The 143,028-nt window shown below is 39.0% G+C and overlaps 1 protein-coding gene across 3 annotated transcripts; it reads right to left on the reverse strand.

Moving 5' to 3' along the window:
• Positions 1-49,271: 49,271 nt before the first annotated feature.
• Positions 49,272-112,581, reverse strand: TRIQK (triple QxxK/R motif containing). 3 transcript variants are annotated; one of them, XM_084509035.1, is made up of 4 exons: positions 112,531-112,581; positions 94,217-94,297; positions 63,915-64,000; positions 49,272-54,478 (listed from the first exon to the last, which is right to left on the reverse strand). In XM_084509035.1, exons 2-4 carry the CDS (start codon positions 94,275-94,277, stop codon positions 54,365-54,367), a joined length of 261 nt encoding a protein of 86 aa, XP_084365161.1. In that variant the 5' UTR covers positions 94,278-94,297; positions 112,531-112,581; the 3' UTR covers positions 49,272-54,364. The 3 variants fall into 3 exon arrangements, with proteins under 3 accessions (XP_084365161.1, XP_084365163.1, XP_084365162.1); XM_084509037.1 differs by lacking the exon at positions 112,531-112,581 and adding an exon at positions 112,224-112,425; XM_084509036.1 differs by lacking the exon at positions 112,531-112,581 and adding an exon at positions 110,553-111,829.
• Positions 112,582-143,028: the final 30,447 nt, after the last annotated feature.

Consider the following 143,028-nt stretch of genomic DNA (forward strand, 5'->3'; position numbering starts at 1 on the left):
TCTGTGCCAGGAAAATGTATTTTTCAGGGTTCCTACGCAGTTACCTGAATTTATGGTCAAATACTTATTTCTCATATACTTCATGCATTTTCCTAGTTAAATAGACAGTAGCGTATTGCCCCCCAGCTACTTCATCAACATTAATCCTCCTTCTCTCTGTAGTGTCCAGTCTTCTAAACTCTGGTATTTCTTTATCTGTACATTCAAGAGACCTATATCCCCATGAGAAGGACTTTTATTCTGGAATTTTTAGCAATGGAAGGAATCTGTTGTTTTTTTTTTTTCCTTGTTGGGATCAATCCATCAGCAAAACAATTTTCTCATGTATCTATTCATCAAATATTTGATGAATGACTTTGGGTTTCGAAAAAATGACTGCAACACAATTTATTGCAAAACCTATCCATATTTGATATTCAGTTCTATAGTCTAAAAACAAATTCCTGTGATCAGAAGCTCTTGCTCCAAAGCCAGAATTCGTTTTCCTGGGATGAATTAGTTCATGGTGTTACTAATGGCAAATCAACTAAATTCACTACAACAGCGGCTGAACATAAACATTAAACAAAGTTTTAGTTAAAAAAATTAAAATACCGAAAATCTTTTCAGAAGTATTTTCTCAGATGTTTTATTTTTGTATTTATTTCTTTTGATCCAGACAACAACCAGAAATGCAGTGACACTCGGAAACAGTAAAGAGAAAAAAACATCAGTAGCTGGGAAAACAACAACAACAACAACAACAACAACAACAACAACAACAAAAACCTCAAGGTCTAGTCTGTTTAGGAGGAATGGTGTTTTGAAGAAAGCAAGCAGGGTTAGAAACTATATTCTGTCTCTGAATGAATTGGACACATTTATAATAAAATCATGCATTTTTTTCCTGTTTTAAATTAATTTAAGTAAATTAATTATAAAACAATTATCTGAGTTTTTATGTCATGCAGGAAGTGTCGTTTATATGCCAGTTGTATGCAAAGAGAGAGAAGGTTGCCCTCTTAATTTATTGTAATGCATGCAAAAATGAAACATGATTTAATTGAAACAAAAGACAAGAGGATGAAAAGATTTTTATTTTTTTTTTCTGAAAAATCCAAAGCATTTGCATGCAAGGCCTTGAAGCATTTCCACATTATAAATTATATATTTATATGTAAATGGACTTCTGGCTTCTGTCCAGAATATTTGGCAAACTGAAAGCTAGATTCTGCTGTCTTTACCTACATTGAGTTGTACACTATTCTCTGAATATTCCTATAGATTTCTAGACCTTACAGAATTTAAGCTACCCTGTTGTGAAAATGGTGGGTTTCATAACAAAATGGGCACATCTGGTGTCTACTCCCCATTTGAAAAGAAAGTGTCCCATAGTTGCAAAACTGATGTGGATGGCTATACGCTGGGATTAAAGCCAGGCTGGTATTATTTTTCCAAACTTGAAAGATTTTCTCCAATAAAATAAATAAATAAATAATCACTTGCATAGTGGTATGAATCCATGATGGCTCGAAATCAGTGGTTTTGGGGAAGAAATAGCAAAGGGGAAGAAAAGAAAAATCCTGGTGTAGCCCAAGGAGCAGGAAAGAAAACCTCAACCACTGAGTAAAACTGCATTCCCTCATAGAAAAAGGACACACCTGCCTGGTTAGCTCAGTTGGTAAAGCATGAGACTCTTAATCTCAGGGGTGTGGGTTGGTGCCCAACATTGGGCACCAAGAAGAACTGTGGTGGTTTTATCCAGTTGGGCAGCTGAACTCCTCAACTGCTCTTTCACCCCCTATCCTTAAAGGGAACAGGGAGAAAATATGATAAATTAAAGGGCTCAGGGGTTGAGATTAAGGACAGGAAGATCACCAAACAATTATCATCATGGGCAAAACAGACGCAGCATAGAAAGATTTGAGAAATTTCTTACCCATTACGAACAAACTAGAGAAGTGAGAAACCAAGAAAATGAACTAAAAACACCTTCCCCCCATCCGCCCCCTTCCACTTCCTCCCCCCAAGCACCTGTAGAGTGTTTATATGGCAAGGTTTTGGTAGTGGGGGGCAGCAGCAGGGGCAGCTTCTGTGAGAAGAAACCAGCAACTGCCCCATGTTAGATAAGAGCCAGTTTCAGCTGCATCCAAAGGGACCTGCCACTGGCCAGAGCTGAGCCAGTAAGTTAAGTTGTTTGCGCCTCTGTGAGTGCATATTTAAGGAAGTAGGGAAAAAAAAAAAAAAAAAAAAAAAAAAAACCACAAACAAACAAACAAAAAAACCTGCTGGGTATCAACAGCTGTGAGAGTGAGACCCAGCCCTGCAGCCCCCAAGGTCAGTGCAGCAGGAGGGCAGGAGGTGCTCCAGGCAGGCAGCAGCAGTTCCCCTGCGGCCTGTGGAGAGGCCCCTGGTGGAGCAGGCTGTCCCCGTGCAGCCCATGGGTCCCACATGGAGCAGATCTCCACGCTGCAGCCCCCCCATGGGTGGAGGAGCCCCCGGTGGAGCAGGTGGATGTGGCCTGAGGAGGTTGCAGCCCATGGAGAGCCCCCGCAGGAGCAGGCCCCGGGCCGGAGCTGCAGCCGGTGGAGAGGAGCCCACGCAGGAGCAGGGGGGCTAGGGGGAGCTGCCACCCACCCGTGGGGGACCCGTGCTGGAGCAGTTTGCTCCTGGGGGATGGACCCTGTGGGATGGAGCTGTGTGGGAGCAGTGCTTGAAGAGCTGCTGCCTCTGGGCAGCCCCCGCAGGCTCAGTTTGGGAAGGACAGCATCCCGTGGGAGGGAACCCACGTGGAGCAGGGGTAGAGAATGACCATGAAGGAACCCCTCAGGGGGGGAAGAGGTGGGAGAGGGTGGATTGGGGGAAGATGGTTTTGTTTTCTTTCCTTTGTTTCTTACTTCTCCAGCTTGTTAGTAATAGGCAATACATTTTACTAATCTCCCTGTGCTGACTCTGTTTTGCCTGTGACGATAGTTGTTAAGTGGTCTCTCTGTCCTTGTCTCAACCCTTGAACCATTTTCATTATATTTTCTCCCATTTCCATTTGATAAGGGGGAGTAAGAGTGGTTGTGGTGGAGTTCAGCTGCCCAGCAGAGTAAAACCACCACCACAGTGGCGCAGGGGTATGGGGGTATGGGGGCTTCAGGCAGTCTATAGTGCTTTGCCTCCGCTACCCTTCATGATCACTCTTTTCCCCTGCTCCAGCATGGGGAAGTTCATACATTCAATGTCAACTAATTGTTTTCTAGCAAAATTATTTTGTTAGGAAATTCCTGACCAGCTCCTAATTATGAGCTTTATTTAATAACCATCAGCAAAGATGATACTGCTAGGACAAGTGCTTTAAATGACTCAATTCTGACTCCATAAGACTCCATCAAGTTAAAGGTGACTTGCTAAGGAGGGTTATAATTTCAATATCAAGGAAGTGTAGGAAGACATATAGCAGAATATACTTTACCATTCAGCTTAAAAAAAAGACAAAGAAATTTTTATTCGATCCTTTATTGTCAGTTGAAAAGAATTCTCTAAGGAAATGACAAAAATGTGGGAATGAGAACAATGATACACTCAGACACCATTTTGCAGAGTTAACCTTTCCTAACTATTTCCTGCCACAAATCATTTATAAAGTATTTATTTTGTTGATTATTTATTTTTATTTTGCCCAAACTGCTTCTCAAAAAATATTTTCTTTATGTTAGTCTATTTTGATATCATTCTTGTTTGAAAAAGCAAGAGAGAGAAGGATTTCTCTTTGATTTGAAAACCCTATATTTCCACCTAGAGATATCAAGTTTCAAGGGAAAAGCCATGTAGGTAAACACAACCACCCCTATCCTGAGGCTTTTTCTTAAAACTAAAGTGACTGGTCTTCTCTTTGGAAATACCATTGCAACACATTACAAGAACTGTAAGTCACACACTTCATGCTGCCACTGTTTTGTTTGGGCTGGAATCTCTACCACTAGAGTTGCCTGCACTACACTGTGGGCAAGAATGCAGGCATATATTGTAGGGCGGCATAGAAATACATGAGCAAGATTAACAGATGTGTGAATGAAGCTGTTTGGCACCATATTATCCAGATGGAGACCCACATTTTCTAGAGCATGGACTACCTCAGATAGATTTTGCTACCTCTACTGTATATCATGAGAGTCCAAGAAATGCTGAGTTGATAGAGTAAGAAGAGAGCAGAAGGTACCAAAGCATAATTTCCAACCAAATAGTTTCTGATATATGCCAGAAGTTGAAACTTTCTACCAGAAGGAAACAGAATCTCCAGCGGAATTCTTATTTCATAGAATTCTTATTTCATAGAATGGTTTGAGTTCAAAGGAACCTTAAAGCCCACCCCGTTCCAATCCCCTGCCATGTCCAAGGACACCTCCCGCCAGGAATGCCTTCAGACTCAACTAACTTTTTTAAAATGAGGACTACAGCAAAACTAGAAAGCCTAGTTAATAAATAAATATGAATCACAGTCTCCTAGTATAATTGAAGTGAGTGAGCCAAACAATTTACTTGTTAACTGTGCAATTCCCCCTAGATGGGAACATGCCAGATCTGTAGCCAGCACTGCTACAAACACTGTTGCTCTCTCTGGAGTTTAAAACAAATATCTCTTGCTTTTGGGGGGTTAAAAATCTCCTGCAGGTCAGCAAGTCACTGCCCTCTTCAGTGTGACACTAAACAGAAAAGGTGAAGTACTGTCAATGAGAGTTTTGCTATTGATTTCAGCTAAGCCAGGACTTCATTCCATGTGTTTCACCCACTCTTAAATTTTAGTAACACTTATCTTATCTATCCTAAGAAATTTCAATGGCAAAAATAAACCACATTTGTCAGGCATGTAAATCTAGGAGCTTGGAATTTGGGGTGACGGGAGATGAGGTCTGGAAAATTAGTTCCACATTCACAGATTCTCAGGCTGCTATGGAAATCTCCAACATGTTACTGCTTGATCTTACCTCTCCCCAATGTCAAGTGCAACATCTCTTCAGATTTCAGCAGGAGAATGTGGTAACAGGCACGCAAAAATGAGTGAACTCTGCCTTTTTACGCTATCCCTCATAAATCACCTTTGTTTGCATAAGGCCTGAGGCAAAGTCCATTGAAATCAGTATAAGCCTTTTTACTTTGGATTGAGTCCATTATCTCTGCCTCTCCTGCTCTTTCTTTTGGCTGAAATGTCACGTCTTACTTAAGCACTACAAGGGTGGCCAACTGAAGAGATGGAGCCAGCAACAGGAATGTCATGAGAATACATGAATGAGATATGTATATTCATGGAAAGATTCATTTTAAAGCAGAGTAGCAGAGCGAAGACGCACCAGTTGCTCTTACACACTGATAATTTACACATTTTACACATTATTACTTTGCTGTTCTACAGCAAAAATGTAGTTACTATAGCAACTGGTTTGTCATATGATCAGAATGCTATTTTTAATATCACTCAAAGATACATATTAACATGCATAATATACGGACTGCTTATGAGGGCTGAAAATATATAAGCTTATATGTTCTTTCTAATTTCTTTTACTTTCTGTATTTTTTCTTAGTCTGTACAATTAACGACTGTCAAGAGTGATGTAGTAAAACTGTCCTTGCAGCTCCTGGTGAACCCATTTTTTTTTCTTTTCCTTTGTGGTGTAGGGGATTAAAGGTGCCTATCAAGTTCAGTGTACATGAGAGAGAGTACCAGGGCACTGCCAAGCTCTTGCTGTACTTTACCAAGATCTTTGGCTCCTGAGTACTTCTATCACCAGCTATTACCTTCTTTTCCTCCCTTTTTCATACCTTTTTCTTGAGTCACCTTATTCTTTGTGTGTCCTGTGTCAAATGAATCAAGAAGACTTCTTAAACCACCAGTTTATTTTCTTTCCAATATTTTCTCAATCTAACATATAAAATGTTTATGGAAATGTGTAATCCAGCTGTAGATTTGTCCAGAGAGAAATAAGCTGTTTCCCAGTAACACAGCACTTCCGAAGTCCCATGCACCAGACAACTGACATGATTGATGCCTTTCTCTCTGCTGCTAATCCAAATTTATCAAACAATTGATTTTCAGACCAGTAGCTAGGGTGAGTGTAGCAGAAGGGGATGAAAAAAATCATTTTAGAATGGTTAGGTGGGGTTCTTCTCCCTGTCTACATTATACACTTTTTTTTTTTTTCCATTTTTCCATTTCCATTTTTTTTTCCATTTTCAATTTCCATTTTTCCAATTTTTTCCCTTTTTTTTTTTTCCATTTTCAATTTCCATTTTTCCATTTTTTTTTCCCATTTTTTGGTCCATTTTGGGAGCAGAACACACATATGCCTATTTGCTGTAACAGTCAGGGAATATATTTCCAGCAGAGGTTCTCAGGTTGCGCCAGTTTGCAGTTTGTTTTGGAGGCCAGGGCAAAGCATTGCTATTGCTCTGTTGAGCCTCAAACTATTTCAGATTGCAACTGGTTGGGGAGGGAGAGTGTTCCCAATTCAAATTATTTCAACCCTGTTGTTCCCCCTGGAGATTTAACTTGCTGTCAAGACCCTCTGACTTCAGTTGATGGCAGACTTGGTTTCTACTCCGATATATAGGTTTAACCTTACAGCTCCCTTTACACAGAACTCCATCTATATCATGCCCTATAGCCTTCAGCAGATTTGCCTACATTGCAATTCTGAACTCTCAGAGGTAACCCTGAAGTACATCTCAGGTTCCTTCATGCCACAGGAAGCATCTAGGAATCAATCTGCACGTCACTCACTCTCAGATAGTAGAAAGACAGAGGTGGCAAATGCAGGGCTGCAAGTCAGGAATACTTGGAGTATTGCTCTTGCATTTCTGAGACCAGAGGATCATGTCAGTTCTAAATATTCTACAAAAATAAATAAATAATTGGTCTCTCAGTACACTCATATAACCCTTGGGGCCTCCACTATGTGGTTGATGCTGCAACCAGAGTTCATGCTGACTGACTTGTTGGTTGGTTGGTATGGGCTAAAAATGCTCTTAAATTGACCCAAACTTGAGTCCCAATTGAAAGTAGCTCTCTCCTGGTGTCATACTGCTGTAGCAAGCATGCCACTTCTAGGATGCTGATCCTCAGTTGTTTACACATGAAAAAAGAGAGAGTGGTGCAACAAGCCTGAAAGAAATCATCCCCTCCCTTGATTAAAAAAAAAAAAAAAAAAAAAAAAAAAAAAAAAAAAAAAAGAGTCCAAAAGTCCAAAAGTCAAAAGTGAGCATTTGAAAAGGTCTCATACAGTGAGGAGGTTTGGGGTTAAAAAAGTTTTATCCTATTCAGTGGCTAAATGGATTGGACAAGTGAAAAAGATCTTGCTGAGGATACTGGCTCTGATATCTTGGCATGAGGAATTTATATGTAATTATTTGTGCAGGAGTACAGAATCACGATGAATGCCTTATATAAATCCAAGTAAATATATAAATCAAAACTGCTATCTGTTTCTGTTCCAAGGCTATTATCATGGTATACAATGGAAAGCTTCATTATCTATTTACATCAACACTCTCACAGACCAGAATGCGTTTTCGCTTGCTGTTGCCATTATGTTGTATTATGTGTGGCAATGTCATAGCAACCCAGGATAATACAAGTACTGTAGGGCAACAATGTAATATTTTCTGGTTTTTGTTTTTAAATGAGACAGAATGCAGCTACCCACTCTATGTAAGCAATCCACATATACCAAAGATTTAACACAATGAGTAGCAATTAACACACCAACATTACTTATTGCCCAGCAAGCATTTTTCTCTATTACATTCCAAAGGTTTAAAATAACTAAAGGCTGCAGTTACAACATTGCAAAGGTATGAGCAGTACACACAGCAGTGTAGTGCACAGGTTTGGTGTATGTCACCATACACTTATTCACATTTGATCTAATCAGACATACATATGAGAAGTCTGGGCAACAATTATGTATCTATCACATCTGAGCTGGGTCAGGTCTTGGATTAATAGGCTAAAGGCTAAGGATCACCTTAGGATATGTTTATCTAGTGTCCACCACAGCGGTTCCGTTGGTAATTGGAGTTGGTGACAAAAACTAATCAATACATGCATGTGGGGTATAATGACATTTTTAGTCACCTGAGACAGAGCTCAGAATGCCTTCTTGGAAATATGCAGTGATTGCCATGCCACAACCTTGCTGGAATAATGTATTTAAGCAATCAGGCACAGAAAAAAAAAACAACAGTGCCATCAGCCAACATACCAAACTTCTTCCTGCTGCAATTAGCTTGTGTCCTGAAATCTCTCTGATCCCCTGGAAACAGCGGAACTTGTCAGCGGCAGAGCTCAGTTTGTGAGTATCTTGGGACACTGACCACAGTATGCTTATTGGTAAAGGTTTGTTTTTAACACTTGTACCTAAAAACTGTATTCAACAAGACAGTTCACACTAGCAGGATACGCTCTGTGATAGGACATTTTGCATCCATATGACTACATTCTTTTTTTCCTTCTTTATAAGAGCCTTTTTGCTTTTTGTCCTATGCTGAGCTAGCTGAGTTGCATTGAAAGGGGACCAGATGACAACCCTTTTGCAAACCCTAATTTATAGTTACTAAGCACAGAAACTAGGCATCTAAAAGGATTTAAGTATGGTTGTATAAGCAATAAAAAAGTGATCTTACCTGTCAATGATGAGAGAAAATAATAGAGAGTTTGGGTTATGCATCATTAGGGGTGATATATATAACTACTAACCTGATGTTCAGATGTTTGGGAGAAGGGAAAAAGTCTATGTGGGTAAAGAGGTAATGACTGAAATAGCTTCCCAGCCCAAAATACAGAAATATGCAGATCCCCTCAGGAATCCTACTTACATGGATGCCAAGGATTCACTGACCCCTGTGTATGGGAGTGGATGACGATGAGAAAGAAAGGGCTCAGAGGCAGAGCAGACAGCTCTAGTTAGAGCCAGAATGAGGACTGTAGGGAAGCTCTGAGGAAAAGCCCATCTAGGGCAGAAGGTGCTGTCTGAGATGAGTTTAAAGATGCAAGAGAAGACAAATTAAACCACCCGGTCTGGAGTCACTTGATCCTCCTGTGTTTGCAGCATGAGATATTGATACTTTCCTGTAAACAGAATTACATGTAATGTACCTGACTAATGTAACTTTTTAACTTACTGGAGTAGTCTGCAAGATGTCCAAAGTGCTGGATAGCTTCTTGGATTAAAAATGGAAATACATTTTATAAATATAGTAGAGCCATGAGATTACTTCATAACCATTTAAAAAGTGCTCATTTTTATAGTGCAGATGAAGCCAGAGTTAATTAACACTAGTCACTGGAGACAGCAGTAAGTAACTCACCTCTTTTTTTTTTTTTTTTTTTTTTTCCTGCTTGTGCTAAATGGATTGCAATTACTCCCTCAGTAATACTGTGATAACAAAGTTTAATACATAGAAAAAGTATTAACAGCATCAACGGTGCATCATGGGAGAGCAGAAACTTGAGGAAAAATAAAGTCACGTTTTTTTTTCAGATTTGGAAAGAAAAGACTTTTCCTAATAAAGAAATGTGTTTTCAACATTGTTTTCTAAACCCAGAAGGACTGCAAAGATTCATAACCAACAATCTTAAATAAGCCTTAAATACTTTTATAATTACATACATCTGCATTATTTTATACAGATGCTTACAATTAGCAATGCATTATTAGAACAAGCAAAGGTCTCTTCTATCTACAAGCAAGCAGAGCTACAGCTTCAGGAAACAGAGTAAAACCTACTTGCTGTCTCTGCATTTTTTTTTTTCATTTTATTATTTTTTTTAATGCTGGTATTTCATCTTAAAAGAGTTTCCTAAAAAAAAGCTCAAAAATAGCATAGTTCTAGCCCATCAAGTCTTAATAATATCATTAAAGAATCAGGTACAAAATGTTGCTGGGAATACTCATGGGAATGGTTAACTAATTACACAACACAGTATGGACACTGTAAATGCAAGACTATACAAAACCTAGCATTTTCATTACTGTCCTAAGGAAATTGTGAATAATGCCACCACTGTCCTCCAGATCAAGTTGGAAAATTAAACTAGACATTCAATTCCCTATTCTTGGTAAATTAAATTTTAATATGTTACAGAAAGATAGCAGTAGGTTGCTCTACTTAGTTCAATATACACTACAGTTTTTTTTTTTTTTTTTTTTAAATCCCCCGTAGGTAAAAGCTGAAGTCTACAGGATACAAAATGCTTTAAATTTGTAACTATTTTGCAATAACATGGCATTTTGTTTTCCAAAGGACTGTGTTAGAGAGACATGCTGCAAAAATCCAGAGATGCTGCCAGTAATTAGGCAGCTGGGTGGCCTAGAAATCTTCTCCATTACACTTTTGTTTTCTTGCCAGTTCTTCATGTTCTCTCCTGAAAGAATGTTTTGTTTTTGTTTACATAGCTCTTGTAGGCAGAATGAATAAACCTTTTTTCCCCACACTTGCCAGCCTTCACTGATACAGTATCGGCTTCTCCATTTATGGACCTTGAACAGGCATTTCAGAGTATTTGGCTTGACCAGAAATCAATTTTCATGTCACTAAAAGAAAACATCTTTATAGCACTCAAAGTATTTCAAACTATCAATCAGGTAAAATTGAAGATGAAGTTTACATGTGTTTTGGAAAAAGAGATCTAGATGGAGCCTTAGTTAAACTGAGTCAGGATCAGTCAGGCACCTGCTAAAAGTAAATTCCCTATACAAAAAACACCTTTCCCTGCAAAATCCCCAATTTCCTGTCTCCCACCTTCCTTCTTCCCCCATCTTTTCACTGTAAGTGTTACGTCTGTTCTACAGAGATATTTATAATCTTCCCATTCAAACCACCCCTTTGGGGCTCTCAGGCTGTGCAGGGCAACCAGGCAATGAGAGTTTTCAAAAGGGAAGCAATTTCATTTGCTGCCTGAAATATTTTGGCAGAAACTCATCAAGCATGCTTGGGAAGAGATTAGTCAACTGCCTAAGATGTTTGTGATTGTTAACTTCTTCCCAAATTGTCCAAGTATGTGATCCTCATTTAAGGCAAGATTTCAAAATTCAACAATTTATCTTGGAAGAGTGTTGGTCAAAATTTTACATTTTTAACATATGGGGCATTTTTTCACTTCCCAATGTCTCAAATCAAATGAAAACAAAAAGAAAAGAAGCACAGGGTTTATTTCTAATTTTCAAAAGAATTGTTATCATTCAGGCAGAATCTAATCACAGCATGTTTCAGAGCAGTGGGAGAAATTTTCAGAAACTTAAGGACTCTAAACTGAAATACTTTGATAATGTAGTTATTGGTTGTTCAATTAATAGTTGCTAAAACAAAGAGTAAAAAGATGTACATATACATGTACATGTAAAGATATGAACATGAAATTGAAAATATTATAAATGTAAAGCAATTATTAAAAGGAAAAGTAGACAATTCCATTGAGAGATCCTGAAAACATGGTAAAGATTAAAAAGTTTAAGACTTCAGTTACAGCCTTACCTTTCTTACATTGAACATTCAGAAATTTTAAAATAAAGTTTTTACTATACTGAAACATAAATATGTATTATATACATACTATGTAAAATAATCCTTAAAGTGGTATAAGAGAAAAGCACTGTTGCTACAGAAACCTTAATGCTTTCATTTTAACTTCTTCTGCTAAAGAATAAATTTTTGTATTCATCTAGAGCAATTACTAGAAGAATCAGTACAGTTTTGTCAGATTTTGCACTGCATAATGCTTTTCATAGACACTGTCCACTGTTTATAGGCAATTTCATCTCCTGTTCTGAAATCCTCCAAGCTTCAGTCCCTGCTCAGATATAGATATTTATGGAAGTTTGAGAACAAATAAAAATAAGTTGTTCCACACTTTTGAAGTGGAACCAATGATATTTTGGAACGTATTAAAATTAAATACTCCAAAGATATTGCTTACTTTGCCACAAATATCCTATGTGACTATATTCAAGTCACTATTTTAGTGTGTTCCTATAGATAGCAAAAGATATTCCTATATTAGCCAATTGCAATGTTTTGAGTTTATAGTTAGTTATCATCACAGTTCTTCCAAAATCTATGAAAACCTGAAAGGACAGTGAATGCAGAAGTGTTACTTACAAATTTTCTTTTGCATCCATTTTCAAAACGCTCACAATCTGTGATGAAAAAACTTCAGGTCTGATGGAAGTTGGACTCAATGATCCTTGTGGATCATTGAGTATCCTTCCAATATCCTTGGAAGGAAGAATATCCTTCCAACTTGGGATATTCTGTGATTATATGATTCTGAGACAGAAAAAAAACTTTAGGTCTGAAAAAAGTGATTCTCTGGGCATTAGTTTTGGGATTGAACTTATAAGTGGACCGTAAACATTATGGTGTATAATAAGCAGAAATCTGGAGATACCTGTGCTTGCTCACTTTAAGGTCAAAATTATTTTTTAACTTCCAAATGTAATACTTCACACTGCCTTGTATATCTCAATGAGATGCAAGTGCAACCCCTGCACCCAGCAGAACTGGGCTTGCCTTGTGCTGGGGCCATCCATCTTGCAGCCATCAGCATCATACAACCTGCAGCACCTACCAGCAGGGCTTACCCTGCACCAGCTGCCACTTTCCATGCAAGGGATGTGCTCTGTTTCAAAGCAGTTCCCCACTTGTATAAACAATGCTGCTGTGTGTTTTGATGACTTAAAAAAATATCAGCATATCACTGACATGCCACTGAACATGTCAGGAGCTGGGCCATTGCACTCCACTGAAGTGCTTTTCCTTTTATTGCCAGGCCTGTAACAAGATTATTGAAATGATTCAACAATAGTCAAGCTGCAGCTATAGATACTTGTTGAAAGTAAATAATAAAAGCATTTTATCAGAATTGCTGTCATTTTCCTGTTGAGGGATACATCTGTTTCATAAGTACATTTTTATGTGTGTCTGCCTTATGTGAACCTGCTCTAATTTAGTTACACTGATAGGTACAGTTGTAGCTTTCTTTCTAACAATATTAACAGATGAATAGGGCAGTCATTTTCAGACAGCAATTTGCCACGGCTACAGTCAAAGTGGATTGGTTTGAGATTGCAACCTGGTAAGAACAGGGTATTTTATGATTATCGTTACTTTGTGGATTTTTCTTTTTTTATTTTTTTTTCCTAGTCATGCTACCAGAAATTCTTAGTTATGCAGTAGTTTGAGATATAAACTCATTGTGAGAAAAAGTAAATGGGGGTCAAATCATTCTTATGAGAAAGCCAGTGGAAAAATACAGCCTATAGATAGAGAAACATACAGGGAACATCACCTCTCTGCATCCTAAATACTCTCTAGAAATGTTAACCCTGATCATGCAAGGCAGCTGTCCTGCAGGTTTAAAAACAGCCAGGGCCATTTTTAGAAGATGACAACTCAGAAAACTATAAAGCACAAGGATGCATTGTTGCATTTCCATGTGAGGAGAGGAATCTGTGCCTGTTGATAGTACTCAGAGATGCAGGGAAAACAGATACTATTTTGAAAAACAAGTGCCTTTGTAGTCAGATTCAAGCCTCAAAGGTATCAGCTAGATAAGTCAAGATACTTTTACTCAAAGTAGCAAAACCGTAAACCCATCAGCAGCACCTAGAGGCAACTAACCTCCAGCCCAGAAGCACCTCTCCACCTTTGCTGCCAAATGTTTCAGCCTAAGTGATTTCAACTAGTTTTAACCAGCAGCCAATGTTCTCAAACATCTGAAGTTCTACCTTTAAGTTGACAACTTTATAGTGGAAAGAGATTTGAACTAACATCCCCACCTGAAGGAAAGTTGGGGTTCAAGCACACGGGTTCCCCTTTCTGCTCAACATCCTGACTAGCTAACCAAAACACACCGCTAGTACCCTAGGGTACCACCAGCCCTGCCTGTCCTTGCCCAGCCCCAGGACTCCCCTAACCTTTCCCAGGTCCCAGGACCCCATGTCAGCCCCGGGGCTGTCATTCTGGTCCTGTGGTGGCCATGGCATTGCCCAGCTCCAGCTCCCTTCGACATTGCCATGCCCATGGGCCCTGCTGAGCCAGGCCCACTCACAGGCCCATGTCCCATCCTGGCACTGGCCTTTCCCTGTCCACTAGGAGGTGCCTGACAGTGGAGGTACACCTTGCATCTATATTGCATGTATAAAATATATAAAATATATCAAGACCATGAGTAATGATGAATAGCTCCAAATCCAGGAGATTATCATCTGAATTCCCTCTTCAGTGAAGCAAGGGTTATGGTAATACCCCCATGCCTCACACACACCCCTTTTGTGTGATAGAAAGCACAAGGGAGAAAGATTGCCATACACAGAGTAATTTTCTTCTTAAAGAAATAATGACCTCTTCCTCAGTCAACGGGCTTAGAAGTTAAAATATATTGAAAATTAAAAAACATTAATCTAAGACAAGTAAACGTAAATATAATACCAACACTAAGTTAACCAAATTAATTTAATAGAAATCTTCTCTGCCAAGAGTTTATATAAGTCAGAGTGCTTAGCCCACGTTACTTCTCTTTAATTTTCTATCTTGTGAAATTCAGGTAGTGGGAAACACTGCTGCAGCCCTCTTCCTTTAATTTGTGAGGAACCAGGAACAAGAGCCCAGAGGCATCCTCAAGAGACAGCAGGCTCTGAACAATATTATAACATGGCAATAATGAAATCCCTTCATCCTCTTCACTGTTTGCACCTGACAGTGAAATTCAGAAATTTTCAATGTCTGGAACCTGGAAATATCAAAGAGTGCTTGAATATTGATCGCCAGCACAACCGCAAGAATATCTATTGGGGAAAACACTGGTGAAGTTTGCCCATCTCCTCTCCTGCTCCTCAGCTATACAGGGCAGTGAAACCTGACAGGGTAGGGGAAAACACAGAATTGCAGAGACAGCTTGGGCTGTGTCAGAAATTCTCTTCCAGCCTCATTTTTTTCCAATATATTTGGGTTTGCTTAGAAAAATAGTGCTCTCTCTCACATTTATTCCATCTTCCTCTCCTTTTAAATAATTGCAGGAAGGAGAAGGTTAAGAAATAAACCCTGAGGGAATGCCAAAATCAAAGTTTACCTTCAGGGATATTTTCCTTAAATTTATTTCCATTAAAAATATATAACAGGAACAGGATTCAGCAGAGGGAAGGAGAGCCAGGGCTGCATGAGCTCAGAGACCTGGCATGATGCAGGCTCTGGGGGGGGAAACCCCACACAAACTTCACCCCAGAGCTCTGAGGAGGATCACTGAGTCCTGCCTCTGCTCAGGTTCATGGGAGCTGGCAGGAGCTTTGCTGTGGGCTTCTGCAGAGCCAGATTTTTCTTCCCTGGGATATGAGATCCAGCAAGGCACTGCTAAAAACATCCTGAAATTCTACCACCTCTCATGTAAAGAATTGAGGTAGTGTCCCCTGACCTACCCACCCCCATCTCCTCCACAGCATCAGGAAGCTGTTTGCACTGTTTGTAATACATCCAAATATCTTATTCAGAGAAAACATATCCCTTGTGAAACATCTCAGCCAAAAAAAAAAAAAAAAAAAAGGAGTAAACCTTGGTACAACTTTCCCTCTGAGGTGACAGTCTTTACTGGGAAAAATATGAGAGCACGTCTCTTGACTGGGAAAGACCTTGACATCAGTGATGTGCGATGTCAGAGTGGGAAAGGGAAACACTCAGTTGAAATACCATTGTTATTAAAATAAAAACTGGTCTCTTTGCTTGCTTGCCTTTTTTTTTTTTTTTTTTTTTTTTTTAAATAGCAGCAGAAACACTGTTGTTTTTTTATTATTATTATTAATTTTTTATGTATATATGTACAGATAGAGACATGCATTATGTGTGGTAGGTATTAAAAGACTAAATAATTGTGGAAGATTGTTTATTTCACCCCCCAAAAAATAGGCTAAGATCCTTGGGGGCAGGGACTTTTCTTCTTCACTCATACAAAGTTTAGCATAAGGAGTCCTGAATAATACCAGAGACTTCTGGGCAGCACATTGCTATAAGCAGCAGCTTACTCTTATTGTCACACTGCACTTTTTCTGGTCACTTGTGTTGGTAAAGGCTTGTCCATCCTTTTTTTCCTAGTAACTTCTCAATACTTTGCTGCTCTTGCACTTAAATTAAATTAATTAAATCATTCAACTCATGAAGACAAATGGCAGTGATATAGAAACCCAGCTCCACTGGGTTCTCTGCTTATGGCTGTCATGCGGATAGTTGCTTTCTGTACTTTTCTAACTGAAATGGTCAAACTGAAGAGATGACAAACACAAGTGTTGAAGCTTTCTACCCCTTCTGATGTAAACATTTATCTAAGTGAGCTGGCTTGTGAGAAGCAGAAAATGAAAAGCCTTTTGTCCTAAACATACATGCCCAACAGCCCACACTTACACTCATATCCACCACAGACCTTCCCACAATAACTCCAGTTCCTTGTTCCAGTCTGCCCACTTCCTACCAGTTCCCATACTTATCATACAGATGAACAAGAAGTAGCTTATGTGATGGCTTTTTATGAAATATATGTCCAGTGATTAGTTGACAAATACACATCTGTTATTTGGCTGGTCAGCTACACAGTATGCAGCTGCTGGGCTCATGTTCCAGGCACTCTTTCAGGGGACATATTAATTTTGGCTATCTTCTTCTGCTTTGTGATTTTCATGTATTTGGTACAGTCCTATCTTTGAAGTCATTTTTGGTAGAAATTGGTTAGTGGGCTTAAAAAGGTGTGGGGGGAAGAGGAGAAGGACTAACATTTCACACTTGCCTTAGCCTTTTTACATAAAGTTAAAAATGCCTACCCTCAAAAACAGCTTTCAAATGATATTTTTTTATCCCCCAGATTTTCCATGCAAGCGGTTAACATGCCACAAAGAGCACAAAATCTGGAAAAAGATGTTTTCAGACTACTTTTCTTGGGCCCACCATCTATTTTTTCATTTCCATATTAAACAAAAGAGCCAGTCATATGTAGGTTAATAAAGTGAACGCAAGGGAGATGTACCTCCAAATTGGAGCCAGACGGTGAATAACGTAGCAGGAATGTACTTAAACCTCGGTACCAGCTCGTGACAAGGTCTGCTCTCTGTCTTAGCCCTTGGATTTTGGAAAAAAGCTTCAGGAGCTAAGAGAAAAAATTTCAACCTGACAAATACTCCTTGGCTGGAAAAGGCTCCTGTTTTAATTCAGCACAGATGTGACTTTTAATGAAAGCATTATGGCTTTGCAGCTGCATGGATGATACAAACCTCTTTAAAGGAATAAATGATTCAAAATGCTTTATTTCCACTGCATTGTTATGCTTGACCTTTGCTGGGGTACAAGCCTAAAACCAGCTACAATGCTGTTTATGGTTACCTGTCTCTTATCCAGTCAAATCTTGTGAGAAATGGGGCAGCCTGACTCCTGCTAACTGGGAAAAGAGAACAGCCCATACCTCCCGGACAGGACTTGGCACTTTGCAGGATTAGGTGCCTGGTGAGTATAGTTGACAGTGGTAAACAAAAAGGAAAAATTCTGAATGAAGCAGGCAGCTAACAGCAAAGCAATGCTGGGTCACATTAGCACAGAGTCACTAGATAACACTGAAAACTAGGTCAGTGTAGGGAACACTAAGAGCTTTTCCTACAGCACTTATTCTCCAAAAATTAAACTGCATCTAAGGGCTGGCTATTTGGCTAGCATTCAGACACCTGCTTTATGCAGACACAGAGGTAAATTATAAACTTCTTCTCTTCATTTTGTGTCTTAATTCTATTGGGCAAAAAACAAGAAAGACACCTGTATAGTAAGCACGTATTATATCTAGTCAGGCAGTATTATTTACATCCTACCTATCTGATCAAAGATACTCCTCTAGTCTCCCTCAATACTGCAGCATCTCATCAACACACATACCCCAGGATGAGATAAATCAGGTCCCAGAGTCTCTTTCCACATAAAGAAGTTCATACCAGAAAGTTTTCAGATAGCCATCAAGATACAGCAAAAATTGCCCTTACTATAAACAACCCCAGTGAGTAGTCTAAAAATAATAAAAATAAAATATTATTAATAAATAAAATTAATAATAATAATAAGTAAAATAAAATAAAAAAGACAGAAAAATTACCAAGATCAAGCAAATCTTTTCCATCTGACAGAATAAACACTATTTTCTAAATGAGCAACTTATGGTTATTTTTAGATAAGACTTCTTAGTTCATCTTCTTTCTTGACATAGTTTTTGTGTGCAGGTAATTCTCCTTATTTCAGATTTGCACCCCTATAAGGAAGAAGAAATCAAACCTGAGTGATCAGTATTTTCTTTTACCCACTCTGTCCTGTACAGCCATTGCACTCATCTGGCCCCGATTCAGGAGAGCACTTACCCACATATTTAAAGACTCTGCTGAATCAAGGCCAGAGGTACCATGCTGTGTTCAACAGTGAACTAATAAGCCAGATACTATGAGGTCAAGTTCAACACACTGGCAAATTCAGATTTCTTTTCTTGGATTCTCCAAAGTCTCCAAGTTACTGCAAAAATTGGGACTTCCACAGATTATTCACTTTGCACTGGAGGTGCAATTTGTTAAATCTTATTGACTCAGTGAAGCAAAGTTTCAAAAACTATTGACCAATAATCATATAAAACTCCAGTAAAGTAGTTCGCAATAATTGGCCCATAAAAGGTATAAAATATCACAGTACAGGAACATAAAGGAAATGCTGTAAGAAAAAAATGTTCATTTCCGTGGGTAACATGCAGAGGAAATAAGAGGACCCTGGACAACTGATGAAGAAGCCCTAAACAATTCTGTTTAAAGGAAGAAAGTTTAAAGTTATTATTCTCTGGCAAATCATCCTAAATGAATTTCATCATTCTTGATACAAATGTGTTTTTTGACACTTTAATTATGAAGAAACCGTTCCTGAACCACACAATATGAACAGAGATGCCATAAGTTTAAGTAAAATGCTATTACATCCTCATTTTGCAAAATTCACAGTCTCATTCAAATTAAACAGCATTTCTCTGCAATAGGACAGAATGAATATTGCAAAAATGAAATTGCATGCATGGGTTCAGGAACATTTTAATCATTTTATGCTTTATATACGTATATAGTATGTATGTGCTTGTGTGTGTGTGTGTGTGTAAGTATATATCAAGAGTGGCATGTTGGCAACTTTGCAGTTTAATGGTTGTATCTTTTTCCCATTGTAACATACACAAAAATACCCTCTTATCTTCTTGAAAATGAGAAACATTCACTACAGCAGTATAATGAAGCACTGCTCATTAAAACAGAGTATATAGGTAACAGATTTCTATTACCACATTACACCACCCACTTAACTAAAAAACCAAGCATTCTCTGCATTCACCTAATTTTATTGCTTGTACCCTCCTGCTCCCTATTTATTATTGAGCTACTACATTTATAATTTATTTGGACAAATTTGCTCCAGAATGAAGCACAACCAATCTGCTCAGTACAATGTTTACCTCTCACCCCCTCTTCTTTTTTTCCTTTCCTTTCCTTTTATAGTCACAAATCATTTTTACAAGCTATGGCTGATTAGTTGTCAGTTTGTTCCCCTTTATAAATTTAACACAAAACTTGAGCACAATTTGGTTTTATTTAATAAATATGTGCTTCTGAACAATTCAGGGTGAATAGTTACTTCAAGTATTATATAATACTCTAGCTCAACTGATAACATTTTAAGTCTGTAAATCAGGATTTAAATTTGCATGACAAGTACGGCACATACGACATTTAAGCTAATGACTTGCTCTACAAATTTATGGACCCTTCTCATTCCTATAATGCTAGAAAAACAGGAAGCTTTTGTGCTAAAGTATTTTGATTCCAAAACATTGCATACTCTGTGTTTTACACTTGCAGAATTTGTGTTCCTCTGCCATGCAGTAAATTTTCAGGTGGTAAAAGGGCACTTCAGAGGGTACAAAACATAAAAAAGAGACAAACTGTAACAAGACCTTTTCATCACTAGCCAGAACCGAACTGGAGCACTGCTCTACTATATATAAAGAAAAATTTTTCCAAAAACATTTCCTTAGGGAACAGGACAGGCATTTGTAGAATGTCTTTTCTAGCAAGATACCCTCAACACTATTTTGGCTGCTTGAGACAGGAGAAGAGAAATACAGAAGAGCTGCTGTACAGAAGGACAGCAACAAACCAAATAGCCCATATTAGTTCATTTCTCCTTTTTCATATTCAGTGTAGACAAATGTACAAAGAAAAAAAAAAAAAAGGCAATCTGGCTACACTGTAGGTAGAATACAGATATTTTTGTCCCATTGACATTAAAGAAGTTAGGTGTTCACTGAGTCATTTAGTTCCTTACTATACCTTCTTTGTCCAACTCTATTAAAATTTAGAACATGCATAAGTGTACTAATTCAGATTATACAGTTGTATATGCACATACTGGCCTGATTTATAAGAACAGTCTTCAGTAAGTACTTAACACCTTGAATCTCCAGCTCAGCTGCACTCAAATGACTTATATTGGACTCAATTTTCACCTCAGCTTGCTCAAACACAAAATTCCCTCTTGTTCAGCAGACTGGTGGCTAATCAAATGTCAACCAATTAATAAAAAATAAGAGGTAAGACACCAGATACACTGAAAACCACCAGACAGCACAACAGGAAATGAAGCTGAGTGAAATTATAATTTCAGAATGCTATTATTAATTTGGAACCGAAGAAAAAAAACTAACCTTGTGGTTAAGATCCTGTTAAGATAGGAGTTGGGACCCAACACATGATTTGCTCCTTGCTGATGTTAAAGTCTGCCTGAATAGCTTTGTTAATGGCCAGTTTCTCTTCCATGTCATTCTCTCATACATGATATCATGATACTAATATTTGTTTCTCTTTCTCTCCTTCTGTCCTCTTCCCTCACCACCATCCACCAAAGCACTGGAACAGTCTGCTGGTTTCCTAAATGCCTGTTACATAGAATTTCTATCTTACTGGGGACTTTCTAGCTCTAATATTATCAAAATAAGTTTTTATTTCAATTTCGTAAAGAAAAATAATGATCTCATTATTCATTGAAGAAATAAAATACACAAAATTTCACAATAATATTGTTTCAAAATATCTACTACATTGCTAAAGAAAAACACTATCTGAACACTAAATAAAAGCTATCTGCTCAGTATAGCTTTCTGCTAATCATAAAACTATAAAATGGTATGCACATTAAGATATTAACTATATATTTCAACACTACTCAACATTGCCACTACAAGCTTTAAGCTTGACTTTGTAGAAGTATTATTATTTTCAGTAATATTAAACTGCACAAAACCTTCTGCAAAATACATAAAAACAGATATGAATTAAACATGATTCAAGCTTAAATAAGTCTGCATATATAATTTTACTATAAAATCAATAATATTTTCTATTTTTTCTATTAAACAATAAAGTCAGCATTTTTCTCTAAGCAGAGCTGCCTTTTGGTGATGTTCTAGGGCTTATATTATGCAAAACATCAAACTACAGAGCCCATTTCATGAATATATATATCTTTTCTTCTAGCAACCTCAGCAATTATAAAACTTTTCCATATTTTTTTACTGTACACTGAAAGACTTTAATTGGATGGATAATATGCATATATGTTAGACTGAAAGGGGCTGAGTGACTAGATAAAAACCTTTTTGAATCTATTTTTGCTCTAATGAAAAGCTTATATTTCTTCACATAAATATAATCAATAAAAGCTACATTTATTATTAGTAGTATTATTATTTAAGACACGATACAATAATGCTTTTTCTACACTTATACACAATAATACAAATCAAAAATGCTTTAAAAATAGTTTTCCTTTATTTTAGCTCAAGTACATCATTGCTTATCTCAACACATTAAATACATTAATATATGTGTGTGTTAATAGATCAATATCCAGAACACACTTGTTCATGATGCATTACAGATGGCTCTCCTCTAATTATTTACGTATTGCTATATGGAGGCTATGATGCTTGCTGCTTTGATGGTACTTTGAGTTACTGTTTTGATGATTCTGGATAACTTTGAAGCACTTCAAGGTGATGCTGTGTTCCACTTACAAGTCCTCTCTTGTTCTTATACATGTGCTTAGCATACAGATTGGAGGGTTTCTATTTACAGATCAGAAATTCAGTGAACATTTTGTACCAGATAATCTAATAAGTATACTAACCTATGTTTCTTGTTCATTTAGTTGACCAGCCAACTTAGTGATTCAAAATTTAGGATTAATTGCTCTGCTTACATTGTTCATATTACTTTCTTACTACTTTTTTTTTTTTTTTTTTTTTAATTAATTATGCTCAAAAACCTTTCAAAGTGTTTCAGGAATAAAACTCACATCTAACCTCCAATCTATCTTCTTCTATGGGAATGGCCTTAAAAAGGCATTAGCAGAAGCATCATCCTTAGCAGATTAGTTTTCCCCATCCAAAATCTTTTTTTTTTTTTATAGCAAAAATATTTCAGAAGATAAATAATATAATTTAATGTAATTGAAAATAAATAACAATGTTACATTAATAAATAAAAATATAAATAACTGATTTCAACATTCAGAATTATCTTCCAAGCATATACATTTTTAATATACTCTTTCCATTGTTTAGATATAACTATGAAGTCTACATACTCCTTTTTGATCTTCCAGAAGGAAGAATACAAGTCAGAAGAGTGAAACACTTCAGAAATGGCCTTGTAGGAGTGGAAGAGGAGACTTTTTGTAGTCTGAAGGTGGGAGAAGGCTTCTGCAAAAAGTCTTCCAAATTACTTTGTTCCTCTGAGTCAATTTAATCCCTTGGAGAGAATATCTTCTGGAGTGACCTCCATGAACCTTTGTGACCAATGCAATAAAACACTAAAAGACCTAGAGATTAGAAAGGAGAGCCTTGAAACTAAAAAGAGTGTTCCTCAGGGCTATAAGTTACACCAACAGAGTGAGAATGAATCCCAGTGGGAAGGGAAGATCCTGTATCCCTACCATTAATTATCTGCTTCGTAATCTACTCCCATTATAATTGTAATACTTTCCAAATGCAGCCCTCCCTTCTCATGCCTGCAGCAATGCACATTGTTCCCTATCTGACAAAACCCTTCTTTGTTTGGGAATCACAAGCTATGTAAACTGCATAATAGTCTTTAAGAAGAGAATCAGATCTTTGTTGTGTTTATGCTACACATTTCTCTTCCATGTTTTATACAAATGATTTGCCCATAGAAACCACATGGACATTCCAACAGCATGACATAAGAAATACTGATCTACATGTCTAAATGCTGTTTCATTCAGCACACAGCTCTTCTCACTATATGTCTTCATTAATTACGTTTGTTCTTCCTTGCTATTTAAAAAATAATATATATATAAATAATAAATAATAAATAATTAAATAAATTAATAATAATAAATAATATGTATATATAGGTTTTGAATACAACTATGGACACCAAAGGCTTGCTCAAAATTATCCTGAAGATGCACTGTCATTTTGATCATAAACAAATGCAGGGCGAAATTCATAAAAAGGAGTATTCATAAAATAGGAGGGCTGCATTTATTCACACAGAACATAAAACCTGCCTCCGTCCCATGGAGGAGCATCATCCCTCAATGCAAAACAAGCTGCAGACTCTACACTCATGCATAAGATGGTCAGAGACACTACAGTCAAGTCCCTTGCTTTACTGCCTGACCATCCCATGCTCTGCTCTGCCTGAAGACAAACGACAGGCCCCTGGGGCAGGGAAATGCAAAATTAGCAGGACACTAATACTCCCTCAGTCAGCATTGCTGAGTAGAATCTTTGCTAAAGCCTTATTCCTGAGCATATCAAGTCCAATTTATAGAATCATAGAATCACAGAATCATGGTTTGGGTTGGAAGGGACCTTAAAGATCATCTAAATCCACACCTCCCACTAGCCCAGGTTGCTCAAAGCCCCATCTAAACTGGCCTTGAACACCTCCAGGGATGGGGCATCCACAGCTTCTCTGGGCAACCTCTGCTACTGCCTCACCACCCTCATAGTAAAGAATTTCTGGCTAATATCTGATCTAAATCTTCCCTTTTTTAGTTTCAAACGTTTACTTCTTATCGTATCACTATGCTCCCTGACAAAGAATGCCTCTCCTGCTTTCTTGTAGGCCCCCTACAATGGCTCATTTGATAGTGAAATGTAAGAAAGGTACTTAAAATAAATAAATAAATGAGGCCTATATTTTATGAAAGGATTTTTGGGAGTTGGGGAACAATTACTGTTCACTAAAACACTTGCTTTTCCAGCTGCATACATACATTCTATCTCTGTGAAGACTCTAATACACAAAGCAAAAACAATCTTTCCAGGAAGGACAATATTTTGAGGGTTTCATCATAACAAAGTCAAGCAAGAAAATCAAGAACTGGTCATTAATAGCCAGAGCTTTTAGTAATTTAAAATGTTTCTAAATTATTTCATAGCCATTTAATATCTTGTTTCTTCTTTGCTTTGAGGTTTTTTTTTTTATATATATTAAAAAAAAATTTGGGTCATATTTTTTCTTTACAGTTTGCTGTTTAATTTTATAATACTTATAAAACATGGAAGAAAAGTGGCAATAGAGTAATCATTTTATATTAACAGCAGAGGAGTAATGAAGTGGAATCACAGTGTTCAAGTCCTTCATTTACAAAACACTCTTTTATCCCAAACACCTGCATCTTTCCCCAGGCTGAGGGAGCATTTTGACTTAAAACAGAATGTTTAGCTCTAGTGCATTATCGCTTCAGATCACCTACAGCCAACTGATTCTGGGTGTCAATTAATGTTATTACCACCTAATCAAATGCAACTTAATGCAAACTGTGGGCTATACCCTTGGCTTTGTATACAGTTTAGGATTCACAGTTGAAGAAAAGAAGCTGTTTGCAAAGGGCAGTTTGCAGAAACCCCAAATATTAGATTAGTTTATAAGCTAGGGAAAAATAAATAAATAAATAAATAGAAATCCTATGTATTTCAAGAGGAACATTTTCGTGTAATTACTTTCAATTTATTATATGAAAAAATCATACTGTCAAAAGTAAATTCAGAGATTTGAAAAGCATAATCTCTTTACACTAAGTGGGACTGACTCCCACCTTTGTAAAAATATTCCTCAAATTGGAGTTGGGGGCAGGGTGGACAAGATGATCTCCAGAGACACCTTCCAACCTCAGCTGTTCTGTGCTTCTGTAATATATAGGGTTAGCCATCTAGGTGGTGGGAATGCAGTTATGATATACAACCAGCTGTAGTAAAGAACCATGCACATTCTCACAGTTATGTGAATGGTAGCAGACATACTAAATCCAAGGTATCTTCCCTTTCATCTTCATCATTCTGAAAAAACGTTTTAATCAGCAGATTATAACCTAAGGTAACATCTTCTGAATTCCTCCTATCTTCTTTGTAAAAATTAATGCAATATTCATAAGTAAGAGAATGTAAATACGGGCACAGAAATGTTACCCTTTGCTACAATTATGATATCCAGTGAAAGACCAAAATATGCACTGTAGCTTGGTTTGGAACTCTGGGAATTTTGTATTTCTTTTGTATTTCTGGGTGATGCTGTGAGCACTGATGGTCCTTGTTCTTTCAGCCCAGTCACTGGCAGCATTTCCAAATCCCCTATGGCCTGGCACTTAGAGCTTTCTCCTGGGAGTTTGCTGGTGAAGTATCTTGTCCTCACAAATGAACAAGGAGGAAGTTAAACCCAAATCCACTTGCTGATACCCTGAGTAAAGAAAACAGCACCAGCTATCCCCACAAGCATGAGCACTGGTGTCAGTATTAGCTTTCCCACCAGGTCAGAGCTGGACAAACCATTTTCTGTAAATCCTGATGGGACAAAAACTGCAGTCTCCATATGCTACAAAGATAGCTACTATTTTACTTCCCCAGTTCAAGTTCACTCAAAATTTCTGACATCAGCACTGTATTCTTTGTTCTGCAGGAGGAAGCATAAAGCCAGTGTAAAACGCTATCTAAACTCTGCAAGTGTTGTCTAGTTTAGCAGAAATGTTCACATCCTCATTTTTTATACAGATTAAATCAAGTTTTAACAGATTAGATCACCTACTATACAGCCACCATTTTACAGAGGGAAGTAGATGTTTCTTACTTTACCAGTGGAGGCCATCCTATCAACCTGCTTTAGACAGTTTTTTTGGTTCACTGTGGCAGTACACTTCTCCACCTGGGCTGCAATATCAGAACATATTGCAAATGAAAGCACCTGAATGAAGATCCAACTTTTCCAATACCTTCTCAGCACATCCTTCAATTTGGAGGAGCTGAGCTGCAGTATCTAGGCCCGTACAATGCATTGGGTTAGTTATAATCCTGTCACATACTCTGCGATCACTATCTGATAAATTATTTGAAATCTTGCCAAAACACACTTGAGAAGTAAGTTATCTTACAAATGATTTCTGAAGAATTTCTTTTCTATTATAATTAAAAGCCCACTTTATATACAGTAGGAATCTTATTTCCTTAATTATTTTCAAACAGTTCCTCAATGGTTTATACATTCATCCCCAAACACACCAGCCTGTTATTCCCCACTGGAATATAACATATGCTGAAAATTAATTGAAAACTAAGTGACAAATACTCTTTTCCAATATCTGTTTGCTGACCGAAGTTTTCATTATGAATTAAGCATGAGTAGCAAAGTTGTCTATTATAAGAAAAAAGAGCAATGACATAGCACAGACAAAACTAATTTATATGAACTGGTCATACTGCCAGATCTGCACTGCATGTTGTTTACTATGGCATGGCTTGGGTACAAAAACCCTTCAGATTATACATATGCAACGGTAGCTGATTTCCACTTTACATCATTGCCTGGGGTTCTCCAGCTGGAAAGGCAATGTCCATCGTTGGACCTTTGAGGATCCTACCTGCAAGGAGTGTTTGATAATGTCTGTCATGCCCAGGCCTTAACTGATACCACCCTTTAGGTCTCAGTGGCCTTCTTTTCTTACCTTTGAGAGCCACCTTGAGCAATTTCTCTCCGTGCTGGTCACAACTATGCCCTGAGTTTTAGTGCCTACTACTTTTATTCTTCTGTTTGGTATTATCTTCCAATGAAATATAGACACAACCTTCTACATTTAAATATCATCATTCTTCTTCTTTTCTGAACAAGTTCCACAAAGCCATAAAATTAATGTCATTTAGTCACACCTTTCAGATAACACTTTTCTGCAAACTTGAATGTGCCAAAGAAACACTTTGAGCTTTCAGTTTGAATTGCTAGGGTTTTATTACTCTGCTATATATGATAACAATCTGAATGAAATAGGAAAGCAATTTTTCATTACATAATATCTTTTATTTTTAACAAATCTAATCCTCATTGGTTAATTATCATACATCTATCCAAAATCCTAACATATACTTTGACTTACATACAAAATGCAGAAATTATAGCTTTGACCAAGAGAAAGGTAATATAAATGCTGGAAGGGAAAGGGGGAGGAGCTTTCTGTGCTCCAAACTTATATCTAATTCCCAATCAAACTTCATGAAGTCAGTGCCTTGATTCTAACCTTCACAGAAGACAACAGATAAGTCATTGCCATATTGATAATTGCTACCAAAGTAGCTGCACTTCCATGTGTTAACGCTTACTGTAAATGGATGCTGCCATAATGAAGGCTTGTGAAATTTGGAGGTGAAATGTATTCAAAGTGAGGAGGAGGAAGCTGTGGAACCAAATTTTAGAAACAGGTCATAAAAAATGTAAAGTGTAACCATTTTGGAGTATGACTACATATTCAAGGCATTTTTGACTCAAGCCTGTTTATTCTCGACCCTTTCTTAACAATTTCAGAGGTATCTATGCACAAAATTTTTTCCTGAAAAACAAAACAAAACACAACAGACTGTCAGGCTAATGGAGAAAAAAAAAAAAAAAGTGAAAAACAGGTGCTTTATATGACCAGTATTTCAAGCTAACAAACAGTTGGTAATGCAAACTGTAAAACAAAGTTTCCAGCTTTCTGAAACATTTTTTTTAAGGCTCCAGTTGCAGCCTATTCAGGAAGCATAGGCTTGCTGTAATTATAGATGAAATTCTAACTGTCTCATCTGAAAAAGTGCACAACTAGTTCTTTTTAAAGTGATATTAAAAGACAAGTCTGTGGGAAAAAAAAAAAAAAAAAAAAAAAAAGTATTTTAATGTAATAAAATGATGGCTGCAGGGCTCTTAAGAGAATGCTCAAAAGCAAACAAAAGATGCTTGGAAGTTGGATTTATTTTAATGAGCTTCCAGGAACATTTATGACTTATCTACCCCAGTGACCACAGGTGGATATCTCTGCCGGGTAACACTCGGCTGCTCCTGAATAAGACAGGAGAAAGCAAACAAACAGAAGAAACGAAAGAAAAAAAGGAAGAGATTTGTGTCAGGGTACACTTAATGAACACCTGCACCTCACAGGCCTGGCTAACTATTTACCACCTTCTTCCCTTCAGATAAATATCTACTAAGAAAACACTCCTCTTTCTCTATCACTGACAAATTAAATGAACCCCCTGAACAGTGCTTGGAGACAAACTATGCATAGGTTAATTTTCCCTTTTTGTAAGCCAGGAAAATAATCATCATGGGAAGACCTAATTAAAAAGGACTCGATTCTTTGTACGTGGTCATGCTGCTTGCCTCATAACAGACTGACTATTGATCTGAACATGGAGAACACAGAGTTAAACAGTGCTTCCAAATTCAGTGGTCCAGCTGCTTGGAATCGGAGCACCCTATCAGCTATCCATCAGAATTTAACCTGTATAAATTTCAAAGTGGCTACAGTGAGAGAAATGGCAAAGTATTTTTACACAGCATAGAAGGTTCTCAACTTTTTACTGCCAGATGAGAGACTTGTCCCAGTTGTCTATATTGGCCTTCCTTCCTCTCCTCATTTGTGATGAGGCATGGCCATGCTGAACCTGTGTGAGACATGTATAAGCCTAAAGCAAGCTACCCAAAGAGGCAAGTAGCCTACAGTCAATACTTGGCACTTTGAAACCTGTATGCAAACTATATTTGCAATCAACATACCACAGCTAAACGGGATGCTGATATACAAACAGTGCATCTATAACAGTGCTCTAAAGCTAGTTCTGCAGAGTGTAGAAGGGCAGGAAAATATGCAGCACCTTCTGGATACTGTTTCTAAAAGAACCCTGCCTCAAAGCATAGAAAACAGACATTCTCCATTGCATCCTGCAAACCATCTGGTAGCAGTTTGGCAAGGTGAGGCAATAACCTCTCCCAGAGATGTGCAGACCAGAAGCTGCAGTTCTGGTATATTCAGCATGCTATCGTTCACATTTGGCACAAGCCAAATCTGTCCACAGGACAATGTGCTATCAAATAGTGCTGTAAACCATCAGTGTCTTTGTGGTATGAGAAACATGTATGCCAACAAAGGGTGACCTCTTTTAACAAGTGCTCATCCTAGGATTAACAGGAGTCTGGAATACCTGAAAAATGAAATTTAATGGCTATAGACAGGGTTTTAATTAGATATCTAACCTAAATTAGTTTTCTGGACTAAGAAGTTTATTCCATAGTTTGGAGTCCTGACCACAGGCTGGAATGGCAGTTCCTCTGGAGATGACTTGCTGTTCAGTGAGCATAAATAGAAATTAAACACTAGTTTGGAATAGCCATGGAGTGGCTGACTCTTTTAGACTTGTTTTAGATTAAGACACTTGCATTTAGGCACCTACATGTGCATGTATATATCACAGACTGAATCCTGCCCTGAACTTCTGGCCTAGCCTAGGAAAATATTGTCTTCATGGGCTGAGGGTAAGCTACACTGGGAAGAATCTTCCACAAGATCTGCAACCAAGCAGAAGTCTGTGCAGGAATAATTTATATCTTCCTCAGGTGTTAAACTTCTAATATGTTTTGTTTTTTTCCAGAGGAAATAATTTATTTCTGGCAATATTAATGCTATTTCCTTCATTCTTTCCATTCTTTTCAGTTCCCTCTTTACTTTCTGCTATACTGAAAATGATATCATTTTTCTTTATCTTCTCTCCTAGCTTCACAGCCTCAAATAACTCCTTTTATGAATGGTTACACAATCTCCTGCTACATTGCCCAGGATGTGAAGAAAACAGACTTCGCATTCTTGATTTTAAAGGCTAAGCAAGGAAAGGATGAAAAAAAAAAAAAGAAAAAAAAAAAAAAAAGATGAAAATTCTATTTGCAAAAGATTCCTTAGTCATATTTCTGTATTCTAACTACTGAACACGCATTCACATTTTTTTTTACATGCACAGCTTTTGGCTACATAGGGCTGGGAGTCAGAGCAAAATACTAAAATAGTAGTACTAGCAATATCACATTAATGTCAAAACAAATGTTCTGTGCTCTGATGGCAAGAAAGTCAGTCCATCACTAAGGGTCAATTGCTTTTGCTAAAGGTGGCTTAGTTGTCATTAAAACAAATACACTGTTGTGACAAAAGCATCATAGGAATTATGCTCTGTGCCCCTTACAAAAGGAGCCTTGACATCCTACAACAAAACTGGACCTTTAGTACAAAAGGCCAGAAGCTTCAAATACTCTGTGTATGACAGAAGAGAACAGGAGAGGTCAAAGTGCACCTCCTGGTGTCTTATGTCCTCATAATAGCAGCTAGTGAAGAAATGGATTATCCTAGGAAATGGACCATATACTACAAAGGCAGAAAAAGGGCTCTCAATGTTTTTTGCCAGCCTGACCAAGGGAAACCCTGACCCCAAGTCCTGAGTGTGTGAGCAGCTGGGTACCTCCTGTGCCCAGCCCAACATCCCAACTCTGACTGCTGCCAAACTCCAGCAGTGCTGGGAAGCGTGTTCGAGAATGTGGGATTCTGTCTTGTTTGAGAAGTGAGAATTTACAAAATCTCAGCAAACATTTTTCAAGATGTTTATCTTACAGCGTGTTGATACCAAAGGATACCCACTGCACTATAGTTTTCATAAACAAAACAATATACTGCCTCAAACTGAAAATAAGGCAGTAATTCAATAGAGAAATTTATAGACAGCATACAACACTTGAATTCATTTTAAAGACTGCACTTACAGTCCCCTTGGGTTAAAGCTTTTCTAACACATTGGGGAGAATCAAGCAAACAAAGTCTATATTTTTGCATAGAGTGTTTTATGTTCAATAATTCAATATTTATGTGTAGCATTATTTACCCTACACAAAAATATAGGTTTTGTATCTTTCGTTTATTCAACACTTCAGAATTGCCAATACCCATGGGTATATTACACCTACAGGTTTATTCCTCTGACAATCCTTACCTCAGAAAAATGAAGTTTTTACATTTTAAATTAAAGCTAACTCTAATTTGCAATTGTAATGTACTGTAAGAGATTATTATACAGTATGTGTGCCAAAGGAGCTGCCTTATGCTAGTAAGGTACACTATAGCAAGGGCTGCTGTGAATGAATGTGACACATGAGAACAAGAAAAAAAAAATAACTCAGGTTACTAACTCTAACAACTCCATGCTGCTAAAGTAATTTCAGACGTGGCTGATAATCTGCTAGAACCCACTAATCTCCCCAGCCTGGCAAGGAAAACTCACACACACACCACTTGCTTGCAAAACAAACAATGCCTTTGCAACTATGCAGAAAAAGCCATGCCCACATAGTATCTCTCCTTTTTTATTGCCTTGGCTGTAGCTCTTGTGTTGTAGGCTGTTGTATCTAGGACTCTTTGGGGATATATTGCATAACAGAAAATCCTCAGTGCATCAGTTACAAATGTGCACCTTCCTACTCAGCCTAAGTCTGTTCTACGTGTCACTGTCAATGCCTCCAAGAAGACACTCCAAAATGAAGCTGCAAATGGTCTTCCCAGGTATCTCAGAAATGCTGACCTGCCAGGCTACCTTCGTGTAATTTCATTCCCTCACCAAGGAAGCCTCTACTCTGCTACCATCCTCCTTTTCCTTCAGCTAGAAGTGGGACACCCAGGTATAGCTTGACTGTGCCATCTTCAAGACACACTTCTGTCCTGAGCGATGAAAATAGGATTCACTGTGGATGATGCTACACTACCTTATGTAGAGCTGCCTGATGTGTATTAAACCTAAATTACTTATTCCCTGCACCACATAGACCACGTCTACAGCCCTGCCATGGGACACAAGTTAATAAATCTTCAGAGTCCTACCATTTCTCAGGGTGTGTTTTGCTGTCCATAATGCCACAGGAATGACAGAGCTAGTGCTCCTTGATAACTTTAGGTGCCCTACAGTCAGGAACTGCACATCCCTCACAGGGCTTGTGGTCTGAAACGGGCCAGATGTTCACACAGAGCTCTTCCAGGGGTTGGAGGCAGGGGTGCCAAGTTTCCTCTTACACTGGGTATGTGCATCACCTGGCCTTGCATTAGAAGAGTATCTTAAAAGCCATGTATGAAAACAGAGCCCTTTGCCATCCTATATTTTATTGACAGCCAGTGACTGTACTTGCAAGTTAGTCTCCCTGATGTGGTCTATCAAGTGTCTCCTGCTTAAAACCAATAAGCTGTGAGAGTGTTATTTGTTCCCCCACCTCCCACTTTTTTAATTTTCACTGCAAACACAGCTTATTTACACTCTGTCTCTTTTAAAAATCAAGTGTCAACCGAGTGCTAAACTGCTGCTATTTGCCAATGTTTCATTAACACCTTATTAGCTTCCAACAGCTGAAGGTGACTGGACCCTCACCTCTGTTTATTTCCTCAAAGTAACAGTTAACTGAAGCATCAGGATAGAGGCACCCCTGTAAATATGACTGAAAACAAATATGCATGCAGAATATACTCATGCACAATTTCAGCCAGATCTGCTAACAGACACATCTAGTTAATTTTATGCACAGTCACATACTATGAAGTTTGGAGCTCAGATTCTCATTAGAGATGATAATAAAGATCTCTGCATGCTTTTTTTTTTTCCTTTTTTTTTTTTTTTTCATTGTCCCTATCAGGCATGGGCTAAAACAGGAATAAAAACCCTGTGCAAATTATGCCACCAGTACCTTGCTATTTCAGTTTAACTACCAGGTAGGAAGGTGTGATCCTCTTGTCATGCAAATCAGCACAGCTCCACTGAATCGCATGAAGCTGTAGTGGTGTACCCAGCAAAGCCTCCATAATGTATATACTGTACATGTATATACTATATACTATATATATACAGTATATACTTCTGTACTTAATCCCAGTCCATGTAGATATAAACATTAAAAAACAAAACAAAACAAATAAATAATAATAAATAAATAAATAAATAAAACCAAAAACAAAAAGGGGACTCACAGGTTAAGAAGACTGGAGCAACCCCCCTACCCAAGGGATACCCAAGGCATTAAAACCTTTATTTATAGCCTTTCTCAATTCCCCTGCCCTACTCTTTCTCTCTCTCTCTCTCTTTTTTTTCTTTCTTGTTCTCATCTAATTTTAAAGGAAAGGGACAGGACAGCTTACATATATACATGTTTACTATAGCTCTCCTTTGGTTATTAATTTAATGAAAAAAAATCCTGCTGCTTTCTTCTCCCACACTTCCAGACTACATTCTGCACACCTGTAAAAAAGGAGCCAACTTGGTGGAGGGCAATTTATAGAGGTTTCTGCTACCCTGCCCCAATGGGCAGGGTATTTTGAGCTATAAACTGCCAGGTTTTGCTACTGCTGGAGTTATTTTGGTTGTTCTTCAGTTCATACTTCTGTTTGTGATGGTCCATTTCTACAACTACATTGCGAATGTATTAACTAACATCTGGAGTTGGCAGTCAGAGTGGTAGTAACCACTTTTCACCATTCAAACAGGAAAAATTCAGATGTTTCCAATGAACAGGAATGTTTGAGTGGTCTCTACTATCATAAGAAGCATTCAAGAACTGAAACCAATCTTTTCAGATTTTTGTAATCACTCTCATAACTATAATATTTTTCAATAATGTTTTTCACAAATATAATGAAAAATATGCTTTCTGAAATATTATCTTAAAAAATGACAAACCATGAAGAAGCTAAGACTGAAACAGTGAAAAGAAAGGAATTGGTAAGTATTTGGGAACACAAGTACAGACTCTTATGGGTGATTAAAAAAACGAATAAAGTAAATGGGGTATCACTACCACTAAAAAAAAGTTAATATACCCCAGTTTTTGCAAGGCTCTGACCTTGAATGATCCTTCTCATCTGAAAATATTGTGTTAAACTAGAACATTTTAAAAACAATTGTTAACTCATCACTTGAGCATTCATGTAGCTCATCAGAAATAATCAGTATTTTTTGCATCTGCCCAAGAATATTCACAGGATTTACTAGTTTTGGAATAGGTTAGAGGATAAATTTTAATCTGTAATTCTTTTAGTGTACTTTCTGTTTATTCTTATTGTTATGCACAGACAAAGTTCAAAGATTTAAAAGAGGCTGCAGGGTGGTATGTTTTACTCAAGGAATGAAATGAAGCCTTTGCTTTCAGTTCTATCTCTGCCAGTATATTGGACCAGATTTTGGTCTCATTAGCACCAATATAAATCTGGAATAGTTCCACTAGTCTCTGTAATGTTACTCCCAATACATGCTGATTTAACTGAGATCACAAGCTGGTCCATTGACCTAAGTGGTGTCAGTGGGGATGTACTGAGAAGAAAATTTGATCTACTAAATTCAAATCCTTGAGGTGTTGTTCTAGCAGCCAAGTTATTTACAAAGAAAACACTGAACTTGAATGTTGACCCTCCATCCCAGCTGGATCTCCATGTAAACTGTGCTCCTGCTGTAGCCTTTTAAATAGATCAGCAATTTACATTTTAAATAGATGAGCAATTCAAATTAGTGAAATGCCAGAATGTAGGTAGCATGGAGGTGGGGGGGAATTTAGTGCTACCCGAAATTTCATCAGCATTCAACAGTGTAACTCTCCTAACATTTTCTGAGAACAGAGACTGGATGAGCTGTAAGGATGCAATTACTAAATGTTTGTACAAAGCCTGATGGAAGGAAGGGGCTGCTATGTAAAGAATGAGCAGAAGTTCAAACTGACCAAATCTCAAGATCAACTTTGGACACCTGATTTAGGTGTTATAGCATCTAAAAAGCAGGTGCCTTCTCCTTGCTATCCCCAAACTAGAGTTGGGCCAGAACAAACCCATATAAGCACCTGTAATTAGTATAGATGGCAATTTTTTTTTTCTTTTTGTTGTTGTTATTATTTTTAATTGTGGGGGAGCTATATGGGGAAACCCTGTGAGAGGAAGCCAGGGTCTGCCTTGTGACAGACACAGTCAGTTCTAGGCAGCTCTGCAATGGACCCTCCACAGCTGAGCTCATCAGAGAAGTTTGTGATACCTCTGTGAAACCATTTGAAAGAAAAGTAAAATGAATACTGAGAGAAAAGGAACGAGGCCAGAGCAATAGGTTTTGTGCTCCATGATGGAGTAGGTACACCCCAAAAAAGACTGTGGTGCATGGACCCATGATGGTGAAGAGAAAACAAGTAAGAAGGAAGGAGCAGAAGAATAAAAGAATGCTAAACAAGGACCAACAGAAAGAATCCTCTATGCCCTAGTCCCCTCTTGCACTACTTTTTGCCTTACCAGAGGGACTGAGTATAATCTGCAGTGATAACGAGTTGGATAGAGAGTAGGAAGGGATGAGGAGAGCTGTCTGCAATTTAGCTGAGCCTGGAAAAGAGGAGGAAAGCTGATTTCCCTAAATATTTAGATATTTTCTTCTCTGGTTCCCAAGGTCTGAATCAGCAATTGAATATTTGAATTAAATTAAATTCACCAAGTCTGTTTTCCCTGTAGCAGTAATTGGTAATTTCCTTGTTTTTATTTTGGTTCATAAATTCTTTTACTCTTATTGTCCCTATTTTCTCCCCTGTCCCACGGGGAAAGCAGGAGCAGCTGAGCAGCTGGGTAGGAGCTTGTCTGCTGTCCAGGGCCAACTCACCACAGTACCCCAGACAGCAGAAAGCATCCTGAAAGCAGAAAATGGGCAGCAAGAGGGATGGATGCACCTGGACCGTGGGGAGGGCATGCTGAAGGAATATCTCTGCACTTTCAGCCTCCTATGAGGCCTTACATCAGGTTGCATTACTTAAGATTACATGAGATTACTTAAATGAATCAAGTCTTTTTTGGTTTGGGTTGGGTTTGGGCCTGAGAACAAGTACTGCTGTGTACCTTGTGCCCAGTTCAACTCAGCCCTCTTTCTATCCAAAAGAGCAGCTTCACCTATAACATCTGCTGGACAGAGCACCTGACTTGTGCCATTCCCAGGCCTTGACCAGACCTTGTCTGGCCATAACTGGTAGGCTTGGGCCTAAACCTTGCTGAGGTTTAGGATCCTGCCAAGGAAACAATCCAGACAACTGTGGCAGGTTCTACCATGTTCTGCCCTGGTCTCACTTGCTAGTACAGACGTGGTGGCCTACAAGTCCCTGTCCTGGGATAACCTGGGGGGAGCACATTACAGGGAGCAGGGACACAGCAACCATACTGCTGGTGCTGGGTCCTGAGCCTACACAGGTTCATGGGTCATTTACACATCAATTGCCCCATGGCTGCTGTGTGCACAAGGTGACAGCTTTGTGATCTGATTGTTGCTCCTTTAAATGCCCAAATATTTCTGAGAGCAGGAGCTGTTTGCTCCTGTGAGCTCTGAGGTCTTACATGGGTGTGGGTGCCTTTAGGGTTAAGCAGTGATGGACTGTAGGTTTCTAAATTTTATTCTTGGACTTCGGCGCCAAAGTAGGTGGTCTGAATCTCACCAAAGATAAATTACTGGCAGTGAAAGCAAAGTGTAAACATAGGAAAATGTAAAGGCCAGTGTAAAACTGTATGAGTGCATGGCATTTTCCTCTGGAGGCCCTTGCCTAAGTCAATCTGTCATACAGCGGCTGATCAGGCACTGTCAGACAGATGTCTGTCCTTCCACCTTCCTGTGGAACTGCAAACACAAGAAGAGAGCAATTTGTTAATGTGAGCCCAAAACATGCTTGTTTCAATGGGCCTTCAGGAAAATACAAGACCAGCATAATGAGTGAAATTTTAATGAGGGGTTTTGTTTGTTTGTTTGTTTGCTGCTTTTTTTTTTTTTTTTTCTCCTTTGTTTCCTCATTTCTTTTGTCTCTCCATTCAGGTATTTAACCATTGCCACTGGCTACTAAAATGCCTTTCAGCTACATTATTTCCACCTTTGACCTTCAGAGCTGGTCTTACTCCAAATTTGTTTTTTTGAGTGATAAAACACTGCTCTGGATCCCATGCACGGGATCATTTCCCTCTTAAGCAACAGCAAATCCTCAGTGCTTATGTTCATCTACATCAGTTGTTTCACACACACAAGCAGCCTTTAATTGCTGCCGCCAATTAAAAACGTGTAACACAGGCATACACACTTCATCCCCGTGGTGCTGGGCTCGGCCTCCCTTTCAGCTGCAGCTTGAAGGAATACCACTCTATTTATCTCCCTGACACACAGCAAACGGCAGTGTCACGCAGTTCAGCGTGCGCGTGAAAAAGCATCTGCGCCGATCACAACGCTATTACTCTTAATCCCTCTGGCCCTGATATTTGTTCACCTCATGCCAGGAGGAAGAATAGGGGGCAGTTGCTCTGGATAAACAGGAACGACCGTGGGAGATGCCCTCAGGAGAAGCTCTGTCATGACGGGCCTTCCCTGCTCTGACAGCGCCGCACAGCCTGTCGGCTCGGCTGCTGCTCCCTGCAAGGGAAGTGGCAGCATGGCAGGCTGCTAAAGGTGTGATTGATGGGTGCTGTCGGTCCCTACCTGTCACCTCATTGCACTGACAGGGGTGAGCTGCACCCCTGGGAGACAGACTTACATTGTGCAGCCCACCTGTCCCTTGCAGTGAGACCCTAATGTCCTGCTGCAGTGCTCCTCGCAGGTGGCGATCTACTCTGCAGGCTGGGGAGGGTCGAGCAAAGAGCTGGAAGCCCTGTTTTTGCTGGCAAGGGCAGTGATATATCTCTCAGAAGTACCTGGAGACACTGGAGGAGCACTGGCTGCTGCTGAGGGCTGGTTCAGCCCGGGGTTAGGACAGATTCAGCCACAGCTGTGGGGACGTCAGAGAGAGAAACTTGTGGGATGCTGGCACGGCTCCACAGCCGTGCATGTGCAACGTTGAACACGTGCAGAGGGTTCGCAGTGTCTGCCTCTGAGCCCAAGGGATGACAGAGGTGACACAACTGTTCACCCCTGCCTGGGGGAGTCCCTTGTGTGTGCACGTGGCTGCGCTGGCACACGCAGGTGTGAATTCCTCACCCTGCAGGAGCGAGCCTGAACACCATCTGACTATGGCTCTGGTTTTGCATCAACCTAAATAAAACTATCCGGTCAGAATAACAATCTTCCCTGGGAATCAGGGATTTTTTCTTTTTCTTTTTGTGTGTGTGTTTGCTAGCAGGAGACTTAAAGCAACTTTTTTTGACATAGCAATTTAAAGAGGATCTTTCTAGCCACAAAGATCATCTAAATCAAACCCCAGACCATTCAGCCAGCATCAACACAAGAAACGAACAGCAGACAAATCCAGCTGCCTTCCAGCAGCCCCTTCCCTCTCTCGCTGACCCCTTCCCCTCTGCTGCAGGCAGGCCATGGTTGACACCTGGGCAGCCTGATGCACCTCTCCTTGCATCTGGCTCACTGCAGCACTGGGGCTGTCAGGCCACAACACCCCAGAGGGCCCATCCAAAACCCACGGAATTCAGTGGAAAGGCTCCCACTGATTTCAGGGAAGGTTTCATCAGACCCTGGTCCCTTCCAAACTTTCACTTGGTAGCTCATAGGCTGGCACTGGTGGCACATGAAGACTTCGGGGGAAAAACGTGCTGTTCCTCTGCCTGCACGGAGAGCTCTGATGCCGCTGCTGGATCACTCCTTTCATCTGATGCCTCAGATAAGAGAGCGTCTCACAGCTTCCCTTTCCCCTCCAAATCAAAGGCAGCAACTGCAGCTGCACAGCCCGGCGGGTCTGTTTAGTTTCTGTGGGCCAACAGCCACCAGCTGTAGAGGCTGCTGTGCTTTTTGCTGGATGGGAGCTTTTAATTCCCATAGACAATGTGTACAAATATTTCTCATATCAAAATTGTTCCATATCTTCCTAAGTTAATTAAATGCTAATTTTCTAATGAGGTGACAACAATGGCAACAACCTGTTATCTGCATGCTAGCTAGTGCCCGTAACCAATGGGTGAGCACAGAAACCTTGTGCTGTTATTAAACTATATTCTTATATTAATTAATTACTTTTGTGGCTGTATTATTTTGAAGCTGGTCAAAAATGTGGATAGTAATTAAATGTAAAAAACATTTACATTATTTTTGAGATTGCAGAGTTTCTTTGTGGTATTTATTATTTCACGGTGTTGTTATAGAAACCCCTTACACGTTTTCATGCTCATTGCTTGTTAGTTTAGCAAGAAATGCTGGAAGGAAAACTCGGGATAAAAGTGCTGTTCAACATACCTTGAGCACAAATTAAGACATAACAGTTCCCTGAGTTGTGGAATAAAAAGGAAAAAGCTGCTTGGAATTCCTATTAAAGGGTGGCCATATAGCTGTCACATATTCACACCCAGAAAATGACTTCGGCACTCAAAATCTCGCAGAGGTTGAATTTATGTGCCTACATCCAAAACAGAGATTTTGTTGTCTAATCCAGGAGGTTTCTGAACTTCCCCCCACTTCAGCTGCCAGTACAGAAGATCCCCAGACAACTTGATTCCTGCTGATACCCAAGAGCTCCTCAACCTTAAAAAGGTCAACTTGCCCAACATCCTGTTCATGCACCAGATTAGTTGGGACCCCAAAAGCATGTTCCTCCACTTATCTTCCCTCAGGACTGCTTCAAGTCCTCTGAAAATTCCTACCAAACAGCTCTGAAATTGGATTTTACATAAAATACAATGACAGCTAAAAATTTCCTTTGAAATATGCTGGAGTCAAATACTGCAATATTTGAACAGGATATGAGAGATACCTTCAATGCATTACTCTGTCTGGTCTGAGCTCATTCCTCTTACACTCTAGCCAGGAGGCTTCATTTCTCTGGAAGTCGGTGTGAGATTTTCCCATCCCTTTTCAGACAAAAGCCGTGGTAATTTGCATCAGGACTGTGATTTTAGAGACGTGACAGCCACTCTGCCTTTGACAGAGAAGGTTTAGGCACCTACCATCAAGAAAGTGTTCAGACGGCGGGGAAAAGGACAAATCCTCATGATGGCAGAGAAATTCAAAAGCCATATTGGAGTAGGGGAGGGCACATGATTTCAGACAGGCTTCTGGCTTCCACTTCTCCCTGTCCTTTGATTGAAGTAAGGCATTGTGCTCCATCCTTGTGAATCTGACATTCCCCATGTGCTGTTCATGGAGTGTGGGCAACCAACTAAGGACCAGGGAACTGACCTACGGCATAGTGCAATGCTAGAGTGTGGCAATAGTTTAAAATATCACTGGACTTGAATCTTCTTAAAATCTGGCATTTTGTATTTGGGAGCTTCCAAACGATTTTCTACCATCAGGCAGTATGGCTCAAGGGGACAAAGGACACATTTTCCCCCACTGTTGGAGAGCAGGCTTTGCTAATGAAGACTGCTCCAGATTTTAGTAGGAATAAATTGTATACACCATGTTTTGATAAACAAGTAGCAGAGTTCCATGTAGATAATTTTGCAGCTATTTTTAAATGGTATAAATCTTTCCACAATGAGCAACAGGTGAGATGCACCTGTAAACCATTTCTTTCAGTGCTTCAGCAGGAGGATGTCCTACAACTGAATTATAAAGCCTGCCAGGAAAATTAAGCCATAATGTGAAATTCATGTTCAAAAGTGTTTAAAACAATTTGTTTACTGAATTCAGACAAATGCCTCCAAACTGTTTTCATTGCATTTAGTGCTAACTGAGCCAAGGCAAAAAATACACTGATAACAAGCTACAAGTCCATTCACATTAAGCATTAGGTAGACAAATACCATTCCTCTATTCCTCTGTGAGCTTCTTTCTATTCAAAATCTGGACGAATAAATCCTTATTATCCATTCCTAGCATTAGATGATGATGATGATGATAAAAATAATAGTAATTTACATTTCAATATAATATTTAATTCATTCCACCTCTGGTATAAATCACAACATCTGGTTAAACACAGATAGTATCAATGCTGTGTGATAGATTAGGACCAGGAGAAGGGGAAACAGTGTAAATAAATAAACAGTTTAAATAAAAGGAAAATTATTTGAATTGAGGTCTGTAGGAAAGCAACAGATAAAAAATGCTTATCTTTGTGGAAAAGTTCTATAGGGTATAGGTAATCATGAGTTTTTGGAGATTTGCCTCAACCTAAAGACAAAATCTGTATAGCTATCCTGATACCATATTTAGGGAGAGACTGGGGAGAGAAAAACTGCCCACAATGGACCAAACTGTGCAGCTTTCCAGTGACTATGAAATATATTCTGAGAAAATCTTGGGATGAAGTCTGATGGCATCACAAAGTGAAATGCTGTTTAAGATGCCTATCTTCATCCAAATCTATCACATTTATCTTAATGAATTTAGTAGTATTCAGCATCATGGACTTAATTAAAATACATAAAAGTATTTTAATTATTAAAATATTTTAAATTATTTTAATTATTTATTATTTAATCATTAGAAATAAGTATTTTAGTCTGTGACTTAATAGCATATACAACTGTTCAATTATTTTTTGGCAATGAGGGTCTAGGTTTCTATAATTTCAATTTAGGGAGAGAGAGAGAGAGAGAGAGAGAGAGAAAGAAAGAAAGAAAGAAAGAAAGAAAGAAAGAAAGAAAGAAAGAAAGAAAGAAAGAAAGAAAGAAAGAAAGAAAGAAAGAAAGAAAGAAAGAAAGAAAGAAAGAAAGAAAGAAAGAAAGAAAGAAAGAAAGAAAGAAAGAAAAAGAGAGGAAGGGAGGGAGGGAGGGAGGGAAGGAGGGAGGGAGGAAGGAAGGAAGGAAGGAAGGAAGGAAGGAAGGAAGGAAGGAAGGAAGGAAGGAAGGAAGGAAGGAAGGAAGGAAGGAAGAAAGAAAGAAAGAAAGAAAGAAAGAAAGAAAGAAAGAAAGAAAGAAAGAAAGAAAGAAAGAAAGAAAGAAAGAGAACAACAACAAAAAAAACACTCGTGCTATAATATCCACAACAGCTGATGAATTGCACAACTCGATGAATCCCCACAATTGCATTAATGTTGGGGAATTACAATATTTTCATCCTTGTTTATGTATTGTAAAAGTTCTGTTTTTCCATTTGCTTCAGGAATTCCTAATCCATTTATTTGACACTCAAGAACAAAGTTCTGTCATGTTTTCGATGCAGTTTGGGCTGCTTCTCCCTGCGTAGAGCTCTCTCTTCTTCAGCAGGGGTTGCACATTGGACTGGACATTTCCCCATGTCCTTGCTGGCTTCAGAAAATGTTTTGTCAGCAGAATGGGCCCATGCTGTCACCACATGTGATAGAGCTGAGGGTGATGCAAGAGCTTGGCTGAGCTTTGCAGTCCCACTGAGCCCTCCTCAGTGTCCAGGCCTTTATAATTCTTCCCCTGGGGAAAAGTCTTTGGCTTCCGATTTATCCCCCAAACCTCATTTGGCCTAGTCTAGTCCAAAACTACACTGTTCTGCTGGATGGTTTTAGAAAAGCTGGGCTAATGTTTCTATTGTAAATTAGCCCCCAAGAGGCTCCCCCTGAGCACCAGGAGCCCTTCTGTGCTGTGCGGGTGACGGAGCCCTGGCACAGGCTGCCCAGAGGCTGTGGGGTCTCCTCCCTGGAGCCCTTCAGCAGCCGCCTGGATGTGGTGCTGGGCACCCTGCTCTGGGTGTCCCTGCTTGGGCACGGGTGGCACCGGGTGGCTCCAGAGGGCCCTGCCAGACTCAGCCACTCTGGGATTCTGTTATGGCACAAACTTAGACTGACAGAGAATGAATTTATATGGGAACATTGTGTGCTTTGGAAGGAAAGATGGCTTGCTCACTTACTACAAGGCAATTTCTCCAGATAGGCATTATAATGAACACAATGGGACGATGGTAATGTCATTCATGTGTATGTTGCCAGTATATTGCTTTAGGTTCTTACATTCTCCTTAAGTCATAAACAAAAAGTATAAAACTATGCTGCAGCAAATTTAGAACATTTACATTAAAAAAAACTGAATAGGCACAGAGTCTTTCTCAAAACCCTTTACTGCCATGCAGACAACAGCTGTGGGCTACCCTAAGAGCAGTTGGTGGCAGCCCTTCAGAGATCACAGTCCCACAAATTATTGTGGACTTTGCTTCTGCACACTCATTGTGGAATTTGCTTCTGCACACTCAGAAGCAAATTAAGTACTGGCGTGCTGTGAAGTGGGCCAGCCTGTCACCAGATTCTTCCAAAAGTTACCCATAAGGTCCCAGTGCAGACAAGGGGCCGACAAGCTGGGAGGGCAGCAGCCTTTTGAAGGCAGGGTCACACATCTACAGCTCCAGACTGCCTTCTGCTCCCTAGTGACTTCCGGTGTGGGCAGCTGTCCACTGTACATCCAGATCAGCCCTAAATCAACCCTAAACCAACCCAACTTCCAAGTTTACTTCATTTGTTACTAGAGCTGGATTTAGACACCATCCTCCTGACAACTTAGCGCACAGGCTTTGTGTCCCCTGAGGCTTCGGCTCATCCTCCCACCTGCATTCCTGTCTTGGTTTTGCCTCCAGGGTATTGTTTGCTCAGGAGTGCTTCAGGGATAAGCCCTGTCAATGCTTAAACAGCTTGGAGGGCTGATGCAGCAGCAGGGAGCATCATCAGCCACCCTGGCCCTGCAGGGACTGAGGAGTCCCAGAGCAGGCAATACTATGGGGAGAAGTGTCCTGAGGGCATAATCATGAGCAGACCCCTGCCTTCTGTAACATAAGCTGCCCTGCCAGAGGTGCTGCATCCATCCCTGTGAGGAACGGCGATCTGCATCAGCCAGAGTGAATCAAGCTACCATCTGTGTGGGCATTTTTATTTATTTATTTTTTTAAATGCAGCTGCCACGTATATATAGAAAGCAAGTCATTAGGAACATTATGGTATTAGTCAAATCAACTTTTTCAGAGGGATGAAAGCTAGAGATGTAATTCACAAATAGTGGGTGTTGGTGGGTGGTAGTGTTACACAGAAGCTTTCAAGCTCTTTTCTCCTGTGTGAGCAAGTTTTCATTCTTGCAGAGGCATACTGTGGAACTGCTGTTAAGTGGCCATGTGAGGTTTGTTTTTCCCAAGCTCCCCAAAGTGAGCTGGCCCAAGGCTTGGATGAAGAGGCAGAACGGCTCCTTTGGACCATGACACTGTTGTGGGTTTGATGTTCTGGAAGAAGGGACTGCTCTGATTGCTGGTTGCTACCCTCATTTCAGGACTGCATATTCAGCCTTATGCATCACTATTATTCTTCCACTGGGACATACAAAGCCCAAACATTTTTCCATTGTGCTTTCCAAACAGGCACAAGAGCATTTTCTGGAGTACTTTATCCCAGTTCCACCTTCAAGGACATCTGTGATGTCTGCCTCTAAATGATTAAGGCTAGCATACAGCAGAGCTTTTACAGAATATCTTCCTTTTCTTCCTCATTAGTCTGCAAACTTCAGCTCATAGCCTATGCTAAGGTCAAGGAACACCTTGTGAGAGGAGCAACATAAGACAGAAACTCTCACACATGTGATGGTCTCTGTATTCCTCAAGACTTCTGAGACACAGAAGAACTTGACAGCACACGGAAATGTTGCTGGTGGATCTGTTTTTGATATTTGTCTCTGAGGCACGTAATAGTGGGGTATCTATATAAGCTATAATTTAATGAACTGAGATCTTTATTTCTGCAGCTCTCCAAACTGGGGCAGCTAGGTAGCCTGGTGTTTTGTAATCCTGTTTTACTTAATTAAAGTCTTCGTGTTGGCTGCATGGAAAGATATGTTACCCTGTTACTAGCAGATGATGAAAGGAGGCAGACATCATTAGTGTACATGACTCCTTGCTCAGCCTCCATCAGAGCTGGGGCCTCTGTAGTTCGTCTGGAACAGAATTAACATATTTCTCATTGAAATGTTTCTTTTCTCTCTTGTTCAGCTGCATAACAAGTATACATTCCCCATAACAAGTATTAAACTGTTTGGTTATCTGCAATGTGCCCAGACTTTCACAAAGATTCATTCACAAATGAACTCCTGCTGTTAGGTCAAAGAAGGTCTATTTTAGCACTTGCAGCTCCTATAATATTAAGCTGTTAATGAATTGACCAAGTTTTCATCATACTTGGCATGAGGGATGCTTCTCGTGGCCTCAACTCTGACTCCTGAAGAGCAAGATTTCACTGGGGTCCTCTCATAAGTTTTCTTGGGTTTATGCCATCACAGGAGGGAGTGCATAAGAAGTAGCATCTGGCAGTACATCTGCATCCAGTCCCTGATGGCATCCTGAGATCCATCTGCCCAGGCGCGCTCCTCCCTTCATACAGAGCTTGACATATCTGGTACCCCACTGCCAGACAACCTCAGCACATACGTCTTGCTCCAAGGGAGGCTGAGTCACTTTTTCAGTGCCTCCATCTTTTGTTGACCTCCTTGCTAACCTGATGTAAGAGTATGTGGTCTCTTTTCAAACTGCTCACCGCTCTCTGGAAGAAATCTGCTGAAGGTCTTGACCTGAGCAAACAGACCAAAGGCCCTAAAGTCTTATTTCTTTACAGAGGACACAAAACCAAAGCTGGTATCTGCGATAAATATTGGTAAGTGGGCATGACAGATCTCAAGGCTTTGCAAGGAAGCAGCAAGGAGGGCCACGAGGCCTGCTCTACAGTTAGCTGATCAGTTGAAAGTCAGTTGTCATTTCTTTGTTACTGTTTCTTTGTTATTGATGCATTTTACATTATTGTACATATCATCCAATAGATCCTTTCAGAGAAACCACATAATTGAATACTTAACAGGGATACTTTAATTTTCTTCAGTTCTTGGAAGTACACAATCATTTTTTATTCAGAGTTGGCAATGAAGATCCCCAAACTAGTGGTGGAATGGGAGGGATAACAGATTTGTGGAAGCGACTCTACAGATTTGTACTGTAGGGGAGTGAGCATATGACAAAGGAGTGAGACCTACTTTTATCCTATATACATGTGCATCGTAATGAAAACTTCCTTTCAGTATTTATATTACCTTTTAAATTTAACACATTTTATGCCCATGCACCTCTCCCGTGCTGCAGCAATGATTACTGTTTCCAAATGCCCTTGCTCACAGGGAGTATTTTTTCTTTCTCCCTATCTGTACATTTTACATGAAGATGTACAAAATAGAAGCTATCTTCTGCTGCACATGGTATTCATTTAGTGACATGTCTCTTTCATATCTAGGAGCATAACATAGTGTAGCAGAAACATTTGTCACCCAGAGTTTGGGGTGCAGCAATCAAAGGAAACGTTTCAGGTTGTCTCAGATGCATTGCCTCTCCGTCAGCCTGTACCACCAATTTAGTCCAGGCATAGCAGTGTGTATTCAAGAGATTAGACAATCTATCTGAAGAGTTTCATACGTGTTTATTTTTTTCTTTTCAGTTGTCTTTCAGAATTACCCAAAACATGATATCAAGCTGAAAATTTCCTAATACAGAAGGTAAAACCAGCAGTCAAGGAATAATTTCAAAACCTTTGTTCTTGTTAGTCATAGATCTGAAATTTCCAAGAAGAAATTATCAAATTTCAGCATCACAGTCTGGAAAAAATTCATACATATGACAAGTAATTCATATTTTGATGCAACTTTAGCAAAGAGAAGTAAATTATTACCATTGTGTAACATTTCAAATGAGATGCTACATTTGACCAAACTGTATCAAACCAAACCAAAACAGCTTTTCTATTAATTAAAGATGATGAATGTCTATGAGAAATAAACAAATAAATAAATCTGCAGTATTGTCATGAATAATACAATCATGTTTTTAGCTTGTCTTACTTTAATGTGAACTCACAAGTCTTCATGTATAAGTGCGAAGACTGTTAAATAACATTCACAGGAATACAGCAGGCTTTAAAGGGCTGCTTTTCATACTCAAAACCTGGAAAAAAATTCCTAACATAGATTGCCCAACTTTACATGAATTTGTGGCTTAGAATCACAGAATGGTTTGGGGTAGAAGGGACCTTAAAGCCCACCCAGTTCCAACCCCCTGCTGTGGGGAGGGATACCTCCCACCAGACCAGGTTGCCCAAAGCCCCATCCAGCCTGGCCTTGAGCACCTCCAGGGATGGGGCCTCCACAGCTTCTCTGGGCAGCCTGTGCCAGGGCCTCACCACCCTCTGAGTGAAGAATTTCCTCCTAACCTCTAATCTCTTCTCTTCTAGTTTAAAGCCATTCCCCCTTGTCCTATCTGCCTGAATAAAGAGTTGCTCTCCAAGTAAAAAGTTGCTCCTCAAAGATCTGAAGAAGCCCCTCTACTGCCTTCTCTGTTCAGCACTTTCTGATATTATTTGAAGGGCAGAGACACAGTGGCATAATGGTAAAGTAGTGCCTGAGACGAGCAGATTCAGAATAGCTAGTTAATGAACAAATAAACACAGATATGACCATCTGAGTTTTAAGAAGGGACAGTCACAAGCTCATTTGGGCAGCAAGAACCCATGCTAGTTATTAAAACAGCCCTGCTTTAATTAGAAAACCATAGCACCTTAGCTCATCTTTTAAAATGAGAAGCTAAAGGAAGCCATCAAAAGATAAGAAAGCAGTAAGGACATAAGAACTCTAACTATGTGGGCCAGTGTGAAGGCTCCTGAGGTAAGAAAGGCTAAATAAAACCTTCCTGACTTCAGATTTTGCTGTCCTTCCCAAAGCAGAGCAGGTCTTTCTGTATTATAGAGTAATAACTACTTGAGGTCTCTTCAGTTTCAGCCATGTGAGAGCAGGGCAGGTGGCAGCTCATCCTGCCCTTGCAAAAGGATTTAGTCTACAGCTTTCCTACCAAAAGCAGTAGGCACGAGTCTGGTATCTGTTTACTGGAAAGCAGTCCTGCACTGAGTAAGGGAAACAACTGTGCAGACACAAGTTTCAAACGGACAACAGCAACAACAAAAAAACTTTTCTGGCACCTCTCTGAGAACCCAATAAATAAAAGTAAAAAGCCTCAACCTCTCAGCTTCTCTGTATTTGTGGTAACAAATCAGACTCCAGTGATGGTAGGAGACTCGCCCTCTAGGTTAAGCACTGCTCTGTTCTTTTTTGTAGCCTGTCCAAAGCAATCCAGGAGCGCAGCCTGCTCCAAACACCAGCAGCTCCCCACTGAGCAGGGGTGATGCTTGAGGAGTGCAGAATCAGCAAAAGGGCTCCCTGGCCATTTCCCTCCTCATCTGTCCTCTCTGCTGTTCGGATCACAGGAGTAGAGAAATGAAGACATTGCCAATATCAGTAAGAACATTTACATTTAACTTAACAACATACACACAGTGCTACTCTATCCTGGCTTTGTTGTCAGTGGTGGTGGTATTTTTAATGTGAAAGTAGTAACAATTAGCCAGGAGCAAATTTACCAAACCCAGTTTATTCCTTACTTAAATATATGAACCATTGATCCACTGAGAAGCTGCTTCATTTCAGACATCTTTATTTCCTCCTGAGCTCCCTCCCTCTTTTTCTTTCCCCCTACAAAAAAGAAAATGTTGAGGGAGCTCTGATTTGACATCAGAATTAGCATTTCTTCCACCCTCTTCTCCAGCAACATGGTGAGTTGCAAGATGTCTGTCTGCTGGAAGAACTGGCCATTTTAGCTCTATTTCCTTCCACTCATTCCCAGGGAGGCTGTGGTAGGACAAAGACATCAGTTTGTCACCATACTCCATACTTACCTCCCGTGCCTCTGCTTTGTAAATTCCTACAATTTCCTTGTGAAATGGCAGACTCCCAAAGATCTGTATGCTGAACAGTTTTTCCAAGGTTCAGTAAAATGAAGCTCTTCATATCTCATAACATCCACATCTCTAACTGACCAGAACAAACACCTTTTGGGAAGAATTTAGAAAAAGTAGATAAACTGGATAAACTGCCAGCTCTTATCTACTTTTCAGTGACCAAGAATAAGACAAGGGAATCAGGACTCTCATTTGACTGATGTATTTATTTGTGGCTTTAACATGCAAAAACAGTATAACAATTATAGAAGTTAGAAAAAATATATAGCACTGAAAAAAGTACTCATGCAAAATGAGGCTTCTACTTGAACTATTCTTCACAATCACCAGTTAGTTGATTTGTCCCAATATTTATAGTTCATCGTTAAAACTGCCAAAACTGGCAACCACCAGGATTGTTGTCTCAATTAAGGACAGTAAACAGATTGTCCCATTTTTTTTAAATGAAAAAATCCAAAATGTAATACTTCACAGTTTAACATGTTTATTCATTTAAACGAGCTAAAAAATAGTGGTGTGACATCTGCTTGAGAGACACTGGTACCTAACATTTTGGCTGTCTCCCCACCAATTTGGTTCTGATTAAGGGGAGGTGGGGGTGGAAGAAGAGTAAAGGATTCTGTCAGTTAAATGCATTGATAAACTACACAAAATATTTCTTCACTCTTGGAAAAGTGTAGAAATACATCTACAAAAGAATGTATTACAGCAAACTAAGAGGATGATGGGGAAAAGTGCTGTGATATATCAGCGTCGGCTCTTTCAGGGAAAAATATTGTAAGCATATGATCACAGACAATCTTTGCCAGTTTATTTATCTCATGGATTCATTTCCCAAAGTGCAGGCATAATCCACCACAAAATCTTTTAAGAAGCAGTTCCAACGTCACATTTCTGCTGTCTTATTGATGTGCCATATTGTTATTTTCTTAGTCATAAGCATCACTAATTATTATGCTACTGTAAGTAAAACTTGAAATGCGATCAAGATCTGTAGTATCCTGTTTGTTGGCACTCTAACTTGCATAGTCTGCATTTCAAGTACAGTACTTTACAGAAAATTGTCCCAAATGCATTTGACCTTCACCAGTTGGCTCAGTTGTGCCTTTTATAGGCACAATCCCATATATCAGAGCAAAATGAATCATCACTCTACTGGGAGCTGCTAGCAACATTTTCCTCTCCAAAGGGGCAGCATTCAAAACTTGGCCCTAATTCAGTAGAAAAGCCTCTTTCTTGATAGCACTTCTCCTGGACATGGGATGGGTGGTTTTGTAGGGCTTCCACTGTGCTTTTATTTAGTTGGGTTGTTTAGAAGTTGCTTCCAAACACAGCTTGTTAGGTCAACTATTCTAGATTATACCTAAATGAAAGGATGTTTGCTGGTGTTGTGCATCTTTGCAGTTATGTACATGTTGTCCCTGCTCCAAGCTGGTCTGATGAATGGAAGGAGCTATGACATACCCTGAATCACATGATGTCTATATGATATGCAAGAGTGAACTTTAAATAAAGCGTTCTTCAACAAAAGTTTAAATACATCTCTAGGGTCCATTAGGGAAATGCTTAACATGCCTCCTAAGCTTCCAGTAAAATATATTTATGGACTCTAGGAAATAGAGTTAAAGCCTTTCCTTGGCAATGCTCACCAGCAGCACTAGTAAAACTACTATACTGAGGCTTCTGTCCTGAGATGGTCTACATGCTGGTTCTGCCTCTGTGGGATCAAAGGGAAAAGAAAAACTGCTGAGGAGATATTTACTGAGCAAAATCACTGCTGGAAGGCTGTCGTGCCTTCCTAGCCAGAGACTCTTCCAGATGGGACATCCTCTACCACCCACCGCTTGAGGGCCCAGTACAGGCATCTCCACCACAACCTCTGCCTGAAAGAAACTTTGTTTACTCCACAAGCAGACTCAAATATGCTTCCCAGAGGTAAATATCCTTGAAAAAAAATACCCAATCAAGCCAGGGCTGCTGTGTAAGTGATTTGATCAGCAATCTTTCTTTGAAGCAAGTGTATAAAAGCATTACTTTTATAATAAAGTCATGCTGTCTGAAGTTGATGGGAGCTACACGGAACAACTTCATCTACACAAGATCTGCTGTATTGGTTGGATAAGATGCTAAGGGAAGTTCTCTTTATTGTCTTTTACGTAGGCTACACTTAATTTTAATATGAGCTCAGAGGTTAGAAAGGTATAGAATAATATAAATATTCTAAAGCTGGTGAATATCACCGTGCACATTTGAATATTGTGCTGTCCAGATTGCTTTAGTGTCCTTCAAAATGTATATGTAATTCAATGTGACACCTCCAACATTAATAAGAGCACAAAGATAATACAAATACATTTCTTAACGTAGGCACTAAGCAACTCATACAAAGATAGATGGTCCAAAATTGAGGAGGCATATTTCAATCTGTGATATAATTAGGAGCAAAATAAGCCACATGCTTGCAAGATTCAAATCAGTCCCTATTCTAAATTATCAGGTATGGTCGCTACAGTGCTCTAGAAAGTAAAAATAACTTCAGGTTGATTACGATCTCCTTTGAGTAAATCAGCTGTAATTTCAGCAAATTCATAAATGTTACTCATAATCCAAACTCATTGTTAATGTTATTGTGCTTGTGCCTTTTAGAAAACTAACGATGAAAATTTTTATGAAAGGTGGAGGCTTTTAGCTTTAAAAACAAACATATTGACATGGTTCCATTAGAAATTATTGTGCTGATAAGAGAAACAGTGTACTTGCTGCAATATTTACCAGGTATTTCTGTGTACACTGAACAGAACTCTATCCAGTTTATCTAAGCAACAGAAAATCTTCTCATTACATGAAAATATCTTTCATATAAATGAAAAGGCCTAACCTTAGCGAAGCCAACAGGCAAACTGCAAACCATGGCACTTGTGGGCTATATGGACTGATAAGCCACAAAACAGGAAAATTGCTTCAGTCACACATTTATGCACTTCAGATTTTGTCTGTGAGTCATAATTATGGGAAATGAGATCTTCATGTTCTAAGAACTTCATAAATTTGACAGTAGGAATAGCATGCTTTTTAATGTAACCAATTCAGAAAGCAAGTTATGAGACAACTTGCATGATGGGGATAACCACACATCATTCTGAGACCACATACCACCCAGGGAGCTACATACACACATTAAGAAAGCAATCCTTCCAGCATTTTATGGAACAAGAAAATTGCTCATGCAAAGTAAAAGGAGAGGTCTGTAGGTTCTGTGACATGTGGTGTGGCACTGGTGAAATGAACGGCATGTCACATCCAAGAAGACAGATTGTGATATGCTTTTCTCCACACTGAAAGGCGGGCCATGTGTCAGAAAATGCTTCACCATAAATTCAACATGTCAGTAAGCGTTCGGTCATGTATAAGAGTATTAGCCGCCTATAAGTCATATGAATGTATAAATGTTAAGTTTTTGTGTCTGTAACAGTCATAATTAGAAAATGAGACATATTTGCATGTATATGTTTTTCCCTTTCATATTCTTGGAAGACAGTTGTACTCTGAATTTCTAGAGGAGTTGTTTTGCATTGCATAAAGTGAATGAGGAGTACGAGAGATAAGAAGTGCATCCTTAGGGAGACATAACGTATATGGTCATAGTTACTGTATGGTTTAAAAATTAACTGCATTAATCTAAGTTCCTTAAGAGGTGATAATGGGACTGTGTCAATTTAAAATAAATATATTCTCCGTTATAATAGTTGCTAGGATTTGGTATGCCTTTGTCTTCAAAATCAGTGTATGGAATCTTACTCAGGCATTTCTGGAACAAGTCAGTAAATGTCTCATTTACAATTAAACCTAGCCTTCAGCCCACAAACTGGTATCAAAGATACAACCAAGCTAGTTTGCTAACAAAATTTCAGAATTATAGTAGCTTTTATGGAAGTTAATCTGCCTAACTCATTTGCACATTCAGCACTAATGGCTCCATGCTCTTCTTGGTTTCAAAACGAAACCAAACTAGAGAAAGACTGACCACAAATTTAAAGGATCAAACCAAAACCTTTACAACCATAAGCTCAGTAATATGCTGAAGCTGAAGCAGAACAGTGTAAAGGCAGAATTTAACAGCTCCCTGCAGCTGCTTTGACATATCAACTTCTTCAAGTTGCTTGTGGTTATCAAAGGCATCAGAAATGTTATCTACACTGCATATTCTGAAAGAGACTTTGTGAAAATTAAAGGATGACATAAAGCCAAGATTTTCCCAATTATTAGAAGTGTACATAAAAAAAAAAAAAGCCTCTTAATACTTACAACTTCAGACATTAGTTTGATGATAAAAATGATTGTATAACTACAAAGAATTTTTTTACAACATCCCCCTCACAGGTAGAGCCAGTTGATACCACAAACAACAGGAAGACTATAATTAAAATATAATTTTGACTTTATATTAATAATAGAGCAATACACTAATTAAACCCAACATCGACTGAACTTTCTATTTACACTAGTTCAGACAGCACAGGAGGCAAAGAACTGTGTTTCAGAGGCATATGCGAATGCTAGAGCTTCTGTCATCCAGGTGCCATTTCTGACAGAACACATGTGTGCTGAACAGTTGGCAAAAGAATGAAAAAGATTACTGTAGATATATGGGCACACAGAATCTGGGATGACATAAAATTAAGTCCATATAGGAGGTGACAGACTGCTTCTAAAAAGATAATTTTTTCCTACAATGTCTTCCATCTTTGTGTGTGCATGTGTGCGCACACATTTACAAGAAAGATAAAAAGGGAGAGGAAGACCGAGGGTTTTTTGATATACTTTAAATATAAAACAATAAAAGATTATTTTATTTGGTATTTCTGCTTCCTCTTGGGAAAGGGAAAGGAACTTAATTTGGCTATCAGGAAGCTTTGATTCCTAAATTTACTCAAGGCAGATTCTTCTCCTGTGAAGTCAGCATCAATACCCATGGTAATAATAGCACCTGTCTTTCGACATCAAAGTTCTCTGCCTGAGAAAAAATAATGTAAACAATAAACTTCATGTGTTGTACTGCAGCTCCTGGCTTCGGTGTTAACCAAATATACTTGCCGGGCGTGAGCGTTCTTCCTTTATTTTGGAGATCTGGAATGTAGAAGTAACTGATGTATTGCAAAACTTACTAATTTGGACTGCAAGAAATGGCATTGTTTACTGTCTCACAGTGAAGAGACTGTGTGTTCCTACGTAGTCTTGTTCAAGCTGAAGAAATCGTGATGATAGATTCATTGCATCTGCTAGTTTTCATCTGGATCCAGATCAAGGTCAACTTCATTGGAAATGTTAAGATAAAAGAAAGCATAGAAAGCCAACAAAAATACCAATATAGCTGCAAGGACAAGGGCAACTTCCTGTAGGAAAAAAAAAAAAAAAAGTAAAACAAAAACTGTTAGAAACACTATCATAATTTAAGATAAATAAGAAATAAATGTCACTTCCCTTCTATAACGCACATCAAAATAACACCAGACGTAGACTCTGCGTAATATATCAATACTTTAATGATTTATTCTTTTTGATTACCGATTCAGAGTGTTATAAAATCCATTCACTTAATAAAGATTTTGGTGAGTTTGATACACTGCCAAAAATAAGACACTTGGCTTAAAGATCTTTGGTCTGACCTAGAAATAGGAGCTTTATGTCCTTTTATTATTCCATCCCTTCCTTTTTAAAAGAAAACAGAATTCATGAACCACAGTTTTGAACACAAATTTAAGTTATGAATTTACACTGTGAATTTTGATGTTTTCTAGCAATATGTTACTGCTTTTTGCCAACAAATTTGTAATTTTTTAATGAAGCAAACACAGTATGGTGGAAGTCAATGAAAATTGCTACCTCTACCTCCCAACCTCCTGGCATGCATTACAATATGGATCTACAAAATCCTTCAGAATTGGATGAAACTTTTCTTCTTTCCCCTCTTCAATAAGGCAAAAAGCACAACAATTCACACTTGCACTTGCCTCTCTTCCCATAAAATACTGCAACTTGCTGCATCTTCCTTAATTAACATAAAAGAGTCTTCCAAAGTATACATGATTTATAGCAGCTTTCAGAATCAGAAAAAATGTTTTTCTACTAAACATCATATTCACTATGTGACTGCCTATCATCGTATTCTATCTTAAGGCTGGACTCTGTTAAGCTCCAGCTTTACGTCTTGGATATAACAAATCAGTGTTATCATTATAACATTACTTCTTGCAAAGTTGCAGTGTTTCTGATTTTTAAGTTTTTTTTTTTTTCTTTTTTCTATGAAAGCACAGCATACTCCCTTTACTGTTGACTCTCATTTTGTTAGACAATAAAAGAAATACAAATTATGTATTTTATGTATTTTATGTAATTATGTTCCTCCAGCTCATAGTAAGTACCACTTCCACAGCTAACAGCACGCGTTGCTTCATTACCTATCATCAAGAAGGATTTTTGAAATCATGTATGGGGGTACTCATAAGGAACAGGTCAGTTTGCCCACCCCCACAAACTGCCTTCCCTCTACAAAAAGAAGCAATAATCTCCCCTCAGAATCTCAGTTTCACGTTAACCTACAAACCGTCTGCTTCAGAGCAACCTACCCATATACTTCAAAGGAGAGAAATAGTTTAATAAATTTATAGCAACTAATCTGAATTGGTACAGAAGATGCAACATCATACTTACTTTGCCACTGGGATGGAAAAGAGATGCCTACATCTCACCTAGACAATCAGACAACCTTTTCAGGTGAAGGAGAGGATCTGACCCTCTTCAGTGTAAGATTCCTTCTGTCCTAAACAAGATATCTAAACGACGTCACAGGGACATTCTCTAAAAATGCCTATTTCTCCCCTTAGACTATGAAGGAAGTGTAGATGATGGGTCAGGTGTAGAGACCTACACTGCAGGACAAGTCCCATCTGGGATCTCCAGATTCGTGGTAGCTTTGTGGCTGACTTTGCATGTCCACTGCCATGAAGGAGTTAAAAGTGTGTTAGACTTTTTAAAGTCTAGCCCATAATCTGGCATTCTTCTATAGAACAGCATTTCATTTGCATTTACATGAATGCATTATATAGTTTATCAGAATGTTGGATCAATAATTCAACATATGCCATCTAATAAACTTTGAAATACTACTGCCTAGTTGGTGTATGCTTTATAGGAGCCTTTGTTCTATCGAAACCTTTGCTTTACATTTTATATGGATGATTAATTGATATGCACTTTAAATTTATTTTACATTAAAATCGTTCCTTTGAATTTGCTGAGGCTGTTTGCTAAGGATTTCAGCTACATTTTCCTCTTAGTGTTATCCCTTTCTCTGAGCCTCACCCTCCTGTTTTTATATGATTTGATTAAAAAAAAATACATCTAATTCACTAATATATTAAAGGAAAGTGATTTTTGCTTTGTTGCAGTTACAACACGTCAGTATCTCACAAAAGGGCATGGCAGCATCAGACAGGTTTCATTTATTTCCTTGTATCCACAGCTGTGCTCCCAGACCCATCTGGCCACACAGCTACTAATCTTAAGAGGATGTAATAAACAAGTGACATACAACTGCAAGCTCCATCTGCTCAGGAGAGTGGACAACAAAACCGTACAATGCAGGCACCGTTCACACTTGACACAGACAGCAAATTCATTCCAGTATTAAAAGTTTTTTCCCTTGTTCAGATGTCACACTTGCCATGTTTTCTGCTCTACAATCAGGCCACCTTCCCTCTCCTTTCTCCCCAGACTCCCTTGTGAAATACTGTGGTAGCAGCAGCAAAACTGGGGGGAACGTTTGCATTAAAGATTTGTTTTCTGGGATGCGAAACTGGGAAAATCTTGATTTTATTCTCAGGCTGCCCAATAACTGCTTGGGAGCAGTTCTTTAATTTCTCTCTGCCTACGTTTTACAGCAAATAACACCAAGACAACATTACTTTCCTTACGCAGGCATTAGGAAGTAGGTGAATGGATCAGTATTTATTAACCCTGGGAATGACAAGCCTTATTGAAATTCCAAGTTTGTGACTTATGCGTACACCTTAATTCTGAGTTACTGAAGAAGGCTGAGTAAAAAAAATCTAAAATAAATGGTCTAACAAAGGATGCCTGGCTCTTAGCTAGGGATATGCAGCCTCTTAAGAATTGTATCCAGTTTATGAACTTTTATAAACATAAATTTTGCAATGTAAGTAGCAAATGAGATGCTACACCACTACACTGCCTTTGCAACAACCGTACATATTGTCATTCTAATTTGTTTTATACTTATCAGGCTTTGCTATTTGTATTTTAAGCCATGCATAGAAATGAAATGTTAAAATACTCCCCACTTGGCATATATAGCTCCCTTTCTCTTGCACTTTATGGATCATCCCTATCATCCCCCTGCGAAATCCATTTACTCAGAGGATTTCGCCATGAATAATTAACCAATAAGAAGAAGTCTTATAGAAATAAACTTAACATGATCACAGGGCTTTTTCTCCTTTTTTCTTTTTTCTTTTATAACATGGTACAGAACACTAGGAAATAAAATCCCTGCTCTCAAATTCCAAAGTACAGTCAAGAAAGCTTTAAAAAGGAACACAATTTTCTACTATATTCTCTTAAATTTAGAACAATTTCTGCAGAAATCTATTGATTGCAGCTTAGTTAAGTTTTTCAGGAACTTCTCCATAAAGGAAACACATGCCATTGCAGAATAATGTAGATTCAATTCTCCTATCATTTTTGTCAGTTTTATGTCTCTCCATGCCAAAATACTCCAATAACGTCCTCAGATTCCTGATGGAATAAGTTGCAGAGTTGGGATCTAAATGAGATTAAACAGGATATAAAAAAACAACAACATCAACAAAAAAAAAACAACAACAAAAACAAAAAATGGGGGACTAGATGAGGAAAAATGTTGAATATAGTTGCACAGATTTAGACACTGTTTATGACAGTATCATATACCACATATATAACGTAATACCACACTCAGGAAATTTTATTTTTTTTACATGTTAAATTATTTGTTTATTGTCCTCCAAATAGAAGCATATATTTTGTATATCTTTTTCTTTTTTATCAAACACTATCTTAAAAGTAGGTTAAAGTGTACCACAGATTTCTGTCTCTGAAATTGTAAACTATTCCTAGATATTTTTGAAAAGGGATAAAAAGAAAATCACATGGACCAAGGATATTTGTCTTTTTAGAAATAAAACTTACATGGACTTAAAAATAAATCTTCTTATCCCATATAATTTCTAAGTGGAAGACTTTGGCTGGGCATTCACTGTGACCATTTTTTAGAATTTCAAAAAATAAGAATTAAAAATGAATGTTTGCTTGTTAACAAAACATTTAACATCTAATGCAAGGCAACAAAAGTAATTTATTAACTTTTATCAGTAATTTTTATGTTATAAATTTTAACCATTAAAATTTTCAGATAGCACAAAAACAATTATGGCCTTAAATAAGGAAAACAAGGAACTACTACAAAGTCATCTAAAACATCTGGCTATATGATCACAAAGCAGGATTCATTTTAACATAGCTAAATGCAAGATAATATAGTTGTTATAATTGTAATACTGTAGTACTACAAAGATGCTACTAGATAATATTGTAGCACTTACAAAGGCAGTACTTACAAAATGGAAAACTCTGCCTTGAAAGCCTGTGACTCTAAAAAGGTCTTTTGATTTAAGAAGTAACCACTTCCTCAGCACGATCCCTACATGTGGAAGGGGGGATTTCCAGTAAGGAGATGACTGTTATTTATTTTATCATAGAGAAGAATGAGAGGTAGCTTGGTTACAGCATATAACTATATGCCATATACCTGTATTTAAGTAAGATGCTTCACAGTGTGGGGTCTTTCTACCTCGTTTATTAGAACCTCTTGAGGTCCTGCCGAGGTTAGATAAACTCGGTCTTGAAATAAGATGTAATTTCCTAAGAACAAGAATGAATGAACCTTCAAGTAACCTCTTAGGGAGAATACAGACTTCCATGGCCATGAGTCTTTTATGGCTAGATTTCTCAACTAAATAAATAAACATATAAATAAACAAATAACTTATTCAGCCATTGGGAAGAATTCTTCAACTTGGGCATTTGTGAAAGGAGGCCCTGGCTGCTAGCTAGATTTGGTGAACAAAAGCCTGCAGACTGCTCCCTTCCTTCAGAGCCTGGGAAGACTAGAATTGCTTGCATGGTCAGTGCTATATTCTGAATCCCTGGAGTACTAGATTGTCAAAAATAATGACAGTTCATGCTTCTGTGCTTCAGACTTTTCTATATAGGATCAGAGTAAGAGTTTCCTTCCTTTCCCATAAATTTCCCTTCAATTATATTGATTCCGTTACCGGGATATGATGTTTTATTGTTGGACTCCTTTTCTTTCAACTGTCCTTTGGAGTGGGTCATAGCCAGAGACTAAAGCCTGAGGAAGATGGACTTCTGCTCCGAGACGGTACAGAAAATCCTCCTAAGCTTCTGCCTGGTGCATCTTGTTCACATGCTGAAAGTCACCAAAATTACTGTGCTTAAGTGTACAGGTCAGGCCAGGGTCAGATGGGAGCGATCTGATTTTGTTGTTCACTTTGTACACTTTTTTCCTCCTCTCCCTTCCATTTCAAGGTCAGGGATGAAAATCTGACTGCTGGAAGCACTGGGAATATATCACACTGTTCATTGGTGGTACATTAAGGTGCCCTGCTCTTTTTGTGAGGCACATAAACTGGTTTGAAGACCCAGTACTTTGGGTCTACAAAAGTGCTTGGATTTCCTAGAAGGTATCTGGATGAAATTTTATGATCTGTAGTATATAGGAGGCCAGATCAAATGATCTAATAGTCCCTTGTGGCCTTAATTTCTGCAAAGCTATGAAACTGTATTCCCAACATATCTTGGCAAACAGAGTCCACTAACTTAGCAGATTATGAGCAGCATGAAATCAGAGAACACCCTTTGCCAAAATACACTAGGAATGTTTTGTTATCTCTTCATACATAACTTGTTCCAGATGAGATAAACTCTTAATAGAGAGCTAGCTAGCTAAACAATAGATTAGGCAGATATGCAGAAGAATGACAGACAGTGAGTTTCCACTTCTCTAAGAAACATTTATTTCTTAGCTCAATCAATGTACTATGCTGCTAATAATTCTCTATGGAGTGGTATTCTGCAGCTGATTACATCTTTGCAAGTGGGTGTAAAATGCTACTGTTCAGATTTGTGTCTGCTTTTCAACAAGAGAGAAAACGTCATCATCTATCACACGGACCACAGATTCATTCTTGTAGCCTGTGAAAAAAAATATCTCCTCAAGAATTCCCATTACTTTTGGCCTCTGCATAGAAAAACCCAGCTATCTGGGGCTGAACTTGAACACTCCTCAAACCATTTTCCCCTTGCCACCCTCCCACTGGCACCTCTAAGAGCTGAGACAGCACCGACAGCTTAGAGCCCTTGCTACTCCACCTGGTCGTCACCTCCAGGTGTACTTCCATCTGCAGGCAACAAAACAACCACAAAGAGAAAATTCAGAGGCTTCCTTTTTGGTACTGCTATAAAGAATCTTGTCTTACCCAAAAACTGAGAGACTTCCAACATATTGCTTTCCCTCCATGTTATTTCTTGAGACAGGGGTCCTGCTTGTCCAAGGCACACCATGTGTTTTGGCACTGTCTGCATTGGTGTCATGTATACAAACAGAGCCAGCACAATAGCTCTTTTTCAATATTTAATTTTTAAGCATGTTTAAAGAGCAAATATTACACTGAATACTAGCATGGTCACCCTGCTTGAACTAACTTTTGATAGTTATTAGTGCTTAGCTACTTCTCTGACATTATCAACATGGATAAAATCTCTCATTGGGGAAATTAAAAAGTACTAAATGGCAGTGACTGAAAGAAACTTTGTTACTTTAAACCTTGCATTAAAATGACAAGGCAATCAAAGTTTGACAAGACAAGCTAATTAGTATGCCAGCGATGAAATGTGAAGGATCTCCAGGGGATCAGTTCTCGAAAGTTTTATGTCATTTATAAGGCTTTTTTTTTTTTAAAGCAAATGTTGTCAGCTCTTACGGTGAAATACACAACAGTGGAATTTCATTATCTTCATCGATATTGAGGACTACATCCCCTCTCTGTTTTTCAATCCTTCATTTTCCCTAAATACTTTAGTTTATATCTAGTGGTTGTTCTTCCCATGGATTGGACCCCAGGCTAGAGGTATCAATGAGTACTAAAAAAAAGCCATTGTTTTAAATGGCATTTTCATAGATGTAAAAAATTTTCCTCTTTCCTTGAGAGGTTGTACCTCTATAAGTATGATACGGTTATATCTCCTCTACAGTATTTTTATTATCTGCAACTTAGCTTTTATAGGAAAACGTTAATATACTTTGAAGTGCTGCATACCATATCGTGTACTGAAACCTGGAAAAACAAATAAATGGAGAGTATACATATGTATGTTTTTTCTCAAACATTTAACAAGAGCCTTGGCCATTTCTATTTAAAGTGCTGCCTACTTATTGCATTGCACTGTAATTACACCGCTTTTCTTTCAACACAAACTGAAGTTAGTCAACTGTCACTGCACAGAATTGGAGCCTGCATCGTATAAAAACACTAAAACCTCACCCTTAGGAAGGTGAACCATGTTGTTTATCAGCATCAGAAAACTTTGCTAATATGAAGTGACAGCTGTGACAATACCTTCCCAAATGAAGAGCTCAGGCACACGCAAGGCTCTGAATATTAGGAAACAAACAATTATGTGCATTTAACCTCAAAATAGTTTCAGAACTGTACATAACCTGATGGGTTATATAAGCTCAGCGAGAAGGCTGTATACAAAGGCCTTGTCCTCCTTGCTCCACAAGCACATCCCTGTAGGGAGAAGTAACCACCTTCCCTTCCCTTTTGCTTAAGCTCTGACAGCTTTTGTCAGCAATTAGGAAGCAAGGAAAATGACTGAGATCTGTTTGGGGGCAATCAGAATCAGATTTTATAGCCCATGTGTGCAAGAAATGTAACAGCCAGAAGACAATATTTTAAAGTTTTTGTTGTTATTGTTGTTTTGTTTTGTTTTATTTGTTTGTTTAAAAGGCAGAGGCAGAATTGCAAACCTCAGACACCTAAAACATTGCAACCAGTAGATCCCCAGGGAACACAACACCCCATGACCTGGAGAACATGTGTGCACTTTGATGGCAAAAGTCATTCCAAGCTGCAACAAAGCTGGCATTCTACAAAAATATGTAGGAACACATTTGTACAGGATAAATTATTCTTGTTCTCCTTATTCACTAATATTTGGTATTCATTATACATGTGATTACACATATGCTTTTCTATTCTCCATCATTTTAAAGTAATAATTACTCAAGATAAAAATGAAACAAAACATGGTTTGAAGGACATATTTTCCTCACTTGTAAGAGATACGCGTAAAACTTGTACATTTCTAAAGAACTAGGCTGTACAGCAAAAGTCTCCAGGTAGAACATCACTTTTAAAAGGTCATGTCATTGAAAGTAAAATGAAAAGAAAAAGTAAAATTTAATAAGAAGGGAAGGAAAAAACATCGAACTCAAAAGGTTAATAATCTATCCTTTAAACAAAAAAGGCAATCTACTTTTTCTCATTAAAACCTGACACACAGCACTAACTGAGGAGATTATGTTGTGAAAACATACTGCATCGCACGGTAATGCTTGATCGAGATCAGCAATCAGGAGCAAAAAGAAAGCACTGTTTCGTGATTATAATAGCAAATTCTGGAAGACAACCAAATACATCATCTGGCAGCTCAACAGCTGTTACAGCTTGGTAGTAATACCTTGGCATTTGCTATAAGCTATAACTTGAAAAAATTGATTTCTCATCTGCCAGAAACAAGAAAATGTTCTCCTTTTAACATTTCTAAAGTTCCTTTCACTAGAATACTCAGGTGTCTGATCTTTTAAAAACAAAACAAACAAACACACAACATTTTTTAACCTTCCTGCTAAGCTAATTGTATATCACTTTGATTCAAAAATAAGTGTGATGGAAAAATATTGGATGCCACCTAAATAAACAATGTACATTCAGCCAAACTCCATTCTGATGACACTGGATAGAACATAATATTCCTGATCGTCTTCCTTCTTCATATTCACAGTCATGATCAGCCAGCCATTATTATACTTCATACCAGCCTGGAACAGGGACATTTCCAAAACAGATTTCAGTCCCTTTCCAAGTATTTTGCTGTTAGTTAAGCCTACTGTTTTCCAAGTCAGAGGTAGTACACAAGAATGTAGACTGAGATAATAATGCTGTGAATTTACAATATTTAACAAACACTGTCTTTAAATGACACAAGAAACTTATTCTAGAATGCCGAGTTCTTAGAAATGGGTATAGGACAGGAAGAGGAAGAAGGGAGATGTTTGTGTATTGTCACTTTTGTAACAATGTAAAATCATTAAAGCATTTGTTTTGTGCACAGAGTGGCTCACAGGAAAGATCAGTTTTCTAAGTATACAATATTTTATTGACATTAAAGTATGCATCATAACAAGAACATGGACTACTTAAAACCCTTTAGTATTTCATCTATTCTAGTTATCTTAGGGTTAAGTAAAAGCAATCCATCATAAATATTTTAGATTCTGGCATTCCACTTAGATTTTGAAGTGTCATAAACAATATCTCTCAGAAATCAATATTCACGCAGTACATCTATGGGGAAAAGAAACAAGAAATACACAAAGGTGGTATAAGCTATCAAAGAGAACTCTACCTTCACGCCTAGTGCAGTTTTCTTGGCCTCTGCTTTTAATCTTGTTGCTCTTAACATAGGCCTGGTTTTCTTATAATCTTGTTTTCCTAGAGCAGAAAAACACATTTATTGAAAATGTTGCCAAAAATATATATAAAAAAAGATAAAGAATGTTAGCAATTATTTCAGTTTGAAAGTCAGATCTAACATTTTGAAAACGTCCCCCAGTTCAGCACTTTAAACAGAAGCTGCTTTATAAGCCAGGGGCCCAACCAGTGCAACAACGGTCCTCAGCACAGGTGATGATAGCAACAAGCGAGAGTTGATAAATCAGTGCAGAACTTATTACTCCGAAGAGACATCCAAATACACATACTGACAGCCACCCACTAGTACAATGTTTACTAAATTGTTCTGTAAGCATCAGACAGCAAATAAGTAGATTAAAGACGGATGACGTTTTTTTCCCTCACTTTTCAATCAAAACAAAATTTTTGTTACCATTTTTGTTGGTTAGTCATCTCTAATGCACTTATAAATGTGTAATACGTGACATTCTGGTGAATGTAAATGTTTCAAGATTCCAAACTGGAACATTATTTGTGAGTAGCAGAACTCGGAGACATGCAGGTCAGTCCAAGTAAGCATTAATAAAACCACTGCTTCACACTATCTGTTTATAGAAACACGTTACACAGAATCCTCTAGAACTGTCTTAGATGGACTTTTTTGAAAAATATGGGGACTACCTCTTGCAGCCACTAAATAGTGCAGCCAAGTGTTTCATTACTGTGAGTCTATATGAACCGAGTTCAGAGGAAGACATGAAAGTACTTAGAAATGTCATAAATCTTTTATCTCAACTTAATAATAAAGCATAAAATACTTGATATCTCTCAGGTATATTTTTCCGACTTAAAGGCTCCACTACTGTTGTACTGTATACTATTAACCACAGCCTCTTTAAGTCCACAGAAGTCAAGGTACTGATACAGTCAGCAAAGGAGGAGAAGGAAAAGAAGAATCCTCAAAGAAAATGCTCAGAGGGGTAGAATCCCAGTGAAACCGCTTTGTCTTTTCAAAAAAGTCCTTTCCTCCACCCCCCACCTGCCCCATGCATACATGCATTTTGTCCTTTTTGCCTATTTACAAAGCTGAGCTGCAATGCTTAAAGCAGAAATCTTTCTTTTTTTTTTTTTTACCACTAGTTTTACATCTAGGTTTCATCGTTGTTACATTCAGATAACTTAACCTTCCCTCTAAAAGAGTTCTCAGTAGTTTTGTGCACACAACACTCCCATTTAATCTACCAGATGGGGCCTTATGTTCACAATCAATAGTGCAATCTTCTCATTTCATTGTCATCTTCAAAATTGCGATATTAAAGCACAGTGGAGAAATTCTGAAACATGAATTAAAAAAGAATGATCTTCTCCAGCAATACCCTGAATTCATGGAAACACACTTCTACCTTTGTCCACCTTTCCTGTTTCATCTCTCTGCTCATATTCAATGCAGAGCTCTTCCCTGTGTAGAATATTGTGGATGCTGAACTTGCATTACGAATTTGCTCTCATGGTATAATCTCTCCTCAGCCCTGGGGATTATATATAGTGAAGGTCTCTGTATTATCCTCTGGTCAGGTATTATTCATAAAAGAACTGAAATAACTTAGAAAATACTCAGTGACAAAAGGAAAAATAACCTAAACCAAGTGAAAAAAAAAAAACACATATATCCAAGGAGTCTTCTTAGAGGATGGAGTAAAGATGACAACACGACTATTTATGTCTGATGTTCCAACATATTCATCCAGTCAACATATCACATTTACAGGACAGGATGACTGCAGCACTATTCTTCAGAAGTCAATGATATCTCAAAGCAGGATGCAACAATGTGGAGTGCTGTAATATTCTGTACAGTTACAGAAAGAAATGCAGGAACAACCCAAATGGTTAAGTCATGAGATGAAACCAGCCTGGAAGACAACGTGTTTCTTCCTCCTGAAGTACTGCAGTCGTACCTTTGCAATGAAATAGTTAAAGAGCTGTCAGAATTTCCATTATAAATGGCAGGAGTTTATAACTCATAAAAATTCACTCCAGGGTGAAATTTGGCATAGGTATACCCCAGTCTTGAATTTTTTTGTTTGTTTGTTTGTAGCCAACTTTCAATAAAGTGATGCAGCTGTTCTTACTTACTCATGAACAAACTATAGAAATTTATCCATCTGATATGTTTTAAGCACAACAAATACTTTTGTTTAGAAGTATAAAACTGACAAGGACTAGGTTCAATTTCAGTTCTCGTAATTCAGATTTGCTGTTCTCCCATCTGGGGTAAATAAAGCAGGACAGACAGAGGTTTCCCATCCTGTGATGCAACAGAGTTAGATAACAAAAACTAGAAAGCTTTGTAAGGCCCATTAGGAATGAGAAAAAAGTCAGGTACTGATCCCCACCTCCTCTTCCTCACATTGCCCATTCTCCCTCCTCCTCTCCAAGGACCAACTGTGAAGGTGACTAGAGCAATGGTAAATATTACACAGTCTATTCCTAGAAAAGGGAAAGATTATCGGTGTTCCTTCACTCAGTTTCAAACATTCAGGTACTGTTTAATCCAGTACTGTCAGTATGGCTAAGACTGTATTCAGCTTATCCATAGAATATGTCCAGATTTATATTAAATCTGATATGAACAACTAAACCTCCCTATATAACAAATAGGCTATTTTAATAATGACTCTAGAGCTGGTAGTTCTCCAAATCTATGCACCTGTCATTAATTTACCATTCTCCTTGCTAAACGTGAAAGCCAAAGGAAAAAAATATATATGGTAGGGAAACAGTCTGAGTCCACGAAGTGCAAAAGTTTAAAAAGGGCATCTGTGAAGTCCTTTGTAATGAAAACCAGATTTAGCTATTGTACTAAAAGACTCTTAAAACATCTGAACTTTCTGAGGCCTTGGGAAAGACATCTGCACTACAGGACTATAAAGAACTATGAAATGCAAAGCCCCTACCACGTGAATGCTGATCATTACCACCTGGAAAACAAGCAGGAATAAATAATAATAGCTCCCTATGTTCTTTTGAGTCTGCAATTTCAACCAGTTGGAACACGTATATTCACACTCCCGATTTCTTCTAGTTTTATCTACCTCATCCTGCAAGCTGTCTTGTACATTTATCTGTCAGAGTCATCAGCTAAAGCTGTTTCTTCTTCCCAGGAAGTGACCGTCAAAGCCAGTTAAGATGGACTCATCAGACAAAGCCTCATTTGTCTGCTTTACCCAATGTCTATTCAAGACAGACAGAGAGTTTTCCTGAGGGAACATAGGAGGGCCAGAAAAGAAGCCAAAAACATAGATTTGGAAAATTTCCAGACCAAATCCTACTTTCTGTATTACCTAAGCAAAATCCTTTCCTCTTGTACTTCTTCACATTATCATTATTATCAATTTTTCATTTCTTCTCTCAAACTCCAGTGCTGGCTTTCCTTTTTTTTTTTTTTTTTTAAACAAACAAACAAAACCACCTACCTTACTTTTTTTTTTTTTTTTAATTTATTTAAAAAACTCACAACTTCTTTCTTTACAACTTTTCTGAAGTCCATCCATCACTTTATTTCAGTTTTTAAGGCCAAAGAACTAGTCCATGATAAGGAAATTTTTCTTACTGACTACAGCCATCTATTCCCTGCTTCTATTGCGCCTTGCCAGTCCCTCCCAAGAACAGCTGCAAAGACCATCCACCTTTCCATTTCAGTGCTTGAAGTTGTCTTCAGAAACTCTCCAGTGCTCACCCTTCATCCCACCCTTTTTATCCTGTCCTTGTCTGCCCATTTTTTTTCCTGCTCCTTGGGTGGCAAAAGGACCTCAGTAGCAGCTGAACAGAGTTGTGCCCATTTAAAAATCCTTTTTTTGAAACTTTCCAGGAGTGGAAATGGACTCTTCTATTGGCTGTAGACTTAGAAAAGCATAAAGATAACAGTGAAAGATGGGGGAGTTTTTCAGCTACTAAACACAGCTGTATTGTGAAAAATGCCAAAGTGTTTCCCTCAGAGCAAATGTTAGGTATTCATACAATATGCAGCATAAAGTTGTTTCTCCTCACGTAACTAGGATTAAAATGCTATGGATTTCACAAGAAATGTTGTGATTTTTCTCTATTCACACTAGAGAACAAGATCCCAAATATCTCCTATTCAATAATTTTAATAATAGATTAGAGAAGACCTGATCTGGTATATTCAGTATTCTCTTTAACTAAACACCACAATTAATGCAAAACTTAAGTTAAATAACACTTATGAGCTAGATAAGTTCATTAAGTTCTGAGTGACCTTTTTTTTTTTTTTAACTCTGCAGAAATCCTGTGACATTACGAGGTACTATGCATAAATATTTTTGCATAGATAACAAACTCTGTAACACATGTAACTGAGAATGCAGCACGCTGAGCGCTATATGTTAAGAAAATGGACTACACCTAAGATTTTGTAAAGATGCTGCCATTTACCATACAACCTGAACCTATATAATAACTTCTTAAAAAAATATTGGATTCCCGATCCTTCTAGATGTTTACTCTTTCATTCCAACAATAGCTCATTACTGGAATTGAATAACTGACTAAAGACTGCCTCTCTGCTTCTCAATTCATCAGGCTTAAGCAGAAACAGGACTGCATCTTTGGCCTTTGTTGATACTGCTGTCCAAGCTTATTATCATATGAATATCTAGTTATTGTTTTATAAATGTTCACATTTCAGGAGCTCCCTGCTTTCTTTTCTCTCAGTAGACTTTACAATATCCACCTTCATTATCATCATGTGGCAGCACTGCTCTTTGCCTGCATTTGCTACTTTAAAAATTAATGCACTGCTATTTTCTGAATACTGTACTGCGTAAGCTGCTTATGAGTACATTATGCTATCAAGCGAGCACATGCAGAAAAGCTTCCTAAACTGTTATTCTTTCAATGAAAATACAGCTGGTTCTGCTTCAAAGGCACTTCTTTTCACCTGCAAATGGACTTGCTCCCACACTTATTCCTCAATTCATTGTCTTTTATTTGTGTCTGCAAATCTTTAATTGCCTTTAATTAGAAAAAAGTAAATTCAGTGCTTTAATCTTGCAAATACATTCAATCATAATTCTGTCTGGGATGAATACCAAGTTCTATTCACTGACTGATCTTTATAACAAAGGTATATAAATTTATTGTCCGTTTATATAGACCACACCAATTAAGCCACAATGGAAAAGCAAATAGATAAGAGTCAAAATATTTGAAATGAGAAATGTGCAATCTAAATTTAATTACTCAGACGAATTATTTGAAGATGAGTTATTTACAGCATGCCAAAAAACCTGACAGATAGTAAAATTTGCTAATCAACATTACAGATTTAAAATTCCTTTCAACACTTTCAGTATAATTTGTAGCAACCAACAAACTGCTGTCCTGAATCTTTCTGTGCCGGTATTACAGTCATAATCAAAACATTAGTAAGATTTTTTTCTACATAGTAGCAATACATTTCATATGCTAAAGTATTGTTTAAAGCATAACAACACTATAGCTACTGTTTAAATTTTAGTTACTGGTAGTAGTTTAATTAAAATACATTAATGTAACTGATGCTGACACCCAGACTAAAATGTATACATAGATAATTAGAAACTAGAGATAGATTGGGGTAAGCTTTACTGTCAAACTGGAAGTGTGAAACAGCACACCTAGTTAAGCAGGAATCATTGTCATTATTATTGGTTTGAATTAGTGAAGGTTGCAGGAACCCTCCCGTGAAATCCTACTGAACAAGGACAGAAGAAAATGGTCCTCTGGACTTTTTAGGGTTTCCACAGTCTGCCTTTGAGGAGGTCCTTGATTTCCTCACTGTAACAGGGGTAGCAAAGGGCCACAAAGATGATGAAGAGCCTGGAGCAGCTCTCCTACAAGGAGACGCCTAGAGAGCTGGGACTGCTCAGCCTGGAGAAGAGGATGAATCTCATCACTGTCTGTAAATACCTGAATGGAGGGTACAATGATGGCCATCAGGTGTTTTACAGTCGTGCCCAGTGGCAGGACTAGAGGCAACAGGCACAAACTGAAACACAGGAGGTTCCATCTCAATGTCAGGAAGCACTTCTTTACTGTGTGGGTGACGGAGCACTGGCACAGGTTGCTCAGAAAGTTTGCACAGTCTCTTTGCTTGGAGATCTTCAAAAGTCACCTTGACATAGCCCTGGGCAATCAGCACTAGCTGGCTCTGCTTGTGCAGGGGGTTGGACTAGATGATGTCTAGAGGTCCCTTCCAACCTCAACCATTCTGTGAAATTCTGTGAATCAGTAATGTAACTGATGTGCACCAAAGGAATTGCCAACATGGTTTCACTAAGGGCAGATTGTGCCTGACAAATATGATGGCCTTCTACAAGAGGGCTACAGTATGGGTGAATAGGGGAAGAGCAACTGGACTTGTGCAAAGCATTTGACACTGTACCCCATGATATTCTTGTCCCTAAACTGGAGAGAAATGGGTTTGACAGATGGACCACTTGGTGGGTAAGGAATTGGCTGGATGGTCACACTCAAAGAGTTGTGGTCAATGGCTCAATGTCCAGGTGGAGATCTGTAACAAGCGATGTTCCTCAGAGGTCGGTATTGGGACCGGCACTATTTAACACCTTTGTTGGTGACATGGGCAGTGAAATTGAGTGCACCCTCAGCAAGTTTGCTGATGACACCAAGCTGTGTGGTGCTGGAAGGAAAGGGCTGCCATCCTGAGGGACCTGGACAGGCCTGAGAGGTGGGCCTGTGTGAGCCTCATGAGGCTCAACAATACCAAGTGGGAGGTCCTGCATCTGGTCTTGGGCAATCCCAAGCACAAATACAGGCCGGGTGGAGAACAGGTTGAGGAGAAGGACCTGGGGGTGGTGGTTGAAGAGCAGCTCAATATGGCCAGGTTGGATGGGGCTTTGGGCAGCCCGATCTGGTGGGAGGTATCCCTGCCCATCGCAGGGGTGTTGGAATTAGATGATCTTCCAACCCAAACTGTCCTGTGATTCTGTGAATTCAATAGCTTGCAAACACAGCAAGTTAACTGACTCAAAAGTTCAAGTCAGTTTGTACTTTCAACAATTCCATAATTTTACAGTAGTTTATTTTTTAATGGGATGGAATAAAGTTTATTTTTTTCCTATATGCCCTGAAACTCCTGCAAATGGACTGTCTCAGTAGCAGAATTTTTCTTTAAGTGCCTTTATTAATGCCAACAAGTTAGGTGTCTGGTATGGGGAAGGAAGTGTTTTCTCAAGTGCTCTGTAAAATCATCCAGATCCACAGAGGTATGAATGCAACTATCATCTAAGATGTGCGTACAGAAGTATATGCTTAAATGATTTTCAGAGAACTTAAACTAGTCACTGCGCATTCAGTGAGTAATAGAATTTGAATCCAGTGAAACTCTGTGAAACTCTAATCATAACTGACATCTATGTCTTAAATACGCACACATCACCTATAACTCTACAACTTCAAATTTGGAAATAACTATTGGTCTGGGAACCTCAAAAAAAAGCAAAATTCCAAAGAAAATTCTGTCCTAAGCTCAGTTAAAATCAGAAGCAAATCACTTACCAGTAAGGGTGCATTTAGGGTGTTATAATCTACCTTTGAGAACTGGTGCCAGAACTCTTGTTCATATGCTTGAAAACAGGACCAAGCCCTCAAGTATTTAGTATAGTTTTTTGTGGTCTCAATGTCACGCAGGCTATTCAAGTACCACTCTTTTCCAGAAAAACAGAAAAGAGGTTTTCTTGTTTTTAATTGCTGCGATTACAGAGTTTTTGGAGTCTCAGGTTAACAGAAACACTTTGTTATGTCTTACACATACTCAAGAATACGTGTGTATTCAGAAAAAGCATGAAAACCCCCCACAGCCTCTCTCTTTTTTATTCAGGTTTAATGGCAGCTCAAATCACTGACCATTTTTCAATCTTGAGAGACAGAACAGCTTGACACTAATAATACATTTGCAAAGGACACATCATCATTTAACACAACATTAAGTGCTCAGGGACAACTTTTTACCGTAGACACAATGTGCTCTGAGCTCAGGGTTGACATTTAATGCTACAAAGATAATCCAACCAGTCATTCATGAGGGGTAAATTAATTTTCAAGCAACTATATTTCAGCTCTAAGCCAACAAGAAGGATGCATTAAAATGAATAAGTTCCTTGTATGCTGTCTGCAAGATTAAAAAAAAATATTAAAATAAAATCAAAATATAAAGCATCCTTAAATATATCAAAATATACCCATTTAATTATTGATATCTTTCTCTGATTCCAAAACGCAAGTCTAGTAATATTTGTTAAATATAATATTCTGACTGAAAACAAAATCCCTTAGAAAATCCCTCTGAATTTGCTCTGAGTTGCCATGAAAAGCAGTATTAATGAATGCTTTACATTTAAAATCTCAACCAGGGATAGATTGACTACAACGGGCACTTAAGAAGTATAGAAAGGTGCTAATTCAAATACTTTTATAAGGACTCTTTCAAAAATATACATAAAAGTTTAAGAAAATACATTTCAGAAAGCTGGTTATCAATAATGTAGAAAAAAAAAATCAATACTTTAAATCAGTTAATTCAGTCATGAAATTTCATTATTTTCAACACCTGCAGAATATTTTCAATTAATTGTAAGACCATAACAAAGGTTATGAAGAACAGCAGCAAAAATATTGATGTTTACTAGACAGAGTTTGATGGGCATATTTTTTCATACATTCAAAATTAAATAATCTTTTTAAACCTTTTGCTTAAGCTCAACAGGTGTGTGCTGACAGCTATTAAAAAGTAATAGCTCCATGTAGCAAGGAGTATCTTGAACACCCATCATGACAGCTCTCCAATTAACCTCTCCAACAATCTCTCTAACATTTTTCATTCAGACAACTATGAAAACGTTAAATACCTTTCTTAAAAATAAATTAACATAATTAATTCAAAACAGGTCACTGGGTGAGTGTTTCACTTCTTTTCTTCTCCGCTTACATAATATATACATGCATTAATGTGTGTATGTAGTTTTGAGCACATTTTTATTACTTTGCTATGGAACAACTACCAGCATTTGCACTCTCATATACACAACCACGTTTTAGTATAAATTCTGAAACTGAGGAAAGCAAAACAAAAATGTGACTGCTTAGGAGCAAAGTACCAACATTGACATGAGTACAAACATGCTTTTATCAAACATTTGATTAGATTTGGGGGAGAGAAGGGAAACTATCCAATGGTTTCTTTGACAATCAGAGGTGTGAAAAAGACAGCACAATGTGTGGTAAGGGCCACATAGCACACAAAGACGCTTTCTGCTTTTTTGAGACAGGCTGAGCCCAGCTCCAACTTGGCTTACACCGATTTTATTAACTTTGCTGGCTGCAAATAGAGGAAAATGTGATATACCTCGTAATAAGTGGAAACAGAGTTACAGACTTATGGTCAAAGCTTTCTAGGAAGACAGACACAGCATGCAGCACAATCCTTCCAGAGCCATGCAAGGTCCGCGAGTGCTCCTTCGTTCTTTGCAATCTCTGTCTTTGCAGCCTCAGACTTTCTTTAATATATTTTTTTCAAGGGCACACTCATAGCCTTACCTAATAGGTAAAAAAGCCAAACAGGAGGAGATCTACCAAATAGAAGCTACACAGCAAAGTCAAGAGAAAATGAGTGTCATCATCATAGTCACCGACACTCACAGTATCTGGAGGACCTTCCAACAACCATGTTCAGCGCAAACACAGTAACTGCAGAATCACAGAAAAACAGGTCTGGAAGGGATTTTTAGAAGTTACCTTGTTTGTGTCCTCGCCCCAGAGGAAGATGAAGTTTGGATGGATGTTTGTCTACACAGCTCCTAACAGCCCTTAAAAAGGGCAACTGCACAGTCTCACTAGTTTTCCCCTAGTTCTTCACAAACATTATCATGAAGTTTTCCTCATGTTCAATATCTAACTTAGATCTTCCTTACTGAACTCTTAGAACATTACTCTATCATAAACTTGGAGGACAGTTGACTTATTATCTGCTTTTTTATATATGGTAATCTTTTACTCCTACCTCTTTACTTTCTCCCATACTGAATTTGCAAACTAAATTCATCATCCCATTTGCAATTAAAATACTGGGTCCAGAACAGACCGCTATGGACCCCTCATTACACTTTTACAAACAGACACTAAGCCATTAATAACCACCAAGTAGAGTTTTCATAACAATTTGGTACCTATCTTGGAGTAGCTTCATATTCACATGTCTCTTTTTTTTTTTTATCAGAATACACTGTCAAAATGCCTTGATAAAGTCGAGGCATATGGCACCTCTTCCTTTTCTCCATCCTTAAGATTTGCTACTCTGTCACGGAAGAAAATCAGATTGGATTGACAAATCACATTGGCTGCTACTTACCTCCTGGTTGCGCTGTAGATTCTTACAAGACACCGTGTGTCCCTGTCCTGAAGGGTGTGAAAGATGAGGGAGCTGCGTTCGATCATTTATGAATATTATATGTCCCATCTGTTGGATTGTTATTGTGATGTTGGCTGTGTAATTACTAGAGGTTAGCTCCAGTAAGAGTGAGCTCGTCCTTACACAGGAGGGCAGAAAATGACTACGAACAGTTCTCCACGGAGAGTATTTAAAGAGGATAAAGGAAAATGTGGAGACTGACGACCAGGTCACCCAAATTCAGCTGCCCACAATAAAATATATCTATGTAACAGATGCTCCACAAAACATCTTCCCTGTTCTTCTCACCCCCAAAACTAGAGGCAGAAATTTCTCCCACTTTCTTAGATAAAGTAACATTTTTTTGACCTTACACAGAATATGAGTGACTGAGGTCACAGCAGAAGTTAAAGATCCCCTGCCAGTGATTTTCTTCCCCCCCAAAAAAAAAACAACACACATGCAAATGACTCTAAGACCACGATCCAAAGAAAACCAATACCCCCTCTCCTCTTCCTCCACTGAAGAAAACCCGTTCAACCCTCTGAACCAGAAAGAAACCCTTCCAGACAATGCCTCTGGCAATCAGTTTAACCTCTGAGCGCATGACTGGACCAAAGCAACCACTGCCTAAAAAAACATTTTCAATACCAGTAATGCAAAATTTATTCCCAATTACTCTGATGTATATCATGCTGGTGCCAGACAACATCACTGAATCACTCACGACAGTGGTTGCTGAATAAGCACCGCAATATCACCACGCACTGTAATATTAAACCTTCTGGATAAAGGGTCGGTGGTGCTCCAGGAGGTCAGCAGAGCTTCTCTCCCCCTCTGATACAGTTAACCCCTCGCTACCTGATGTGTCCAAAAATAATGATTGCACCCTGTCGCTGCGGAGAATCATGGGGAGACAGTGGCACCACGTGGATCTGTAATCACCCCTTCACCCATGGCCCTGCCAGTATGAATTTGTCCAGTATTAATACATTAGCTGTCATTAAATTCTATATCTGATTTTAGGAGAATCAAAATAGACTTGAAGCAAACAAAGAACTTTGATAGAGTCACATTATGAGCCAGGGGCAGAGATTTGGAGACAGTGCAGCTAAGGAGAGGCTAGGCTGACTTCCTTCTAATGCCTGCTTGATGAAAACATTTTTTAACATTAGCCTGTGTCTTTGCCACCAAGACTAAAAACATTCTTTGCTTCAGATTAATGCACTGGTAATTAATCACTGGTGGTCACAACTTGCCAAAGAAAAGCTCTCCAACTCTGAACCAAATCATACCTGAATTGGAGCTAGAACTTGTGTGTAAAGGATTAAATGTAGAGATTTAGTCCAAGCATGAGATTCGTGGATTTTGCCTAGGAAAGGAGAAGCTGCAAGCCCTGAGAGAGACACCCTACGAACACTCACAGCCAGGAAAAACACTTGAGGACAACACTTGATCTAAAAAGGGACAGAGTGGGGGAAGGAACTAAAGACGTCTGGGTGAAGGGACTTGCATGAGGTCAGGCACCAGAAGAATGGCACAACTGTGATCCTGAATGTCTTAACTCCTGATCCACTGTCTTATCCAGTGGATAATGCTTTTCTCAGAATTGAAAATAAATTGGATGCTGTCTGCCAAGATGCAGTAATTCCTTACTAGTAAGTCATATCATTCTGGACCAGCTGTATGTTACAAGACCATCCCAAAATACAAGTTGTAATTTATTAATTCTGCCTAAGTAAAAGGTTTGCAGTAATACTGTCAGCATTTGCAGTTCTCACTTCAATGAAGCATATTGCAAAGGATGCTTTGTCAGACCTATATATCACTGTCACTCCAGGAGTCAATGCACTGACAGCCTTAGCAGAGGTGGATGTTACAGGATACTGTGGAAGTGATTATGTAAGTTGGAAAAGCAGGTTTCTGGAGTCTCACTCCAGCAATGCAGAAATCAGAGGCTTTTAATGGAATTAGCGGAGAAGGGAACATCTCTTGTATACATCACCATTATCCCTTGAGATCCTAAAATTACTTGTGAGGAATAATCTCTCCAACTCACTCATAATTTTAGCACTTCTAAGAACTACATATCTTCAGTTCACCCATAATTTAAACTTCTTTCCTTCAACAGAAACATCACCTGACAGGTCTTAACTAAAAGTGAATGACAGCAATAGCAGCTTACTTATAGTGTAAAGGCAATGCATATTTATGAGCTCCCAGAGTAATGGCTTATGGACCTCAGAACTAAAGGTGTAATAATGTCTTCAAGGCACATCAGAAGGCACAATTTTACCTTCAAAAGCCAAACTGGGCTGTAGCCAGTGATGAGATCTGTGTTTGTATTAAGATACTAAAGCTTGCTGCTACAGAAAGAAAAGATAGAGAAGCCTGTCTGGCCTTTACGTTTATCTTTACTTTTCCAGACTTACTATTCCATCTTTCTCTCCCCTTTTTGAAGGCTCACGGAAGAAGAACTCCATGTGTGTATGTAGCATATTAGAACATGTAAAATAACATCATCTTAATCCAGACTTCAGGACTGGACTTGATACCTTAGAGGAGAATGTCTCATATCCATTCACTGTACTCATCAATATAGAAACAAGAATAGCTAGACTTGGCTTTACACCTCCTCTTTAGGCATATATATTTGTCAATTAACTAAAACACCATATTTTTTCCAATCACATTGCCATCAGAGCGATGGCAATGGCTTTATCTGAGACCTTTTGATTTTATTTCATTATCTCCAGAATCAGCCCTCTGTTGATGTTTTTATGAATCAAGTCAGTCCGTTTCAGTAATGGTTTTATTTTGAACCTGACTTCATTATAAACAATTTAAATAATGAAAGGCATCTACGAGGGCAGTTTACTCAAAGAAGAAAGGACTGTTCCCAGCATATTTTTTTTCCAAAACTTAATTCCATAGGACGACCTTCTAAGTATGTTGCCTCTTGTAGGACACATAAAAGCTGGAGTGACTGCTGAGGAAAACAGCCTAGAGTCTGGGAAACTATTCTATTAGAGCAGATAAAACATGGATCTGCTTTTTATTCCTCAATCTGCCACAAAATTATTGTATAACCCTGGGAAATCTCTTTTCCTCACAAGACTTTGGTACTCATCGAAAACTCTGAGATCCTGGTGTAATGGTGTAATAGAAGTGAAAAACACTCATGAGCGTTATCTATTTGAGATGATTCTCTATTGGCCTATATTAATTTATTTTTTAATATTTTAAAATTACATTTACAAATATAATGAGAAACAATTAAAAAGTACCTGAAAAAGTAACTGAATCTGCTAGTGACCCTTAAAGTCAATTTCTTATTCATTAAAAATGCATGTTAAATATTTATAAACCCATGCACAAAGCAATTTCAGTTTCTGGAATTAAAAGCATACACAAATGCTCTAAATTAAACAGAAAATTAACTTTTAGCTATGCCTGCTTCCTCACAAACTTACTGTTGACATTGGTCTGATCACAAAGGTCCTAAGTAACGTCCCCCCTCTCTTTTTCTCTGCTGAAGAAATCTCTTCATGTAAAGTCACAAAGTATGGACTAATGGGTGATATAGGACGCAGAATTTCACCCACACACTGTTATGTGCAGCCCAGCAATTTGGTCCTAGATGAGGTGCATCTGCTGGGGGTTAGTCCAAATGTGCAGCACCAGCAGAGACTCCACCGCTTCCCGTGGCAGGGTGCTCTCAACAGAAAGGACAGGCATTGCTCAAGACAGACAAAAGAGGTTATTTGTAAACTTCCAGAACAGTTCTCTATTAACATTCCTCTCTCTGATTGATTCTTTAAACATACCAGGACGGACATATTTATTATACATAGCATGCAGAGTGAAAAAACAATCAATGCATTTCTTTTTCAGTCATTTTTCAGTCCGTCGCAACCTAGAGGTTTGTCTCATACTCAGAGTGAATTGCTTTTGTGAATGTCTTGTTTCATAGATAGATTGATACAGAAACACAGAACAAAACAAAGCCACACACCCTCCCTATGGCCTGTTTTTGAACAGTTCAGTTCCTCAGAAGAAAAGAGACACGACTGCACTTCCAGCAACAATGCAGTCCTTATGACAAATATATTTTTCACAGATCCAGGAAAAAGCCTGTGGATTTGATTAAGCTAAGTTCTAAGAACTGGGCAAAGGGATTTTGTATATGCATAATAGGGACCACTAAATTATTAAAGCAAAACTAGTGCAACTAACATTTGAGTGAAAAGTGCATAAAATGAAGATTTCCATCAAGTTGCCTCGTAGTTCTTTTGATGCAAAATCCAAAGGAGTGTCAGAAATACAATGCTAATTTAATGTTCAAGTTCTAACCAGTTTTTTTTTTTTTTCTTCTTATGATAAAAAGGCTACAGAGTGTGGCAAAAGAACTCACTGAGAATTCACTCAGTGGTGTGGCAGTGCTTTATTTTCTATTGGTCCTCCACCCTCAAAATAACACATAAAATTCCCGAGATACCCACGTACCTGTATTTTTAATGCAGATACACATACTAACAGGTATGAAGGCAGGCACTGAAAAGTCAAGGAATTAACATAAAGTTGCCTGTTCCTAATCTATAGCTGAATGAAGAACTCAATTTTACAATAATGTTCAGAGGCCCCTTCTCCATAGAGTAGTAAATAAGGATGATAAGATTCATTGATCAAGGAGTATGGTACGTAACAAGTGAGACAAGGGACCAGAGGAAGATAACAAATGCATTTTTGGTGAGGATAATAGACAAGGACCAAAATCTCTCTTCCTCTCTCAGCCACGTTTTATGTATGACCTTGGACAAGACTTTCAAGTCCTAGATTAGTCTTCCTTCTTTTTTTGGTAGTAAAAGTGTCGAGATTTTACAAGGTTAAACATATAGCAATGTCCTCATTCTTCCAGGGCAGCATCCCTCACCACCATCACATAGCAGCCCTAACTGATACGTTACTGACCAACAGTCCAAATAAATGCATGTACCTTGATCACGTTCTAGTCCAGGGATTTCCCTAAATATAACCCACTTCAGTCAATATAGCCACCTACTGCAAGATACTCTGGGAATGAAGCTCTTGCAATCTCCCCCATCATAGTGTCCAGTTCCATGATCACAGCACTTTTATGCTGAAGATTTCAGCAATGTTTAGTGCTACACACCCACATAAATTTAATTTAAAATGTGCTAAGCTAAAATTGTTCTTGGGAAACAACTGATTTTGCATATACTGTTCAATACATAAATAGATGGTTTTACTTCTGAAGAACTCTACCTAAAAAAAACACTTTATGATGTGATTATTACCACACACATATATTATGTGTATTATCACACACATATATTATGTGATGTATGCAGTGCAGACCACCCATATTACCATGCCCTTATTCTATAGCCTTTGGCACCTGCTATAAACTCTATCCAAACTCTTCCTATTTACTTACTGAACGAAATATGTTCCTGGGTTCCTTAAAAACCTACAAATGCTGTGTGCTTCTCTTTTCTGTCCCCTTGGAGATGAAGTATTTACTAGAAGTATTTGGTATGAACCTTTTGTTTTGTTTCCCACTGACATTTTTTATGACGAGAATGCCTGAGTCAAATCCTATTCCTGCCAGCAGGACATCCCACAACAGCTAAGGCCAAGGGATAACAGAAAAGTCTCATCAAAGACGTATCTTGGGATTCCCCAAGAAATCATATACTCTAATTACTAATAGACTCTCACTCTCTCTCTCTCTCTCTCTCTCTCTTCCTCAGTACTGTCCTTGTATAAAATAAAATATAAACAAAAGCAACAATATCAAATGTACCTAGCAGCTTATCAAAACAAAACAAGAGCAACCAAACAAAAACCAGGAGAGATGATGCTATGGAAATGCTTTGAAAGTTTTACCATACCACGTTGAGGGTACAAGCACTGAAAAACAAAATGTAACACGACTACAGATATGTACCCTTTTTCTTATATCTCTCTCCTTCCATCCCAGACTTTCAGTATGAATTTCATCTTCACTTCAACAAGAAGAAAAAAGCGTGTGAAATTCAACATGATCTTTTCAGTTCTCCTTAAATTTTGATTTTGGTGAAAACACCCAGTATTAATTTTTCCACAAGTAAAACTACAGGCAGAAAGTTATGGTAATCCTTCCAAATGCATTTTCTAGCTATAAATATCTTGGAAAGCTGCTCCACTTCACAGTGAAACTTTGTCCATATGGAACATATGACTAGAAAGGACTTTGTGAACTACTGAAATCCAGTATTCTGTTAGTGAAGGCACCCATATCATTCAGTTTGGTTCAAAACTGATCATAGGAAACTATCAGTTGGAAAGCAATCTAGAGCTTTTCTCTTCTCTAAACTACAGGCAGGACATCACTCAAGAACCTTAGTCTCCTATTGGTAAGAAATCACCATCTGTTTTCCAAATGGGTCTCTTTATGGACAATTTAAATACAGTTATAGACTGGGTGCATATGGACTGCTGTTTTTCCCTAGTGTTCACTCCTAAAACATTCACTAAGAGCAAACACATTTGTCTTAGCTTGTGTTTGGCTGGCCTAAACAAGTTAACTTCAAAATTGTTTTTATTTTCTTGGTCATACTAATAGTTCTTTCAGCATCTCTCTTTCAATTCACTGAAGAGCAAAACAGTAATCAGTACTTCATATGCACCATCACTTTATCCAATAGCTGTAATATTTCTTATCTCTACATTCAATACACACAATGATAAAACACACAGTTTCATTACTATATTTTGGGTGATCATTGGAAACAAAGGCTCCTACCCTACCCTACCCTACCCTACCCTACCCTACCCTACCCTACCCTATCCTATCCTATCCTATCCTAATCATTATGCCAGTACCATTCTAAGTAAATATACCCTGCATTTCAGAAGCAAATAATCAGAGAGTAGGTCAGAATAATTCAGGCTGGAAGGGACCTCCGGAGGCTACCTGCTGCAGCCCACTGTTCAAAGCCAGGCTAACCTCAAAGTTAGATCATGTGGATTAGGTCTTCATATGTGCCAAAAAGTCTCCAAAGACGGAAATTCCACTTCTCCAGGCAACCCCTACCAGTGTTTAGCCTCCTTTATAGTGAAACTTTTCCAGAATTGTTACCCACTTAGCAACGCACACAGTTCTTTGATACTATTTTGACAAGAGACAATAAAATCCTAAAGCAACAGAAGCCCTTCCAGTGTCTAAGAGTTATTCATTTTTTATCTTCGCACTTATGGATTGGATTTTGCTCCTGGTTAAAACGATGAGCTTCTGAAATAACTTTGCTCAGTTCAGTAGTTCAATACCTGTTCCAAACCTCCACCAGAGTAAAATCCAACCTTCCAGCCACAGCCTCTTGACTGTTGGAAGTGCTTCTATTTAGACTAAAAATTGCCTAAAACGTAGCTATATAAAGCAAAAAAGTTAACACTGAACTATGCGTTTCAATTTCTCTTTTTGCACAGGGGGAATGACAAAGATGGGGAAAATGATCCTTCATGAACTATTTTTTTTTTTGCTTTAGTTCACAGTGAAACATTTTATTCTCCCTCTCTGAAGAGTATGTAAAAGCACTTCCCTCTCTGTCCCTTTCATGACGATTACTCATTAGAATTTAATGGTTTTCTCTCCACAAACACAACAGATCATATTTGCTTTTTCCATTAAGCCATTTGGGCAGAAAATCTTCCACAGAATATATGCTACAGGGTCTGTGGTTTTCCAAGCTCCCTATCAAGACACACAGAGCCTCCTGTGCTGCAGACAGGAGTCTGATTTTCTTGTACCTCTACCAATCATTTCCATCTGGTATTGTACTTAACAGGCTGATTTTCTGAGACACTTCACACTGTGAAGTATGCTAAGGATTGTACCTTCAGTTCTATTTGATTTGCAATTTATTCAATGTTTCTCCCTGTACACTTCATTCTAGTTTGCACTGTTCCCATCTTTTCCAGAAAAGACACAGAGGACTGCAGTCTAGCTTTTGTGGAAGTATTTCTTCTCTGAAGTATTTCTTCAGAGATAATCTCACTAATCATTTCATTCTGTTTCTTTCTAATCTTTGGTAGGCACAATACACAGTACTATACTTGACCATAATGAAAAAGGCTGTGCCAAAAAAGAAACGCATTTAGGTTTGGTTGTGCCTTCCACACAAATGAAAGACTATGTCATTGTTCTCTGCAGAGAGTACAAAATATCTCCCAAAATAGATGGACTTAAATGATGGTATTCGTTATTCACAATATAATTCATCAAGATCTGACCCACAGACATCACCCAACTGAAATCAAAAGTGATTCCAAGGACATCAAGTACCTACATAGGAAGCTAATCCTTCTCACACTGCCTCCTAATCTGTCCAATCTGCGTGTTAGATGCAATAAAGGCTCTCTATAGACTGACTCGAGATGTAGTTTGGCTTTACAATACCTTCAACAGCAATACCAGCTTATGGCACTTGTTGGCCTGGGTTCTGGCACGTGTCTCAGTCCCTGCAGCGTGCCATCCTGCTCTTCAATACATATGAGCTCAGCTGCACGCAGCCAGATGATGAAGCTGATGAGGGAATTGATTCAACTGCCCAGCACATCTTTTTCTTCAAGCTGGGTCAAAACAGCACACAAACAGCTGTGCCATCACAAATGATGGTGTAGTGTACACTGTGATATGGGGACAGGAGCAAGTAGCAAGATTCAAGTGCCTTAGGTGGGTGTTGCTAAAGGTCACTTTGTAATGTCAAACTGCACCCTCCGGCTATCTGTTTGCAGGTGTAGTGCATATTATACAATGCCACTAGGAACTGGGATTGAACTCTCTGCACTATCCAGTAGCTAGCACAGTCCCTGATGCAGTTTGTGCCCAAGGTAAGCAGCTGCCAGGCAATTCCCACACATGGTTCAAGAGTTAATATGGGCCTGGAGCAACTTCCAGGAAGCAGTCTGCATGCAGCCACTCTGTTTTAGGGATAAAGAGTTTAACAGTATGGTCAGGGGCGTTTGATGGTAGTTAGCCTCTGTGCCAGAAAGCAGTCCCAGGCTTAACTTTCACATGCAGACATAAAACGTCAGCCCAAATTCAGACTTTTCACCTGTTAGAATAAAAACCTACAGAGATTATTCTTATACCTCTTCACTCAATACCTCCAAAACTCCTACTTAGATTCTACCTTAATTCCTTCCAGCTCTTCAGCGACATTGACTGAAAGTCCCTCAGGCAAGGCCTACACAAATGCACACTCATCCAGCCCACGCTCTGAATTGGCTAGGTAAAAGCCATTTTTAAGCTAGGTGATGCAGTGCCATACTGCGCGGCATCATGGCCGAGTTAATTAGAATCACAGAATCATCTAGGTTGGAAAAGACCTTCACGATCATTAATTCCAACCATCATCCAGACCTGCCAAGTCCCATCTCTAACCCTTGTCCCTCAGTGCCATGTCCATGTCTCTTAAATACCTCCAGGGATGAGGACTCCACCACTTCCCTGGCAGCCTGTTCCCATACTTGACCACCCTCTCCATGAAGAAATCCTTTCAAATGTCCAACCTAAGCCTCCCCTGGTGCAACTTGAGACTGCTTTCTCACATCCTGTCACCTGAGAAAAGAGACCCTCACCTTCCTTGCTGCGACCTCAATCCGTGCAGTTGCAGAGAGGGATGAGGTGTCCCCTCAGCTTCCTCTTCTCCCAGCTAAACAACTCCAGCTCCCACAGCCGCTCCACATAACTCTTGTTTTCCAGTCCTTTCACCAGCTGCATTGCTCTTCTCTGCACGATTAGCGCTGCTACGAGGCAGGTCAGCACGTGCACAATGCTCAAGGGGCCCAAAGCTGAAGGATTTAACACACCCTCTGAATTCAGTCTTGCAACAGCTTCAGTGAATCTGGGCCACTCTCATCAGTATGCCATAACCTTGAGCTGAAGGGACCATGTCTAATGCTGAGACACTGTTTCCTTCCATATGCTAGTTCATTATCCAGCTCCTCGCTGTTTTGACTGCCAACAAATAATGATGTTTTTCAACACTTCTCCGCTAGGAACTGAATGCACAAACATTGCATCATAAATGCCACCCAACATCTGCCAGGCAGTTACCATCTTCCCATGACTATCACCTAGGCTGAACCTGAGCAAGTGATTTAGTGATGAGCTGTGTCACATCCCGTTACCTATTACATCCTAGATCATTCAAACCCCAGTTCTAACAAACAAGAAACGTATTCACAGGTATTTGGTTAAAATACTACAGGAAAATTAATTCAAAACAATTAAACATGTATTCTAAATTCAATGTTATTTTGTTACTGAAAAATCAGAAGTCCTGATTCAGGTTATCAGTACTGCTACAAATCTTATAGCAACAATGCAGACATGGTAAAAAAGATAAGACATTCACAGAACGTAAACTAAGGCAAAGGTAGCCTTTTTCTACCCTTCGTATTTAACAGGCAGTCAAAACTCTTGAGGATATTATTATTTAATATATAAGTTATTTTAGAATTGCAGAGCAAAGTCCACTCATTCAGTCCAATGTTACATAGCTGAGGTGATTACAAGAAAAAGACTTGAAGTAAAATATTTCAGATACTAAACGATAGATCAGTGACTTGCCTTATATTATCTGTAAATTTATTAACTGCAGAGCACTCAATCAGAGCAGAGTACTGGTATAGAACCTACATTCCACTTCACATTATATAGCTCTTTTGTTCCCTTCATGGTGCTGTGCTGTACTGATCCAACAGCTACACAACTGAAACATCTCAAAATAACCCCACCTATGTGAATATTTTCAATAGTGCATAGTTTTGATCAGCCTTAACCATCAAGTAAAAGCAAATGTCAGTCGAATCATGCTTGCAATTTCTGTAATTCCAATTCAAATTAAGCAATTGACTTTTTATATTTTCATTCTAGCATTTTGAGCTCACCAAGATGCTTCTCCTGCTATTTCACTTCCCATCCAACACCCAAAGCCTGAAAGTTATATTTAAGACTCAGCAGGCAATCCCGTAAATAGTTCAAGACCTTGTAAACCACAATGAAGCCAGTTCCTAACTTCTTACAAAATAAGACATTATAGAAGAAAAAGCCTCCACTGAAAAAAAATATTTCAATGCAAATAAGTTACAGAAATCCCTGTCAACATGCAATTAATGGACCACATGACAACCATCACCAATATGTAAAAATCCATTACAAATTCATCCTGCAGAAGCCAGATGGCTGTTCTGTGGTCATGCTTACCCAGAACACAGACACCTAACACATTTTTTTATGGCCATAAATAGGTGTGATTCCTGCTGAACTGGTCACGTCCTGAAGTATGAAATACAAAAGACCCTCCAGTTAAACCTCTTGAAATGAAGAGAACTGAACCAAGGGGATTGTATGTGTTTCCTTTTGCTTAGTGGCCCCTGCAAAGCTCACCAGCCTCCTTGCTGCCTTCATTTCTGCTAGCCCAGACACTGAGGGAGCAGCACAGATTTAATGGAGTGCCACAGTCCACTGGGGGACAACGGCTGGGCAAAACCTAACAACACCAAATAAATAGCTCAACATCTTGTAGCATTGTAACTGAAGACATGTGGTTACAGATATGCATTATGTTCATCTTAAGCATAAAGCAAGAGCATCTGTGGAAGTATGCACTGACCATTTCATTTTTATACCTTCTGCATTGCTGTCTGATGATAAAAAAAAAAAAGAGGAAATCAGATATGTAACTCATTGCTCAAGTCTCCTTGCATTTATATTGAAATATTATTACTTACAAGTATAAGCACATGGAACACAAGCAGCGAATGAATAAATATAAATACTGTATACATAGAAAAATGATGTCTAAGATTTTTTTAAGAAATGTGTCTGAAGTTAGATTTACAGATCCACATTCAGATGTGAGTACTTTGAAGTCTACCCTTCATGCATATGAGATAAGATTTTCAAAGGCTGATACAAGAATTTCTAAAATTGTTAAACTGCTCTGCCTCTAAATGTAATATATACATGCTTATGTGTCTACAGCAAAATTTTTATGTATTTTGGATAAGATGCAAAGAGGTTGTTTTAGGATGATTTTTGACTGCAAAAATGAATCCACTGAAGAATGGATCAGGCAGCTCAGAGAAAGCACAAGCACAAATATGTATCATTGCAAGAACCCTGTAGACACCAACTACCTTACAGGAACTGCAAGTGCTTGAAATAACACCATACTGAAACGCAGCTCAGCAATTGGAAACAGTGAGCCAAATTTCACTGTCATTTACACCTATAAAAAAATTCATAGCGACACCACTCAGTGAAATGGTGATGTTGTTGATGAGCTTAAAATAAGAGCAGACTATGAGCCTCCATCTGTATAAAAGTACTAAACATGTGTAGTATAAACGTATAGTAGAAGTAGCATAATCAAACAAGTTCAAAGAAACAACAGGGATTTACTGTGGAGAAGGGATGGAAGCCAAGGGAGTTGGATTCTCCTATGAAGACAGGCTGAGGGAGCTGGGGTTGTTCAGCCTGGAGAAGAGAGGCAGACCTTACAGCAGCCTTCCAGTACCTAAAGGGAGCCTGCAGGAAAGCTGGGGAGGGACTCTGTGCATAGGGATAGGGCAAGGGGGAATGGCTTTAAACTAAAAGAGGGGAGATTTAGGTTAGATATAGGGAAGAAATTCTTCACTCAGAGGGTGGTGAGGCCCTGGCACAGGCTGCCCAGAGAAGCTGTGGAGGCCCCATCCCTGGAGGTGCTCAAGGCCAGGCTGGATGGGGCTTTGGGCAACCTGGGCTTGTAGGAGGTGACCCTGCCCATGGCAGGGGGGTGGAACTGGGTGGGCTTTAAGGTCGCTTCCAACCCAAATCATTCTGTGATTCCCCACCTTCCTCCTTACCATCATTCTCCACAGCATATGGCATGCTGTAGATTCCCCTCCTGTCCCTGCTCAGTAACATCCACACAAACACAAGTACATATCCAGACCTACCATCACCTTCTACGCTCTCAGCCAAGGCAATAAAATACAGCTTTACTGCTTTGGACTTAAAAAAATAAGTGAGCGCATACCATACGTGCTTAAAATCCATCATCAGTCTTCACAGAATGCATTTAAAAACATCCCAATTGATGAAAAATGAGGATTGCATTAGGACAGCTAGTCTAGGTTTCACTTCATAGCACTGTTTCCCTCAGCTGCTCTTTAGTTTCCAAGAAGTGATGCCACTGGCATAAAATTGAAATTAAAGCAGCAATCACTGGCCAAAAGATATAGCTCAGTTTTTGTGACAAAGAAATTCATTCTCCATGGCACCATCTCCCAGACAAAAGAACGACTACACGTGGTATGAATGGCACATCAGCATGAAGTATGAAACTCAGCATAGAAGATTGCAAAACTTGATGACACTCTCATGTAATAGCAAAAGGAGTGGTCTTTTTTCTCTCCCCTCCACTTCCCTTTATTATGTGCTTAATGGTATCTTTTTATTTAAAAATTCAAGAGATTAGAGTTACATCTGTATAAAAAAGTCCTATCTATTTATTGGTTTGTTTTTCTGCCCCAAAATAAATACTACGAGAGGTCCCTTCTTTTTTTTATCTTGACTTAAAATTAGTCAGAACAGCAGGTATTTGTTTCAGTACTTTTCCCCTTCCCATCTTTCCCCTAATAAATAGTTGACTGATACCAAATATGGGAGAAAAAAAAGCAGATTATTAAAAAAAGTAGGTTGGAGAATTTCACTCCATTGACATCAGTCCTGGTAAATATTTGCTTGTCACAAGGGACAGCAATCTCAATGATGAAAATACTGCCTTCTGGTGCTGTGCCTTCTCTTAGCAGACAAAAGATACAGGAATTACTGTTTTGCGATAAATGGTGTGATTTCGAAATTTTCAGTACAAATTCAGTCCAAACATATTTTTTGCTGCTGTTGGTGTTGTTTCAGAAATGAAATCTAAAATTTTGATGCTGACAACAAACATATCCTGATCCAAAACAAAACAAAAAAAAATCACATTTCACTTCAAAGTATGTAATGTATTTCAGAAAAAAATATCAAAACATAACAGTTTTTCTGAGCTGAAAATAAAGACAATTAAATTTGAGTACGTATGGCACCATTCAGGATAAGAAAAGCAGAGGAACATTAACTCTACAAAAAAAAAAAAAAGAAAATTAACAATAATGGAAAACAACAAAACAGGTGAGGTGGTAGACAGTAAAGGGGTTGTTTTTAACTGCAGGGCAATTGGATATGGCACACTGCCATGAGAAGGGCTTCCTTCTGGAGACAAGGAGGCAACAGGTCCATGCTCAGGACTGAGCTGGTGGCCGGAGGTGGGAACTCTGGAGACATCCATGCTGCTGCTAGTCACATTCTGCTCATCCCTCTCTCCATGACCTATTACTTCATATCGTCAGTGCAGATATCAGTGCACAAAGCACTACTGGCTGGGGAGGCTGGTCCCCATTGTGGTCACCCAGCTGAGGTACTCTGTGCTGGAGGCCGGGAGGCCACTGAGCCCAGCCCTGACCAAGGAGCTCATGCTCTTCTCCACAAGCTCTTCTCCATCTCATCAGGAACGTAACCTCTGACACTAGGAGGAGGTGCCTTATTTTGGACAATTCTCCAGCTCCCCACACTCAGGAGTTGTAGAAAAGGGGCCACTTCACCCACAGAGCTGTAGTTGTTCAGGCTGACAGCCCTCTCTCCACACCAGGGTCTCCAGGACTCCCACTCTGTGTTACTCCCACTGTGTTACACCAGTGAGCACCACCACCACCGAGCCATCACGCTTGGTCTAGCACCTTGTGCTTTCCGAGACAAAAAGAGAATTTATTTTCATTCATAACTTTCACTCCTCCCCAGGGGCCGCACAGAGCCTGGCTTACCCCAGAGCTGTGCCTACACATGTTACAGACATGCAGGATCAAGCCAGCGAGTCCAAGGACTCAGAGCAGACAATAAGCAGACCTTTGAGTCTACAACTTGGAAGTTGAATGATTGGCAAACAACCTCTCCTCATGAAAAATTATGTTACAGCAACACAATAGTAATGTGAGCCAAAAGTATGTCTATTCCTGATTTGTAGACCAGGTTTTAGTTATACTATAATCCTCTCAGTATGCCTGCTTAGGATCCCGCAATCACACGAGTCATGAACACTACCCACAAATCCTGCGGCTCCTATGCTGAGCAAGTGACACACCAGATGAAGAGGGATGGAAAATATACATGTGGAATTGTTCTGGGAACTTAAAACGCACATAACAGTAAACAAAGCAAATATGGTGCAAAACCTGTTGCTATTTTCACAGCATTTGTGAAGCAAAGCTACGTAGATGCGGAAAGATGCATGCTTCCTCACACCTCTCCTCTGATCCCAGCAAATTAAGCACAGCAGCACAAACAGCAGCAGTGATAAATAAATGCTACGCAGAGGAGCGCCTTGTCTGCTGCTGCATTGTGGGGGTGTACGTTGTGCATGCTCAGGTATAAATTTGTGTATGGGAAAGACAGCTGAATAAAATCACTCTTCCTCATGCTTCCCTTACAGTGTGGGCTGCTGGAGGGGATTGAGCACAGATAAACTCCCATGGCGTTGTCCTTCTTCCTCTCCTCCTTCTCCAGGCACTGTCCAAGTCAGTTTGAAAAGGCTGCTGCTGCCGTCCTCTGCCTCACCTGGGGACAGTCTTCAAGCAGCCAGTGCTAGTTTGGTCTGATAAGCAAAAACTTCCCTTTACTCCCTGCAGGAAAGGCAGTGCCGCTGTTGGATACTGGTGCACTTGCAAGCACTACAGACAAAGTTTGGCTGGTGGCAGAGAGGTGGCTGGAAGCCAGCTGACACAGAAAAGCAATATCAGTCTTTATTCTGGGGGAACCCTCTAAAAGCAAAAAGCAACTGCTAATGGCACAGCAGCAAACAAAACACAAGCGATCCCTCACTTGTGAAGGAGAGAAAAAGAAGAATGAACTGAAGCGATCAACATGAACTTAAACCATGGCATAGGGCAAGCATGTGGTGTGCCGTATGGAAACTCAGAACAAAACAGAAAGCTTGGAACAAAATGAAATTAAAAATCTGCTTTTAGTTCAAATTACTCCACTAAAAACCTAATTGAAAATTGTGTTGAAGTTGACATGACTTTGTGACATGTTGTTCTTTGAAGACTGCATTTTCCATCCAAAAAAAGGTACTAAGAATGTTTCAATCTGGCTACCTTCTATTCAGCATGGCTAGGGAACAGTAAATCATGAGCTAAAAAATAACACCATGCCATTAGTCAGCAAAAGATAGCTGTTCAGCCAGCAGACATCACAATATTTTCAAGAACCCATACATGCTGAACACCTGGAGACAAAGAATAGCGATCATTCACACATGGCTTTAGAACTGTAAAGGGACTTGATAAATTAAGTTTTTAGAGACAGGCCCCATGCAGCATCCCCTTGCCCACTGCTTCTAGATTATAACCTATCTGGGAAAGGCAATCCATCTCCAAAACACATGATCCTTCTGTCTCTCTTTTCCCACAGACAAGAACGACCTCCCAGAAGCTACAGTCCTGGAGAGTGACAGTGTTTGGTGAGCTGAAGGGTCTTCTACTAATCTGCCTCACACTAATGCATCCCTGCAAAGGTATCTAAGCTGCCAAATCTAGGATTATATGAAGACTAGATTTTAAGAGAAAATTGAAATTCTTCTTTTATGATTTTTAATAAGTATCTCAATGAAATCAGGTCATGAAGAAACAGATTAAACAGAATTAAAATTAAGAGACTGGAGCACCTCTCCTACCAGGAAAGGCTGAGAGAGCTGGGACTGTTCAGCCTACAGAAGAGAAGGCTCAGTGGGATCTCATTAGTGTATACAAATACCTAAAGGGAGGGTGCAATGAGGACAGAACCAGGCTCTTTTCAGTGCTATGCAGTGACAGGACAAGAGGCAGTGGACACAAACTGGAACACAGGAAGTTTTATTCAAATATAAGAAAAACACTCTTTACATTAAGAATAGTCGAACTCAGGAACAGGTAGCTCAGACAGATTGTGGAGTCCCCATTCCTGCAGATACTCAAAAGCCACCTGGACATGGCAATCTGCTCTGGGTGGCCCTGCTTGAGAAGGGGGTTAAACCAGGTGACCACCAGAGGCCTCTGCAAACCTCAAACATTCTGTGATTTTGTGACTAACAGATGAGTTATCATTACTTGTATAGAAAAAATAAATAAATAAATCATGTAGTAAAAAAACAAAACAAACAACAAACAAACCAGTCTTCCATACTCATCATGGTCAGAAAATCTGTTTATTGGACCAGGTTAGTATTTATTGTACTAATAGACCTTGGGAGCACAAGGAGAATAAAGGGATAGCTCCACTAAGTTCAGTTACCAGGCCTGAAGCTATCCTAAGCTGCCTATATGTAAAACTCAAACACACTTGCAACATTAAAGTATAAAACCCTACCCATAAATTTTCAGCTCCCCCCTGTTACATTCATTAAGTTCAGTGGTGAGAGCAGCAAGCTAATTTCCATTGGCAAACTCTGCGGTTGTATTAGTGAACAACCAGAGTGGGAGCTGAAAAAAATACAATCAGAGCAAAAGGCAATGGATAGTCTATTTCAGTTCTTGCTCTCTGTCCTCTAAGGAATAATACAATCACAGAAACTGGAGACAGAAAAACACCTCATACATTATATAGTTTATTTGCCTGCCAGTGTGAGATTCTTCCCTACAATAATTTTTAACACTTGCCTTTGCCAAGCTAAGAGCAATGCGTCACTTCTAAGGAAAATGAGCTTATTATGAGACCCCTCAGACACTGCACTTTGCAGTACCCAATAGATCACGGTGCTGCATCGTATAACAGGGAAGGTGCCAAATTGTTCAGACAACATGCTGTACAAACCTAGCCCGAAACAGGAGAGCCAGCTACATAACAGCATCCCTCTGAAAGATGGGCCCCTGTGTACATTCTCTTGTCTCCTTGCTACAACACAGCGTCCTCTTCCCTGCTCAAGTCACTGCGGATCAGTCCTGGCACACAGGTGTGAGACATGCAACCACGGTGCCGAGTGGCATTAGCGTGCAAGAAATAGCTAAAGCTTTGAAGTGTGAGGTCATTTTGCAAGTCCCATACTTAGTGGCAGCTTTACCTTCTCACTGGTCCTCCAGTGGTCCAGCCTGGTCCCAGGAGGATCCTGCTGAAGGCAGAGCCTGGGCAGAAGAATTTCCTGCTGAAAGGAAAGAAACTTCACGAACCAGAGCCCTGCCATGCTGAGAAGCCCTCTCAAGATCCCTACCATGCAGAGGACTTCAAAAAACACAACTCCAATAGTCACTTGAAGGTGTTTACAAAAGGAAGAAAAGCAGACCTGCAAGAGGTAGCTGGTAAAGCACTGACCACAACAAAAACCATGCAGAGATGATGTCAGAAAGCTGATGCAATAAGCCTCTCTAGACACCCAGTCCCATGGGAGGTATTGTCTTGAAGATATGCTGAGGGGTTTCTACTTCTTACCTAACCCACTCTGGTGAAGTATTTGAGGTGTCATCTTCTCCTAGGCAATAGTTTCCTTGCAGGGTTTTCTAAATTGCACGAAAGCACAGAGACCATCTGAACATTTTCAGTATATTTGCTTCCCATCTGTAAGTGTACTTGGAGATTTTCAACCATATTTCTAACTATCTCAGAGAGCTAACCAAGGAGGTCTGCCACACTAACTGCCCAGGATTAGGAAACACAGAGCATTCTGTAGCTAGTTTTAAAAAAAATTAAAATAGTCCCTTACTTTCAACTTTAAATGCAGAAAAGCCCATTAAAACAATTATATTAAAATGTTAAGGTAGCACTAAAAAAAATAAGGCACACTAAAATTACAATTGTTCACATAACCTTAGCTCTTTCACCATGAGAATGTGCATTATAAACAGCCTTTTCTTCCCAGACACTTGCTGTTTTTCCGCATATTTAAACACAGATGTGGGTGCTTAGCAACTGTGAAACAAAATCATTTACTTAAATAACTAAGTATAGATTAAATTACTTCACTTTATATATGTACTTTTAAAACATTGTATCTGTTTTATAATAATATTTTACACCTAGAGAGACAGACTCCTTATATATGGATTGCAAAAATTAGTCACCTACCTTCGCATATAAGCTATGAAATAGGGATTTGTGTCTGCTCTGTGTGTATCTGTGCGAGTGTATGTGTTTGTGCATGAATACTTTGCATACAGGTACCTATATTTACAATGGGCAGTAACAAGAAAAAAAAAAGTAAAGAACTTATTCAAATGTTAAAAGTATTCCATAAATGTGAAAATAAATGTATTTATACCATGTAAAGGTCTGTACATGTATCATTCAGCATATCAAAAATTGTAAACAGTATTTCTTTTACAAATTTCCATATTTCAAACTGGAGACAAACAGGAAAATAATGAAAGTTTGAACAGTTCAAAAACATCACGTAGCCACCTAACTGCAGCCTTTCACTACCATTCCTAAATACAGAAAGTGGACTTTTTAAGTTACACAAAACAGAGTCTGTATAAAAGGTTTTGCTGAATGAATTAGTCAACAGCATACAACATATGTTTTCTTGGAGTGTCCATTATTTTGCATCACTTATTTTAAGCAACACAAAGCTTTTGAGGAAAAATAATACATTTTGTTAAACCAACTAGTCTACCTGCACAAAACAGAGGTTTTTTTAAGCACACAAAGTTTTCTTCAGATCTCTTACCTATTTGTTTCCTGTATTGGTCAACAGGAGTCCTTGCTGTAGAGGCATCTTTTCTACCCATTGTTTTCAATTTGAAAATCACTGTCAGTACCAGAAAAAAAAAAAAAAAAAAAAAAGACATTATTCCTAAATAACTTACTAAGGAAATCAATGATTTGTAACACCAACAGAAACTGTAACAAACAGCATTTCAGCATTTACTATATTACATCTATTAAAGATGGAAGCCTACCCAGAGACACCGAGACACCGAAGTTAATCATCACCATTCTAAAAACCATTAGATAAATTCTAACCATACCTTTTTCCCCCACTGCATAGGTTATTAACATTACCAAATGCTTGTTACCTTGAGTTTAAAAAAAAAAAGTATTTTAAACTAATTGTTCTGTAATTTAGTTTTCAGTACTACTACTGAATTTCATCCCATGTATATATATAGATATATATAATTAGTAAACCACGGAGTGAATGCAGCATTGTGAGCTTCTCCTATTACTGGTACACACATCTGTGCAGGAGTCTGAGGCAGGACGAGGCAGGGTGTGTGCACCCACAGGTGTACCTAGTCAAAAAACCTGAGGGATTTCTCCTCAGGCCACCTTGAGCAGAAGATAAGATAAGAAAATACCTAAAATACAGCAATCTCCCACTCTCCTACCTTCCTGCCATGGTCCTTAGAGATCCACAAATGGAAAGAACGTGGAGATGGAAGGTGAAAGCTGTGAACTCTTCTGTGAACAAGCATCACTGAGCAGCAGTCTAGCAACCCCCCATGTAACGTGCAATGCCTTACGGGCCATCATTCATACCCTCACAGGGTTGCTACAAATGTCTCAAGAGATACCATAAGAATCTAGAAGAATGCTCGTTTCATCCTTTTTTCCATAATCAAAAAATACCTAGCAAGTCACAGTCATTGCTCTAAACACTGGTTTTGAAACTTTTCAGCTAGGCTGGAGACAACCTTCGTCACAGTGATGATAAATCCCACCATGTGAAGACATCCTTCATCCCACACTTGACCATCCGTATGCCACAAATGTCCTACCATCAAGCCCTGCACACACCATAGGACTGATGTTCTCCAGAAGTGCCTGATTTACCATCTCAAGCGCAGATCAACTCCAGCAAGCACAACAGTTGGCCAAGATATGCCACAAAATTAAGTATTTGCCATTTCCCAATGGACCTTGATGAGGACAGTGCCAAGGGCAAACTCTGCGTCACCACAAACCGTCTGCAGATTGTGCACATATGGCCTTGAAGTATGGACAAGTTTCATGTTAGGCACCACCATCTGCAAGAGGAGCGCGCCCCGGTTCTGCCAAGGCACGTTGTCTGGGGAGTGTAGCCCTTGAAGGCACTGCCATGCCAAACCATGTGCAGAAACACATGCCAAGTCTCTACTGAATGGGTTACGGTTGGTGTCACAGCCTTCAACAGCCACGGCATTTCATTCTTAACTTCAAACAAGGTTCGAAGCAGATGATCCCATCAGTGATTTGTGCATTTAAAACCATACAATCTCTTTTTTTGTACTTATCTCTTTTATAAGATTTATTACAATTTAATCACAGAATCACAGAATTTTCTAGGTTGGAAGAGACCTCAAGGTCATCGAGTCCAACCTCTGACCTAACGCTAACAGTCCCCACTAAACCATTTCCCTAAGCTCTACATCTAAACGTCTTTTAAAGACCTCCAGGGATAAATGTCAAATGACAAAACTGCCACAAACAGAGACTGAAACAGGCTCCTTAATTCAAAGGGTAGGATATGGGATGTAAAATGAACTTTGGTGCTCAAAAATCAGCAACATTGCTAATGCAATAACAAGATATAAAAGAATACTTTTTTTTTTTTTTTTTTTTTAATCTGAATTGAAAACTCAAAGTGCTCTAATGTTTCCACACATCACTGTGGTTTAATTCAGAGAATATTCTCATTTTATCTAAAATGCATAAGCAGGAAGCTGTAATCCATCGGGGTTTTTCCCCCTCTATTATGCTTCCCAGATATTCTCTTGACTGATACTCTTGCATAGCATTCACGCTGTAATAACAGGAGTGGAAAATAAAGGTAACATTCCAACTTCCAGCTAGTTGAGGAGATAACAGATATTTTTTTGTGCTGCAGAACTAGTTCTTGGCTTGTTTTATGCCACTGCAAGAAAGTGTTTTGACTTGCCTTTTGCAATTTCAATAGCCTACAAATGTTTTGTAACAAAATGTCAGCTGTGAAAGATGTTTGCAGTCTTAGCAGTGCCAACAAAACACAAGAGAAGGCAGACAAAAAAAAATTAATTATTTCCCGTTATTTGGGAACACGGCTGGCCTACTTTAGCAGAGCCTCTGCCCACGTGGCTCGGCACCACGGACCCTGGCATCTAGAACCTGAAAAGGCTGCGGCTCTCCTTTGTTCTTCAAAGCCACGCCGCCATCATCCTGCATTTCCACCGCTTTGATGGTTAGATAGCAAACGCCCGGGAAGCCCACGGAGACATTAGCACATACAGCCGCAACGTCTAATAAGACAGCTATTTGCATAAAAGATCAGCCACAATTTAAAATGTGTTGTGATAGATGTGGAAGGGGAATAGCAGATCTATATTAGCATGTACGAAACCAAGCTTGTTTTCACAATGTAATTCCCCGGGGACCATGGCTCATCACCTTCTCTTGCGAAGAATCCTCCATTCCCCGAGGAAGTAACTTGCTACGAGCCAGAGTTAAACTGAAATATGGATTAATAAGAGATAGTATTTATTATGTATGAATCTCGCTGTAGGAATGGCTTCAAACGCAACTTTCTGATCAGATTTCCGTAAAGAAGAAGCCAGGATCCTTTATGACTCCTGAAACCATCTGAAAAGAGACATTCCCCTATTTAAAATAGCAGCGGTCATCCCGCAGTTATTGGTCATGTTAAATTTCCTGCAGGAAATTTGTCTTTTTCAGCCCATCCCTTCTGACAGCAGCGGGTGGAGGACCTGGCCTCTTCTCCATGTCTCTGCAGAAGAGGGACCACAAGGAGCAACATGCGGCAGCCGTTGGGTCCCTGGCATGTCAATGATTTTGCGACCACCCGAAAAGATGCAAAGGAGCTGCTCTTTTCACAGGCTACTAAACGGACTGCAAGAGAGATTTCAGATCACTGGAAGTCAACGTGAGCTCTCAACTTCTGAGCTTCTTCAAAAGAGGATTTTAAGAAAATGCAGCGAGGTTGACTGGAATGATTATTTGTTTATTGCTATTTCACAGACTCTACAAGGTCAAAGGGATTTGTTTTTGTGGTTTCCTTAATTGTTTTCTCACCGTCTTTCCCTTCCCGCCTAGTAATTCACTTCTGAAGGCTTACACCCTCAGAAGAACAGATGATTTTTCTTCTCCTCCTGTTCTATTCATTAGCAGTGACTGATAATAATTAATGCACACAATAAATTGCCTATTATCACCTCCAACAGTCAATAGCATTTTGTGTTATAAAACAGTTCTGAAAGTCCATTCAAGGGATGACCACAAGAGTGTTTAAATCCCAATGCACGATTCTTGACCAAAAAAAAAAAAGTAAAGCCATTATGTTAATGAAACAGAAATACGCTGTGATTGACTTCAAAAATAATAATAAAAAATAAGTGCAGGGACTATATAGCACAAAGACTGCACTTTATGCATTCATGGTGCAATACAAATGATTAATAATAGTAATAAAGCTTGGAGTGTCTATCAGAGAACACACAAAGACCTACATATGTGCGTATGTACCAACTACCTTAGCAGTGATATTTGACAGTCTCCTATGTCTGAATTCTTCAACAATAAGCTGCCTCAATATTAGCAGAGGACACCTTAAAACAATAAAAATAATGTATGGGATGACTGTTTTTGTTGCTGAAATATAACTAGTCAGTTTAAAGAAACACTAAAAAAAAAACACCGCAGAACAGAAAAGTACTGTGACGAGTTGTAATTGAAAATGCAGGTGAATGCACAATGAATATCTGCGTTTATTAAGAAACACCTTATCTTTAATTACAAATGGATATCAAACTTAAAATTCCTTTTTTTGTTGTCTTTTTGCTGGATGCAAGGCAGGTTAATAATTTCAACTCATAACCCAAACCATTTTTGAATATGATTCAAAGCCTACTGTCAGTGAAAGAACTGTTTTTCATCAGTCACTTCCATAGTCCACAGTTTAATAAATAACAGGTATTATGGCTCTTACAAGATACAAGAGATAAAAATAGCCTTTTAGCCTCCTCAGGTAGAATCCAAGGAAGGCACTGGATTCTCTGTGGTCATCAAAGACTAGGTATCTCTGCATTTAAAGTGAGAACATGTCTGCAAATATATATTTTGGACATTATTGCTGTTATTTTAATTGGCTTTTTTGTGTACCACCTAATTACAGTAACTGTATTCTGTGAATAGCAATGGAAGGAATTTAATGCAAGCAACCAGCAGCCAAAACTGCAGGAATAATGCAGCTGAATATTTTATTCACACTTTGGTCAGGAATAAGAATTTAAAAAGCTTTACTAGTACTTAAAAAACATTCACTGGCTGACCTAAACATGTCTTATTCATAAGTCTTACAGCAGTCTTCACCATTCCTTTGGAAACTTTCTCTCAAAGGATGAACATGCTTTTTCAAAGGAAAAAATACTTGCCCGTAGTGCTTCTGGTAGAATCTAGCTCTGCTTTCCTTGGGGACTTTTTATTTCTTTTTATTTTTTATTTTTTTTTAATAAAAAGAATTTTAATTTGATCTTGGAAGTAGTGGAGATCACTTTAAATTCAGTTAAATTTGGAAAAATTAAACAAAAAAAGCACAAAATGTATAAAGTCAGGTGGAAAAAACGTTGCTCAAATAACCCAAGGTTACATCCATCTAGGAATTAAAACTTTTATTCTGCCATGCATCGGGCCATTTGGTAGCTCCATGTAAGCAGCAGGCACAGAACTCCCATTGCTACTTCCAGGAAAACTTCTTTGTGCTTCGGCGAAAGGTGCTGCTCTGCTCTTAGTTACACAACACCTACGAAACCCATGAAATTAGCTCCAAATTTATGTTCAAAAGCAGTACACCAGTAATAATATTCCATATGAACACTTAGTATATTCTCTGGGCCACTTCAAACTCCTGAGCATTCATCAAAACCAATTACAAAAAATAAATTCCAACAACAACCCAGATTAGTTCCACCTAATTCCAGGAATGTGAGACACCTAAATTCTGCAGAAAGGCCACCTCAGCTGCCTTTGCAGTGCAAGAATAGATGCAATTGTAAAGAAATCAAAGCCGAACCAAAGCCAAATCACCTCTAGGAGTTCTGTCTCTGGGAGACTATGCTCCTAGACTGCAAAAATAAAGATCTTTTGAAAGACTTCACAGTGATGTAAATTTGTTTTTGTTTAAAGCAAAAAGAGACTTTTAAAATTGTCAGTGGTTCCTCCTATGCCCAGCAAAGTTTGTCACAGCTTCTACAGGAAGAAAAACCAAAATGTATTTGGCCAAAACTCACTTGCAAAAACATTACTTAGACAACTTAGACAGAACATACACAACAAACTGTGCAGTAATTGGTTTTATAGTACAACTTATAAAAAGCATGGCATTTTGCAGATGTGTGTTGCTATTTTAGGGATTATATGCACCTTACATTTACTTTTCATTATTAGGATTTGTTATTTGTCTCTAGAACCAAATTCTCTACGGATTTCAGAGCTGAACAGAGCTATACCATCTGTGGAACATATATACTTTTTAATTTGAAGACAGATCTTCGTCCAACCAAATTTAAAATTGCAAACTTTCAAAGCTGGAAATTTTTTTGTAAGAATATATGACGGCATTGGTGCGTCAAGAAAATACCCTTGAAGTTCACGAAGGAGAAAAGCATCCATGTGGTTCACTTCTGCCTCGCCAGACAGTTCAACGTGTAGTATTTCCCAGAGGAAAGAGCTAAAGGGGAAATCACTGCTAAAGGGAAAATTATACAATAAATGACACCATATGCGGTATTTCAGAACTAACATTCTTCAAAATACCATAATCTGTTTAAACATTTTAGGGGGTTATGGTACAACTCAGGGGTAAATTGGTGGAAAGAGGCTCAGGCGGGCACCTAGCCCACCCTGCGCTCTCTGCCACCCGAGTTAAAACTTCATCAAGTCCAGAGCAACCATGGGAAGCAATTACTTGTTCTGCCTCAGCACATGAGGCAGCCACAGCAAAGGTTTTGTGGCTCAGTTAAATACAGGCAGCTTTATTCCCGCTTTGATCGCCAGCACGCACACCTTCAGCACTCATTTCCTTTGATGAAGTAGGGGATAATTTAAATAACAGGTATAAAGCAAGGGGTCAGAGACCTTAAATTTAAAAATCAGCTAAGTCTGTCTAAGCACTTCACTTTTAATATGTTATGAAGTTACAACTCTTGCATTTAGTAGAGCACCACGTGGCTTCACTGAGCTCCTATCCCCAGACCTCAGAAACTTTGCTTTGCCCTGCTGGATGGCACTGTACGGGAACAGCAACTTCTTCCTTCCCTTCTTTGAATTAGAAAATACTCCCTTTATTCGTTGTCGCGTTGGTTTTGGGAAGTGACAAAAACCCGATTTTTTCCAGATGTTACTGCTTTCCTGGATTTGCCACAAGTCATAGCTTGCTGGGTGCTTTAATTATACACACTTTCTAATTCCTCATTTGAAGATCTTAAGCTTAGGCTCATCTTTGATGGAAATGAAATTCCTATTTCCTCCTTAAATTAGAAGAAATATTTAGGGAGTAATTATACTTCCCTTCAGCATGTTCACCTTAAACTGGAGGTCACAACCACCCAGAGGACGGAATGTCTGATTTTTGACATTTTCAATGTTGCAAAATGGGACACAACCTTCAGTGAGAATAAAATAGTAACTTTTTGATGTTATTCACAATAAATAAATGCATATTAATATATTATTTTGTTTCCATTGTGCCTTTTCTTTTTTTTTTTTTTTTGTTTTGCTTGTGTTATTCCATTAGAAATACATAATTTCTGGGTGAATTATTTAAAAATTAGAATTATTCGAAAAAATACATCAAAAGACCTTTTGAAACTGATAGAGTTCTTCCTTGCCTCTCATCCCATTTTTCAAAAGTTACATTTTAAAGTGCATTAGGCTAAGTTTCAGCTTATTTTTTCCCCATTATTTCTATTACTGATATTCCAACTACTTCGACTTCATTTTCATTGAACTTTGTCTATCGTTCATGGTGAAATACAGCTCTCACCAAATAGTCCACCCCTACCTGCCGATCAGCCTAATAAATTGAAACCAGAAGAAGAAAAGAGAATAGCCACAAATCAGCCACACAGGCAAAAAGCTGAGAGGCAGACAAGTGTGTCCTTCTAGTCCATATTTCGCTGCAGTGTAATACAATGTCCCATCACATATGACTTCAAGCCGTAATAATTGCTAAAACTGGCCACCATGCTTTTAGTCTAACAATTGTCTCACTTCTTACCTTGAGCAAGCACGCAACTGTTGAAAGCAGGCTACAAATGGTAGCAGCAAATAACACTTCAGCTCACGTAGACCTAATTGTAACACTTCAGCAAAACTGAATTATTAGCTCCATTGCAAAACCCAGTATTCAAAAGGACTTAATGTTCAGAATAAATGTGTTTTTTTGTTGTTGTTGGTTGGTTTTTGTTTTTTCCTCTGAAACTACTGCAGCTCGATAAGTATTAAATAGCCTCATCTATAAATGAAGAAAAACAGTTGTATGCCCCTTTTGTTGTCTCCCATGATATTTTAGGGATTCAGGAAAGCAACTAAAAGCTTAATACACACACACACACGCACACACACACACACACATACATATTCTAGTCACTATGTAAAAAAACCATTAAGTGTAAAGAGTTTGAGTTCAGTGGGTTTGGCATCTACATTTTCTTCTGTTTTTCAATAACTGATTAAAGACAGAATAACCTGTTAACCTTCCCCACAAAGACCAGAAGAGGAAGCTGCCATGCATTTCCTTAGCCTAACTGCACCACATCATTTTTGCAATTTTTCTTTAAAATTGTCTGAGGTGAACACCGCCAGGAAACCCGAATCTACAGGATTTAGCACTAACATAGCAAATGTAAAGTTCAGCCCTACAGCACTTAATAATGAGCTTAATAGTCCGGCTTAGTGAACAGACCCATCGATGTTAGCAGCAGCATTTTCAAAACCAAGTCCTACTCTACTGGCTTTGAAGGATTAGGCCATAATTGGGTGCAGAGTTTAATACAGCTTAAGTAACATCGGTTCAGTAGGTTCCAAAGTAGTTCGAAACAATAGCCCAAGCACACTCTCTGCAGATTACATCTAAATTGCTCAAGACTTGGCTCTCCTGAAACCTACCTAGACAGCCCATTAAACACAATGATTTTTAAGACAAAGAACAAAGTAATAGTGTACACGATACCATCTCTTGAAGAGGTTTATATTCTATTTGGGCAAAAAAGTGAGCATAAAATCAGTGATATCTATCAAAATACGAATCTTGAAGGAAAAAAAAATGAATTAAAGGAGTGTATCAAAAGCAGGATAAAACCTTCATATGTGGAAACAGTCAAATGAAAAAAATGAACTCTGATAGACATCAGAAAATGTGTTAAACTCTTTAGTTGCCCTGTTTCAAGGCAAAGAGGACAAGCGTGGAGTGCAGCTGGAAAAAAAAAAAAAAAAAAGGCAGCAAAAAGAAAAATCAGCAGACGGTAGAAAATGGAATAATGGTAGGTCATGTGAACTTTTGAAGGTGCCTGGTGCAATCATTCAGGCACATCTGCCTAGGTCCTTCCTACAGCCTCCCTGTAAACTTTATGGCCATCCTGGTTGTTTCGATACTATTTTTTTTTCTTATAAGGCAAGTTAATGAAAGCCTATTATATAGTCTAATATAGTGCAACCATCTTTCCAGGTCTTCGCTCTTCCCAGAACTGACAGTGCAGGTCAGGATGCTCAAAACCAGACAAGTTTGGTCAGAGAGCCATTTCCCTGAGCTTTTTCTTCCAAATACCATTCTCTCCCCTTGATGGTCTCCTTGAGGTACAGCACAGATTCTATAGAGTCCTTCTATGGTCAGGATACAGAATTGAACAGAGCCTATACAATATACATCACTTGTGTGCAGTAAATGACAGAATGCAAGTACTTTGGATTCCCTACTCTGCATATATGGCTATGTTTTAGTACTGTACCCACATTTAGATCATAATTTCCATGGGTATATATAAACACACATGAAGATAAACAGGCTCTCTTCTCATGTAGAACTGGAAGAATTCATCCAGAAGCTTCGCTTCGTAAATCATTTCAGATGTATTTTACTGAAGCCATAAAGGATATTAGCAAGTGCACTGGGACCTTTTGTTTTAAATTACTATGATCTGTTACTTTAACAGAAGTTACTAATATTATTTAACCCCACTGGTGTACTTAAAATGAAAATAGTTTGAAGCTTTTTTAAATAGGTTTTGTCTCTATAATAATCATTTTTCCAGAATACCCTCTTCCTACTTAGCTTGTTAGTCCACTGCTTTGTATACCCAGAGAGATTCTGAAAGAACCCAGACCTACAAATTATCCTATCTTTCAGAATAAAAAGTTAAAAAGCAATCTAAGAATGCTCTGTTAATCTTTTTAATCCAAATTACAGAAAGATACATTCACAAATTAAATCGTATATGTCAGAAAAATCTAAAGAAAGAAGCATCCATTCTTGCTTTGACCACTTTATGAACACAGATTAAAAAATCCCGAATTATCAGCTGCTGAAATTTCTTGTGGTTCCTCTAAAATCATACTTATATTTATTCATGCCTAAGTCCAAGGTTGAAAAAACACATTATAGAAAGCTTTCCATGATGCACTCAAATATCAAAAAAGAAACAATGCTTTCTGCATCGTGTGGAAAGGAAAGAAATGACAAAATCACAGGGGTGCCTCTCAGGATCACCTAGGACACCTAATACTACATACATAGGAGGGACGGGTGTCTAACATCTTGCTGAAGCCCAGCATGAGTGAGGTAAGGTAGACGTGTGGTCAGAAATATCATGGTAATCTTAAACCCACTTTCGCACAGGCATAGTGCCAAAGGCAGGCACCACCACCAAAGCACCACTGCCATTAGCAGCAGTAAGCCTGTGTTTTCACCATTTTTGCTATTTTTTTCAGGATACACTTTTCTGAGAAATTCCAATTAGAAACAACAATCCAGGACTGGTCTTACCACAGGGATTTGAACCGCCTCTCCACCTCCACCCCACCCTATCCTAGGCCGCACCAGCCCCTTTTGCCTCTGCCCTGCGCCAGAGGCACCTTTGGCTGCAGGAGCTTCCTTACAGACCTGAAGTTTCTCATGGCCCCAGCTTTCCACCCAGATAAGATCGTTCATTCTGCATACGCAGCACTCCTACTTCCTAAATACATTTGCAGACAGATCGCAGTCTAACAAAGAGACTCACGCTGTGGTGATCCCAGCCATGCTATCACGAAGAAGCCAGGCTTCTTCATCAGCCCAGCAGTCACTGAACCACCACAGTTTGTCACACTATTCCTTTTACGTTTACTCCCAGACAACTGGCTGAAACAATGAAAAGCATCACACCCGAAACTAACTCTGCTGAGAGCCCCCACAAGCTCTCATCTGCTGACAGTGGCCTCCAGCCATTGCTTCTGAGTGCTGGCAGCTACCCAGCTCTTTATCCATTTTATTGTTACTGTACAGTCCTAATTTTTAAATTAATTTTAATCTAGTAACAGTAAATCAAGGACCTAATCAAATTTAAATGTTAGCTATACGAATAGGGTACTTTCAGTTTGACAGCCAAGACACAAAAACAAAACAAATAATCCATTGCTTCAGGTTAACTGTTTCCTTTTGGCAGGGACATAAGTAATACAAAACTGGTCTTGCAGGAAAGTGATGTAATCTTAATTGCAGGCAGCTTAATCAGCTCCACACACAATGAGTTCAACACCAAAACTGCCTACTGGACAATTTCTGTGGCATACTCACTACGTGACCGAAGGATTTATGCTCTCTAAGAAGAGCTTTTGGGCATGATCACTTTTAAAGGCAGACAAAACCAGGAGGTGAGAGTTGAAGAAGAGGTGATGATATGGTAAAGCCAAGCACTGAAATGTCCCCTGCGCTGATTTGGTTGAGCAACAGGTGGAAAACACGGGTTAGCTGAAAAACAAAGTTAAAAATGTGTTCACCTGAAACTACAGGGGAGTCTCTGATTAAGATGCTGCTGCCCCCAGCTCTGTGCTGGGGGTGACCTGCCTGTAAGAAAAGGCAGTGAAGTGGGGTGTATTCTGCTCCAGGAGCCCTGTTCACAGCCCATGCAACAGGTCAAGATATTGAAAAATAGATTTAGGTTAAGGTGAGGGAAGTAAGATGCAGGTAGGGCTGACTCTTCCCTGCGGGCTGCAACTGGAGCTGGAGGGATGGGGAGAAGGCGACCAGCTGGCAGCATCTTCAACCACCGCATCGAGGGCTTCCCGAGCACATCTGTCAGGGCCCGTTGTGAAAAAAACTGAGAGCAAGAGTTTGTAGAATTGAGAACTTCATATGCACAGATTACAATGAAAACACAATAGCCAAAAGCACAAAAAGCTACAAAGGCTGATTGATAATGTAAACGTGAGCAGGAATTACCATGGGTAAACTTAACCTTTTCTTCATTTACATCACACAGTGCAGCCAGAAAGAAAACAGTCGAAACTTTGAAAGCTGCTACGCTTCCAAACCAATCTGTTTCCCCACTACAAAAAACAGTTCATAACATAAAAGGTTATTCTGTTTCATTATTTATTTTATTTCAGTGGAAACACATGAGGATAAACGTGGCTTTCTGGCTAGAGGCAACTAGCTACGGGCCATGTAACCTAAGCTTTTATTTTGTTGTCTTACTTAAGGATAGAAATAACAGCATTAGTAGCTGACAACAAACTGGTCCTGTGCACAAAATGGTGTGCATCAGCATGCCCTCTGGATTTTAACTTACCAATACTATTCTCAACATTAACCTAATGCTAACCTTTGCTCTTTTCCTCTCTCATACTTGCCCTTTCTTGCACAAGTGCCTCCTCCACTGTAAGCTTCTGCTGTCAGAACAGTCCTTCCCTGTTTATTCACTTCACCAGCTCAACAGCTATTTCTGGATTTTTTATTTTACCATTCCTCTCCTGACGGCATCTCCTGACCCTCCTTACATGTGCTCTTGTGCTCACATTCACTAATTCATCACACTGTGTCTTTCCAATTCTGTCTTGTTTTTGATGGTAAACATATTGGATGAAGGATGATGCCAAGAACAATCACAACACATGAATAAACAATATTTTGTTGGTATATGAATTATCACATTAACATTCGAAAAAGTCCTGGGACACAATAAACTATTGTATAAGCTCCATTGTATCATTGTAATATCTGGTTAGAGAGGCAAAATCAAACTTTAAAACATTACAGCTGTTTTTTAGCCTTGCTGTAAAATAAAATAAAATAAAGTAAAATAAAGTAAAATAAAGTAAAATAAAGTAAAGTAAAGTAAAATAAAATAAAATAAAATAAAATAAAATAAAATAAAATAAAATAAAATAAAATAAAATAAAATAAAATAAAATAAAATAAATAATAGTAGAAGACATTGAAAACAAAGGAATTAGCACTGTCCATGTCAAGAATTTCTGGAGTGAGTGTTTACTTAATGCACTGAATTATAGGGGTAACTACACAGAGCCTGTGATACAAAAGTGCCTGGGGTGCCATGACATTTTCCCATGACCTTCAAATATAAGTCTAATAAAAAGTAAAAATGTATTGGGAATCATAGGTGTTGCAGACAATTTTGGGATGTTAAAGCTGCATTAATGCAAGTCCTTCTTGGAAAAGCATATGCAAGTGCTTTTTCTTCTTCTGTGGCAGTACCAGTGGCCATCTCACAGAATTTCACAGAATTTTCTAGGTTGGAAGAGACCTCAAGGTCATCGAGTCCAACCTCCAACCTAACGCTAACAGCCCTCCACTAAACCATATCCCTAAGCTCTACATCTAAGCGTCTTTTGAAGACTTCCAGGGATGGTGACTCCACCACTTCCCTGGGCAGCCTGTTCCAATGCCTCACAACCCTTTCTGTAAAGAAGTTCTTCCTAACATCTAACCTAAAACTCCCCTGGCTCAACTTAAGCCCATTCCCCCTCGTCCTGTCACCAGGCACGTGGGAGAACAGGCCAACCCCCACCTCTCTACAGCCTCCTTTAAGGTATCTGTAAAGAGCAATAAGGTCACCCCTGAGCCTCCTCTTCTCCAGGCTGAACAAGCCCAGCTCCCTCAGCCGCTCCTCGTAGGACTTGTTCTCCAGGCCCCTCACCAGCTTCGTCGCCCTTCTCTGCACCCGCTCAAGCACCTCGATGTCCTTCTTGTAGCGAGGGGCCCAAAACTGAACACAGTACTCGAGGTGCGGCCTCACCAGAGCTGAGTACAGGGGGACGATCACCTCCCTAGCCCTGCTGGTCACGCTGTTCCTAATACAAGCCAGGATGCCGTTGGCCTTCTTGGCCACCTGAGCACACTGCTGGCTCATATTCAGCCGACTGTCCACCATCACTCCCAGGTCCTTCTCTGCCTGGCAGCTTTCCAACCATTCCTCTCCCAGCCTGTAGCTCTGCTTGGGGTTATTGCGCCCCAGGTGCAGGACCCGGCACTTGGCCTTGTTAAACTTCATGCAGTTGACCTCAGCCCATCGGTCCAGCCTATCCAGATCCTCCTGCAGAGCTTTCCTACCCTCAAGCAGATCGACACACGCACCTAACTTGGTGTCATCTGCGAACTTACTGAGGGTGCACTCGATGCCCTCGTCCAGATCATCGATGAAGATATTAAAGAGGACCGGCCCCAGCACCGAGCCCTGGGGGACGCCACTAGTGACTGGCCTCCAACTGGACTTGGCTCCATTCACCAATTGAAAAGTAATGAATGGACTTGGCTCCATTCACTTTTGTTGTTCCACGAAACGGAGTTCCTCTATAAATGGCAAACACTGCAATTTTTCTGGAGCAATTTCTCCTTTTTATCTTCTTTCCAGAGTGGAAAAAATCTTACCTGATTATTCCAAGCGTCGAAAAATACTTCAAGACCAAAACTGATTATTAGAGTTGTAACATAAATTGTGATTCTTCATCTCTTCTACCAACAACATCGTGATGTTTATGTTGTGCATAATATTGCTATGATGTATGAGATCATCAGCTTGCTAACTAAAAACAGTTTCACTGTGCCTGTGATTGATAAACTATGGAAGTATTAAAACATTAAAAATGTTAATCTTTGTAATAATCTCCTGAAAAGTTTTTATATTAATTTAAACCATCGATCATTTTAATATTTAATCATTGCAGACTTCATTTGAAATGAGGATAGCCATTGCACTGAAAAGCACTTCATCTTTCATTTTAAAAAATGATCAGCTTGTATGTATTCCGCCATGCTCTTTACATTTTTTCCCCAAGAAAAAGTAGACCTGTAAGCAAATGAAAAAAATCTACAAAAAACAACAGAAAACTATAAAGCGGAATCAGAAATATGAACTTTTGCAGTTCTGCTTCCCAGGAATAACTGCATTATAATGGTAGTATTGGAAGAGGGTCAGAGGATTGAAGGAGATGTCTATGTTTCCTTCTCTTTATGTATTTCATAACAAACATAACAATTTACTTAAGAAGAATAAGCACTTAACGGAGTGCCTTGGCTCTCCAAGGTGACGTTAACCCATTTTAGTTTTTTTAACTTGTAACCCCATTTTGTAACATTAGCCTACGTTAGGGATATGTAAAGACTTTCCAAAGTATTCTAACCTCTCCTCTTCTGTAATTCACAGCTTGTCTTGCCTAATGAAAATTCAGATTAATATGGAAACATCCCAAAGGAAAACAAAACCAAGAACTTCCTAGCTATGAGAAATATCTCAAGGAAATTCTATAATTAATCAGAATTGTAAGTAATGTTGATGATATTCACCTGGTTTCTTCTGAAAGATTTTAAAAAATATTTAAGAAACAAAAATTAATTCATGGTATCAAGGAACAATTTACACAGACAAATCCAGGGCAAATGTCTTCATTGCACTACAAAACAAACAAACAAAAACCACAAGTTGTCTTGTTTTCTGTATAGTCCCTATGAAAACTGGTTGTTTCCTGGAGGTATTGCCATAAAGTGCACCAAGCTTCAATCCTCCTTTAAGACTCTGCTGCAAGAGATGGCTGAAATATCTGAACAAAGTAAATCCTGGCTATACACTGGGCAGCATAGCAGGTTAATATATTAGCTTACGTGGCCAGGTATTCATTCACTCTTTGTGATCAATAGTGGGTTAGAGGATTTTCCCATACCTGCCATAAAACTCACACAAATTGGCTTCCTTTTCTTAAAAAAAAGCTGCAATGTGATGGCAAGAGGTATGAAAAAGTCAAGGAACAGGTAAAAGTGCATATGGAATCTTCCAATGTCCATAAACTGATTCTGTGTAGTTCAAGTTTATGAAAATTTAAAAGAAAAACAAATAAAAGCACTGACTTTATGCATGATTTTTTAAAGAAAAAAATAATAATTGTTGCATATTATATTTTACTGAAGTCTGTTTTAAGGAAAGACGTGGAAAAATCCTATACATTAAATATGATGCAGTAATTGAATTCAGGAGCTCAGCTGTTTGCATCTGAAGCAGAAGGGATAATCCTGTTTTTACAGAACTTAATAGAAACACATACATAGACATATATGTGTGTATATATAGACACAAGATTTAAAGTTAATTACACGAGAAGTTTTGCCAATTATAACAGGAATCTCCATTTTAGTGATCGGATATAATCTGTTCAAACCTAGGTATTTGAAAAGCCCCCATATCTATGTTGAAATAACTGATTTTTTTCTATAGAAAAAAAAATACTACAAAATTTTAGACTAAAAAATCAACTGTAGAATATCACTGCAAACTCTTCTTTATTAAATCAATAAACAGAATAACAGAATCATTGATGTTGGAACAGAGTTCTTGAGGTCACCTAGTCAACATCCCTACTAAAACAGATTGAGCTAGCAGATTATAAATACAGAGTTATACAATAAATTATAAAAAGGATTTATATGTTGAAGCAAGAATAGCAGAAAAAAAAAAAAAAGTGAACAATTGTCAACTCTTTACACTGGTGATTAATTTATTTCAAAGTAAACCCTTCATTGTTTTCTCTATGCTCATACTTAGAGTACTGACCTGAAGTACACTTCCATCTTCAGGGCTTCTATAAACACACAAAACAAGTCCTAGAGGGGTAAGTTGTACTAATTCACAATCAAAGATAATCATGCCAACAAAAGCATCTGCCAAGATTTTCCTTTGTGAACAGACAAGCTATTTTCTGAACAACCAAGTTTGTCCCTAGCCCATTTTGTACCAAGAGGTGAAGTGATTCAGCAAGGCAAAACATGCCAAATAGCAATACTTAAGGAATAATTCAAATTTTGCCATAACTGTAGATCTTCTGCATCCCTTTTACAGATTCCCACTACGGAAGTCACTTATCAGTAGCGAAGGCTGGAAGAACCAGTCGTTATTAATAGGTATCCTCACATCCTGATCAGTAAATAGCTCTCTATTTTAGGAATGAGCCGGATCCTTAACAGCAAAGAACTTGAGCCCCTTAGGATGTCATTGAACTAGCGTGTGGGAATGCATGTGCCATACCTACAGCCCAGTTACACCATAAGCGCTCTTAGAGGGGTGTTCTGGCACTATACTCGATCGTCATCACTACGTAGGCTGTTGAGACATGCAGCAATTTTAGAACCATATGAAAATGCTGGCAAAAAAACCCTACTGACTTTGCACTTAGAAACATTGTGGTTCCTGTATTTCTGTCCAGGATCTTCTGAACCTAAGCACGATCAATGCACTCACGGAAAACACAAGGGAGCCCAACATCCCCAGAGGTCAACACCCACAAGGTAAACACTGCAAAGGCAACAAATCCGGGTTGTATCTCATTTAGTGCCTGTGCAGAGGCGGCTGATGCAGCCTGCTGACCACATATGGCTCCGTGTGCCTTGGTCCCAACTCATGGTCTGTGGGGGAGCAGCCTGAACACGCTGCTGCTAGTTGTCCCACTCCCAGCCACCTGGAAACCCCACGGGCAGGTCTTTACATGGGATGGGATTTTTACATGGGATGGGGTTTTTACATGGGACAGGGTTGTACATGGGGTCAGTGTTCTACATGTGAACCCAACCAAGCTGCCTCTGTGGGTGCCACATGAGACTTAGTGCTCTTGAGGGCGCATCCTGCAGCCCATGGTGGCCTCGCATGGACCCATTACAAGCCTCCTGTCAGCCCCACCACCCTCAGCAGCCCCTTGGCAGGGCCAGCGCACGCCTCACACCCCTCCCTGACCACAGAGCCCCCCAGCAGGGGATGTGTTTCCCACAAAAGCAGCCTTGGCCGGCAACCCAGCCTGGCACAGGCTGCCTGTGGGCACAGGGGAGCAAGGGGGCTGCCAAGGATTGCCTCAGGGCAGCGGGAGGCGGGGGAAAGGGGAAAGCCCTTTCTGCCCACACCCAAAATGGCCGCGGCGGCCACAGCCGCTGCCCCCTCCCGCCCCCCTCAGCCCACGTCCCGTGGGCGGCACCCGGGCGCCGCGCTGGCCAATGGCGGAGGCGAGCGCTTCCTCCCGGCCAATGGCGGCGGGGCCCCGCGGCGGGCAGCGGGGCCGGCCGAGAGCGCCGCCGGCGCGGGCGCGCCCTGCCCGCAGGCCAATGGCGCCCCTGGCGCCCCGAGGAGGGGGGCGGGGGAGATAGGGGGGGAGCGGTTGCCATGGCAACCGTGGGCCTAGTGACTGCGGCCGGGCCTAACCCCGCGGCCCGCCGCCCACCCCGGGACGCGGCGCGGTACCTGGGGCCGAGCGGCGGAGCTCCGCCTCCTGCCTGCTGCCTGCTCCCTCCTCCGGCGGCGGGGCGGTGTCCTGTGCCGCCGGGCCTCGCGGCCGCCCCCCGCCCCGGCGCCCCCGCCGCTCCGCCTCCCGCTCCAGCCCGCCCGCAGCGCCGGGCAGCGGCCTACGTGGGGCCGGGGCGGAGGGGGGGCCGGGCCCAGCCCTCGGCACCTGCGGGTTGCACGGCCCCGGCAGCCCTGGAAGGATGCTGGGAGGTCGGGCGGGCGCTGTGCCCTGCCTCACATCCCCTGTTCAGTCCCCACCACCCACCTGTGAGTCTGCCAAGCAGGCGGAATTCAAAGCATGTTGGCCACACGCACCACGATCCCGCCCGCCCCCATAGGGACGTACATTTAAGACCCTAAAAGCACCCGTATGGCAAGTTGCCTTCCCTGCCAAGTAACCTTTCACCATCCCGAGACGATGCCCCTGGCACCACATAATTCATTTACTTGGGTGCGAGTGATCAGCCCCTGCCTTCGAGCGGCATGTTGATTAGTATGGCAAGCGCGCGCCTCGCTCCCTGCAAAATGGCACTTGATATTCGGGGGTAACACTCCCCTGGAAGTAGAGATACACAAAACGAAATATTTGCATTTGTTTACCTCTGCAACTTAGGAAGTGAAAGCCCTACCCATATGAACTTTTCCCGTCTTTCTAGATGACATGAATACAGAGCGGAGAACCAGCCTGAAGAAAAGTTGATTCATCAGTTTCTGTCTGGCACGCGTACCAAACCGCAGGATTTTCTCCAGTCATTTCTGTAGCAAGCTTAATGGATGGCTGAAACAAAACAGCTTTCTTAGAAATACAGCCAACCCTGACTTCAGCCGATGAGACACAAGGCGTTTTTGTACCTTTTCTGCCAAGAAGCCTCATGCTAACACTATGTAGCTCTTGGAACAAGGCAGCTCACTGGCCATGTTATGTTTCCTTCTTAGGGTACCTGCCCCATGTGGGACAGAGTGTGTTGCACCCACAGCGGGCACAATCTCTGATCTTTCTAATTTCTCTGTGTTCAGAATTTGTAATGATACTGTATTTCTTTAAGCTCTTAGCAAGAATCACATACATGTAAAATACTTACATATTTTGTTTCCATTATTGTTTTAGTATGGTTCAGTTAAACTCAATTAATGATTATGCTCACAGATATTTGGATATAGTAGCATGTGCAAAACAGCAATCACACTCAAATAGCTGTTACGCATGGTTTTTGACTAGATAATCACAACCAAAAAATAAATAAACATGAAGGAATACCGGAATCAGCATAGCTAGTTACATGGTTTTGTATTATCTGAACAACTGCTGAGGAGTTTGTCCTTGTGAGACCTCATAGCAAAATGCATTCAGTGCTAGTTCAGTTCCACATAATTTCTCCTGATCGTGGTATTCATTTCACTATCAAGTTATTCTCCTAAACAACACAGCTGTGTATGACCAGCAACCTTGACATAGAATCCTTAAAGAGTTAAGCATAAGGAATTACAATTTCATGAAAAGGATCTCTACAAGCACTGAAAAACTTTCGCCATTTTTAATTTCACTGTCCTGAATATGTTTCTGAATATATGTAATCTGTCTCTTACAGGCATAAAAAAACACAAGAAATAGAACTACTGAATATGTAACTACAACTGAAATGCATATCAATCAGGGAGGAATAAGTGCTACCTTCTATTGATGTTACCACACCCATCAATTTGTTGCCAAATCCCTTTAGCAAATGACTTTAAAAGTCCAAACCTGTTTCTTAAAGCTACATGGTTTCATTTCATCTCAGGAATTTTCAAAGAAAATATATGGGCTGTTGTTTTCAGTGACTGTCTTTTCCTTCAGGTTACTCTGACAATTTAACAAAAATCTGTTCCTTTTTGTTCTCTTTCTATGCAGTAGTTTTCAACTTTATGATTTGTGAAAATTTTTTTGAATAGAAGTTGAATTAAGTTAAATTAAGTTGTTAGCATAGGCTTGCTTTTCCTTTTTATCTTTTGTAGAGCTCCTAGAAGCATTCCATGAGCTTCCAGGGCTCAGCAGATCAAAGGCTGAAAAACAATGCTCAACATCTTTGTTCTAAGCTGACAGCACAAAGTAGACTAGCACACAGAATATTAACTCCCCAAAATGCAAGAACTTTGTCTACTCTCTGACCTGGTATCTCCCCGTGAATGTCTAGCCACCAGATCAAGCTCAAAGATATAAAAGCATGTTATTAATTCTTTTTGGTCCATTCATTTTGTGATCATTATCAATAAAAGTTCTGTCCCATCTCCCACTCAGGACTTCAACCCAAATTTTGCCAACAAAACTATTTAATTGGTGTTAATATTCAGGCTAATGTTAAATCTTTCAGGTAATACCTTTCTCCAGAACTCATAAAAGGTACATAAAAAGTATTGCCCATCCAACCACATACCTAAAACTCTTTTTATGCTCCTGTCACTTCACAACAATGTCATTTTGGGCAGCTTTGACAGATACAGTCTTGCTCTGCTTGTATCCAAGCAGAATTGCTGCTGAAAGAAATAATCCCCTTATCTCATTCCTTTGTCCATGTCACTCCACCCCTTGCATCTCTCCAGTGTTCCTATCTGTACGTGGTCTCTGTAAGCACTTTGCCTTCATTCTGAAGGCCTTTATTCTCAACCTGTCTTGGTCCTCACTTAGCTTTAATATCTTGCTTCTCACAACTGACTAACCCAGGATACTGGATTCCACTGCGCTTTTATTCATTTTGTTTATCAAATCCTGTTGTGCTTTCTCCCATGTAACAACAGTACTCTCAGATCCATCCAAAACCACAAGTACGGCAGAAAATATACTGCAGCTTGATGCCGTTGGTGTGCTGAGCTGCTCCTATCACATTAACCGGTACTGCCTAATTAATTATCCCATATTTACCATTTCTGTCTGCTTGTTCGTGTCTTTTCTTACATTTCAGTCGCAATCTCTTTAGCACAGGTACTTTCTTCGTGCTCTTTGCTTGGTTAGTATTTAGCACCATGGTTCCTAAAATTATACATTCTTAAAGCATCTGCAACATAGCCCATAGCAGAGCAAGCCCTGAAAACGGTCCTCATCCCTGCTCCCCAGGTGAAGGGACTGCCGAGTCCATCCTCTCTCGTTCCAGCCTTCCAGCTGGAAATCTCAACGCAGTGTCAGTCATGATAGATGGTGCATTTTGTGACACAGACAGCCTGCCATTAGGACAAACTCATTTCACTGAAGAGCCATCTGATGGTAATGACTTTCAGTCACAGATTGACCTAGGCCGGCTTGAATCAGTGTGCTGGAGGTGAAAGGCTCCATATTCCATTACCAGTCCTCTGAGCCATCAAGTCTACTCCATCCCTCCCCTGCTTAATCTGTATTGATATACTTGGTAGCATTTTCCTAACTGCTATCATCCATACAGATGTCTGCCGTCATTTTGTTGATCCAGTCAATCAATACTACATTAAATGTTACCTTCAGTTTACCCTTAATTGTCTAAAGTAGATGTGGTATTTTCATTATTTATACAGCCATGCCATTAAATTATGCATTCCAGATTAAAAGAATAAGAGACTTGTTTACATTATTATTATTGCTCTGGCATCAACTTTTGGATTTCTGTGTAAAGAAATTAATCTCCTATCGGAGGGGGAAATGGGGACTGACAAGCACTAGCTCCTGTTGCCTCTGGGACGTAATTATGCTTGTAAATAGAAAAACAGAAAAATCATAAGCTTAACACAGTAGAGACTCTTGAAAGTTTCATCTCAGCATGAAGCTATGTTTTAATTATTATTTTTGTCTGTATTGTTCAGATCGACAGTGCACCAACTAGAATAAGTGCTTATCCTAGTTAATTCTTCATGAGGCTTATGTCACTGGTAGATGCATTTAATTTATTTCCTTTTTCTTTTCTTAAGCCAGCACTGACTAAGTGGTTATCTATAAACATTCAACAAAGGTTTTACTACATCAGGGCCAGATCCAAAGCCTATTGAGTCAGTTGGAAACTTCAAAGGTCTTTGAACAGGCTCTATTGCAAGACAGAGGTAATCTATGATTTGTTTGGGAACCTAGAATGAAAATAAACTTTTTTTTATATTCTGCTATATTAACAGATTTTCTATACAATAGAGACCGTATATTCTTCTGTCAATGGAGTTTGGACTCTCTGGCCCCCCCTCTCCCTCTAATACAACAATTTTGTACGTACACAGCTAGACAAAGTGAGACAAAGCTAGCAAATTCAAGCTAGACAAAGTGAAAATAGAAATAACACATACTTTTTTCTAAGCATGATACTGAATTCTTCACTGTTTTACTGAATAGCCTCCTCACCACCACCACACCTCAAAGCTTTGGAGAAGCTAAAGAACAAACTTGGGGGTGATAATCATCCCTTTCACCTCTACATTCTATGTCTCTACTTAGCACACTACAATTAATGGGTGGTTCAGTATTTTATTTGTTGCTTTACATTGTTTGGCCTTTTTTAGTTACTACTTAGGAGACAAACTCTTTTCTGAATAGTTTATTTGCCTTTTAGTTATTCATATCACTCATATTTGAGTGATCTGGAAACAGAAATTAATTAATCTTCACTGCAGACCTATAAGATCGCAGGCTAGTGGCACTACAGTTTTACAGATGGGGAACTGAGCCACAAAGACCAGGTGAGAAGAGCTGGGAAACTAAAGACCAGCACATCTGAGTTCTCTACCAGGGAAAATGGTTGAAGGTACAATAGCAAATGGAACTGGATGGATGTCACACACAGAGGAAGATACATCATAATTTTTGTAGCTGAGGTCATGCCTTTTGCATCTATTAGAGTTCTTTGAAAGACTCACCTGAAAATGTTGATAGAGGTGACTGATCAAAATATTGTAACTGGAACGTCAGAACAGCTAAGTTACTATGGCATAAAAGGGAGGTTACTTCTCTTAAAAACAAACAAACAAACACACACACACACACACAAAAACAACAACAACAAAAAACACTAATTAATAAGGTTAAGGTTAGGTTAATTCTATATCTACCCAGGACTGTTCTTTCACACTGCAGTCGTGGCACGTGCCCATTATATTATTGTTCTTTGAACCTTCTCAAGTAGCGTGGCTCCATTCAGGCTACCTGTTAGTGACCATTCCTGGCAGATGATGACTTGTGCTTCAAGAAACCTGAACCACGCTTCGCAATAGTTTGGCAGAGAGCTAGCTGGCATAGGCCAGTACTGCACTGGAGACTGTTGTAGCTATTTAGTAGCACAGGTGATGAAATGCAAGTGCCTAGGATCAGCCTCTGGCAGGGCTCACTGTACTGTTAGAGGCATTGCCTTAGTGAGGTATTACCAGCCAAGAGAGAAATCCTAGAGTCACTGTAAACAGTTCTCTGAAAATATCAGTTTGGTGCTTGGCAGAGGTCAAAATACCAAAATAGACTGAGCCAGATTAGCTTAGAAAGGAACAGAGAGCAAAACAGAAGTCATCATTATACCACAGTATGTAACGACAGAGTGTTTGCATCTTGAATACTGTGTCTCATTACCCTGTCTCAGCAAAAATATGTAGAACCAGCAAACATTACAGAGGTGGGTTAACAGGGATGATCAGATTTGGCTACTGTACAAGAGAAGATTAAATAGGTTAAATAAAACCCTGCATCCTGGAAAACAGAAAACACGAGAGAGGCACACAAAGTCATTACTTGCAGAGAGAGTGTAAATAAGGAGCAATTATTTGCTGTTTCCCAAAAAATCAAAAATAAGAGGGCGCCAAATAAAATAATCAGGCAGCAGGTTTAAAACAAATAGAAAGACCTTCCCTTCTGAACAGAACACAATTAAATAGTGGGATCCATTGCCAAAGCTTCCTTTGGTTTGTGCTCATAAAACACTCAGGAAAGAGGAATCTATCAAAGGCTATTAAGACATAAAAAACATAGCTACAACCTGTGAGTCAGAAGGTCCCTAAACTGCAGACTGACAAAAGCTGAGGACATTTGCTGGGGACTGCTCTGTACTCACCCTATTCTTACACTCCATTCCTACGAATTTGGTAACAGTCCCCACCAGAGAAAGGACGTTAAAGTGGGTGAATCCTTTGTCTAACTGCAAACAGTTGTTCACATTAAAGAAACGTTGGGTATCTGGATGCCACTTAGGACCTAGGTCAGAATTTTTGGAGTACACCTGCATTCGGCCCTATCTCCTGGATGTCCACAGACCAATGCTGTAGCCCTGTCTCTGTCTCTGCCACTCACTGTGACAGATCACATGAGTTTCAGAGAAAGTGTAGTTCATCATAGACACCTGTACAACAGCACCTACTAGAGATTTCTTACTTTTAGGATTTTTTTTTCCCACATAATTTCTAGGGCTATCTGCTGCAGTCTATGAGATTTTGCAGAGTCCTTTCTTAAAATATGCATGATAGAAGTGTGTGAATTGTTCCAAAAATGGTCCCATCAACAACAAATTCAGAATTAAGGCATGTCATTTAACCCTGACTATTACTCTATTACATGATTTTATATCCAACAACTGAGTTATGTGCTTTGTTTTGGCAAAGTGCATTGAATTGTTTGGAATTAGTGGCCATAATAGTTTCAAAAATTTCTTTTTCAGGATAAGGGCACTTTTGTAGGAATCAATTGTAATTATTTGTTTGGCTTCAATAAAAAAAAAAAAAAAAAAAAAAAGGTGATTCTTATCAGTCTGTATATTAATTCCAACCTCAATGTTATTTACTACCTGCCAACCTTTTTGACCTCCTCATTTTTAATCAACATTAATTTATTCCATTATTATTCTAGCTGGAGCATTGGCAAAACTCTTAAAGCATGAGTAGCCTGCTATCAGTCCCTACAAAACTTCAGTCGAAGTCGATCTACCTTCAGTAATAACTACTTTTTTGGATCACCACCTATTTTCTTTGTGTCTTTAATGTGCGCTCCAAAAGGAAAGTCACGCTTTACCATTTCTTCCCACAAACACAAATGGAATGCCTCCTTAGCTTAGCAACAAACCTTAGAAAGAGGGTCTTTTAGCTGGACAGCCTAAGTGGCTGTTTGCCTCATGGCTAGGGGCTTTCAAGGTGCAGGAGCATCCTCCAGGCTGCTCTCGGGGCTGCGTTTGTTGCTGGTCCTTCTTTGCTGCCTGGAGGGAAGGTGGTGGTGCCAAGTGTCTGATGGGGCAGCCTCCCCACACACCTTTTCCCTTTGGAAACATGAGGCAGACAGATCCTTCCTAGAAAGATCCTGGTGTCACCTGCTAGAAAAAGCAGATGGGATTTTTTACCCAGTCTGAATTCAAGGCTAATGTGGTCACTTTCTCTCTCAGCACTTCAAACCACTTAAGTACAGACATAACTCGTACTTCCTGGCTAGCCATGAGCCCAAATACATAAGATAATTAGTTCCTTAATTCCCCTTGACTGCGATAAGGCTTTGTGAGGTTCATTCTCCTCAGTGAAATCTGTATCTAAATGTCATCACAACCAGAGTCTGGATGCCTGCCCCTAAATCTCAAGCTCTTAATGGTGGATGGCATTTGTGGAGAGCAACCTCATTCTCCTCCTTGTTTTACAGGAGGGGAATAGAAGGGAATGGTAGCAAGCTGAGACTCCTCAAACCTTACAAAAAATTGCCAAGCATGTTCTATTTAACTGAGGAAATACTGAACTGAAATGATGCACCTTGGTGCTCTAATGTTTTATCTCAGCTACTGCATGTTGTGTCTCTTCTTGATACTGCCCTGCCTTAATGGCTGTGTGGATTCTATTTTTTTTAAATGAAATTTATATCATAATAGAAGCTAAATTCACCTAGAAAGGATATTCTCTTGGTTAGTATGGCCAAAATGCATCACATTTTCATTTTCACGTTTAGAGCATTCACTGACTCAACACCTTTATTCAGGGAAAACACTTACCCAAAATGAAGGGCACAGAGATCTGAATGCAATTGCTTTGTCACATTTTGTAAATACATTATTACTAATACTGCTAATACTAATATGTTGAACTATGCACCGTGTAAATATACAACTCTTTGCCTGAAAATTTCTGAAAATGAGCTTCTTGTAACACTAATGAGCTACACAGTAACAACAAAGTACTGGACACGGTTTGAAAGGGGGATCATTAGCTTCCAAGGAGCTGTTAAAAATGTCAACATCACTTTAGGATAAGGTATGAAAAACTGCCCAGTAACAAGGTGAAAAGCTCTTTCTTCAATGTTATGTGTAAAACGTGTCTTAAGAAATTGGAAATAACTGCTTTTTTTCTGGAACATTCTTGGTTCAAGCCCAACCTGTATTTATAAATAAAAATTGGTTTCATAAAATATTAGAAATTAAGATTAACTTTCTACTGGGAAATCTGTTTCAGGATAATTGAATTCTGTAGTGACAAAGAGGAAGTACATGCAAATAATTAATTAGCAATAATTCAGTATGGAGAATTAATACTTACTCTACATAACAAGGCAAAAGGTATCATAGCTGAAAAATATTATTCTTAGTTATGAACATTTTTGTGTGTTTTTTATTTTTTTTTTTCATCCAGCATTTAGTCTTTTCATTCTTACTGAAAATATCATTTATTCCAGAGCTATATGCAAAAATCCTCATTCTGCAAACATTTATGTATCTGCTTGATTTTATACAATCCAGTTCTGAGTTAAGAAAAGTTCTGGCTTCTAGGGACTTCAGTTCTCAAGCACTTCATTCTCTAAATCAGCTTAAAATAAAATATTTTTGCCTCTTTAACAGACTGCACGTTTTCATGTTAGCAGAATAAATAATAAATTAATGTGACAGGAGGAAGGATAAGTCTGAAGACTGAAATGCTGCAGTTACAACTCTAACCCATTTTGAGAAAAATTTGATCAAAGGCATTTCATGAAGAGAATTTTTCCCTTTTGGGGTAAATTGTCTTTACTGTGTGAAGAGAAGCACTACTGGGAGCAGAGAATCTTGTTTTGAAATCTATTTTCCTAGAATGAGTGCTTTACTTTTGCGGTTTCATAGCCGTTAGTCTTTTTCCAGCACTAATCATGCAAGTGATGTCATAAAAAGTAACTTTTATAAGTTTTAATCACATATATTTCAAATCTAAAATAGGCTGTTCAGATAATACACTGCTTAGAAGACCCTATTATACCATGCAGTAGTGTGTGATGAGGAGATGCTACATTTATTTTAGGAGAGAAAGAAATCTGTATTTCATTTGTTACACTGCTAACTTCACTTTAGGTAATTGCATTCAGCTTTATTATTGCCCAGAGCAATAACTGATTGTTAGTTATTGAAGTCTGAAATGATTTTCTCATTTCCCAAGGGAATCTGGAGATTTACATGGTGCACAGCAGTAACTAATAGATATAATCTGGTCATAATGTAGCCCTATAATGTGTTATTTACTTGTTGAGAACACGGATGTTGAACATTTTAACATTTCCTCAAGAAGTGTGGCAGATTTTGCTCATGATATGTGAGCTTTAAGTGTGCACTACTCTTAGTGTCGCAATGGTTGAAATGCCAGCAACCATTAAAATATATATATAAAACACTGGGGACCACATATAGGTACGGCTGAACTGAACATTGGACAGCTTTTATCATTTTTTCTCCCCTAAAATGTATAAAAATGAATTGAAAATAATCTATGATATGTAATATTTCATCAACTATAGATTCTAATTACTTTGTCTTAGAATTTTATTATGACATGAAGATAATTGCACCAGGATGTAGGAAGGCTTTTATGGAGCAGACCTTGCTTTTCTTGCTCTCCTCTGAATTGTGCGCATCTATTTCAGTACCTGTGTATGTGCAACCCTGAGTATTTTCGGTGGCTGTGTGCCTTGTTTTATGAACGTGCTGTGGCATCCTGTAGTAAAAGGATATTAAGGGTGTGTTGTCACGAGCAAAATGTCCCTGGTTGTATTCTGGAAGCAGCAGACATTTTGAAGATGGGATTCAGCTGCCTTAATATAGGCATCTCACTCGGTTTTGCATGCCATGGTGTATTCAAGGCTTCCCCATAGGGATGGCACCTAAAGCACGGAACCTGCAGGGCATTTTGCCCTCCTGAAGCAGACAGGTGAAATGCTTTCGTGTCTAGTGATGCCCCCTTTTCTTCAACAGGCTGCCCCTCTGGATGCTGGCTCCTTTTACTTGGTGCCCAGCACAATGGACCCCAGCCTTCTTATGACCTTCTGTTAATACAGGAAAATGAACCCTGAAGAAGTCACTTCAAATTCAGCAGTTTTCTGGTGCATATGTCTGTCTTTCAAGCCACATTCAGAAGTAGGATCTTAAGGAAAGAAAAAAAGAAAAAAGAAAACTTGGGTTCATCCTGGCTTGCTTAGTTAAAATACTCCATTTTGAGGCTACAGTAAAATGACCTGTTAATAAACAAACCACTAATAGGAAGCAAAGTGATCTTTGCCTTATGATATATCCTGGCAATGCATGTATGCAAGTACCTTATACATGATACCCAAATAGATAACATACCAATGGCTGCATTGTATAGTAGTGTCACATGTTTTATTAAAGCAGGTTTTCCTTTCTATCAAATATGAATGTTTTATGAGGGTTTCAAAGTATCCCTCGTGGAAACATTACGGAATCTGTTCTCTTCTCAGCCCGCAGGGGATTTGTGACTGTTATTCACATTAAACCTAATGAGAATTACTGACATAAATACCTGGTGCACCAAGATACAACAAGGCCCTTTGTCCTTAGCATCTTCATCACTGCACAGGCTCCACCTCTTCCTTTTTTTTTTTTTCCTTTTTTTTTTGTGTGGAAGATTGCTTGAGGAAAGTCCTCCTTGACAAATCATGATGTGCCACTTTCTTCTACTGCAGAGACAGACCCTCTACCACACAGCAAAGGTCTGGATGTCACTTTAAAGTTTTATTGGGATTCTTATTGGGTGGGGAGGGAACCAGAGGCTTTTCTACTCTCTGGATTCAGCTCCAGACTGTTTACTGTCTGGATGGAAGATGAAAGGAAAGCGAGAAGGAAGAAAGCAGTAAAGCGAGGACTGCAGGAGGAAAGGGGTGAGTGAGAAAGGACAGGACGGGTCTGTGCTCTGATAAAAGCAAAGTACACAATTAAGAGTTAAAAGCTATCCCTTCTCAAACAGCGATCAGAAAGAGCAAAATAAATGCTGTCCAAACAACACCATCCTCCCTTGAAACCTCGTCCCTTATTATTCTCCTCAAAGCCAGAGCAAACAGCCAGACTGTGCCTGGGAGTTAAGAGGCTCCTTAAAGCCCACAACAGCTTTCAACATGAGCTGCTCAACTGGCAGCTCCCCTCTGTCCCCACACACACTCCAGAAGGAAGGTGCTTCATCTGCTCCACTCCTCGTATGCTAGCCTAGATTCACTGCCTCAGCTGCACCTGCACATGCTATAAATAAAACCACCTGAAGCAAAAAGCCTGGGTTCCAGTGGATAATCTTGCATATTATGCCGTGATGGATCACTGCCGATAACACGTACTAAAAATGTCACTTTTCACACTAAAACCATATATCAGGTAACTCCTGCCGTGGACCATCAGCCAAGGCCACACATATAATCACTAACAGATTATGGCTTGATTTATTTTTTTTTCCAAAGGATTTTAGTCAAAATTAAAATGTCTCAGTCACCCCAAATCCCGTAGTGCTGTGCATTTTCCTCTATCTTTGTTCTGATCTCCTCTGCCTCCAGTTGTGCTACATGCTCTGCTAGTTCTTTTTTCCCACCTCAGTCACCTCCATGAAACTCTTTTGTTCCTGCTCTTGCATATTATAGAGAGGTCCTTTGTTGCAGATCCTTTCAAGCTTTTCTGTGGACTTTTAGTTAGCTTCTAGTGATAGCTGTCACTGCACTACTTCTGCCCTTTTGCTAATCCTAACAGCCTCAAATTCCTCCTGTAAAATTATATGTTTATTTTTTTACATAGGATTTTTTTTTAGATAGCTAAGAAGTCTATATGTAGAAGATAAGCTTTTGAAAACTTGTCATACAATAGCTTAACTTATCCATTTATTTTTTTTTCTAATTGCCATCTTCAGACAATCTCTGTTGTATCCCACTTGTATGCACATCTGTCTAGTTCTGAACATCTCTCAGCCTTTTAATATCAGAATCCTCTTTCCCATGCTAATGATAAATCCAGCATTCCGTGATGCCTTTTTCATAATTCTGGGGACTCTGGTCTCTCTCTCACTGCTTCAAGACTTATCACCCATATTCCAGAAAAATTAGATGGATCTAGAAAAGCCACTGAAAACCTTTGGATGCTCAGATGGACAAGAAATGTTTGCTACGGAAATGAATTAACATTACTTTGCTGGAATACATGCCAAGGGTATTGGAGTGCCTGGTAGGATCTAGTGCCTGCTAGATGATAATATTGGTCAAATAACACAAAGGGTATGGTAATACTTTTATAAAAGAGTAACAGAATAACAAACCCAAGAACAGAACAATTTTTATCTGATTATTATGAAGATTTCTTACTATTTGAGAGCAGAAGGACTGGAGTAGATTTTCAGTGGAAGTATTTGTAGCAAAAATAAATAATTAAATAAATAAATCGATAACTTTTAAGATAGATGTTATGAATTATTTGAAGGAGAGTGCCTGGTGTGGTGCTTGTGATTGCCAGGACATAGACTGAGTGGTCCAGGGGTATTTACTGATTCTTTTTTTTCGCTGAACTTGAAAACATGTCTGTGAGTGCTACATCCCTTTCCCAGATGCTATATAAGCAATCACTTCTGCAGTGTAGTTTTGTTGATTCTTTCCAGTCTACACAAAATACTGCTAACATTTCTTTGTCTGAAGACATTTGTCTGATAAGATCAAAGTCTTTTTCTTTTTCTTTCCACGTTTTAGAAAAACAGACTTACTTTAGTCGTATTTCTTATCTGCATTAGTAAACAAAGTATGAATCAAAATGCATGTTCCTTGCTAATGTCTTGAAAACCTGACTCTCTAACTTAGTAAATCTGATTTTATTGAAGCCCCCACAACCTATTGGATAAATATGTCAATATTGTACATATCCTCTTTGGCTTGCTACTATTTTCCTGTTTTAGACAGATTAACTCAGCAAATAAACTAAGTACACATTAACTGTATTGACTGCCAGGTGAATAACTTATCAATTATATATACCTAGCTTAGATTGCATTATCAATAAAGAAACCAAGATCTATTAAGATCAGCTCCTAAAGTTAACTATTTCACTGCTTACTGCTGTTTGGCATTCTCGGACTGTATATTAGATCTACGACAAATGAAGGACAAAGTTTCTTCATTTCCAGAAGACTTTTATTAGGAAAAGTGCTTTCAGTTGGAGGCAGTGGAAGTTTCTACAATTCTGCTGTCCATCAAAGCCTGACAAGCAGATCTTCAGCTGACTGAACCTCGGTTCACACTATTTTATGATACCAGTAATTGTCACTGGTGTTTTAATTTCTCATAAATTGTTTCAGCATCTTCTTACATCCCCTTTCCACACCTTTCTTCTGAACAAAAGAAAATAAATATTTAAGCAGTTGTTTGGTTATCTGCCCATGCAAAGGACTCAGCCTTCTTAAAATCATATCTAGACCTCTTAAGCTTTTGTACTAAAATATGACCATGTTTGCTAGCACATATTTGATAGGGACATATAAGGTCATAAAGATTTCCGTAGACCTTGAGACACAAACTCTGACACCTGATCTCTTCACTCTTTATAAGGGAATGTGGTAGCAGAAATGCCACTGATTTATCAAAGAAGAGGGCTACAAACCGACTGGTATTATTTCACATTGTCTTCCATTAAACTACCAAAACTTTAATCAGGGAAACAAGGTATTTTGAAAGAATGGAACAACACATTCGGCAATGAAAGGGAAATCACTGCAGTGTTCTTGTGATGCCTTATGGATTAGTAATCTAATTAGTAATTAGTGGTGCATTCATCAAGGTTGGACCCATCACCAAGGAATATGACAGTGCTTTCAGGAAGGAAGCATCACCGTCCCTGGGTACATGGGGTAGTTATCCTGAACCACAGATAAAATTCCTACATAAATTGTTACACAGTCTTTCACCCATATTTTACAACTTAGGCTGCCACTGTTTGTTTACAGGAAAGGATTGCAGTTCTTCTGATCATATCATTTTTAATTGACCAATATAAGAACAAAGCTGAACTACACAAAAATGTTTTTCCAGGCTTTGAGGAATTATTAAATGACCTTGTCAACTCCTGGAGGATAACAAAACCAACATTTTGAAGTTAAAGTGAGAATTTTTCCCTGTTGAAAATTGCCTGTTGTTTTTATTATTGTAAGAACTGGTCCACTGAACTTAGCACAGCCTCTGAGGTCTCAGTGAGAATCCTATGATTAATGAGGTAGCCATTAATGTCAGTAGATTGAACAACTGAAATCTGATTATATTAAAGTGCTTCCCAAACATTAGGGTCACATTAACAGTTTATTGAAACAAGCTGATAAAATTTAAAATGGTCATCTAATTCCCTGGGGTTCCTAATTGTTGCATGATAAATCACTCTGTAGAGAAATCTATTACAATGTTCCAAATGAGAAAATGTAATTTACTGTACCATTAGTGGGGTGTTTGAAGCACATCAGTTCTTTCATAGGGGAGTTTTGCCAGAACAAGACAAAACTCTGTATATGGAGATTTTTTTTTTCTTTTAGGTCAAGATAACGTTCAGGCATTGAGCTGCCTAAACTATGTAAGAAAAATGAGGCATTTTATGGAAACGAATCATCTGACAGTGACTTGCAAGTCTATTACTAAAGGTCCAGCATGAATGAGCATTCATCTATATTTATGGTATTACTCTACTTACAAGCACATTTTGCAGAGATTAAAAAGTTTTCATGACTCAATTATGGCTTCTTAAAGGGAAAGAATCAGCTTAAAATTTGCATATTTCTCGTTTCAGAACCCCCGTATGCTGAAACAAATATCTATACAGAGGAGCCAGGTTATTCATGTCAATATCTGCAGAGTCTGTGTCAAAATTCATAGGTTTTTTTTCTTCTTCTGGTGTCAAAAAATGCCCTACTGTCAACTTTGTGGGCAAAGTTGGTCATTCCTGTTGGGTTTGGATCTTCCCCAAATTCACAGAAAATTGGAGGGAAAAAAAAAAAAAAAAAAAAAAAAAAAAAAAAAAAAGAGCATTAAAAGTAGAATGAGCTTTCATAATTACAACTGACAAAGACAGGTAGGCAGATATCCCTTTATCTCAAAAATAGGCATCAGACTGTGGAGACTTTCTATACTTTGAGATATTTTCCCACATAAGAGTGGAAGGAGTTGCTGAGTGACTGGAGACCCACTGATGGGCTAAGTACCCTCTTGTTTTCTTCACTCACACTAAAGAAATAGTCCATGGAAAAGGGACGACATTTCTGCAATGGAGGAATAACGAACAGCTAAATGATGAGCACTTCCACATATGAAAAGAAAATTTGTAAGCATTCAAAAAATGCATGACATTCAGGACATGGAGTTATTGGTACTGTTTGCAACTCTGTAGCATCTGGAAATCTCAGCAACACAGCAGAGGTGTGTGTGCAAGGAGATGCACCAACGCAGGACAGAAAGAAATGTTCCAGTAAGTTTCAGAGGATAAAAAAAGGTATGGCAGGTGGATGTGAGGAAGTTAAAAGGAACAGCAAAAGAAGCAGCAGTCTCAGCATTGTTTGCTGTAGGTTTCACAGAAAAGGAGAATTCTAGGCTGGCTGTGCAGAGAATAATGGGGTGCAGCTTTGTGGAAATTTGATTTTCCCAGAGAAAACACATCTGGAAGAGAAATTACTGCCACCACTTTTGTTTTATGCAGTACCTCAGTGGTCAGAATGGTCTGATGGGAGTCTCAAGTGCCATTTGCCAGTCTCAGTGGTGTGGAAGTCAGGATGAAGAGGATGCAAAATTGTTTTTGAACAGAAGAGAACCCTAGATTTTAAAAATATAAGAAACAAGAAAAGAAATAGGGTTGCAGTTGAAGGGCAGACTTTTTTTTTAAGATGCAAACATATTTGTTTTTATACTGGGAGGAAGGAGCAAGGGAAGGTTAAACAAAAGCAAGAAGTAAGGGAGTGACTTTCAAGTCACTGTTATGAGAAGGTCCACAGAGGATCAGGCAGTGGACTTAAAACACAAATCTAATCTGTGGAACTCATTGCTACAAGATACTGTGGAGATTAAAAAAAAAAAAAAAAAAAAAAAAAAAAAGTACTTTTTTGTTTGTTTTGTTTTGTTTTCCCAAAATTAGACTTTATTTAAGATAGGTTCATTAGCATCTATTGAACATGACTGAACAAAAGCAATTTTTGACTTAAGAAGTCACTAGAAAATGCTGGGGTTTATTTTATTTTCCTTACCACCTGCAAATTACTTTGCTTTCAGATGCAGGTCACTAAGGTACAGGTCTATAAGCCACAAGCAAAAAGAGTCACTAAAAATGATAAACACATCCGTCTTTAGATGGTCATGATGAAAATACCAGAATTTCAAGTGCCCTTTGAAACAGTTGGAATGGTTCTGCCTGATCTTTCTGAGAACATAAAGCCTGCCCATACTTTGAGTTGTGCCTGACTATACAAAGCACAGTTCATTTTAATCACAGAATCACAGATTCACAGAATTTCTAGGTTGGAAGAGACCTCAAGATCATTGAGTCCAAGCTCTGACCTAACACTACTGACCTAACACTCTGACCTAACCTCTGACCTAACTTCCAATGGCCTGATGGAACCTGGGGTTCCAGCTGCTTTTCCCTAATCACTAAACCCAGGGCTGAAACTGCATGAGATTAAACCAATATATTAGATCTTCTTTCCCTTCTCTAGGCTGGGCATCGCTTAGGTTGTCATCTCAATTCATATCATGTCTTATCAACTTCGTTATTTTCAGTGGGTCAATCATCTGGCCACACTGAAAAATGGGGATAGGGAAGAAAGAAGAATTAAATTCTGCTGTGGAATATTTGATAGAATCATAGAATCATTAAGGATGAAAAAGACCTCCAAGATCATCTAGTCCAACCATCCCCCTACCACCAGTATCACCTACTAAAAAATGACCTTGTGTAGCACATACAACCTTTCCTTAAACGCCCCCAGAGACAGTGACTCCACCACCTCCCTGGGCAACCCGTACCAATGCCTAACCTAAAATAAGGCACTTCTTAAGTTTGTTTTCTGAGATGAAGAGATGGGATAGAAAGATGGAATAAAATGTGTAGAGATAATACGAAAAACTCCACCTGAAGAAGGAGAAAGCAAAGGCAAGCTAAGGAAAGGAGAAAAATCAAGGGATATGAATCAGCATACTTCTGGTTCAGGGTTGGCTGTAACTGAATTCCTTTCAGCATAATTCTCATTCAGATTGACATCAATTCATTATTTAGTTTGTGAAGCCCACAACAGTTTGTGTGAGTTTGGAAAATTAATCACTGAAAAATGTAGAGAGATGTGTGCCTCTCTCTTCCCTCTTTTTTCTTCTCTCTTTTCTTGTCTCTCGTCTCTCATCTCATCTGTCATCTCTCTTCTCACATTTGTGCATTGTTTCTGTCCATCTTCTCAATTATAGCCCACAGGGTGGATGATTTGGAAAGCAATCAGTATACCAGCACCAGCTGTATACCAGCACCACCTGGAGAAGGAAAGAAAGAAGGAAAAAAGTTGAAGTCTCTATCGAGTGTGTCAATTTAGTGAATAGGAGGTCTTTTGGGGGGGAGCAATTTTTCCTCATACCTATACCATTGCACATGAAAAAGTTTTCCTCTCACTGGAAGCAATATTGAAGTTGCACACTGAGGCACCATCTGGGCAGTCCACCTAGCAATGTGGCTGGAGAGTCCTCCACCAGTTTGCCCTCTGCACTCAGGTGGTTTGTGCTTGGGACTGGTATTCTGTTCAAACTTCTTCACCAAACCCCCTGCACCTGTGTGCAGTTTTGGGCACCACAGTGTAAGAAGGACATAAAAGTATTATATAGTGGACAAAGGAGGGCAGTAAAGATGACAAAGGGTATAGAGGACAAGAGTTTCCTTGCCCAGCTGAGGTCCCTTGGTTTGTTCAGAGCAGAGCAGGCTGAGGGGAGGCCTCATGGTGGCCTGCAGCTCCCTCACGAGGGGAGCGGAGGGGCAGGCGCTGAGCTCTGCTCTCTGGGGAGAGCGACAGGACCCGAGGGAACGGCATGGAGCTGGGACAGGGGAGGGTCAGGCTGGGGGTTAGGGACAGGTTCTGCACCCAGAGGGTGGTCGGGCACTGGGACAGGCTCCCCAGGGCAGTGGTTACAGCAGTGGAGTTCTGGAGGACCCTGGGGAGTTCAAGAAACATTTGGACAACGCTCTCAGACATGTGGTCTGATTTTGCGGTAGTCCTGTGTGGAGCCAGGAGCTGGCCTCAGTGATCCTTGTTGGTCCTTTCCAATTCAGGACATTCTATGATTCTATGATTCCATGACCACTGAAGTTGCAACGTGGACATACAGTACTGGAGCTATACAAGGCCCCAGAAAATCAACTCCCTGTCCTTCCTTCCTTGTGCCACACCAGTCAGTAATGTAGACCTAGATATAGTGATATAGTGTCCTGTCTTTACTTAGTCTCTGTAAGTCTTCAAAAAAAGAATCTTCAAAATCTGTCAAAACACAACACAGAGGGACAGGAAAAAAAAAAAAAAAAAAAAAAAAAGCCAATGAAATACACTGGTAGACATGCTAAGCCCAAACTGTCACCAATGGAAGTAATGACACACAGCTCTCTGCAGGGAGGACAGGATTGAAGATTCAGCCACCACTCTTATAATGTCTGAACAGTTTTCTCTCCCATGCAGAATGAACAAGAAACAGGAAGAGGAGGTGAAGGACTGAGAAGCTGCCCCATGTAGCACAAACACTGGGTTTCATTGCACTGGGTTGTCATGCTTGTTACCTGAAAGTGCTGCATCTCAACCCAAAAGGACGTCACTGAGATTTGCATTATACTTACTGCATAATTGAGTATTCTGAAGAATTGGTAAAAAATAAAGTAGAAAATAAAGTAAGAAAAAAAAATTAGCAGATCATTTCCCTGACAGTGACTGATTTCCTAGTCTATGTGTTAATTCACTGCACAGCTATCGGTTTCAGAGGCAAAAACTACATCACTCGCATACTCTCTCTCCCCTTTTTTTATTCTTCAAGAGTTGGCTGACTTTGAATTGAAGACTGCAGAGTCACAGTAGCTGTGGATGTGCCCCCACAGAGTTTTTTTAATACACTATTTTACTGGGAAAAGGTTCTTCAGATGTAACTTGTCTGTCAATTTTTCTCTAATTATTGTTATTACTACAATCTATGAATGATATCTATGAATTTCTGTGGATCTGTGATAACTATGGATTTCTAGGTTTTGGCATTAGAAATGTGAATATTGCCTAATGTGCAATTCAGCTCCTCTGAAGCTGCTGAAGGGTTCCATGCTGGTTTGCAGGGACTGCTTGCACACAACACGTTGTAAATTGGCCCTTTGAATGGTTAGCAGTAGAGTTTTTTGTGATACCCTTTGTGTGAAATTGCCTTCCTGGTTTTGGTAAAACCTGACTGAAGTCAATAGAACTACTGCAGAGATGAATTTGGACCTTTATATTTTGTTTATTCTTAAAAAGAAAAAAGAAAGTAAATTGTCTTTATGGAATAAGAAAACATACATAGTATTTACCTGAAAGCTCTCAAAAGCTTTTTCATAAATACATGTCATATTTCTGTTCCTATAAATGTGTATTTGTATTTTTACAAAAAACCTACTTATTAGTAGCACAGTTAAATAAGTGTTTTGGATGTGTAGTAGGAGTTTCTTAGCTCAAGCGTGATTTACCTTATCGGCTATAATGACTACCAGGGTAAATGCATATTTTGCTGTAACTAAAAATGCATATTAATAATATTTTTATAATAGTTTACATTTATATAGCGCCTTTCATCCCAAATACCATAGGGTATTATATATGTGAATAATCCCATTGAACTGGTGTGAATAGTCCATTGAAACTAGTGGGACTATTCACACAAGCAAGACTATTCACATGAATTAGAGCTATAGAGTCTGGCCCTCAATCTATAATGTATTTTTACTCCACAAAATTGACACTCACCATACACGTTAGTTTTAAATAAATTAATTGGAGAGGAGATGAAATTGCAAATGCTGCTCCTTCCAATATACTATCAGAAATTCACATTTATGAATAAGGGTAGGAGGCCAAATAATTTAATCTCTCTCCCTCTCTTTCTCTCTCTCTCTCTCTCTCTCTCTCTCTCTGGAGTATATTAACATGATAGTTTAGTGCTGATTTAAAATGAAGATGTCTCTTGTTAATGGCTTATCCCCAAACAACTTACTACAAATAAGGGGCTTAACCCTAGAAATTTTTATTTAAGGGAACAGTTTTTAATCACATAAAGAACCTTATTTCATTCAATGGGATAAAGCACATGAGTTATGATAAAGACTAAGTCCAGATAAACCAGTGGTTAATGTAATTGATTTCTTTTTGATCTATATTAAATAAATATTTTACACTGAAACAGCCACTTGAGGAATCAGATTTGGGTGACAAACTCTTGGTTTGCAATGCAACTTTCCATTTCTGAGGCTTAGAGATGCTCAGGAGGCGAACTTGTTGCAAGATTCAAGATATGCTGTATTTTACTTTGCAAGCTCTAATTCAGCAATGTACCATCAATAAAACTACACAAGAGAATAATTTAATTTGGCATATTTCACAATCCTTGTGAAAGGATTCTTGCTCTGCTCTGCTCCATGTTGTTTGTTCTTGCCTTTTCAGCACACCCTGGCCTATGTCTAGTCACACAGTTGTGCAGCCACACAGCAATTACATCAAGGACTGATCTGACTGAAAGGTAAACAACCTTTTTGGCCAGTTTAGCTTTGGTCCCAACTATTTGCCCAGATGAAATCCATGACTACAGAAACAGCTGTGGAAGTACCAAAGAGATTGTGATGCTCTTCTTAAACAGTAGAATGGTGGAACCAGTTCCTTCAAAATTGACCATGAAACTATTGCTATGATATATAAGATGTGAGGTCACCAGGGATCTGAGCATTGGAAAGGCTTAAAATTTAGTGACAACTCAAGTTGGTTTTCCTTCTGGCAGAAATAGAGGAAGGTGCCTTGGAAAAATATCCTCACCCACAGAGGTAGGGGTGGTAGTATTCAGGAGAACCCCCACAAAAGGGTTGGGTGTACTCTTGAGAGAATCTTTTCCACTCATAAGGTTCTGAATAAGGTTCCTGCACATGGACTTAGGGAGTTAGTATCTGGCTTTTCATGCTTGCCTTTACAGTTCAATGCAAAGCAGGCCTCCCATAAGAGACACTATGGGAGGCCTACTTTGGGGGGTCAGCACTCCCAGGAAGATGGGGGACTCTCCTGCCAATGAGTGAGACCAGGACTCATGTTCTAGCTCTACAACATGATGAAAATATGATGAGATCATGGTGAGTGATGATGAGAAAAGATTGGACAGCCCTGTTCACCTACCAGCACAGTAAAACTGAGCATAGCACCCAGATAGGCCCTAACACCCTAAGGTGTGCCCAGTTAGGAGGTTGTGGCAATGAACACTGGATAAAGGTTTTCAGGAGTGACCAGTGTGCGACTGCTGATCTTCAGATTACCTAGGGGTGAGGGATACAACACGTCAGTAAGGCTGACTTGGACTGGCCCATTGGCCAGCACGTGGGCAATTTCTTGATGTATAAGGAAATAGAGGTGCCTAGGGGATTTGGTTGCTTTTGAGGACCTCAGATTTTCCTGCTATTGAAACTAAGTACTTCAAGTGGCAGAGCATTGCCTGAGTCCCTTTACAGATTAGTCCTAAATTGTTAGAGAAAGTGTAATTTATATAATATAATACAATATAATATAATTAATGTAATTTTATGTAATGCTTCCTATGCCCTGTCCTAGAGGTTGTATTACCACCCCGAGGAAAGGCCACAGCCACAGGAATATGAAGACAAAAATTTACTTTTCAGTGTTGTATCCATTATTTGGAGTTGTCTATTATTTCTTAATATTACATGGCCCAGAAGGGCCTTATTCTCTCGTTCAAAAAGCAAATATCCCTTCAAGGGCATTTAAGAATCTCTGTTTGGAGGTCATATTAAAATGAAGCAAATAATCATTGAAGAAAAATTTTAAGCATATTTAATACTTTGTTTTCCTAAATATTTATTTCAAATACTTCAGATTCACTATGCTTTTAATACTAATGTCATACTTAAAATAAATCACAATGTGTACTTCCTGTGATCTTTTCAGAATGCAATAAAACAGATTGTTTTTAATGGCTGTTCCAGCAATGAAAAATATCTGTGTTAGGTGGAAACAACAAATTGATGCTTTTTCAATTCCTTTTAATGGCATGAGGATCTTTGCAACATGCTGTGAAAAATATTCTCTTAATGATAGGCCTGTGGCACAACTTAAGGAGTCATCAAGAAATAAATGCTCTGCTGTCTGGCTGGCAGCTTGGTGTCCCTTAATTGAAGTATTATAAGATTCTGTGCAGAGTAAAGCCTCCAGGGTTTTGTAGCTAAATGGCACGGACACCTCTGATGAGACATGCAGATGAAGATGTGTCAATACAATCTTCACCAATTTGCTGTAATAGCAGAGACTGATTAATTTTATAACCACGGGTGCTTCTATTAGCTAACCTAAGGAATGATTTAGACTTTATTAAGCGACTTATTTCTATCTTTTTCGAGAGACTTCTACAGCATAGTTTATCTTCAAGTGCTAGACAGCATCACTTTTTCTAATAAGGATTCTAAATTTATTATTTAAGGAGGGATCATGAGTGTGACTCAGTTACGTGCAGCTTAGTGGGGGCGAATCTTTGCGACTTGGCAAATCAACTGTATTTAAGTTGGTATTTCTCAAAAAATAAAGTGGCTTCATATCCTATGCAACTGAGATGGCAGCTCCTCTATACATTTTTAATGTACAAAAAGGGAAATTGAAGCAACTAAATCAAAAGTATGTGGCTGTATATTTTTATCTTTCTTTTCATTTTTTTTTTTTTTTTCTAGGCTATAAAACTCTTTTAATATTTTATTATAATTGCTTATGGACAACTAACATAATTTGGTTACCCGTGATCAACCAATAATTTATATTTTAGAACTTTTTTCAATAAAGCATGAATTACAACATGGACAATGCATTTCACGGTTGCTCTGCACCGTGCTGGCTGTACAGTCATGCTGCGCTTTCTCCCAGGAATAGGGAACCCAAAATGACTCTTGTACATTCTGGACACAGCAGACAGTTAGGAAAATGGTCTTTCTTGTCTGGATGGAAAAAACATGAATTGATCGCTGTCATCAGTTTTCTTACCCTTTCAGCAGGAAGACTGATGACCATGTTTTTTTCCATTGCAGATGCCAGCATGCCTCCCACTGCGAAAACTGTGCGTTCCACATTGTACCCTAATGCTGCCTCCTGACATGGGACTGCATCCTTAATGCTGAAAGCAAATATTTTGCCATCGAGTAGAGACAAGACTCCCTCCTTGTGGATATAAAAGTATTACTTATCAAGAATACTGGAGACAGACTGACCTCATCCCTTTTTTCTTTATTATTATTACTTTTTAAATTAACCAACTCACATACAAACTAACAGAAAATATGCTCTTCACTAAAGCCAAATCCATACTCCAGAAATTACAACCATAAGCATGGGTATGGTGTAAACCGCTTCCAGACCATGGGTCGAAGATGTACTCCTACAGAAATGGCAGAAAAAAACACTTTATTTTTTGCTCATCATGGTCAAAGAATCTAGATGCAATATAATTCAGAATTGTGCTTGTTTACTTAAAATTTTAAGTCTGATTCTGGAATGGATATTTACTGCATAAACTCGTCTACTACAAGCTAGGAGAGCTGCACATCACATACAATCTGAGATTTACAATTTTTTTCCCACCAGCAGAAATGCAAATGTGGGATAGTGTTTCTCTGGATAGTGTCTTATTTCTTACTGTCCCTCTCCCCTACTGCCTTTGTGTATTATTATTATTATTATTTATTTATTTATTTATTTATTTATTTTTAGGTGAATCGCCGTTTTTCACTTTTTTTCACTTCTCAATTGTGGCTGACTTCATTAATATATTTCAACATTTATACATTTGAAAGTTGTTCTCATGACTTGTTTCCTGCAGTTTCTGCTCCTTAGCCAACTGATGAAATTATTAAACAGTAATAGATCATTCCTCAACATTGAACAACAAATTCCACTTTTTCTTATGCGTATGTGCAACTCCCTCTAGTAGCAAGATTCTTGGGAAAAAAATACTTCAGTACTTGGTAAGTTTAGCCTACAAAATTTATGGGAATCCTTACTTTGTGACTTGTCTGAGATCTTCTGAAGGTTGAATTATTTCTAAATGTGAGTCAGGTAGTTTCCATATACATCTTTCTCATGTATCTGGCATTAGCCACATGCCAGTGAGGGCTTGCTCTAGTATGGCACATGCTAGTATGATACATGCCAGCTATATCTAGACTGCTTCTCCTAGAATTTCAGGGGAAAAAATTGTTCTTGCAAAAATGAAGAACAGTGCCACTGATTCAGGTTACATTCTTGTTACAGTGAGTAAGAACTTGCACCAGTGCTCACAAGTCTCTCTGAATACTGCTGTGGCAGCTCCACAGTGTCTTGGCACCAAGGAGTTTTGCCTTCACAGATCTTCACAGAGCATTTACTGGAGATCTGTTCCCTTGGGCTTGAATGGCAGCATGGAGACACAGGACAAAGGAGACACGGTTGAGGAAAGTTTTAAAAAATATATATTTATATATGTGTGTCTGCGTGTGTTTGCATTTACACATCCATCATCGCCAATACACCTTTAAAAATAATTTTGCCTGGCCAGATCACTTTCTGAATTAAAACACAGGCTATTACTTCAGCTTATGCTTGTAATTCACGTAATGCCCCTAGCCCCCTGCCCTCAGCATCCTCATGGAGAGACAGGAAGGAGAGCTAAGCTCAGATAGGCTCCTTGGCACCATATTACCTATCATATAACCCCTGGAATGGTGCTGCACCTAGCACTGATTGAATCACTAAGCACTATTGATTTCAGCTTTCTAGAGACGCCATTCATACAGCCTACAGTGTATAAAAGAGCTTCTATTCTCCTTGAAAATGATTTAATATAAATAACTAAAATAAATGTCAGTGGGAGATCTGTGAACTTATTAAGAAGAGGTAGACCTCTTGATGTGCTGCACGTAGACTGAATGTGTATGCATATAGATTTAAATAATGATACGTGTATTTTCAGTCCAAGTCTGGCAGAGCAGCAGAACGGACCTCAGAGTGAGTGCAAATACACCGGACAAATTACATAATGTGCATCTGCATAGGGGAACCCAGACCACAGACGCACCGTGCAGATTAATCCTCCTCCAGAGACTCCTAAAGGCTGGAGAATGCATGCTCATAAATGTGGCCTGCATCCCTTGGTCACAAAACGGTCTCCAGGGACCCGTTTGCACCAACCTTGGCAAGTTGCATTTGTGTCTTTGAGGGTAACTAAAGAGAATGAACAATTTCTGCCTGTCTTCCAGAAAGGCCCAAAGGTGCCCTGCACCTTCTATTTCTGTCCACTTTGGGCAGAGGAAGGTGATGGCTGTGCAGCCCTGGCTACACATCCCCACGGGCCGTGTAGCTCTGCAGCAGAAGGAAACAAAGAGCAACTGCTTTGCAAAGAAGCAATGATTTTTCCCAGCATCTCCCAGTCTTTAAATAGTCTTGTTTGTTTATGCTTTCTGGAGGTGAGGCATGGAAAATACAATACCACGCCAGATCTAGGCATTTCAAGTTAACATTTAAACTCTGATTCATAATCTGCTGCAGGCAGTAAAAATCGCTCTATCACCTTTGATAGAGTCTGAATCAGGCACATATTGAGACCTTAACAAAATCCAAAACTACATATGCGCACACACACACGCACGGAGTGCTCTCACAGTACATGCACCTACACATGGCTTTAAATTTTCAGGCTAACATAGCATAACACTAAAATATAGAGTGGGCCATTGCTCTGTTAGCTTTTGAAAAAAAAATTAAAATAAAATAAAAAAACATTTCCCCTAAAAATGGACAAGATTTTTTATATTATATGTTTTTAAGGCATGACAACCATCGAAAGAGCTATTTAGTATGTTACATGGTTTAATAAAAATAACTTGTCTGGCAATGTCTGAAAGCTTTTGCAGCTGCAGGGGTACTTCTTGGAAATAAATTTGTGTTTACACAGGTGCAGCCATATTTAACAAAATTTTTATATGCAATGCAAACAGCTGCCTGTCTGTTTTCTTTGGCAGAGCTCTTTCCAACTGAAACAATTTGTATCAAACATCTCTCTCCGTGATACCTATATAAACAATAGACAGAATTCCTGTAAAAGGAAAAGGTTTGCAATAACGTGTCTTTTAGATAAACTGGAAAGCAGAAGCAGCCTGATTAAAAAAGCTTGGCCCTTCATGAAATATTTTACATTTGAGAAGACCTTGGGAAGCCGCTGAGGAAGTATTAAGCACTCAGTAGGATAACTCAGAGGATTTTATCAAGTTACAGTCACGCTGAAGGATCCCATGACCGGTTAAAGATGCTTGGGAAACTGGATATTTTCCTTAACAACGGTACAGTAGATACAGAAGTATACTATATTATTCAACTTTTCCATACATTTGTATAGCGTGAAGTCTCTGCCAAAATATTTAACCTTAAGGCAATTATCTTCTTTTTTTTTTTTTTTTTTTTTTAACTTTACTATATTTTTTTGTATTTTCTCCTTTTTTTCCCATTGTATAAAATTCCCGTTCATTCAAAAAACTACCTATAATTTATGAGAGCCGTAGTAACCCTGCACTTTTCCAATTCTTTGCAAATATTCACGCTTTTGAAAGGCTGCCCTATCACCAGCTTGCTTTCTTTCAGGCAAGATTCAGAAGAAGAAATGAAAAGTCTGTGCATTTTGAATATCTTGTTGTTTCGTAGTTGGGGTTTCATAGACACCTACCTCAGCCTTCCCCGCTCCAAACAAAAACAATGAATAGGAAAGAAAGGTTTTTCCACTTAATTCACCTTGACATTCTCAATCCCTTCCTCTATTTTTTCAGAGACAAAGGTTTTCTCTGTTTTATTTGCAGGAAAAAAAAAAAAAAAAAAAGTTTGTGTTAATATTTATTTCTATTGATTCATATTTTGTTAAAAGGTTATTGTACACATACATAAAACAGCTCGGAAATTAGTCTATATTAGCATTTATAAGGAATAATTTTCTGTTCACAAAGGAAGATCTAACTCTCCAACATTATCTTCTTGCGAGTTTTTTCCTTCTACTCTAAGCATGCAGTATTGCATGCAGTATATTTTATCAACATTTTTGCTTCATCAGAGAGTGGAGACTGTGACAATGTTTTTTGCATCCTATCTACAACAGAAATCAAGTGTCTAGTTTAAGATTTTAATAAATTATAAATTTATATAGCTTCACTGACTTCAACAGAGGATCCAATAAATGACCTTTTCTTAACCCTGGGCAAGGCATCTCCAGATCTCTCCATAAGATGTGTTCACATATACATGTTGTATTGCCATATAAAATGACAATTCACATTACTGCTGATTGGAATTATGGCCACAGGAGAAGATTCTGTGATTGTACATTTTCTACACTTTCTGAATTGTTTTGGTCTTCTGTTTGAACTTTGTTTTGATGAGTTGAGAACCCAAAAGATGTGTTAAAAAAGTTGTGCTCCATGTGTAAAGACTGCTTTATGTTTACATGCCTGCATTAACTGCAAAAAGTAGTTAGAAAATGAAATTTCTTTGTGGGTATTTAGCTTCTCTTTCCCATCCAAATGGCATTTAAAGCTTTAACTATGGTGTGATTATTTGTTTCTAGGTTTAAGAGACATGCTTCTATCATCAGGCATGCCTGCACATTTGGTAATTGTGTAAGCTCTGTGGTTTTGGTAGGAATAGATTTACTGAGTGAATGAGAACTACACATACCCCTTAAGCTCTTAAATTTTCAGACTGAAAGATTTCGCTGTGGTGCTTTTAGCTAAACCTTACCCTAGGCTAAATTAGGGGCGCTACTCACTGACAACCATGGAGTCAGAAAATCCAGTACATGTGACATGCTTGTGATAACAATCTTTTTCCTAATAAATGAACAATTAGATGAAAGATGATATTACATTATACTGAAATTAAAAGCATTAATAAAAAAGAGATGGAGAAAATTTTGATTCAGTGGAGGAAATTTATTTACACATTAACTTGGGATCTTGTGCTCAAGAGCTATGATCTCACCAGACATTACAACAGAAGCAGACCTGAGTGTGGGACAGCAAACCAAAAGTGTTGAATATAGCACCCCTTTATTTCATAAAGTACTAACCAGCATTTCTTAGCACTGCTGGAAATGGTTTCTTTTAAACAAGTTGCCTAGCTGACTACAGGACCATGACACGTTTATGAACAAGCTATTCCAGTATCTTCATCAGATTCTAACTTTCTTTCCACCAAAACTCTCTGTTTAACCAGCATAACCAGCACCTCTCTGTTCAGCCCCAGAATAAAAAATATTGACAGGACCATACAATGGAGCCCATGTTTGTGTAAGGACACTAAAAGATGAACTGAAATGCTACAGAAGCTGAATCCTTAGCCTTGGATCTGAGTATGAAGATACACCAAACTGAAGATGTATAGGGATATCCCATAATAGTTTAAATGATGCAAAATTTCTGAGAAAATTTTGTCTTCAACATAGATATGTCTAATGAAGACATTAGACCCTCCTGATGAAAGGAATTCTAGGGCAACCACCATGAAAATAAAGAATAAGAATGCATTAACAGCAATAATACTGAATGCTGGTTAAATAAGTCTGAGACAAAATTGACGTGATACATTAAAATCAGACAGTAATATTAAAAAGATGATACTAACAGCTACCTCAGACCCATCAGATAAATATCTTAAAAATGAATAAGAACACAACTATGAAGGTTAACTGCATTCCTTGGTATAAACTATATTTTGAGTTATATCACCAGGACAAAGGCCCGTACTGCCCTACCATGGGCGATTGGTGAGGAGACCTTATTCCGTCCTTTGTCATTAGGTTATAAATCACCCTTCTTTCCTTTCATGCTCTCCTCTTGCTTCCTCTACTTGAAGGTCCAACATTAATTTAGGTTTGCTATGTGCCCATCGTGCACATCTGTGCATTCGCACCTAGAGTGGACACTGCTGGCGGAGCAGCCCAGTCCAAACTTACAGGATACAAGCTTCCTTTACAGGTAAATGGTCCATCCTGCATTGATCTGATCCAGCCAGTAATGGTGTCATCCACTTAAAGACACAAGCAAGCATTGTTATCCCTGGTGCCTAAAGATGAAGTTAAGTCATTGGGAATTAATTATCCCAAGATTACTTGGCAAAGCAGTGGTGCAATTGTATTATTGCATCAGTCAGATTGATCAAATATACAGCAAACTTATGTTGCTTATGATAATGCTAGTGGAAATAAATTATCATACAGATAATAGGAAATAAAATGGGTCAGGGACCCATTATCTATTTTCCATAATTCTCCATTCTAGCTTTCAAAGCAAGGGGCACATGAGGTCTCTTCCAACCTAGAAATTCTGTGATTCTGTGATTCTGTGATCTCATATCCATATGACTCAATTTAATCAGTATCTCTTCCTATTCCCCAAAAAGGAAAGCAAAAGTGGTCTCGTACTATATAACCCCTGCTGGTAACAATCCTAGTCCCACTTGGTCTCCCACAACACACCTTTGTATTAGCTGTTCACTGGAGTGTGCTGTAACTGGACTGGGGAGTGCACTAACAATAAATAGTATGGACAGCCAGAGGCCATATTTATGCCATGACCATAATTGCGCCATGGGCACCATGCTTAGCTTCCTGGCTCCATGCTTCATTGGCTCTAAGGCATTTTGAAGGTAAGGGAATATTATAATTTTGATTGAGCTAAGGACTTAAATAAATCCCAGAATTCTCCTTATGCTCTAGCATAAGTGCTTACATCTCAGCAGACTTTCAGAATAATATTTGGTGACTTTCAGAAGAATTTTATATCACAAAGTCAATTTAGATACAAAAATAAATAAAAGTGTATTAGTAAAATGTTTTTTTAAATTATACTGACTGAGAAAATATTGATTTAAATATATTAATTCCTGCCTGCCTCTCAAAACCAACCAAACAAAAAAAAATCAAGAGACAAACCTACCACCTTTTTATTAAACATCACTGTGACATTTGTTTGTTTGTTTGAGAGAATAAAGATTTCTATTCAGTGCATGGCAACATCACAAGTGAAGTTTGTTATTAAAAACAGATCTATGTCCTAGGACTAGAACCTAAAGTCCCATGAAGCAATAAAACCTGTGATAGAAAGGATAAACTCTTTTTGCTAAACAATACAGTCTCATCAGCCTCATGATCATTGGGTTTGGAAAACGAGTGAGAAATCTGCCATCTTTGATCTCCAGAAGGTGTGCAGTGCCAAATGTATTTGGCTTAGTAATCAGCAGGTGCTGTGGTAAAAGAAAAGTTCTGAAGGGGTGTTTGAGTGCATTTCAT

This window comes from Aythya ferina, assembly GCF_964211825.1.
Source record: "Aythya ferina genome assembly, chromosome: 2".
Lineage (NCBI taxonomy): Eukaryota > Metazoa > Chordata > Aves > Anseriformes > Anatidae > Aythya > Aythya ferina.

Coding starts and splice junctions, on each gene's coding strand:
- TRIQK (XM_084509035.1), bottom strand. CDS start 94,277: ATGGGTAGAAAAGATGCCTCTACAGCAAGGACTCCTGTTGACCAATAC. Junction 64,001..94,216: donor CCAATACAGGAAACAAATAG/GTAAGAGATCTG, acceptor TTTCTGCTCTAG/GAAAACAAGATTATAAGAAA. Junction 54,479..63,914: donor AAACTGCACTAGGCGTGAAG/GTAGAGTTCTCT, acceptor TTTTTCCTACAG/GAAGTTGCCCTTGTCCTTGC.